Source organism: Thermobia domestica, chromosome 3 (genome assembly GCF_964235325.1).
Source record: "Thermobia domestica chromosome 3, izTheDome1.hap1.1, whole genome shotgun sequence".
NCBI classification, from domain to species: Eukaryota; Metazoa; Arthropoda; class Insecta; order Zygentoma; family Lepismatidae; genus Thermobia; species Thermobia domestica.
In genome coordinates, this window is record NC_137456.1 from 306,629,523 (window position 1) to 306,765,429 (window position 135,907).

Sequence of the window (135,907 nt, forward strand, 5' to 3'; positions counted from 1 at the left end):
TACATTATATGGTTTTCGTTTTCACAATATGAAATGTCGTAAATTATCGTAAGTGGTAATATTCAATATGTATTACACCGAATCTACCTTACACCAAAATTTCCCCACACCGAGTTTTCCGTACACCGAATTTTCCGTACACCGAATTTTCTGTACACCGAATTTTCTTACACCGAGTTTTCTCACACCGAATTTTCTTACACCGAATTTTCCTACACCGAATTTTCCTAGACCCGTTTGACAGTAGTAAGGTATTTCGTTGATATGTATATACTATTTCTAGGATGTATACATTTCTTTGTATACGACTTTTATAATGTATAATGTATTCTTATAATCAAGAACGAAATTTTAAAATTCTTCTTCTTCTTCTTATTATTATTATTAAGTATTCTGCCTTTTGGCCGGTCCTGGGACTGATGAGATTTTTTTCGTTTCTTCTTAATTTTCAGTTTGGACCTTGAAATATTTCTTCCATGTTTCTCGATTTTCAGCTTCTTCTTAATAATAATTAATTATTAATGCTTAATAATAATTAGGCATAACAATGTTAGAAAACTGAAATATTTTAACAGAGCAGTTGATTTCCACGAATGTCTAATAACAAATTTTACCGCCCAAGTGAGATTTATACCACTTGACACTATGGTTCGGAACTCATGACTATCATATTTGTGTTACAAGGTTATTTTCTAAAGACAGCTGTTTATTAGTCTAAAATCTAAACTCAGCAATACAGCTCATAGGGGCCTGGACATGCCAGCTGGTAAACATTCACAACCTAGAAGATCGTGATCAGTGCAATGACATCAAACAATCCTTTCGTCTTTCTTGGCCAGAGATCGCTACCACTTTATTCGGATAGTTCTCCATTTCTTTCACGATGTTGACTCAACTTCGGAAGTTGTGAGCTTACACTGGCAATCGAATCCTATTCTACGTACAATGGAGACACAATATAACGAGATTCAGCTAAGGAAAAACTCCTAAATAGTCATTAGTAGGAAAAGAAGCTGAGTACTATTCAGGAATGAATTGTTGATCATCTCTTAGGGGGAGGATATTTTCGAGAAAATGTACGCATGGAAAATAATAATAATAATAATAATAATAATAATAATAATAATAATAATAATAATAATAATAATAATAATAATAATAATAATAATAACACAGCTACACAAAAAGAATAAAAGTTCTGTGCACCAGACCCCAGGGTATGGATTCAAAATATTTTGGTACCCAGAATCCAAATTTCGAAACCCCAGGACGATTGACCGTGATATTTTTTTAAATGGGCGATAAACATAAGCAAACGTAAAACAGCACTTACGTTCTTCGCCCATAAAACAAAGTTGACACGGTCAAATCGTCCTGGAGTTTCGAAATTTGGGTTATGGGTACCAAAATACATCGAATCAATACCCTGGGGTCCAGTGCACAGAACTTTTATTTATTTTGTGTGGTTGTGTAATAATAATAATACTGTATAAGGAAAAGGAATGAAGACGTACTAAAGGAAGCTAATGAAGGACGACAGATCATGAAGATAATAGGAAAAAAAAAGAAACAGCATGCTTGGCCATCTTATTCGACACTCCGATTGGATCACCATGTTGATAGGGGAAAAGGCAGAAGAAAAACCAGGAAGTGGAAGATCAAGGATAGAAAAATCTATAAGTTTTACGTCCCACAGTTATGCGTGGTAGGTTAAAGGAGCTAGTGATGTTGTGAAAAGAAGGAAATGCTGGAATGCAGAAAGTGGAAGGAAACGGGAGAACCCCGAGAAAACCCCCACACATGGTGTTTGTCCTCCACAAAGTTCACTTGGTGCGAGCTGAGATCGAACTAAGGACGCCATGCATTAGAGGTGAACGCTCTACCACTGACCCACCGCGACCCGATCAGGGATAGATGCAGTTACGAAGAAGAGACCTTATCAAATTATAAAACAGCTCTCCCAGGGGAGAGAAAAGTTTTAAAATTTCCTTCTTGCGCATCAACCTATGATTGAAGTGAGAAAAATTATTATTATTATTATTATTATTATTATTATTATTATTATTATTATTATTATTATTATTATTATTATTATTATATCGAGAATGTACTTCTGGGTTTCCTCCTTAAAAAAATACACACACTATTTCCAATTATGGTTATCCTACTTTTTACAAATTTGTCTTTTTTTTCCTCTGTCTTTCATTCCCATCATGCGATGGGTGGGCCATAGAAGGTGACGCCTTTTCTGTGGTCAGAGTGATCAAATTTGTCTAATTCAATATTGGTTTAAATAGTATTAGTTTTCAAGCTACATATATGAGTTCTTTGACTAACTGAATAGTGCACGCCCAGTAGTACTCCCCCGCGTTTGCGCGAATGACTCATCCTCACTCTCTTTTACGACCAGGGTGAAAGGTCAATGACCTGGCCCAGGGTCAATGACCTAGGGGTACTTAGGACCACCCCCTCTAAATTTTGGCAGGGGTACCTTGGCCCACCCCCTAAATTTTGGCAGGGGTACATAGGACCACCCCCCTTAAATTTCGGAAATTGCCAAATCTAAAAATTTGGTATGGTAGCCTAGGACCATAGTATGTACCTCTATCGGTATTGGGTGTCTATGTCGTTCCCTTTCATGGGTAAAAAATTGCCAAAAAGTCAAATTTCGGGGGTTTTTGACCTAATTTATCCCCTTTGATGAGGTGTTATTACCCTATATAGTTATATGGGCGTATACAGGGGTTCATTACCTTTCATAAGACATGGGTATATTTGTGCACCCCTTGAAAAATTTGGGAGGGAGGTCAAAGGTCAATGACCTGGCCCGGGGTCAATGACCTAGGGGTACCTAGGACCACCCCCTCTAAATTTTGGCAGGGGTACCATGGCCCACCCCCTAAATTTTGGCAGGGGTACATAGGACCACCCCCCTTAAATTTTGGAAATTGCCAAATCTAAAAATTTGGTATGGTAGCCTAGGACCATAGTATGTACCTCTATTAGTATTGGGTGTCTATGTCGTTCCCTTTTATGGGTAAAAAATTGCCAAAAAGTCAAATTTTGGGGGTTTTTGACCTAATTTATCCCCTTTGATGAGGTATTATTACCATATATAGTTATATGGGCGTATACAGGGGTTCATTCCCTTTCATAAGACATGGGTATATTGGTGCACCCCTTGAAAAATTTGGGAGGGGTACCTTGGCCCACCCCTTAAATTTTGGAAATTGCCCAATTTCAACATTTGGTATTATAGTACAGGACCCTAATATCTATTATGATAAATTTCGGTGGTCCACCTCGTTCCCTTTTAGGGGTACAAAATTGCCAAAAAATATAAACGTAAGCAATACGTTATACCACGTGTTTGGTTTTTGGTCGATTTTATCCCCTTTGATGAGGTGTTATTACCCTATATGGTTATATGGGCGTATACAGGGGTCCATTACCTTTCATAAGACATGGGTATATTGGTGCACCCCTTGAAAAATTTGGGAAAGGTACCTTGGCCCACCACTTAAATTTTGGAAATTGACCAATTTAAACATTGGGTATTATAGTACAGGACCCTAATATGTATCGTGATAAATTTGGGTGGTCCACCTCATTCCCTTCTAGGGGTACAAAATTGCCAAAAATTCAAATTTCGGGGGGTTTTGACCTAATTTATCCCCTTGGATGAGGTGTTATTACCCTATATAGTTATATGGGCGTATAGAGGGGTCCATTACCTTTCATAAGACATGGGTATATTTGTGCACCCCTTGAAAAATTTGGGAGGGGTACCATGGCCCCCCCTTAAATTTTGGAAATTGACCAATTTAAACATTTGGTATTATAGTACAGGACCCTAATATGTATCGTGATAAATTTGGGCGGTCCACCTCGTTTCCTTCTAGGGGTACAAAATTGCCAAAATATAAACGTAATCAATACGTTATACCACGTGTTTGGTTTTTGATCGATTTTATCCCCTTTGATGAGGTGTTATTATCCTATATAGTTATATGGTCATGTATAGGGGTCCATTACCTTTCGTAAGATATGGGTATATTTGTGCACTCCTTTAAAAATTTGGGAGGGGTACTTTGGCCCACCCCTTAAATTTTGGAAATTGCTCATTTTATATATTTGGTATTATAGTACTGGACCCTAACATGTATTATGATAAATTTGGATGGTCCACCTCGTTTCCTTCTAGGGGTACAAATTGTCAAAATATAAACGTAAGCAATACGTTGTACCACGTGTTTGGTCTTTTGGCCCAATTTAACCTCTTGGATGAGGTTCTATTACCTTATATGGTTATATGGTTATGTATAGGGGTCTATTCCCTATCATAAGACATAGGTACATTTGTGCACTCCTTTAAAAATTTGGGAGGGGTACTTTGGCCCACCCCTTAAATTTTTAAGACATAGGTACATTTGTGCACTCCTTTAAAAATTTGGGAGGGGTACTTTGGCCCACCCCTTAAATTTTAGAAATTGCTCATTTTATATATTTGGTATTATAGTACTGGACCCTAACATGTATTATGATAAATTTGGGTGGTCCACCTCGTTCCCTTTTAGGGGTACAAATTGCCAAAATATAAACGTAAGCAATACGTTGTACCACGTGTTTGGTTTGACCTAAGTTATCCCCTTGGATGAGGTTCTATTACCTTATATGGTTATATGGTTATGTATAGGGGTCTATTCCCTATCATAAGACATAGGTACATTTGTGCACTCCTTTAAAAATTTGGGAGGGGTACTTTGGCCCACCCCTTTCAAAATTCGGTAAACGTTTTCTAGGACCCATTGGTGTTCCTCTTATGGCCAAATATTCAAAATTTAAATGTTATTGACCGGTTTTATTATTGAATAAGTACAGGATTTATTACTTTTTTTCATAAGACACAGGTGTATTTGTGTACCAATCTTAAATTTTGGGAGGGGTACATTTCTTATTGTCGTATCAATAATTGGTAATTGTTCTTTGGGTAAATCATTGTGATCACGTGATCAGTTATTAACCTATGATGGGATTAGGAGTCCAGGACATTGGTACATTAAAACTTTGTAGTATAATTTAAGAATTGTCAAATGAAATTACGTCATTGGTTTTGATTATTCACGCCAAATATAAACGTAAGCAAGACGTTGTACCACGTGATTGTCCTTGATGAGGTAGTGTACAGGGATTCATTTCCTTTGTTGTGGTACTTCTTAAGTTTGAGTACACACACTTCTAGAAAACAGTTGGTTCTACTCAGGTAAACAATTGACGGACATTATTGACCTTATTGAACATATTAACTCTAAGACTTAGGTATATCAGGAGAAGTATTCTTTAAATTTGGGAACGGTGATAAGCAGAATTTTAACATAAGGCGCGAAATTAGAAACAATACATTGAACTTTAGTCACAGCTCATAGTCTAAGATCATTGGTGGTGATTGATTTGAAATCTGATAGCTATCCTTATTGAATCTTATGACTCATAGACGAAAGGCAATACATGCTACAACACTGGCAAAGTTATTGTTAATGCAATTTGATTGGTTGATCACTATCTTTCCTGCAATCTGATTGGTTGATCACTATCTTTCATGCAATCTGATTGGCTGATGATTTTCAAATCTTTGCTGTATTCAGTTTTAAGTTTTGTTTAACATTTAAAAATCTTGGTTTCGTTCAACATTTTGCACTCACTGATAAATATGATCAAAACCGTTTATTTGTTAATCGAATAGTTAAAAACCGGATAAAGTTTGACGGTTAACCGTGAAACGTAAATTTTTTTTAGTTTGAAATTTTTTTTTGTTTGAAAATTTTTTCGTTTCCAAATTTTTTTTGTTTCAAAATTTTGTTTGAGATTTTTTCGTTTGAAATTTTTTGTTTGAAAATTTTTTCGTTTGAAATTTTTTGTTTGAAAATTTTTGTTCGAAAATTTTGTTTAAATTTTTTGTTTAAAATTTTTCGTTTCCAAATTTTTTGTTTGAAATTTTTTGTTTCAAAATTTTGTTTGAATTTTTTGGTTTGAAATTTTTTGTTTGAATTTTTTTTTCGTTTCAAAATTTTGTTTCAAAGATTTTTGTTTGAAATTTTTGTTTCAAAGTTTGAGTTGACATTTTTAAAAGTTTGTGCACTTATTAGTAAAGAACCGGAACTGTTTAGAACAAAAACCTTTGACAACATTGTGGTGCAATAGTACACGTCAGAACCTGGGGTTGTACTTGAAATGAAAAAACACAATTCATTGAAATGGATCATTTTATTACACTCCACATACATCCATACCAGATAGTGGTTCTGGATATTGTCGATACAATGTATTTTGAACTTCTTGCACTAGTTTGTCTTTAGCATATAATTTAATTCCAATTGAAGTCTTTTAAGGTCTAATGCAATATCAATTGGTGGAAACTCAATGTCCATTTGATCACAAATAAACTGTTTATCAATACAGGTATGCACTAGCCGGAACTGTTTAGAACAAAAACATCTGGCAACGTTGTTTATCATGGTGCAATTGTACACGTCAGAACATGATAATGCAACGTCATCAGTTTTGCATCATCGTTCGAGTTAGTATTCATGATAACGTCATCATGGCTACTTGTCTGCAGTTTCTAAACACACGTGATGTGATGAAATCATTTACCAAGATTACTGATTTACAACAAAATGTACCTTATATAATCTTAGCTAGCCAAATGATCCCTACAAAGTTTGGAGTAAGAATCGTAGTGAAGCTTGAAAATGATAAGAATATAATTTTACCAGCAAGATATTTACCCATGGAACCGTCAGAACAAGAAGAACTGCTGCGTTTCTTAAATACTGGATCTGTATCTTTATGTTACAAAGGATTCTTGGGTCGAAGTCATCAACTTGAATTTAGTACACAGCCGGATTCGTCAGCCATTGTGATGAAATCATGAATCAGCACATTTCTTTCCAATGACGTCAGCTGTAGTTGTATGAATGTGGTTGGTCGGCATGACGTCAGCAACTGTGATGAAATCATGAATCAGCACATTCCTTACCAATGACGTCAGCAATAACTATAAACCAGCAAATACAGTGTCATCCCACGAAATCATTTGAGCAAGTGCTTTTCAGGAGGAAAGATGTGTACTTCTAACGATAAAGAGTTCATCTTCGCAAGCTATTATCCAATAAATATATTTCAAACAAAACATGTGATGATTGGTATCAGTGCTAGAACATTTGACCCAGTGATTCGATTGGGCAAAGCAGAACAATTTGGTGTACAACTGACCTGTGAAGAATGGCAAATATTATGTTCACGAATCGACCAAATGAACGATGAGCTAAATGTGACCATAGTCAAATCATTAGGCTCAAATCATGAAGTGGTGCTGCGTACAGTCCTCGAAGAGAAGATGGTGCTGTTACGTAAGAAGAGTACATTCCATGTCCCTCGCAATATGGTGTATCTAACGGAAACTGAATGGAACAAATTTATCAGCGTATTTCAGTGTGTGAAACATGCAGTGGAAATGTGTAACAAAACAAGTATATTCCTGAAAAAGTACTATTTTGAAAAATGTGTTATGCATATTGTACAACATGTATCTAGATATTGTGATGGTTGTCAACATCGTTCTTGGGTGCATACCTGTATTGATAAACAGTTTATTTGTGATCAAATGGACATTGAGTTTCCACCAATTGATATTGCATTAGACCTTAAAAGACTTCAATTGGAATTAAAATTATATGCTAAAGACAAACTAGTGCAAGAAGTTCAAAATACATTGTATCGACAATATCCAGAACCACTATCTGGTATGGATGTATGTGGAGTGTAATAAAATGATCCATTTCAATGAATTGTGTTTTTTCATTTCAAGTACAACCCCAGGTTCTGACGTGTACTATTGCACCATAATGTTGTCAAAGGTTTTTGTTCTAAACAGTTCCGGTTCTTTACTAATAAGTGCACAAACTTTTAAAAATGTCAACTCAAACTTTGAAACAAAAATTTCAAACAAAAATCTTTGAAACAAAATTTTGAAACGAAAAAAAAAATTCAAACAAAAAATTTCAAACCAAAAAATTCAAACAAAATTTTGAAACAAAAAATTTCAAACAAAAAATTTGGAAACGAAAAATTTTAAACAAAAAAATTTAAACAAAATTTTCGAACAAAAATTTTCAAACAAAAAATTTCAAACGAAAAAATTTTCAAACAAAAAATTTCAAACGAAAAAATCTCAAACAAAATTTTGAAACAAAAAAAATTTGGAAACGAAAAAATTTTCAAACAAAAAAAATTTCAAGCAAAAAAATTTCAAACTAAAAAAAAATTTACGTTTCACGGTTAACCGTCAAACTTTATCCGGTTTTTAACTATTCGATTAACAAATAAACGGTTTTGATCATATTTATCAGTGAGTGCAAAATGTTGAACGAAACCAAGATTTTTAAATGTTAAACAAAACTTAAAACTGAATACAGCAAAGATTTGAAAATCATCAGCCAATCAGATTGCATGAAAGATAGTGATCAACCAATCAGATTGCAGGAAAGATAGTGATCAACCAATCAAATTGCATTAACAATAACTTTGCCAGTGTTGTAGCATGTATTGCCTTTCGTCTATGAGTCATAAGATTCAATAAGGATAGCTATCAGATTTCAAATCAATCACCACCAATGATCTTAGACTATGAGCTGTGACTAAAGTTCAATGTATTGTTTCTAATTTCGCGCCTTATGTTAAAATTCTGCTTATCACCGTTCCCAAATTTAAAGAATACTTCTCCTGATATACCTAAGTCTTAGAGTTAATATGTTCAATAAGGTCAATAATGTCCGTCAATTGTTTACCTGAGTAGAACCAACTGTTTTCTAGAAGTGTGTGTACTCAAACTTAAGAAGTACCACAACAAAGGAAATGAATCCCTGTACACTACCTCATCAAGGACAATCACGTGGTACAACGTCTTGCTTACGTTTATATTTGGCGTGAATAATCAAAACCAATGACGTAATTTCATTTGACAATTCTTAAATTATACTACAAAGTTTTAATGTACCAATGTCCTGGACTCCTAATCCCATCATAGGTTAATAACTGATCACGTGATCACAATGATTTACCCAAAGAACAATTACCAATTATTGATACGACAATAAGAAATGTACCCCTCCCAAAATTTAAGATTGGTACACAAATACACCTGTGTCTTATGAAAAAAAGTAATAAATCCTGTACTTATTCAATAATAAAACCGGTCAATAACATTTAAATTTTGAATATTTGGCCATAAGAGGAACACCAATGGGTCCTAGAAAACGTTTACCGAATTTTGAAAGGGGTGGGCCAAAGTACCCCTCCCAAATTTTTAAAGGAGTGCACAAATGTACCTATGTCTTATGATAGGGAATAGACCCCTATACATAACCATATAACCATATAAGGTAATAGAACCTCATCCAAGGGGATAACTTAGGTCAAACCAAACACGTGGTACAACGTATTGCTTACGTTTATATTTTGGCAATTTGTACCCCTAAAAGGGAACGAGGTGGACCACCCAAATTTATCATAATACATGTTAGGGTCCAGTACTATAATACCAAATATATAAAATGAGCAATTTCTAAAATTTAAGGGGTGGGCCAAAGTACCCCTCCCAAATTTTTAAAGGAGTGCACAAATGTACCTATGTCTTATGATAGGGAATAGACCCCTATACATAACCATATAACCATATAAGGTAATAGAACCTCATCCAAGAGGTTAAATTGGGCCAAAAGACCAAACACGTGGTACAACGTATTGCTTACGTTTATATTTTGACAATTTGTACCCCCTAAAAGGGAACGAGGTGGACCATCCAAATTTATCATAATACATGTTAGGGTCCAGTACTATAATACCAAATATATAAAATGAGCAATTTCTAAAATTTAAGGGGTGGGCCAAAGTACCCCTCCCAAATTTTTAAAGGAGTGCACAAATGTACCTATGTCTTATGATAGGGAATAGACCCCTATACATAACCATATAACCATATAAGGTAATAGAACCTCATCCAAGAGGTTAAATTGGGCCAAAAGACCAAACACGTGGTACAACGTATTGCTTACGTTTATATTTTGACAATTTGTACCCCTAGAAGGAAACGAGGTGGACCATCCAAATTTATCATAATACATGTTAGGGTCCAGTACTATAATACCAAATATATAAAATGAGCAATTTCCAAAATTTAAGGGGTGGGCCAAAGTACCCCTCCCAAATTTTTAAAGGAGTGCACAAATATGCCCATATCTTACGAAAGGTAATGGACCCCTATACATGACCATATAACTATATAGGATAATAACACCTCATCAAAGGGGATAAAATCGATCAAAAACCAAACACGTGGTATAACGTATTGATTACGTTTATATTTTGGCAATTTTGTACCCCTAGAAGGAAACGAGGTGGACCGCCCAAATTTATCACGATACATATTAGGGTCCTGTACTATAATACCAAATGTTTAAATTGGTCAATTTCCAAAATTTAAGGGGGGGCCATGGTACCCCTCCCAAATTTTTCAAGGGGTGCACAAATATACCCATGTCTTATGAAAGGTAATGGACCCCTCTATACGCCCATATAACTATATAGGGTAATAACACCTCATCCAAGGGGATAAATTAGGTCAAAACCCCCCGAAATTTGAATTTTTGGCAATTTTGTACCCCTAGAAGGGAATGAGGTGGACCACCCAAATTTATCACGATACATATTAGGGTCCTGTACTATAATACCCAATGTTTAAATTGGTCAATTTCCAAAATTTAAGTGGTGGGCCAAGGTACCTTTCCCAAATTTTTCAAGGGGTGCACCAATATACCCATGTCTTATGAAAGGTAATGGACCCCTGTATACGCCCATATAACCATATAGGGTAATAACACCTCATCAAAGGGGATAAAATCGACCAAAAACCAAACACGTGGTATAACGTATTGCTTACGTTTATATTTTTTGGCAATTTTGTACCCCTAAAAGGGAACGAGGTGGACCACCGAAATTTATCATAATAGATATTAGGGTCCTGTACTATAATACCAAATGTTGAAATTGGGCAATTTCCAAAATTTAAGGGGTGGGCCAAGGTACCCCTCCCAAATTTTTCAAGGGGTGCACCAATATACCCATGTCTTATGAAAGGGAATGAACCCCTGTATACGCCCATATAACTATATATGGTAATAATACCTCATCAAAGGGGATAAATTAGGTCAAAAACCCCCAAAATTTGACTTTTTGGCAATTTTTTACCCATAAAAGGGAACGACATAGACACCCAATACTAATAGAGGTACATACTATGGTCCTAGGCTACCATACCAAATTTTTAGATTTGGCAATTTCCAAAATTTAAGGGGGGTGGTCCTATGTACCCCTGCCAAAATTTAGGGGGTGGGCCATGGTACCCCTGCCAAAATTTAGAGGGGGTGGTCCTAGGTACCCCTAGGTCATTGACCCCGGGCCAGGTCATTGACCTTTGACCTATGACGTCACAAAAATTTTTGCTGACTCGACTAGATATACGTCGGGGAGTACTACTCGCCCCTTCTGGCTCACTCGCCACTATTTAACATTAAATTTCAGATGCCTCGATATACTTGCATAAGTTTATTATTTCTAAAATAAACATTACGTAAAAGGTTATTCAAATTGATATCAAGTTTTTCTGACATTTGTATATTACGCATATCTTTCTTAATTTGCATTACTCACATTACCCCAGAGAACGAACAAATTTTAGAGTTCTGGTTTGAACTTCTCTTACAATAATAAGCAAATATACGAGGAACAAATTTACCATTATTGACGATGCGGAGGGGAGGAGATTTTCTGGACTAGGAAGGAATGTGTGCGGGTGCAGAGCAGAGGTCTGCACGGGCCGGAATTTTCAGCCATGGCCCGGCCTGTGAATTTACAATGTGAGGCCCTACCCGAGTCCAAAATATGTCTTAGCATTTAGGCCCTAGCCCGGACTGAGCTCTGTGATAATCAAATGAGCCCGAAATAAGCCCGAATTGCAGAAACTTAATTATTAATGCAAAATTGTATTTTTATTTACAGCAATTCGAGGTTTGATTTTGCAGTTGTTTTAAAAGTCCTCCAGAAAGAACGGTGCAATTTGTATCGTTTTACACTATATTTACAAAGTTAGGCCCGAAAAAGAAATATGGTTGTATATTTAAAAATTCACAGCCCGAACCCAGGGGCGTCATTTAGGAGGACAGGGAGAGGCATTTGCCCCCCTCCCGAGTTTGAGATTCATATAATTTTATCAATAGCATAGTAGTAAATCAGTGAAAAACGCGAAATTTTACATATATCAAGGGGTCTTGGCCCCCCAAGCCAAATCTGAAATGACGCTACTGCCCGAACCCCTCCCGGGCCCGAAGTGATACATTCTTTGTAGGCCCGAGCACGTGCAGACCTCTAGTGCAGAGGCGTTTCAAGTGGTGGGCGACTGCCCACGGCCTTGCACCTTGAGGGACCTCGCAAAGACCAACGAGCCTAAATCGATTTAGCACTCACTTTTGTCGATGCAACAATAGAAACAAATATGAATTCGGACTTAATTACAGAAAAACAATACGCTTCAAACTAACTTTCCATCTATTCGTATATATTAGATCGCTAGCATACGCGACAAGCGGCGAGTTTATTTTAAAATTGCAATAATGAATGTGTATAAGTCTTTATCGTTGAGATGAATTGTTTTCGATAAATTTTATTATAATTAGCAATTTTTAAAAAAGGGGGCAAGGACTCGTAAACCTTATTCGCCTTCTGTGCAGATGGTATGGTAAAAATCAATACTGGATAATGAAAGTGTAAGTGTAAAGGCTAATATGGAACAGAGAAACAAAAGAGAACTTCTTCAGAAGGGAATTGGGAGGGGAGGGGATGAGAGTACAATGCTGTGACACTTAAAATGCGTCTTGATTTGTATACTTCAACAAACTTTTCTTATTAGATTACGCAATTTCTAGTTTCTTACTCCGATTATTCAAAGTATTCAAATGTTCTCGGAGGGAGTGACCGCCCCTCCCTTTAATCCGTCCGTGGTGTCATTCAGTTTGGCTTTTCGCTACTAATTCAAAGTGCTTTCCGAAACAAGTTGTCTTCTTGTGACAGCAGGGGGTGGAAGAAACAAACAAACCGTGAAAGGAAGAAAGAAGAGGTTTTGGGCTCTTCCAGTCCAGACCATTCTAACCACTGAGAAGTGAGAATCACAACGTGATTTTTCTGGTAAGAGCGTCCTTTTAAAAGCAGCTAACAAGCAAACAGATGGTCAGCCCTCTCCCCTCTGCAGCATACTTTTTATTCTCTGTTGCCAAACTTACTGAAGAATATATTGCAATTAATCTAACGCATGTAACGTAAATTGGAGACCGTGGTTGGATTTATATGGGTCTTGAGTATTTGTATTAAAAATTTCAAGTTATTACCTGCAATACTTTGTTAGAAATTACCATATTAAATTTTACATGTTATCAAATGGAGAGTTAGAAACCTAAGCGGAGATGGTAGAAGATCCCCTTCAAGCATGATCCGCAAACAAAACGCCAGAGTGTTACGTGAAGGTTACAACGATACTTTTATTTTTAACATCTTTATTTGTAGCTTTATATGTGCACAAGCTCTTCAAGAAAGGAAGAAGAAGAATATGAAAAGAGAAATAGACGTAATTTCTTTTCTGTTTTTATGCGATGATATTTTGTTATGATAGTGATTTGACGATATGAGTTTAGTTGTCATAGCAACGAAAAAATAAATAATATTATAATAGAGGATCCATCTCGTGAAAACTATATGTACAATTTCTAAAGAGTGTAAACGATTAACTTGTTTCGTACTGCAATGAAAGGTAATATCATAACGCAGTGTGTAAATGGATTTTGAAAAATTAGTAGCCTTAGTTATATAAATGTATAAACTGATGACCTTTTACGTTATAAGGTTCCCAGATCCTCTGAAAGCAAAACAAAACAAAACAAAAAAAAAAATTGCACATTCAAAAGTCACGTGAGAAGACAATGTTGATTTGTTTTTAAGGTTCCAAAAGTGTTATACTTCAGGAATTCGTTCCACAGGGTCAAACTGTTAATGGTGAATATTATCTGGATTTTATGGAGCATTTGTAGAAGCAAATCATTCATGTAAGGCTAAGGTCTGCCAGGGAGTTGGTCTTCGTTGCACGACAATGCACCATGTCACAGACAGTTCGTGACTTTTTGTCTTAAAAAAAAATCTGTGTGCTTACACCTCCTCTGTATTGGCCGTGTGACTATTTCCTATTCCAAAAATTAAAATTGTCCATGAAAGGAACCTTTCATGACAATGTTACACACGTCCAGTCTGCCGTGACGAGGGTCATTGAGGCGATTCCGAAAAAGGATATTGAAAATTTTATGCTAACATTGGTTGAACGTGCCCAGCGGTATTGATGCGGAAGGGATGTATTTTGAATAAAAAGAACTACAATTGGTAAAATACCTAATTTCGTTTTAATTTCGTTTTGTTTAAAAAGTTCTGTTATTTTTTTCGGAATCGAATATGAACTTAGTGCAAATTAAATTTTGTATTTGTTTAATTTGTAATGAAACCTGATTTTTTTTAAAAAAAAAAAAAGTTTAATCCTACAATTATGCACTGAGGTGATAATGGGATGAACGATAATGATGGAATGAAAATTTGGGAAAGAAACAGGAAAATGCCGAGAAAACCCACGCACACGGTGTTTGTCCACCACTAAAGTAATATTAAGTTTTCAAGGTCTGCCCGAAAGTAATGTCACACATTTTATTGTGAAGTGACTATATGTTGCAGCGCGATCTGTCCGCTGGGATCGATGGTGGTGTAAGGCAACTACCGACTGAGTGCTTGCTCAGTTGTCTCCGAGCTGTCGGAGGTCAAGAACGATCGATTTCTAAACCTCTGTTTCGTTTCTTGTACAAATCGCTATGCAGCTACCTGGTCAAATCTACCGCTGCCGCAGCCACCCTACAGTCCGGACTTGGCTCCCGCAGATTTGTTTCCCTGTTTGAAATTCTCCCTGAAAGGACACCGTTACAAAACAATTGACGACATGAAAAGCAGCTTGTGGGTTTTAAACGCACTACCTGAACAGACCTTCCAGGTTGCCTTCGCAGATTGGAAATATCACCGGCAAAGATGTATAGACGCAGGAGGACAATATTTTGAATAAGTGTACTGAATATGTATTATTATTATTATTATTATTATTATTAAATTTAAATAAAATGTATCTTTTCATACTTGTAGACTTGGTGATTACTTTCCGAACAGACCTTGTATATAATGATAAATTTTGCAAGGCAAGGATCATTTGAATACACAGACAAGAATATGCACAGAGTCAAGTATTAGTAACTTTCTATATGTGCTCTTGAAATACATTTTAATCTTCTGCACGGTGAAAGAACCAATCAGCGTTCGATTTCGTCGCAAGAATTTGGCGCTGTCATCGGTTTTCCCACGTGACGTCATGATTAGTTACACAAATCAGCATGCTTTCATGGCGTCATTTGTCTGTGGATAGTAGATTCTGTGCGCGAAGATGAGAAAATTAACCCTATCGCATATCCATCTGCTAGAAGCTATTAATGACTTAAATAAAAGTAACCGCATATTTATTTCATTTCAATTTCTTGGACTACTGTATCTAGGTTTGAGTATTCATTCGACTGGTTATTTTGTTGCCTATGACTTCTTTACTACATACCAGTTGACGTTACATATAAAATTCCCACACAGTTGACGTCAGATTGAAAGTTAGTTCCTTCGTCGCAAATAACAGGTACTACTGTGTACTATAACGTGAGATTTTAAGTTTTCCGCCGCGCTTACTGTGTGTGTTTGAATAGTTATCTTACCTTATCACAAAAGGCGGCATAAGCAGCACATCCCCAACATCTACACACTTATATGATAAACATTTGTGAAGCAGAAGTCAGGTCGTTTACAGCGAAGTTCCGCCACTTGTTGTCGCTACAGTCGATTAATAGAAAACGAAAGATTATTTTTCAGATTTTGTAGTTGTTACTGCTGTTGGAATTTCGTACATGAGTTCAAAAACTGATATAGTTGAAAGGAAAAGATTAACAGCAATAAATTAGGGTGCTATCCCAGTTTATGGGGACATAAATTTGTAAAAATCTACGGAAGAAATGTTACTTGATTTCACAATAAGATTGTAAGGTAGAAATACAAATGGAAAGTGTGTTCTTTACCACTAATGGGGCGTTTACACTTAGTCGATTTGCGTTCGATTCAGTTGAATTGACGTCACTTTCAACTTAATCGACCGTGTAAACAAGACTTCAACTTAATCGCTTGTTGATCGAAAGCGACTAATCGACTAGCAACTGAATTGAAAGACGTTCTATTTTCTGTGGTCGATTCTATTTTCTTCTGCTATAACACTGCAAATTGTACCAATTACTTTTTGCTTGGACATCTTTAAAATTGCCAGTCGATTTCGAATCGACCAGAGGAGAGCGAGTCGACAAGCAGCAATCAATTTCGGTTGAAACAATTGAACATATCCATCGATCTGATTCGGCCTAGTTGTTTCGATTTAGTCGCAAATGCAGCGAGTCGATTTAGGCGTGCGACTAAATCGACCAAGTGTAAACGCCCCATAAGTTCTCATAAGGAAGATATGATGAAGTGCTATGTGAAGGCATTGTAGAAAGTGATCATAGACGTGTCGCAAATCTGTCACATGCAAAGCTATGCCATATAAAGTGTTTTACAAGTATCCTCGTTAATGTGTATTCCCACTGTCGTTGATGCTTTTGCTCCCTAGAACTCACTACCGCACGGGCTCTCCTGCTGCGCTCCTCCCTGACTCGGTTAGATAGCATTCGTTCATTTGGATAATGTTAAGCAGAAGGAGACCAGCTATTTTTTCTATAAAAAAAAAAGAAAAAATGTTATAATTTCGATATTTCCTGTTCACATTAGGTTAGTTTAGTTTATGTTAGATTATAGTAGTGTAGGGTCCAGCATAATTTTTTTAAAAAATATGTTACAATTTCGCTTATTTTTATTAGGTTAGTTTACATGAGTTTAGTTTAGGTTATTGTTAGATTTGAAAAGGTTATGTTAGGTCTAAGACCTTGCATCTTCTATTTTCCCGTATTTTATTTATTTATACGTAATTCTGGAACCCTTCTGCTAAACATTTACCGTTCAGTTAGTGGCCACCTAGCACAAATTGGTTTGCGTTTTCTAGCTGCTTAGTGTTTTATGCACTGAAATTTTTGTGCCATAGACCTAACACGTTGTAGGCCTACTTATACCGGTACTAAGTTCTCCTAAAGCCAATCTGCACGTATTAATGCAAGCAGTAGCGTAGCCAGAATGTGTGTTTGGGGGGGGGCCCAAGTGCTGTTATAGGTACATATAGAAAAATTACAAACAAAAAAATATATACACATAAAAATATATAAAAAATTACAAACATCGAAGTACCAAAGTACATTGTCGGACCTCTTTGGGGGGTGCCCGGCCCCTCTGGGCCCCCCCTTCCCTACGCCACTGAATGCAAGACCTTCCTTAAGAAACAATTTCTAAGACAGTACGGTAAGAGTGCATACTTCAGTTACATTAGTTTTCAACATACTTCAGTTACAAGTTTTTTATTATTATTATTATTGTACTATGAGATTTTTGCTTTGTATTTGTTGAGGGGTTGGATTCTTTACAGAATTAATAGTAATTAATACGTGGGGGCCAGAAAGCCAGGATCTTGCCCTTGGTTTTACATTCTAACTGATATATAAAAACTACAGTCACAGACTAGTATATACAGTTTAAAAGCTAGAAAGTTTTAGAAGTCACATCGTCCGTACTTTCGGCAGCTGATAAATATGGAAGGACATGCTTTTAGCTCCCTTTTTGCTGACTTCTCTGGGAATGCTTCGTCTATGTATTCTTGGTCAAAAATTTATGTCTACCCTGTAAATGGTCACTATTTTCAAACTTTAGGTGTTCCATATTTGTGTCGAATATTATCACATTAGGCATTCGATTGTTTTTCCAATACTGTATTTGCATTAATGGTATCATGTGACCGTTCGTGTTCCTGTATCTTTCCTCGTGTGTTGTGCAGTAAATACATTGATTTTTCATAAGACCTTTAGCAATCGTGTCAACCTGGTGATTACAATTATTGATATTCTAAGCATTTGTGTTTCTATAGTGTTTCCTGTCTTCTAGTGCAGAAAGAGCACATTTTGAAGGAAGATTATACAATATTTTCACAAGGATTTGGAGAGTGAGCCTGGATTTGGACGCATGGAAATTTGTAGTTTATTTGTTAAGATTACGCTAGAGGACACTATAAGATTATAATCTTACTATGTCCGTTCGTTACTCCACGCAATAACGCTTGAAGGAAAACGATTTTTTTGCGATTGACAACTAGAGCTATTATTTTGACTTTGTTAATGGAGGCAATCCATTTTCCTCGGGGGTAACGGTGACTTTAAGGGTGGACATCCATATTCTATACCTGGAAATACGTGCCAAGGTTAACAGATAGAATTTTTGGGGAGGATTAAAAGTGTTTATGAGGTTAACATATTTTGCTTTGTTAAACTTCAAAAAACATTGATAGGGTTAAAACCTCACTTATTTGAAGTACAAGAGTATATAGTATATACAGGGCCGGATTTAGGGGGGTGCACCGGAGCACATGCACCCTCCCCCTTCACTGTAAATATACACTATCTAAAATGAGAACCTAGCAGTGGAAAACCAACATTCTACGAAACTTTCTGCTGTCATGTGTCCGTTTGAGACTTAAAAGAAAGCTTAGTTTTGCAAAAGCAATAATTTAAGTCTATTTTCTGAAGGTTGAAGGAAAAGGATTCATTGAGCAAAGTAATATTCCTCATTCACACCACACAGATGCCTAAAGTCAATTATGAACTTAAACATTTAAATCAAATGTAGTGGTAGTTATTGGTGCACCCTCCTTCAAGAAATCCTGGATCCGGCCCTGCCTAAACCAAGAGTTCCTAATCTGTTTAAAATCTGAAATATTGTTCTACTGATGTATGATTCACAATATAAAAACTGTGAATTGATAAAGCGATTGTACGAACATTGAAGAGTATTAACGTTTAAAGGTACGAAAGGTCTTCGTGGACCTCTCGTGACGTGGTATCATAACTTTTACATGAAATTAACAAATAAATCAGGGAATATATTTTGTACATACATTTACAATACGAAACGAACAAAATTTCGGGACGAGACGAGAAAAGCCTTTCGAGAATCAAGACGAGAAAGTATTCATGAAGAATACAAACGAGACGAGGAAACTTTATTTTTCTTTGGGCTCGCTTCATGGGCAGCACCAGCCACCATTTAACCCAAGGATGTTATAAAATAGAGGATCTACCCATACGTGTCTTCATCATATGAACTCAATGAAGCCATAAAAACAACCGAGCATCGTCTGAGCCGGCACGTCTGATTGGCTACTCTCGTTTCCGCTATGATTGTTGGCTCGAAATATTGCGATCTTAGTGGCGCGGAGTGGGTAGAAGTAGGTGTGGCGAAGCTGTGACGTATGGCTTCACGATTTTCTTCTATGGGCAGATCCTCTATCTTATAACATCCTTGATTTAACCCAAGACTGAAATCCACTACGACAGAGTATTGATCATTTCCGGCCCATGGACGATTGTAATGTCTTTCATTACCTGGCAATGCTGACCGCGAAAGTTGTTTTTGAGAGAGGGGAGAAACAAATAAAAATTAAATGGGAACAAATCAAAATTCTAAGCAAATAAGCAGGTTGTGGTGGCACTGGTCTGTGACGTCTTCATTGACATGTGATAGCAGGCGGCGTCATCTTGGTGAAAACCAACACTATCTAGTAGGATATGCTTTCTCTTCCCTCGAATAGCTTCTCTCAATCATGAACTAATATTTCAATAGCATTTTGTCCCCAACCAATCACCTTACAAACTGCTGTATGGTCATAATAACGGTCCTCGCCAATCAACGCACGCACTCGTGCTAGATTTTCATTTGTCACCTCGATTACAGATCTGCCACTTCAATGTTTATCTGTAGCGAGTTTTTTTTTCCTCCCGAAATTTCTTCATCCATCTCCTAACATTGTTAATGTCAAATGCCGCCTGCAGTCTGCTATGCATCTCTAGAGCTTGCCAACTCTGTATTTGCAAGCACTTGTTTACATCTCTGTTTTTCTCTGCTATTTCTTTAGTTATGTGCAAATAATAATAATAATAATAATAATAATAATAATAATAATAATAATAATAATAATAATAATAATAATAATAATAATAATAATAATGATAATAATAATAAACTGTGCTTTAGCAAATTAGCATATCACATGAGTGTGGTTTCATTGTAATTCGATGACAATATGAGGAGTTATTACGGCAGAAGCACAAGTTTTGAAAATAACCCTCGTAGCACGCTTATTAATTCGCAAATATAAATCAGAATGCCTTTGTATTTGTTACTTAGGGCGTGGGACAGCATGAATATCATTCTGAGTGTTTCCTAGAACAGGATTTTTTCTACTTTTTCTGTACTATTGTTACTGGTACTCTGCGTGCAAAACTAACTGAATATATTACACAAAACTATATAGATACTTTATTACGGCACGTGATAACTGTTACATGTACATGAATTTACGAAAATATTGACTACATACATTCAAACACATATATGAAAATATGAAATAAGCAAATATATATATAATACTTCAATCCTGAAAGAAGTATTATAACACCATCAAGTATTAAAAATAATCTATCAACAGATCAATGTGTATATATAGTTTATCAGCCTTAAATAATGACACTATCCTATGTCACGTGCACAACACTTTTTATTTGGTATTTATTTTATACTGTAAGATCTTGGACTTTCACTTCTGAGTCAAACTGTTAATTCCATTGCAGATACTGGGTAAGAAATTAGTCAGATTTGTCCTTCTTTTTGCATGCGACTCGGTTGACTTGATTGCGAACCACACCACTTGCTGTTCCAATCACTCCTGATCCAATAGAGCACGTGGTCGAAGCAACCATTTTCACTGTACCTACTCCCAGTCCGACAGCTCCAGCACCTGTAAAACGACAAATTATTATTATTATTATTATTATTATTATTATTATTATTATTATTATTATTATTATTATTATTATTATTATTATTATTATTACTATTTCCTAATACCGTAATATTATATATTCTACAGTATTATACGAAGACGTCAAGAAAATTCCAGACGTTTTGGTCTATCGTGGGAGTGAGTGGGGCTGGAGTCATCTTGGTGTTAGAACGTCACATTCAGTACACATACAGCTCGGATTTGGTGCCAAGGGACTACCACCTCTTCCCAGTGATAAAGTAATGGCTCGCTACACAACGCTTTAATACTGACGAAGAACTGCACACTAATGTCAGCCAGTGATTGAAATCGCAGGCTGCATATTTCTACCGCGACGATATTGAAAAATTTGTGCCACGGCATGACAAGTGCCTTAATTTGAATGACGATTATGTGGTAAAATAGACTAAGAGTGTACCTTTCACATGTATATAATACAATTTGAATTGTTCATTCTGTTACCTTTTTTACTTCAAAACGTCTTTTACTATCTGAACAGCCCTGGTACAAGGCAAGTCAAAATGATGGAAATTTATTTTGTGAAATCTAATCAACGTATGTTATTGTGAGATATGTACTAAGAAAGGTAAGCTGCCAAAATTTTCTTTGTACGGAAATGCCGTTGCATACTAATCACTAGGACCCGGAAGTTGAAGAACTAAAATTTTCCTAAAAAGACCTAAAGGTATCTGAAAAAGGACATAAACACTAGAAAAAAGGACGTAAAAATAAGACACAATTTAATTGAAATTACATATTTAATGAACATAATGCTCAAGGAATACAAGTTTCTGGTAGGTTATCAGTCTGACCTTCTTCCACAAACTGAAGTACAAACTAAAATAAGAAAACTTCCCCACCCTCACTCCTCCTTGCTGGAGGACATTGTTACGCCTCCTTATCTGACTTCTGATTGTTGCAGATCTGGTCTTATCAGTCCAGTCGTTGAAGAATGTCTTTTCATTGTATTTTCTTTACTAAAGAAAAAATGTTTAAGAGTTTAAAAGATGGAGATGATTCGAATTAATGGCCAGTAAATTTATTGTTGAAAGATGATGTGAAAAAAAAAAAAGAAAAAAGACGTTAAGACCTATGAAAAGCTTTTAAAAACAGCAATAAACAGTAAAACGCTGAATCCCCCCCTAAAAAAAAAGACAAATAAAATCCACCATTTTCTGGCCTACAATGACCCAAAACGAACATATGTTAAGCCTCGTCTTCGGGCACTCGTAAAAAAGAGGATATTTCCTCAACTTCCGGGCCCTACTAATCACAGACTTGTTTACATGATAATCAAGCACACACAAAGATCTCGGTTCTGCAGTCCACACCATTTTCCTTAACTGCTCGCTGCAGGGGCGTAAATAAGGGCCCCGCAGACCCCGCATTGCGGGGGGCCTCAAGCAATCAGGGGGCCCCAAATCGTAAAATGGAACGTAGAGAAGGGGCCCCGCTCCACGCTGTCTGCGGGAGGGCTCCCAAGCCTTTAGTTACGCCACTGGCTCACTGCTGACTCTTAGCGGTAAAAAGTGAAAATACTATGGGGGAACTAAACTTTCAAAGTTAACCTTTCGAAGCGCATGTCTCACAGTAGCATATATTTATCATTAGGATTTCACAGATTTACAGAATAATTCTGAAATCGGGTCCATCATTTTGGCTTGCCCTGTATACCAGGTGGACGATGTATCTTGATATACCTTGCAATTTTTACCAAGAAACGCTGAAAATTTGTACCATGCAAATAGTTTGGCATACTCTATAATACCAGAAGGTTAATGATGTTGCGAAATCAACACAAAATTGTATCTTTTCAAATAGCACTACGCCAGGTTCTTACACATTTTAAATCAACACGTTACAAGAAAACTTACAATATTACATTAATTATTCGGTGTTGCATACTAAGGACGCTACAGCATTATAAACATCCAAATTTTGCAGGTTTCTAGAGCAATAATAAATCAAGTGGGACAGATGGGTCAAAGCACATCCCAAGTACTTTTAGTATCTATAATGCTATGATCATGATACGATGGATTTCGAATGAATACGAACAAAGTTAGAATGGATTAAAAATTTGAATTTTTTTAAAAGCTTTTATTTCTAACAACTGCTAAGATAAGTATCTCATTCAAATGCATATATTGTTTTCAATGGATGTGAAGATCGCAATGCCATTTACAGCAATTTGGTATCTTAAATCGTTCTGGAGATATCGTAAAAACTGTTAAAGTTTGCAACACCGTTTGAAATTATGTAATTCCGAGTACTTGTAATTAAACCTACCAAATAGTATTATTGTAATGTTATAGAATCAAAATAAATAAAAAAATGTTTAAAAAATTCTTATTGAAGCACCATCATATTTTACCATTTTTCATTGCTATAGCATCAACTAGTACTGCAAAAATAATCTCTGAAGCAAAGCAAAAAGCAGACGATGTAGGCCACCTGCTCTTTTAGCAGTGCTCTGATTGGTTAATTCCTAGATTCCCTCAGGAGATAATGAAATGAAATCTTTTAAATGAAATGAAGTTTTACGTCCCACGATTATGCCGGCTAGGCTAAAGGAGATGGTAATTATGAGAAATGGTGGAACGAACGTGGGAGGAAGCAGAAGAACCCCGAGAAAACCTATGCAGACGGTGTTTGTCCACTACAAAGCCCACTTGCAGCGAGCTAGGATCGAATCAACGATCCCATGCACCAGAGCTGAACGCTCTACCACTGAGCCACCGTGATCCGTCTCAAGAGATAATGTACTGATAACACTGTCCAAAAATAACTACCAATATTTCCTACTGGCATTATTCAAGAAAATACAATATTGTGTATATGTATACATACGCGAGGGAGCAAGCCTATCCAAAATTAAAATCCGAAAGCCGCCTCTGAGGAGACATCGTCTCATATAGTCCCGATGCTGAAAAGGCACTTTTAAATCCCTCCCCAAAAAATCAATCAATCGTAGGAAACCTATTTAATGTACCATCTTTTCAACAACTCTAATCAGTATTAGCCCACTTATGTTACAGATCTCCTACAAATGGTACGGTTCAATCCCTGTACGTACATTCAAATTATTTTTGCGTGATGTATTTAAGGCCAGTGTCAACAAGAGATAATGGCCAATGGACAGGTTAAAATTTCCAATACTATTTGCTGTTCATTTGCTTTCGCTGGGTTTCAAAGTCGTGAGCTGCATATGGAACTTATAATAGTTAGTGTCTGCATTGACTTATAAACAGTGCTTTTGTGTGTGGGGGGGGGGGGATACGCGTACCCTTTAACTTTGGGACAGATGCACTCCATATTATGCGAATTATGGAATCTGCAGATTTAGATGCTAAGCACATAGTGATAGTAACTCACAACCTCATACTCAAGCATATCTTAATAATTTCTTAAAAGACTTGTGACTCTCGAAAGACTAAAAAACTTCTGGGATCACGTCTCAGAGAAAATAATGTACTTACACCTGGTACATAATATTCAGCGTTCAGAAATCACAGTGAAGACTTCAGTGACTTTTTTGGTTGAAGAAGGCTTAGTGGTGTTTTGCAAAGACATCGCAGTACTATTGAAAAACTGGGAGTTCAAATGTTTGCAGCAACGTAAGCAGCCCGTAACCACGGGGAGCTAAAGAGGGCTGGGACGCCCTAAATTTTCACGGTAGGGCTTGCAAATTAACTATAATACGGTTGGACCGGCCCCCTAACTTCTACTGGCCCTCCTACATTTTTGGGCTGGCTACAGGCCTGGACCTAAGAGGGGAAACTTTCTAGTGGGATCGAAGAACACTGTGAGTGAGCATTTGGTTGACCCATATCACATTTTATTACCTCCACTATACGTAAAATTAGTACTTATGAAGCAGTATGTGAAAGCATTGAGCAAGGAAACTGTTTCCAATACCTGTGTAGCCAATTCCCAAACATTAAGTTGAAAGAAGGGATATTTGTTAGACCGGATACACATAAGTTAATGTCTAATGAACATTTCAACAAGTACAGTGACGGGAATAGAACAGCAAGCTTGGAGAAGTTTGAAAAATGTGTGCCATTTCCTTAACCAGAATAAGCACCCCGAATTCAAAGAAACAGTGGAAGATATGCTACAGAATATTAAGCTCCATTAGCTTAAAACTCTCGAATAGCGTTATCAAGCTCATTGGGAAAAACCATGATGTCTGACTACTGCTGGAGCGTCACATGTTGAGAAGAGGCGTAGACATGTCAGGCGTTCATTCACAAACAAACGTTAAAGGAAGTAATACGTCTGCTCGGTAACTTTCCGGTTCCAACTTCTTACTATGTATATTGCATTGTACTGTATATATATATATGCTTCTTGTAATAACATAAGTATGTCATGTTTAATTTTTTTTTTTTTTTTTTTTTTTTTACGTTTTAACTGTTTCATTCTGACTCCATCTTAATGTAGTCGCTTTCCGATTTCATTGGGTACAAATGATGATGATTGTGAAGAAACCTCATTTTAAGTGGCATCAATTTATTCAGAAAATCATATTTTCATACAAACTCCAGACAAAAAGTAAAAATTTGTCGATCTTTCTTCAAAGTACGTTAAAATTTCAATATTGATCTTTAACGAAATTGGAGGGAGTACGCAAGTGCTTTTAAACCCTACATCAATGTCCTCCTTTTACCATACAATACCAATGCATGCATATGATTTTATACTATATATATATATATATATATAGGTGTGTGTGTGATTTGGCAAACTATGGGCCGCGGGCCAAAGAAGGATCTATCCGGGCCGCCACATGATTTTGAATCTGACGAATGTAAAGAATACCAGACGTACTCTCTTACCCTCAAATATAATCTTTTCCGGGTCCTAAAAATAGTTCGGGAGGATTTTTGAAGAAATGTAGAAATGTCTTCTTTCTGGGGAGAGTGCTGAAACAACTTCCCGACTTGTATCATTGTTATTTTTAATAAATTATATTGGCCTGCCTATTTTTTTTCTTTTTCTGTATATACTAATACATAACTGTGATTGGAAAAACCACTTCAAAGTTTACATACTTCAGTTCACTTCACCACAAGTTTTAGTTTTTAGCGTTTTTTATATACTAACCAACATTATAGACTCCAGAAGCTGTTTTCCACAAAAGTCCAGGAGGTTTTTGCGACTCTGGAAAGATAAGAATAGAAAATAATTAAATTGATCACAAATAACACTTAAGCATATGCTACATAACTTCAAAACTAATACATCATTATTAAACCGACTTTCCAGCTTACAGCAATGGCCGTATGCACATGCAAATATGGACAATTTTCGTCAGCCATTTGGCACTTAGTAGTATCTACTGCAGGCATGTGCAAGTTGGAACAGGGATGGGCCAATTACAGAATACTTACTGGAGTCGAGGGCCGTATGAGACAATGTATAGTATTTTCGTAACGATCGAATGGCCATATTTAATGGAGAAACCCGTTCATCGTACACTAACATCACAGGAACACAAAAACTTATAAAGGTAACCAAAATATTTATTTACGAAAGAAAAACAGAAAGAAATCTATTTATTAATCGTTTTAGTGGAGGAATTTGATTCTTCATGTTTTGAACTAGTCTCTCAAAATTCCGTGGTACACTGGATGTTCCAACACGGATGATATTTTCGAAGGTGGACATCAGTTATCCAGGAAATACTTTCAATTCAGTTTAAGATTATGCAAGAATTATATTTTCAATAAAGGGTCAGTGGACCGGGACTGGTCCGGGAACCGGCTGTGAACTAACTACATTTTTGTTTAGTGCAGAGCCGGATTTAAGTTTGAGGAGGCCATAAGCTATTGAAAGTAATGGGGGCCCTTTATATGTTCAGCGATTCTTTGTCTATGACGAATTGACTACACTGCAGTCTGCAGCTGTATGCTACATGTTGTCATGCAGAACGTAGGCACCCTATATACTATGTAAAGAGACTAGCAAACTGTGATGTATTTTAGGAAGAAGGCTAGCAAGAAGGTTCCCAATTACTTACATCATAGGAACTTACAGAACACAAAACGCAGTTACTGGAAGGTTAGATAGATTATATTGTAATTGCTTTTATCTTCTATTTCCGAAGTATTATATACATCCAGTTTTCTTTTCTTTCAATTTTTTGGGGGTCCCCAAGAGAGAGAAGGGCTCTTATCTATAGGTATAAGAGTTCTTTCAGTTTGGTTTTGCAATATAAAAGTCCGGCCTCCCTGAAAAAGTCTTAGGCTCCCCAGTGCTAAAAGTGACATTAGATGAGGTGACGGTATGGAACAAATATAACCCCTTAGAGCAGTAATTTTGACAGAACCCTAAACAGCATCTTTATTCTTGTCATTTTTGCACCATTTTTGACGGGAAAATCTATAGAAAGAGAGAGAGAGAGAGAGAAAGAGAGAGGACTAATATGTCAATGTTTTACTCCCCAATATCATCAGCCTAGTATTCAATAAATATTGTTTTCCGTTGAATTCCATTGTATTGTATTGTATTCCATTAGTATTTAATGATTCTTTCCAATCTAATTTCCATTTTCAAAAACTTCTTCTGGTCTCGTCTCGTCTCTTGGTCAACACTAAGTTTCTTATAATTGTAAACGCAGAAGTCCAGACAATATGAAAATAATAATTTGGAATTTAAACAAAGAGTTCTGTCAACGCCGGATTCAAGTTAAACATTTTAAGGCGGGTGGTACGGCATTTAGATTTTTCTTTTCTTTTCTTTTTTTTTTTTGAGAGGGATAGAATTACTCACACAAATGTTGAAAAAAATCAAGAGCACAAATTCTGCCATTGAATAGGGTGATAGGGATTTTTTCTGTAGACAAATCAGTTATTTGTACCGGTATGCCATACCGACCGATTTTCGAACTTTCGGATGCATAACCGGCTCACTTTAAGCACTGAGGCCTCCCAAGAAAAAATTGCTAGGTATATCATTGTGTCATAGGTTTCGAAACACTTCCTCCTTTACTCCTCATTTTCGAAGAAAGAAAAAAAAAACTATTTCTCTTTGAATAAATTTCGTGTATAAAAACAGTACGAACTTCTAATATAGTTGTTATGAAAAGTATGGAGAATTTGTGAACACATTGAAACTTCTAGCATGAAAATTGCAAAAATTCCCAGTTTCGTTATAGATTTAGAAACAAACCTTTTTTCTCCCTATTTTCCTAAAAATCTTCCGCTTCCCTTCGAATCAAGTAACATAAATTTTGTGCGTAATGACAGCGCAAACGTTTTTAGTATACACGGGCAGGACGGATCCAGGATTGTCCGAGGGGGGGGTGGGGTGCACCAATAACTACCGAAATAACCAATCATACTCACTCTTCAAAGTGACATGTGACAGTATTCTTTACCCCTGACGCTAATACATAGAACGGGGCGGGGTATTTTAAAGAGGGTCGCAATTGGAATGGAGGACAAAAATGTCCTTCTCTTCTGCCTTTTGTTTTCTTTTCTACTTTAAAAATGTTATATTGTTTTGCTTGGTGAATCCTTTTGCTTCAACCTTCAGAAAATCAACTTAAACTTGCTTTTGCAAAGCTCTCTTTTCTTTTAAGCCCCAAACGGAAACATGATGGCAGAAAGTTTCGGAATGTGTTGCTGTTTTCACTGCTAATTTCTCATTTTAGATAGTGTATATTTACAACGAACGGGGGGAGGGGTGCAGTGCACTTTTGCACCCCCTAAATCCGGCCCTGTACACGGGTGTGAAATGTTTAGAATTTGTGAGCACATTGCGAGCTCCATCATGAAAATACTGAAAACGCATTAATTCCTATCATTCACCAATTGTTTCCCTTCAACCTGCAACTCCAAGAGAAGAATAATCTTGCTTTTTCATCATTATTGTCATTTTCATGTTCAGCACCCTAATCTAAAAATAGCTGTTTACACTTCATGTTACATAAAACTTCCTAAAATTTATAATAAATAAAGGAAATCTTTTATATCACACGGTTATGACGGCTAGTCTAAAGCAGACAGTGATGATGAAAATGAATGAAATGGTGAAATGAAGAAAGCGCGAGAACCCCAAGAAAACCCACGCACACAGTGTTTGTCCATCACAAAACTCGCTTGGCGCGAGCTGGGATCGAACCAAAGACCCCATGCAGCAGAGGTGAACTCTCGACCACTGAGACACTGCGATCCCCTAAAATTTGTAGAAAAAAAATTACAAAAGAATAGGTGGGATGAGAGCATAAAAAGAAACAAGGTAAACCCTAAGAAAAGCCACGGATATTAAGTTGTTCACCATAAACTCGTAGCCTAGGATTCAAATCCGGACACAGAACCAGAAATAAATGTTCTACCTCTGAGCCACCGTGCTCTGCCTTAATAATATGATACAAGAACAGTACACTTCATTTTCGTTCAATGGAAACCAGTGTTGAAAGCGTTTTGTACTACTTCCGGTCTGAATAGAAAAGTAAATGTAGGTATGGATTAGTCTATATGCCTGGGACGAAGACTCCATTAAAAAAAAAAAAAAAAGAAAGAACTACTTATTGCTATACGCTGGTGAAGTAAACGTCATTTCCGCTTCCTGTTCAGCTAGCTGGTTACAAACAAACCAGCTTCGAGCGGGTTATATGAAGAAGTTTACATGGCACTCGCCTATGAAAATGATTTGTTTCGTATTCGTATATAACCATAACAGTTTAAGAGGTACATGCAATGTGTTTTTTTTTTTTTTTTTCAAGAATGAAATTAGAAATATTGTACTATATAGCATATTAACGAGAAACAAAAACAAAGCCACACTGTACAAAAAGTGATATAGTGATTAATTACTTATTGGGCGAACAGATATAGCTCAATCTTTTTGAAGAACACTTTCTCTCCTTGAATATTCTGCCAGAAAGAAATTAAAATACACATATTTTTCCAAAGCTCCCTTGCTCTATCTTTTTGTTGTTGTTGTTGTTGTTGTTTGTTTGTTTGTTTGTTTGTTTGACACGTTTAGGCTAATTTCGCTGTTTAATATATATTAATACTCGGAACACTGAAAAATCGTTTCTTAGTAAACTGATAATTGAATCACACGCTTAAAGGCATACTATAATCTTCGAACAGTGCCTGCCCCAGCATGGAGTGTGATACTCACCTGCCTCCGCTCTTTCCGATCCTCACCAGCGTAAGTTCGATAACAATTTTACCTTTGTGATTATATATATGTGTACAAATTTGAAACTCTTGATACAATTGAGATTTGCAGGCAATGGATGATTTTAAAATTGGTAAATCAGCATTACACATATACATATGTAGGACAACCGCATTTAAGTAATCACAACCTAACCTAACCGTACCTTACCACATATGAATTTCGATAAGAGTATAGTACAGACAATATAGTAAAGTTTAAACCGAATTTGTTAATTTGTCTCATCCCGTTTGACATAAAATATAATTGCTCCATCCTATCGTTCTACGCTAAGTACACATGAAAAATACGGGATCATTATTTGTAAATTTATGTGTAAAATTTGTCTAATCTACGAAAATACTTCTGTGCAAGAAAATTATGTAGAGGGAGAACATAGAAACAGCGTTAAAAAGGTGACATGGTTACTAAGAAATTGAAATGCAAATCCACTTGTAGTGACTACTAGCTCTGGCTTGGGTACGCTTTTCGTACCTGTCTTTCTTTCACGCATACCCAACTTCACTGATTCGCCGCTCCCTACAGATGCATCCTTACATGCGCTCGAGCTTCAAGTTGCCCTTTATCATCATAAATGTAGTGTTACGTGAAGTGACCACCCAGCGTAAATTGGCACGTGTTCTTATGAATTTTAATATATGTATATGCTGGCATGTTACAAATCTGTACGTCGTTTGTGTTAGACGCAAAGAAAATAATTCAGATAACATTAGGACATTATATAGGATAGTTACAGAGTTATACATTTTAAATTATTTAATTATTTCTGGTGACGCATTTTAACTTTACCAGTGCCAAGCAAAGAATGGACACCCGCTAACAAAAGAATGAAGAATAAATTAGCAAATTATTTCCACGAAGATACTAAGTTTCTGAGATTATGTATTCGTAATTGTATGCTTTAAAATGCATTGTTTATTCTAGCGTTGTATTTTTTTGTTCCGAATATCTGATCACTAATTTTATAAACAAGTTTCTTCATATTAAACATTTTCACTGAAGCTAAACAAACAATATGACAGAAGTATATAGCATAACCATTTTCAATAATTTTAATTAAACTACTCAATCTAAAATTATTATTACGGGGCGCTCATGTACATGGTTGTGATTCTCACTCACTTGTTGTTCAGCAAGTTATTGGCGATTGAAGGACTTAAAATGTTGAGTAATTTTATTTCATATTATGATAAATATAGCCTTCCTCTACGTATAAAGTAAATATATTCACTGCTATTCGTGAACATGTAGCCTTTTTTTTTTTTTCATTCATTCATAATTTTAAGTTCGTCTTTTACAAGACTCACAGCTGCCACAACAACGCCATTGAAACTGCCTTGACAAACACCTTAGCAACAGATTGTTTGTAACCAATATGGCTGCGCCCAGTAAAATTCACAGCAGACGACTTCAGCAGCTTCGTATACGCTGCTGAAGTCGTCTGCTGTGAATTTTACTGGGCGCAGCCATATTGGTTACAAACAATCTGTTGCTAAGGTGTTTGTCAAGGCAGTTTCAATGGCGTTGTATGTGGCAGTTGTTGAGGCTACATATTTAACGAGTAGCAGTAAATATATTTAATTTATACTTACAGAAAGGCCATATTTATCATAATATGAAACAAAATTACTCTATATTTTAATTCCTTCAATCGCCAATAACTTGCTGGACAAGAAGTGAGTGAGAATCCCACGCATGTATATGAGCGCACCATAATAATAATTTTAGATTGAGTTTAATTAAAATTATTGAAAATTGTTACGCTATATACTTCTGTCATATTTTTGTTTAGCTTCAGTGAAAATGTTTAATATGGAAGAAACTTAATTTTTATAAAATTAGTGATCAGATATTCGGAACAAAGGAATGCAGCGCTAAAATAACCAATGCATTTTAAAGTATACAATTGCGAATACATAATCTCACAAACTTAGCATCTTCGTGTAGATAATTACTTAATTTATTCTTCATCCTTTTGTTAGCGAGTGTCCATTCTTTGTTTGGTACTGTTAAAGTTGAAATGCGTCACCAGAAATAATTAAATAATTTAAAAGGTATAACTCTCTAATTATCCTATATAATGCCCTAATGTTATCTGATTTTTTTTTTTTTTTTTTTTTTTTGCGTCTACCACAAACGGCGTACGGATTTGTAACATTCCATATTATACATGTATTAAAATTCATAAGGAGAATACGTACCTACTTACGCTGGGTGGTCACTTCACGTAACACTACATCTATGATAATTAAGGGCAGCTTGAAGCTCAAGCGATATAAAATGCATCTGTAGGGATCAGGCAGATCAGTGAAGTTGGGGATGTATGAAAGAAAGACAGGTACGAAAAGCGTACACTAGCCAGGCCTAGTAATCACTACAAGTGGATTTGTATTTCAATTTCTTAGTAACCATGGTACATTTTTAACGCTGTCTCTATGTTCTCCCTCTACATATATAATTTTCTTGCACAGAAGTATTTTCGTAGATTAGACAAATTTTACACATACTTTTTCAAAAAAATAATCCTGTATTTTTTATATGCATACTTAGCGTAGATCGATAGGATCGAACAATTATATTTTATGTCAAACGGGATGAGACAAAGTAACAAGTCCGGTTTAAATTTTACTATATTACCTGTCCCAACATTCATATGGTGAGGTTAGGTTAGCTTGTGATTGCTTAAATGTGGTTGTCTTACATATATATGTGTAACGCCATTAACCAATTTTAAAATCATCCATTGCCTGTAAATCTCAATTATATCAAGAGTTTCAAAGTTTTACACACATATATATACCCACAAAGGTAAAATTGTTATCGAACTTACGCTAGTGAGGATCGGAATGAGCGGAGGCAGGCGAGTATCACACTCCATGCTAGGGCAGGCACTGTTCGAAGATTATAGTATGCGTTTAAACGTGTGATTCAATTATCAGTTTACTAAGAAACGATTTTACAGTGTTCTGAGTATTAATATATATTAAACAGCGAAATTAGCCTAAAAATGTCACAAACAAACGAACAAAAAAAGATAGAGCAAGGGAGCTTTTGCTAAAAATATGTGTATTTTAATTTCTTTCTGGCAGAATATGTAAGGAGAGAAAGTGTTCTTCAAAAAGGATGAGATATATCTGTTCGCCCAATAAGTAATTAATCATTATATCGCATTCTAATTTCTTGGGAAATCAAAAAATAAACAAAGAAAAAAATGCATATACCCCTTAAACTGTTATGGTTATATCCGAAAACAAAACAAATCATTTTCATAGCCGAGTACCGTGTAAGCTTCTTCATATAACCCGCTTAAAGCTGGTTTGTTTGTAACCAGCTAGCTGAACAGGAAGCGGAAATGACGTTTACATCACCAGCGTATTTATCACCGGTTTGGCTCTATGGAGGTCAACACTAAAGCCGGAAGTAGTAGATTTCTACTACTTAGTAGTAGATAGACTTCCGGTTTTAATAGATAGACAAGAGTGAAGTTGGAATCTATTCTTGGAGCACTGAATTCATACATGCATAGGAGTGCAAAAGTAGGAAAAAGTTATAAGGATTCCTGTTTTCTTTATTAGTAGTTATGTATTACATAATGAGTTCTTGATTAAAGAAAAAAATACAATAACTTTATGAGATCACAATCACGATGATATAAGAACTACAATTAAGTACAACATCTGAGATTCTCAAGGTGCCGGTTTTCAGCATTTACTCATTCCTGCAGTCTAGTTTCTACACTCAAGCCCACTTCGCACAGAAGTTTTTATTATTATAAATTTCTTAGCACAGTTATCTTATGAAATTAGTCATATCGTCGATAGTGCGTGGTTTCCTCGAAAATATTTGACAACCCTTCCCCGAAAAAGTACATTGGAGTAGGATCTAATGATCGTGGTGGCCATTCAATTGACTCTCGTCGACCTGTCCAACGACGACTGAGCAATTCCTTGTGAAGAAACTCACGCACTGTTACAGTATAATGAAGAGGAGCTCCATCTTGCTGTAAACAGAAGTCGTCATTATCATGTTGTCACTGTAATTATGTAATAACAGTGCCCCGTAGCATGTTAAAATACAGGTCGTAGGTAACAATTCTGTTTCAAAATACAGGTCTCATGGTCACTTTCCGTGAAAGGCTCGCCCAAACTATAGCCCCAGATTAATTCAATTGTTATTTAAGGGTTACATGCTGGTGTTCTGCCTCTTAACAGCATCTGAAAGTTTAAAATTCGCTTCGTCTGTCTAACACACTTATCGAGTGATGCTATCACATTTTCTTTCTGCATTCAACATTACCTCGCAGAATTATAATCGGCGATCTGGATCATCCTCTAATAATTCTTGAAATAATTTTGGCGGATGCATCTTCAAAACTGAACATTGCATAAGACGCTTCAAAAAGCTACGGGAAATGTCTAACTAACGAGAAACTCTCCTCTTTCATTGTTTTGAGCTTTCGATAAATGCGTGTGCAACTAACATTTCATTGTCCTGGACAGGGGCGTACGCAGGGAGTGGGTCCTGGGGGCACGGACCCACCCCCCAAAATCCCGACTTTTTAATAAATGTAGTCTACTTTTAGGGGCAATTTTAGAAATTTTCATATAATTTAGCCTCAAATTGTATTTGGATCCCCCCCTGAAACGCTTTAGACCCCTTCCGAAATAAATTCCTGCGTACGTCTCTGGTCCTGGGTATTAACACTAACCGTTAATCACTCTTTGGCGCTTTACAGATGGAGCCAGTTCCATCAAATTTATTGTGTCATCTGTACAATGTTAGTCTACTTGGTGGAAGTGTATGAAATTCTGTAGCCCATTTCTGTCGAACTATTTTTTTTTTTTTTTTTTTTTTTTGCGCATTTTCTATCTCCCAATACTGTTTGATTATCCATTTACGTTAGCAGAGCTTCCTCGTGCCTAAGTGGTTAGCGTACGCGTTTTTGGCGTGGGAATCCGGAATTCGATTCCCGGTGGGAGCTCATGTTCTTCGGATCCCACGTTAACATGTAGGTCCACGTCTGATATAGCCTCGTTGCTAAAAGGGACTCTACCATCAAATCAACAACAACAATCCACTTCCGTTAATCGATGATTAAATTAATTAATAACCATGATCATGTGACAACTAATAAACTGTATAAGTATTTTCCCCCCTTGTATATACATGGTACTTCAGATTTCTCTTGACAGAGGACGGACGGATGGAAAAAGCCATTTTACTTATGCATATTTCCGATAATATAATTTTTATTGTATCTGCACAATTGAGAAGAGATCTTACCTAAAGGAGAAGATAAGAAACAAATCACACAAAGCCTATCTATAGCATGAAACTTCTTGTGCTAATTCAAACAGGTATATGTAACAGTTGAAATTATGTAAAAAGAACGAACGAAGAAAAACAGTGAAAGAAGAAAACATGAAAAGAAAAACGAACTTTGTTTTAAACAAAAGAAAGAAAAATAAACAACTTTCTTTCCTTCGTTCTTTCTGTATTTCTTTCTTGCTTTCTTTCGGAAGGAAATGAAAAATATGAGAAAGGAATAATTGGAACATTCCTGAAGAAACCTGAAGAAAGAGAAAAGAAAGTTAAAGAAAGGGAGAAACAAACGTAAAGAAAGAAATGAAAAAAGAAAAAATGGCATACTGACGAAGTAAGTTACACTTGGCATTTGCACAAAAATAAATGCAGAATTATCTTGTGCTATCTGCTTTCCTGGTTTACAGTTTGAATTTTGCTGTTTATGTGTGTATGTCACCAGAGATAAAAATTATCCGTTGGATATCAGAAGCAAACATTCCATTACTTCACCGAGTGTGTAGTTAACTCTAATCTACTTAAACTGTATACATGTGTTGATATTAATAATAATAAATGTAAATTGGATATTTAATATAGGGCTCCCATTTTAGCAACTGTTAGGAAATATGTCCCTATAAATACTAAAAAACAAAATTCTACTTAAAATAAAGTTAAGATTTATTGTTCTTTTCCAATTGACTTTTCATAAACCTGCCAACTTATACAGTAATACAGAAGATATATTCGACATTTATATTTGTCACATAAGGACCCTATTGCTGTTACTAGTTTTGAAAACATTTCTCAATCGAAAATATACTGAAAAACTCCTGAAATGCAAGGTAAATATTTAGCTAAACACTGGTGTAGTAATTAGGTTAATCTTGATTCACAGCAAATTATATATGAGCATTTTAAAAGAAAAATTAAGTTTGCAATGAACTTCTAGTGACAACTGATCTGAATTAATTTACAATTTTTCTAATAGTTGTCTCCGTAATCGTATGTATTCTCAATATTTATGTATTGAAAACTGTATCGTATTTTCAATATGTAATTATAAAATTTTCAGTAAATTGAATTTCACATTTTTTTATACGGTTGTGCTTAGGTGTTTAACGTATAGTTTATGAAATATTAAATGGTTATTTTCTGTGCATAGACTGTCAAATCAAAAATACGGCAAAATTACACATTTATGGAAAACATGACTTTTAAAGTTTGTTATTGTATCAAAATCGCTCCCTGGAATACTGGTATTACTGCCATGCGAAAATGCCACCAGGTAGAGCTCGCTTCTCTCTCTGTATTCTCTTTTGAGTGATGATAACTCAAAATTTCGATTTTTTGAGTTGTAAGTGCCTTCCAGCGGGTGTGCGATATCATAACACGCATCACTAACTTATTCTAATATTGGCCCATACATAAATTAAAGTCTGTACCATTAGTATCATTTAATTTACATTTCATTACTTATTATTAAACTCATATATTACCAAAACACAATGTAATCATTTTGTGGGCCATTGAGTATGCATCTGTACCAGAATCAGAATAGGAAAATAATGAGCTCTAAATATTTGGGATAATTAGTTTTGCAAACACCAGCAAAGAATCATTTTAAATGAAAATATCCATAAACTGTACTTGTTCCATTGATATTAATGGCTTAAGTTTAGAGTTTCCCCTCCAGTTTCAAACCTACAAAATACAGTAAAAACGTTAAAACGTGCAGTCTTACTATACGGATCCATAGTATAAGTAGTAGTGATAGGAGTATGAGTAGTAGTAGTAGTAGTAGTAGTAGGAACGAGTTAGAAGCCCCACAGGGGTTCGTTGGGTTCTGTTCTCGACATAAAATGGGCATGCTGCTGAATCATCGAACCTTCCTCGTCTTGCAAATGGTACCCACTTCCATATATCTTTTCTCGTATTAAACATAACTTTACTGCCAAACTTACACACCTAAATATCACATAAGAACTCTAAATAATCAATTCTTGCCCCATTTCTCCAGTAAATTTTCCTAATTTTTATATAAAAAAACGGAGGGTCAACGCAAAACTTAACCGATATTAATTTGTTGTGATTATATGTGTAATAATACATAACATTATACGGAGCAAAACTGGTTCGAAGACATTTAACAATACTATAATTTTGAAGTCATTGAATCGGGAAAACCAAATTACATTTTTGTTGACTCTCCTAAAATATTAATAATTTAAATACGTAGTAAAATATTGTGCAGTGCTTGGAAATACAGTAATTTTACTCCGTGAAAGGAAGGACTAAACCAAAAATCATGTTAGTCGCCTTTGCCATGCTTTCAAAATTTCAATTTCCTCTACCAGTAAAAGTAGTAATTTGAACTGTAATGATAAAACAGCCAAAAGCATATATTTGGTTCTAATATAATTTTGAAGAATCTTCTCAGCCAAAATAAGGGTTCCGCTTAGGTTAATGCTCAAGATTTACTAATTAACAAACAGATTGAACAAGTTAAATCACTGATGAAATAAGAGGTACTTTTCTCACTTCAGATATCTTCCCAAATTGTTATTTTAATAGATTATCTTCAGCAAATTTAGTTCAATGCTTCTTTTCGAACTTTATTAATTGGACTTCAAAGTTGTCAATCATACCGTATTAGGAAAATCGCTAAACTTCTTCCGACACAAAAATTATGCACTACCGGCTTCCATTTGCAATCACCTTCAACCAAGGTTCGTATATACACTACTGTATTTAATCTCAATCCCAGTTCACATGCCTATTTCCATGGCAACCTTTACATTAAACCATACGGGAATGTCAACATATACGAGACTATGAATATAATCCACCTATTTTCAACACTCATCGAATTTACTGATTGAATAATTTTGAAATTATTTTTTTATTTAAAGAAATCGAATATTTAAAATACTATAATATTAAAATTATATAAATTTACACAATTTAGAAAAATCTAAATATATGCATTTCAATGAGTAACAAAATTGGGTCATTAGCAAGGATTTTATAAAATAGAGGATCTGCCCTTACAACAAAATCTTGAAGTCATACGTCACAGTTTTGCCACCCCTACTCTGCCCACTCCACCCAATAAGATCGCAATGTTTTGAGCCAACAATCATGGCGGAAACGAAAGTAGCCAATCAGACGATGGCAGAAACGAGAGTAGCCAATCAGACGTGCCGATGCTCGATTGTTTTTCGGCTTCATCGATTTAATAGGATGAAGATACATATGGGCAGATCCTCTATTTATAACATCCTTGGTCATTAGTATCATTCTGGCCACATATAAACTAGTCATATCAGAACACGACTAAGTGACATAAATGAAAACCTAGAAATATTGAATAAATATTACGAAGTTGTCAACAAATTATGCAATTATGCAAATATTTATTGCAAGAAAAATTAAAAATGGTATTCCTACAAGTGTTTAAATCGATGACAGAGAAATCATTTAATGCAATATACAGCACGGTAATTGTCTCAAACAGGGACGTACGGAAGGGGGGGGACACGGGGGTCCGGACCCCCCCCCCCCGAAATTTCGACTTTTTAAAAATTTAGCCTAATTTTAGGGGCAATTTTAGCAATTTTAATATAAAATAGCTTCATATTTAGTTTGAACCCCCCCCCCGAAATAAATTCCTGGGTACGCTACTGGTCTCAAAGTCACAGAAAACAGGAGCAGAATTATCTCTATCTGTTTAAAACTTCGCGGTGGACATTACTTTCAGAGTTGACAGAACAAGGGAACAAATTTAACTGAAATGGTGAAGAGTTTCTAAAAATAAATAAACCATAATAGTACAAAACTACTAAAAACGATTTGAAACATTTCTGAAGCTGAAAATGGAAAAAGGTGGATGAAGGAACATTGTCAAATTATGAATAGTAATATCTAAAATTATAAAATTATGTAAACTTAAAGCTGGAAACTAAACTTTTACTTCATCAATAAAATTATCAAGAAAATATTTTATTAGGAACGCATATATTTCTATATTTAAGTTAGATTTACTTGTACTTAGGGAAAGGGGGAATCCTACGGCCTACCCTATATTTGCACTGATTTTAAGTTTAAGCAGCGCAGATCATTGGAAAACTTCAAAGGAAATATGCGTCATATTGGTTCAAAATCAAATACATTTTTATAACGAAAATTATCCTGGAAGATTTATATGGGGGGAGCAGGGCAAATTCATCCTTTCATTTTTGACATGCTTTAACCCCAAGCAATTAGAATGATTGTAAAAACCTAAAATATACGAGCCATATTGCTATAATAATAATAATAATAATAATAATAATAATAATAATAATAATAATAATAATAATAATAATAATAATAATAATAATAATAATAATAATAAAGTTGGTGAAAGTTATTGAGGAATCTTATTTTATATTATTTAAATCATGAGAATTCAAACTTTAGGGAACTGAACCTCTTTTACTCACTTATATTAATCAATTTCAACCGAAACCAATGGGGATAATAGGACCATTTTAAAGAAAATATCTCCGATGTTGACAAAAGATCGGATAATTTTTACATAGTTCATATTGTGCGAAGTTGCAATATGGGTTGGATTTTAACCCTTTTTACCACTTTATTCTTGATAACTTGCAACCCTAAACATAGACTAATTTCTGAATGTGGAAGGCACATACCAAGATTAATAGGGATGCATTCGAGTCGAGTCGAGTCGAGATTTAAGCCTGTCTCGACTCGTCTCGAGAAAATGTTGTCTCGACTCGTGTCTCGACTCGAAAATATGTTTCTGTCTCGACTCGTGTCTCGACTCGACAGTCTCTGTCTCGACTCGACTCGAATTCGAGTCGAGACGTCTCGAAATTCGAGTCGAGACAAAATGTACGAGTTAAAATATACGCACACATAAGCCAGACCATCATGACTACCTACCTAATTGTCAGTATGTCGACTTTTGGCATGGATAAAAACGGCGACACGTCTTGGCATACACGCAATGATCCTTGATAGGTCGCTGGAGAGAGCTGGCACCACATGTGCTCACTCAGTCACCTAATTCCCGTAAATTCCGGGAAGGGGGGCGATGTGTTCTGACGTCACGTTCAATCACATCTCACAAGGGACATCACTCAAATGTCCGGCTCCAATTTCAATGAAACTTTTTTTGCTGATAGAAGGCATGTATGCATCATTACTTGTGATGACAAATTTTTGCCATGGTCCATGTTTTCTATTTTTTTAATAACTTTTAAGAGTTGTGATGTGGTTATTAGAGATTACCACAGAAGTCCCTTACTACCCTTTGTAAACGGAGCGTTAATGAAGAAAAGTGAAGAAAAACCATGTGGATACATATAAGTCCTGGGGGGAAGTCGTATGGTAGATATGACCTTGATGGCAGCCATCTTGAAATTCGCCATTTTGAATTAAGGACAAGTTTTCAAAATGGGAATAGGGTAATATGATACATAATTTCGGGCTAGAATTTAATTAGAAAAATAATGGTGAGATTAGTTTTAAGATACACCCATTTGGGGGAAAGTTACCGGCATATTAATTGTTTTTACTTACTGTGTGCGTAAGACCCTTCTTACTTTCGTCTCAAGACCTGTAAATCGATCGCAACGGCAGAGCCCGGTTTCGCACTAGTGTTTAGAAATCTTTAAACTCACTTGAGGCAATATTTGTGGATTATTGTATTGTATTTTGCCTTTAATTAAATTTGAACCCACTTCATGATCTTGTGTAAAGTATCACTAAAAGAGAATTTCTGTTTTTATGGAGAACGTAAGCATAGCAATTATAAAAGGTGAGTAAGGTGCGTATGTATTTATAAGAAAGTTTATTTTACGAGTCTTTTGTGGTTCCGCCAACCTATTCTTTAGTTTTTTTTTTTTTTTCAAAATACTCATATCTCATAAATAAAAGAGCTATTATAAAATCTCTTACCACTATTCTTTAATACTTATAAAATTTTATTTATTGTAAAAGCACTGGCGAGATATTTCTTATCGCCCACTAAAATTATGGTGGAGCTCATTCGTGGCTAACGGTTAGCATACTTGCCTTTGGCGTGGGAAACCTGGGCTTGATTCCCGGTGGGAGTTCATGAGGTTCGGATTCCACGTTAATCAGTAGGTCCATGTCTCACATAGCCTCGCTGCTGAACGGGACGTTAAAATCAGAATCAATTCAACTCAAAATTAGGGTTTTGACTTTATTATGATGTCATTAGTTTAAACGCCCAACTGCCCAGTAATTATAAACATTGACTACATTATAAAATTGTAATTTGTGACGACTAAAGTATCAGAAATTAAAGATTATTCTTTGGGTTTTGGAACATTTTGACAAACGTGAAAAACTGCTACTGCACCGATACAACACACCTTTTGGATCTGTCATTGTGTAAAGTGATACAAACTAAAGAAGAATTACAACTTTATGAAATTGTATTAGGACTTATTATTTAGAAATAAACACCAAATAAGTGTAATAGTTCATATCCGTATCAAATACCAAGTTTATGATGAATCAACTACACAAAGTAGGATCCAAAAACGCTCATTGCAATTTGTTCCATCCTTCAGTCGAACCAGGAACTGAAACATAAAGAGTGACATTTTTTTTTTTAAAGATACTTTGTCCAGCTAAGTATTGTGAAGGTTTATGACAGTAGAAGGAATTGCATTCCATTATAAAAGCGCAATTTCACAACTTTATGTACACATTACTAAATATCGAACACCCTTGTCCATATGATTAGCGTGCGCGTCTTTGGTGCGGAAGACCTAGGTTCGATTTCCGATGGGAACTCCTGTGGTTCTGAACCCACGTTAATTTGTAAGTTCACGTCTCATATAGCCTTGATGCTGAAAGGGACACTAAACTCTAATCTAATACTAAATACAAATATTTAAAGAAAAATGATGACGCACCAAGATGACGTGAATTTGGCTATTAAATCCATTTTGTGTTTTCAGTTATTTTCTAGTAGTATTCTTTCTAGGCATCCTTTGAAAAGACAGTGATGCAAATTTCGTAACTGCGAATTCCTGTTAGAAGCCATGAAATTATCCGATTAGATGCAAAATTTCCCGTCCACTAAAATAGATACCGTAAATTTACAATATCTAACAATAAATAATTTTGAAAGATATCGCTTTCGAGGGAAAAAATGAAGTGAAATCTTTGAGTTTTACGTCCCACGGTTATGCCGGTTAGGCTAAAGGAGAGGGGTGATGATGAGAAATTAGTGAAATCGTGGAATGAAGAAAGTGGGAGGAACGGAAGAACCCCGAGGAAACCCACGCACACGGTGTTTGTCCACCACAAAGTTTACTTGGTACGAGCTGGGATCGAACCAGGGTCTCCAAGCACCAGACGTGAACGATCTACCACTGAGCCACCGCGGCCCCGCTTTAGAGGGGCCATGACGTATAGTTGAACTCATTCTCGTAGTATGAAAGGCATTATTTATAATTATGCATGATAGGATCACAAACAAAATTTTAAAATATTATGTGCACTTTCTTTTAACAAACATTATATTGTCTTTTATGGTGTGGAAGGGAATGTTATGTTCGAAAAAAAAGTCCTTAACACGATTCTTGTTGCTACACACTGCATGTTTCTAGCCACAGAAAAGATGCAGCGATAGGTAGGCTATTTTTCAATTGCTTTACATTAGCTTGATGTTTCAAGTCTTTTGTGTGTTTCTGAAGTTCACTTTTACCACAAAAGAGCTCAATATTAACATGTCTTACATAGCTTTGGTTCGATTCTCAACACGGACTGCAACTACCCGTTAAATTGTGCATCCGAAAGGCACTCTTTGTTAAACCTCGCTTATCACCGCTCATCTTAATAATATATATAACTTCACCGCGAAGCAAATGTTGCATTTCTCTCTTTCATCCTAACACAAAACAAAACTAACCACAGCTGTGACACGAAGGAGCTATTTCGAAAAGAAACAAGCTGTGCTTCATAGAGATGTGTACCAAATGATAGAAGTATAAAGTATTGTTTTCTTTCCTGTTTATTGATATCAGTTGGTGTTCTTAATGAGTTTACTCATTAGTTTAGAAAGAGTATATATGGAATTTGGACATATGTTGTACGTATTCTCCTGAGAAATTGATGAGACCAGAAAAATTATAAGGACAGATGGAATAGGTTTAAGCGCATCTACGTGACTTTATCAAATATTTATTCTCCATAATGGTACCACGCGGAAAACTTGGTATAGGCCTACTTCGGATGGTTTTGATATTTCTTCTGATCATTAAAACAACAATGGTACCTGTGTGCGTGCAGAAATGCAAAAGCACAAGGTAACTTCCTATTTGTTTTGGAAACAACAAACCCATTTCACGTGTGCGAGAGAAATTGAGCACAGCGAGATCGGGTGTTTACTCACGGTCAGTTCGCAGCAGGAGTCCATGGTAAAAATTTGGCTATCTCGAAAACACTCGCAAAACCTTACAAATACAAAAGACTGCGCTTCAAAGAAAGTTTAGACACAGATGTTTCAATTTTCTTTTAGCATCGTTCTTCAGCAAAAGAGTCGGTTCATTGTATTCGAAAAAGAGAAGGGAGAAAGGGTGAATTTATATTTTATGTGGGGGGTAACGTTGTAAGTAGTATAAACAATACATACCGCTTCCGACTCTGTACGCATGCACTAGCCGCGGAGTTCACACACATACACAGAATCAGAGTCCTCACACACCAAGGGTGAGAGCTGTGCCACTGAGTCACAGCGGCCACGGGGCTAGGTCGAGTCCACTTTACGTTCATAGTTTCTTAGTACATAAATGTTACGATTATGAAATAGATTTTCCTTAATGAGCTGCATAAAAACAAAAGCTTTCGAAATGCATTAAACAATTAGCTCGATTTGAGTGTGAACTTAAAGTTATATCAGAGTGTAAATACGGATACGCACCAAAGCTCGAAAACTTAATACACTATTTCTCCTATATAGTCAGCATGTATCAAGCAATTATTCAGCTTTCATTTGAGAGGATGGAAATCGAAGGCCCCTGAACAACTATGTTACTAATGTGCGGAATGTATTTATCTTACAGTGAACTGCTTTGATGCCAAGTGGCCTAACTCTAAAATTGAAATTTTCCAGGAGTGAAAGTTGAAGTTCAATATCTCATGAACAATCCATATTTCTTTTATGTTGGGAACCAAAACCATAACTACTGTATGTAGTTCATTGTTTTATAACTTAGTGTTTACAAATATCCTTTAAAAAAATACCTATTCATAGAAGTGGATGGTACTTATCTGTACTAGTTCTTGGCATCCAAGCAGTCCATTTATTGTAATACTAGCTTAATATACCCATTCTTCGCATGGGGGCTGTATTTGGTAGTCAACACCTGTGGAAGTATCACCATTCATTTCAGTGACCGCGAAAACTAAGGATTTGACACTAGTATCAATCAATATGGGCTATTTATACATGTCTCGGTATTCCTCACCCGCTGACACCCGGCCCGCATACAGTAGTAGCTGAATTTGCAAGTCATCGCTGATGGAAGTGTCACCATTGATCTCAGCGACCGTGAAAACTATGGATTTGACACTAATGTCGATCAATTTGGATTACTTTTACTACATGTCTCGCTAAACGCCCCCCTGAGATCCCTGGTTCCAATTTTGACAAAAACGCTTCGCCTTAGACTGGGACCTGGACCAAGGTATCCGTGACCAAAATTTGGTAACTCTCGGTCAACTTGTCTGGTCCCCAGGTCGGTCCCAGTAAACGTCCCCCCCGAGACCCCCCTGGTTCGAAATTAAAAAAAAACGCTTCGTCTTGATCTGGGGCCTGGACTAAGGTACCCGTGACCAAATTTTGGGAACTCTCGGTCCACTCGTCTGGTCCCCAGGTCGCACAGACAGACAGAAAAACTCACAAACAAACTCTTTATTTTATTTATATTAGATAAGATATACTATGTAAAATAGTCTCGTATCATAATATGTGATGTACAACAAATGTTACATTATATATTATCCGTAGCTCGTGATATGCTGCAACATATTAAAGCCTGAGAATAGTTGGGCAAGCGAATAATCCAGAAGTTACGTGACCCTATTGCGTTCATGGGAACGAAAACACAATAATTATAACTATGCAAAATTACTATAGACTACCAACTGCTCATTCAGAGAATTTATGAAGTTCACTCTATCGCAATAGTTTTATACAAACTAGATTTAGACTACGGATAATAGTTTTATACAAACTAGATAATCAATTATTATTATTATTATCATTATATTTACAGTACAACCAAATACAACGACATTAACTATTAGTTCTAATTAACTGAATTGAGCTGAAAATTAAATCTTGATCTTTAAAGATTAACTATTAATTTTATGCGTTCTGTACCTTTCTAAAGGAATAAAAGCTGGAATTGGTTTCAAGGCTGTTTCTGAGTGAATACTTTCTTCAAAATAATATTAAAAATTATAGAAAGATTTTCGAGACATTCGAGTCGAGTCGAGATTTTTAAGAGCCGTCTCGACTCGACTCGTGTCTCGACTCGAAAATTCGAGTCGAGAAATAGGTTTGTCTCGACTCGTCTCGAATTTTACAAAGTGTGTCTCGACTCGAATCTCGACTCGAATTCGAGTCGAGTCGAGTCGAGATTCGAGACATGTCTCGACTCGAGCGCATCCCTAAAGATTAATTAAAATCGGATAGGCTGAACGAGAGTTATTTTGGAAGAGACAATCACAAATACCGGTGGAATAGAATGTAGGGTTACCAGTTTTCTAAGAGAGAAAGAGAGAGAAAAAAACATGATTTCTAGCGATGTAGGCTGTGGTATTCATATACAGTTTCACAAAGTAAAATGAGTCGTTCGCAAGTAAAGAACCCACCAACTAGGATAGCGTTCCTTTGAAAGGAACAGGAAACGTCCCTAGCGACGTTGTTTTACAACAATGAAATTCTTAAGCAAAGAATTGACTGCTTACAGCAGCATTCATTTGAAAGAAAGTGCGAATAATCTGAGCGAGGCTACTTTACAACAATGAAGAAGTTCTCAAGCAAAGAATTCACTGACTAGAGCAGGATTGATTTGAAAGAGTGTGGGAATAATCTCAGCGAGGCTACTTTACAACAATGAAGAAGTTCTCAAGCAAAGAATTCACTTAGTAGACCAGCATTCCTTTAAAAACAATTGAAAACGTTCTGAGTGCGGTTTCTTTACAACAATGAAGGAAGTTTTAAGCAAAGAAGCATTGATTTGTGCAGCATTTCTTTAAAATGAAGTGGAAACGTCGTAAGCTTGACAAAACTTTAGAAATTCCTAAGCAATGCGTAAAAATACTTTACCTGAAGGTGGTGGCGTAGGACACTTCCCATTTGCTGAGTCAGGCTGTTCCCCTTCTCGCTGGGAATCTTGGACCTGATAAAGAAAATAGAAAAATAATTTAAGAATATATGGATTTAAATTAATGTTATAGTTTTTTTCTCAATGCAGGCCATTGTCAGTGTTTCCTACATGATTCTTTGACCAGGTTTTAAAATGAAATGAAACGAAATATTTCAAATTAACGTTTCACGATTGTGCCCTTTAGGCGAAGGAGACAATAATTAAGGCAAGTGAATGATGATAGAAAAATTGGTAGAATAAGAAAGTTGGAAGAATCGGGAGCACCCAGAGAAAGCCCACGGACACGACGTTGTACACCACAAACTTACTTGGCCAGGGATCAAAACAGGGACCCTACGCACCAAAGGCAGCGCTCTACCACTAAGCCACTGTTGCCTTTTTTGATCGGGTTTTGTGGCATAATTATACAGAGTGGGTTTTTAAACTTGAGACAACGGTGTAACTTCTAAACCAATCAATAAAAAAAAAAAAAGTTGAAATTTCGTACGAAGAAAACATCGGTAGAAAGAAATCATTCGACTTACTTCGCAGTACAAACAGATTAACAGTGTTGCCAACCGAACATAACTTTATATTCTTTGAAACATGTTAAATGAAAACTTACAATATCTACCACATTTATTGTTCAGAGTTGTCAACTGAGGACACTACAATATCAGAAACCTCCAAATTTTGGAAGACTAACAGTAGAACTGAGACACATCAAGGTATGAACATCAAAAGTACCTTAGTTTGCATACGGTGGTCATACATGACGTATAGGGATGCGCACGAAACAAGATTTGAGGCTGTCTCGACTCGAAAATGTGCTGTAAAAGTGATGTCTCGACTCGAAAAATGTATATTTTGCTATTAGAAGAGCTGTGTCTCGACTCGAATTTTGTCAGGAAAATACTGTCTCGTCTCGTCTCGTGCGCATCCCTAATGACGTATCTGGAATGAATTGGAATTAAGTTACAAGGAGTTGATTTTTTTTTCGAAAGGCTTTATTTCGAAATAAAATATCTAAGTATCTAAGTATCATATCTAAGTACTTCAATAGTTTTCAGTGGACGTGCTAGTCATTTTGTCGCTTATAGCGATTTGATATTTATATCGAACACTCCTTAAAATAATGTATTTATTTAAAAATGTTTAAAATGATTATCGTTTTTCTTTGCTGTTATAACATTATAGCAATACCTTTTGGTAGTTGTAATTACAATAAGTTAATGTAATTACGTAATTTTGAGCAGTGTTGCCAAAGTTTAACAATGTTAATCATATCTCCGGAATGGTTTGAATATCAAGCTGCTGTAAACAGCAAATGATTTGTTTGTCCATTGGAGTTCCCCTTCTTTAATTCGTTTGCTCCACTCTCCTCTATCCTGGACATCCTCTATTCAATATGCACTCTCTCTCAAATCATCTCATATTTTGTCTTTCATCTTATTTCGAGTCTTTGCATCTTCCTTTCCGCTGTTACTTCCAGTTTTCTAATTACCTTTCGCTGTTATTTCCACCTTTCCAATTCCCTTTCGCTGTTACTTTCAGCTTTCCAATCCCCTTTCGCTCTTACTTTCAGCTTTCCAATTCCCTTTCGCCGTTGCTTCCAGCTTTCAAATTCCATTTCGCTGTTACTTGCACCTTTCTAATTCCACGGACTTTGCGAATGGTCTGTGCACATCGCCACATCATCATTCACCACATTTGTAATACTAAGTTTTCACAAATGCCTAATCTTCAGTTATGCAAGGTGAAGATTAGAGATTTGTCGCAACCTGTGTGAAAACATTTCGGCATTGGTGCGTACAATCATCCCAGCAATTGCAGCGTGTGTCAGGTGCACCATGGAGAGATGACAACTCTGCCTGGATATAGAGGGCGAACATGTCGAACTGCTGTGATTTCGTTGACTTACGGTGCATCTAATTTGAATTCAAGTGCTTTTTACCAGAAATGGTTAGGGACTTTTAAGGCACCCTATATATATGAAAAGTAGGAGGGATAAGATCCCACCAAATTTGGATAAAATCCGGCCAGTAATTATTGAGATATAAACACACACACACACACACATGTATATATATATATATATTCCAAATTTGGTGGGGTAGCCCATTGTCTAAGGAACAAAGATTGCTCGCTGTATTTGGTGGCCACACTCTGCACAGAAGCCATGTTCCAACTTTGTAAGGCCGGGAGCATATAGATTTGTTTCACCGACTGTGTTCCCCTTGTTACATAATGTTTTTGTTTTATGTGTTAAATGAGTCTCTGTCCGAAATTATTCATACTCTTTGTCGTTATTGAGCGATTTATTAAAAAAAAAAAAAAATGGTAAGTGTCTGAAGAGAAGAGGGAGGAACAATACTAACAACACTCGCCATTATTAGGTTTGTTACTGCAGGAAGAACTTGAAGCGTCTCAACCTTCATTGTATTGAACGGAGTCTGCAGGAATTCTTCCTCGAGTGCATCTAACTTTTAACACCGTTACTGATGAACCGAAGAAAAGTTGTTTACGTTGTGGCACCAATTTACCTCACCATTCCACAGTAGCAAAAGAGAAAGTAACTTAAACTCTGCTGGTGTTTTTGTCATTTTTATCAGCCAACAGAGTGAACGAACTACCTTTCTTCCTCTTTTGGAGTGATAATAAAACGCTACGTTTCTTGAACGCTAAAATTCAAGAAATTTTCTTGTTAGACTTGTAAGAACAGCCTTCTTTCTATACCGCCATATCTTTCAGTGCGATTATGTATAGTCGTTATATTTCTGTTATTACTGAAAAGAGGCTTAAATGAGCACAAAAGTGTTTCAAAAGGCCTAAAACCCTACAGCGTACTGCCTAAAATTTCGTAAGATAGTTGAGAAAAATCTGAGGTGTAAAACAATCTATCCCATATAAAAGAAGTACTGACTCATTTCTGACTGATCAACGTCTAGCAAACTTGAAATTTGGACAGTTCGTGAGCTTTGTGACATATAGTAACAATAAGAAGAATTTCTGGAAATTCGAAATGGAAGGGGGTGGGGTGGGGGTTACAATTGTTACAATAAGATGCCCGAATCTCTTCAGATTGGAGATATTAAATTTTGTATTTAAACTTTTCATCTCAAAATAACTAAATATGTGTTTCTGTTATGATTTCTCTACGGTTGTAATAAAAGTACCATAAATCACAAACTTTGGTAACCCAGAAGCTGCAGAGAGAGAGAGAGAGAGAGAGAAGACGGGAAGAAAAACAAAGAAAAAGTATCTGAGTTCTGTTCTCATTGGAACTTAAACCTCGAGAGCTACAGCTAAATTTTAACGAATTTGATCTCATCCCAATATTTTATAGGAAAATTACAGTTCTTTTTTTTTAAATATCTTTATTATAAAGCAAAAACACATCAATCTGTGAGCAACGCTAATATGCAAACTTCAATACATTTTAAGAGTTAAGGGTTGCATAAACACCTATGCGAAGATATTTACATTTTCTTAATTCTTATTATAAACGCAAAGCGTCTCAGACCGATAGTCACGTTACTAGTTGTCGCTAGCTGTGCTGCTTTCTACATGACGCCAAGAGATGTCGCTAGTATGCTAGTAAATTTGCAGGCGAGCCAAAGGTTTGGGAGTTACAATAAGTTTCAGTGTTGCGCAGCATGTGTTCTGGGCGATATTAGGATATTCTTCTGAGTGACAAGAACACAGTAGCAAGAAAGTATTATTTTCATTTCAGTTATAGGTGGCAATCATTCATACGGGCTTCTTGATCTTCATATGAGGCACTCATTTAGAAAAAATCCTTGTATGAAAAGAAAATGAAAGAAGAGAAGAGAAGAGAATGTAAGAAAAATGAGATACTGGCATCTTTATATATATATATATATATATATATATATATATATATATATATATATATATATATATATATATATATATATATATATATATATATATATATATATATATACCCACACAAGTGTATAGGTATCCACTATTGGCAGGCCACTTGTTGAGAAGGTTCTACGTATATAACCTTTAGACACATTTGTCTTAAAGCAGAATTATCAGTTTTAATACTGCTCATCAAGTGCAACCTTTTTTTATCGTCTTCTTTTTTTTAAAAAAATATTTCATGTCATGTCCCTTAAAATATAATTCTTATTCGAACAACTAAGCCTATTTTTTTAAATATTAGACCTTTTCTCCTACTATACCTAACACTTTCTTTCAACTTACCTCGTTGTCTCCATTTCGTTCCTTTCCTACTATACCTAACACTTCCTCTTAACTTATCTCATCTTCTGCACTTCCTTTCTCTCCTACTACATCTAACTATTCCTCTGAACTTACCTAATTTTCTCCATTTTCTTCCTTTTATACTATGCCTAACACTTCCTCTCATCTCATTTTCTCCATTTCCTTCCTCTTCTATTATATCGAACACTCCCTCTCAATTTATACCATTTCCTCTGTTTTCTTTCCCTGCTACTAAATCTAACACTCCCTCAGAACTTATTTAATTTTCTCCATTTCCTTCCTTTCCTACTATGCCTAACACTTCCTTCCATCTTATATCATTTTCTCCATTCCCTTCCTTTCCTACTATATCTAACACTTCGTCTCAACTTAATTCATTTCCTCCATTTCCTTCCTCTTCTATTATATCGAATACTCCCTCTCAATTTATATCATTCCCTCCGTTTGCTTCCTCCCCTACTAAATTTAACACTTCCTTCCATCTTGTATCATTTTCTCCATTCCCTTCCTCTCCTACTACATCTAACACTTGCTCTCAAATTATCTCATTTTCTCCATTTCCTTTCTCTTCTACTACAGCTAACACCTCATTTTCCATTTCGTTCCTCTTCTATCTTAATACTTTCTCTCAAGTTATCTCATTTTCTTCATTCTCTTCCTTATTCACATTTCTTATTTTTGTAATTGTTGTTATTGTTTTCGTTTTCCGTAAGTTTTTTCCGCTGCATATAACAATAAACGAAACGTTTTATGAGAGGTTGCAGTGGTTCATTGCTAGACCAAGTGGACATAGTGATGGATAAACACCATATGCGTGTCTTTTTCTCTGGGTTCTTCCGTTCCCTCCCACTCTTTAATTACATCGTTTCGTTCATTATCATAGCCGTTCCCTTAGCCTCGGAGCATAATCGTTCGTTCATTCTTTAGAATTTAGCGTCACATTCAACAGCGAGGCTATACGAGACGTGGACCTACGGGTTAATGTGGGTTCCGAACCACATTAGCTCTCACAGGGAGTTGAACACGGGTTTTCCACACCAAAGACGTGTACGCTACCTATCTAACCACAAAGGAGGTTTAGGAGAAAAAATTGTAGGACGTTAAATTAAAAAAAGAAGCCCTTTGAGCTTTTCTGAACTATTCATACAAATAGCTGTTAAAAATTCTCTGAGTTTATCTTCTCCCACTCCATATACAAACTTATGATTATTGTTTTGTCTTACTTTTTAAATACTTTTGAAAGTAGAATCTCATATGTTTCCAAAAATAATATCCATTATTTTTAGGCGAAAATTGCGTTTCAGACACATTTTTTTGAGGTCCAATTCCTAAATATTCTTTCCTTTCTCTACGTAAACTACACTGTTATTTTTTTTTTGGGGGGGGGGATGCTGGGTACGCAAGGGTGTTTCCGGGTTTAAGCCTGACTTGAGTACAATATTATGCAAAAATAAGCATTTGCCATATGAAGTTATGAATACAAACACCTGAAATGTTATGAACTTGGGATGTTGACCCTGTTAATGAAATTCTGCTTTTGGAAAAACAAAAAAGAAAATTGTAACATAATATTACGCTGATTTTACGGAAAATGAATTACAAAAGCAAGATTGGGTTATCTTGGCTCCATTCGATTGAGCATTTTGTTTCTATTGGAATGAACATAAATGCAAGGCACGCACAAACAAACAAAAAAGAAAGTTTTTTCTGAATTGCATGATATGAATATCATATACTAGCAATTATTAACAACCACATTAGTTTAAGATATTTTAAAAAATGTATTTGACTTTCCGCTTGGAATGAGGAAAGAAAAACAAGTGAACTTATAGACAAGAAATCCATTATCTTTATTTCACTTTCTTTTTGTTAACATTTTAACCACATTTGTGTACATTCGTATACACATAAGGAACATGTGATTTTAAACTTCGACATTGTGAACTTTGAGGTTATCTTGTATATATCGAGAGGACACATGTTCTTAAGAAGCCTTCACCAAGTGCATTCTTATCACCAGTTTCACAAAACACGAGCTTTTGGAACACAGAATAAGTTAAATTAACAGGAAATAATATTATAACATTGAGCAGCAAATGGATTTAGTGTGATATTATTTTCTTATTCGTCTTAAAATATCAGGGTTGTCAAAAAATTTCTGGAATATTGTTGAAGCTCATTATTGCACACATACAATATAAGCACACATTTATATAAGCACACATACAATATAAGCACACATTTATATAAGCACACATACAATATAAGCACACATTTATATAAGCACACATACAATATAAGCACACATTTGTATAACCACACATACAATATAAGCACACATTTATATAAGCACACATACAATATAAGCAAACATTTATATAAGCAAACATTTATATAAGCACACATACAATATAAGCACACATTTATATAAACACACATTTACTTAATCGCCTTCAAAATAGGCATCTTCAGAACACACACAAACACACTTGCTCAACTGCTCTTGTCATTGGTGGAAACACTGACGAAAGTCCTCTTTTGTTATCTTCAAAAGTTCAGCCGTCACGGTTGGTTTTGAAGTCTTCTACGGTGGTGAAACGGGTATATTTGAGGCCAATTTTTCCTTGAAACATTTTTACCTTAAACTGTTTTAAGACTATCAAAGCCTCTGATGTTTGAGCATTGCTTAAGAGTCTTCGTCCCGGCGAAATTATAATACCGCTAATTTTACAGTAATTATGCGATATCTTCAAATAGATAAAAGATAATCGAAATATGCAACAAGAGCACTCTAGACAATATTATTTTACATGAGAAACCGTTATCACGACTCACTTATCTGCTTTCGATTTCGAGCCATTTTGAAAATCGGCATTTATTTTCGCGTTTCTAAACAGCTGAAAACGGAAAGCCACTAGGTGACTTGTGATAACAGTACCTCACGTAAAATAATATTGTCTAGGGCGCTCTTGTTCCATATTTCAATTATCTTTTATCTATTTGAAGATATCACATAATTACTGTAAAATTAGCGGTATTTTAATTTCGCCGGGATGAAGACTTAAACTGAGACATTGGGCCAACTAAAGTCCAGAAGGTATAAGGTCGTTGGCTTCCCGCGCTTGGAACTGCTCGTCACTGATGGTGTATTAAGGGGATAGCCAATCACCACCCGCCAGTCACAGCGCTCAGCGAGCCACAAATAACCAAGCTGGCAAACTCCCCATAAACGTTACTACAACTTTTCGCGGGAAGTCAACGACGTTATATCTTCCGTACTGTAATCACCACACACTCTTCCGTCCAACTTCACTTCTCATATACTGTCTGTTATGACCTGTTCACACTTGTCAAATTCATAATTACCTAGGTAGACAACTAAGCAGGTCGGTAGCCAGCCTAAAAATACATGGGGGCCGGCTGAAGTTAGGGGGCCCCGATCCAACCATATTATAGCTCATTTGCAAGCCTACCGTGAAAATTTTAGGGAGGCTAGCAAAAATTTAGAGAGGCCAGGCCTCCCTAGATCCCCTGGATACGGACCTGAAACTAAGTGCTGCACTGTACCAGATTCATTGTGATTACATCATAAATGCCACAACTGCAACAGCATTTCAGGAACTTTTTGACTGCCCTGTTATGTTGCACCTTTAAAATTCAAGTGGGAAAAAAATACAATACCCTAATACAAACAGCTCTCTTATTTTTTAAAATTTAATTATCTTTGTATTGGGTGTAGTTCTCTTTACTTCTCTTAAATATATATATTTTTTATTCTGTAGCAATTTTTGATTCTTTTGACCTTTTAGAACCGTAAAAATATTAGCGGTACTGCTTATAAAATTTGTATTTTAAATGTGTTGCATTTACTACTTACATATGAATACATCTTGGAAGTATATTGTAATTTTTGAATACATAATTATTTTCTTTTTAATAAAACTATCAAAATTGGTTCACTAAATTGAGATAAGTAAAAATGAAAAATGAAATGAAATCTTTTAAGTTTTACGTCCCACTGTTATGCCGGCTAGGCTAAAGGAGACGGTGATGATGAGAAGTGAATGAAATGGTGGAATGAAGAAAATGGGAGGAAACGAAAGAAACTCGAGAAAACCCACGCGCACGGTGTTTGTGCACGACAAAGTTTACTTGGCGCGAGCTGGGATAGAACCATGAACCACACGCAGCAGAGGTGAACCAGGAGGTTTACCACTGAGCCATCGCGGTCCCTTGAGATAAGTGTTTTTTCAGATTATAAAGACTTTATAGTTGTTAATGAACAAAAGAACAAAACTGTCTATTGCTTTCAAAATACAAGTAATTCTAATTAAATAACTAATTGGAATCCACAAGACTTTAATGTTATGTACGAACGTGAAGTATATTCGTTAGCGTCAAAAGCGAGAGTGTAGAATGAGAAACCAGCATGATTTTAAAAAGCATGAATTTGAGCCCCGCCTTAACTTACACAGTTGAATTTTGGATAAAAAGAGGCTTATTTATAGGCCAATGAAGTATTATCACAAGAGATTTCCAGTATGTCCTGTATATGCAAGGTTCATTCAATAAATAACCGGAAAAGTTGTATACAAAACTTCGACAAAGTTTGTGATTTTTTGTTATTTTTTGGTGTTATCCTAGAACTACTATCAGATGGACCTGGCACGCCTGCCTCGCAAACGGTATGCTTGGAATCAGTGAAACAAGATGGTGGCACCTTTACAGGTTTTCACCAACGTAGAGTAGCGGAGGGTCATTAGATTTATGTTAGCTAAAGCGTTGAAACCAATCAAAATTCACCGTCAGATAGTAGTGGAATATGGTGAAGGATGTTGAGTCAAACACGAGTATACGAGTGGATACGTAAGTTCAAACGGGGTGTAACAAATGTTGAAGATTCGCCGCGTCCAGGATGTTCTGTGTGTGCAGTCACGGAGAACAAGATTGCGAGATTTAACGAGTTGATACGGGAAAACAGGCATACTACACTTGTGTTCGATTCGAACAACTTTCACCCTATTGCACTGCCATCCGCCAGTGAATTTCGATTAGTTTCAATCCTTCAGCTAACAGAAAGCTAGTAACACTCCGCTGCTCCACGTTGGTGCAAACCTGCAAGGGTGTCGCCATCTTGTTTCACTGATTTCCAGCATCCCGTTCGCGAGGCAGGTGTGCCAGGCCCATCTGATAATAGTTATAGGACACCACCAAAAAATAACAAAGACACACGAACTTTGTCGAACTTCTGTATTTTTTATTCAACTTTTCCGATTATTGAATGGATCTTGTATGTATGTATGTAGATTGTAGTTCGTTTTTATATCGACAACCATTGGTCATATTTCAAAGCAGTTTTTAGTAATGGAAAAGTTACTCACAAAGAAGGTTCTTATGTATAACATATTTCAAAAAATTTAATAATTAAGTAATTACTTTTCAATAAACTGCAACGCCTGATGAAAGAAAACTTATCCTAAACTATGCGGCAACCAGTTAATCAACAAACTAAGGGGTTAAACATCTTTGAAGCCAGCTTTCTCCACCAAATGGATGTTTTTAGTTTAGGTCAGCGTTTCCCAACCTTTTTCAAGTTGCGGCACACAACGGGTATAACTTGAATTTTCGCGGCACACTCAGAGATATTATTATTATTATTATTATTATTATTATTATTATTATTATTATTTGCAAATATAAAATACCATGGTAATTTCTTTTCTGTGATTACTGATCTTCTCACAGAGATGAAAGCTCGATCACTGGTTTTCCCATATGCTAATTTTTATTCTGATTTTAAAATAGAAAACAATTGCAAGGAAATATAGGACTCAGATTTTTAAAAATACGCCTTCTTTTTTGAAAACTGTATCCAACCTTTCACTAAGAACGAAGGTCACTAAATAACGAACGAACAAACAAATGTCTTGTACTTTTAACTTTGCTGTTTTAACCAAAACCGGTGCATATTATTACAATCACAGAGCTTGCGATGCGTCGAAGTCAAAACACAGCTGTTAAACAAAGTGTTGTTCTGTCATTCAAGTGCGAATGAGTGTTCTACGAAAGTTCGCTTGACGCATACTGTACAAGTGCTTCCATTTCTCGGTGTTACTATGACTCTCAATTGAAGCGTAACATAGCAGCTAACCGTGGAAATGTGTACGACCCGAAATGCTGTCTGGTGCACAATAATAGATGTAGAATAATATATTACAATTACAGTAATTTTTTCTATGGTAGAAATTCATAGCAATGTTAAATACAAAAACATACATTTTTCCCTATGTCTTGCAATTTGGTTGCTATAGAATTAATAACTTTGTTTCGATTTACTCGCGGCACACCAGCGGTCCATTCACGGCGCACCAGTGTGCCGCGGCACACCGGTTGGGAAACGCTGGTTTAGGTCTTCGCGATATCATGATTGCTTACTCGACTTTTGCCACAATATCATCTAGTTTTTCTGTCATTGGTCGCCCACTACAAGAAGAATCTTGGATACCGAAAAATAAAAAAAAATAAACAAACTTAAAAGAGAAATAACCAACTTCAAAAACACACTTAAAAGCGCAAATATAAAAACTAAAAATAAAATAAAAATAAACCAACTTAAGGAAAAGCACTAAAAACAGAAAATAATAATAATAATACAGCAAAAGCAGAAACTAATTTATTGTAATTTTTTTTAATTTTCTTGAAATCATGCCAAGCCTCATATTCATGCCTTATAAAATTACTATCGAAATAATTTTATATTAGGCATTAATTTGTTCAGCTTGGCACGATTTCCTAAACGTTTTTTTATTTTTTAAATAGATAACAGTAATAGCTTATTTTCTGCCTTTAAGCGCTTTATTACTATTATTATTTTCTGTTTTGTAATGCTTTTCAAAGCATTCTTTTAAGTCGTTACCCGTTGGTTTGACCATACTGTCAGAACAAATACGAAATTTAGTATGTTTTTCTTTTTGGTGAAAAGAACATAGTAAATGGGTCAAGCAGTGGCGTATTTAGGATTTTGTTTCGGGCGGACTATGCACAATACGAAGAAGCAGAGGGCAATTGCTCACCAGAGTTTGAGAATTAAATACATTTTAATTTACGCATAAATTGAAGTTTTAATGGCAAGAATTGCAGACTGGTGAATCTTATGTGGTACGATACCCACAAAAATCTAGCAGTCAATCTAACCTTTTATTCTATTCATAGAAGAACAAGGAAGCATCCTCTTGGCCTACCTAATTTCCCGGGCAATTTATTACAACCTCTTGATTTTCTTTAATTCAAACATTTACCTTTCTTTATAACTAAACGATGTAAATATGCCTTTGCTATAACAACTAAAGTCCCGTTAATGTTGATATCCGTGCAGTGGAATACCAGTTTCGCTTATCAGCTCCACTTAGTTTTGGTGTTACTGACGATGGACGTCTTGAATCACAACTAACAACTGTCGAAAGTATGACATAGGAGAAACGAAAGAAAGTAACAACAAAGAAAAAGAAACAGAAGAGTAGAATGGATGAGAGAGAGAGAGAGAAAAAAGAACACAGTTCTTACACGGAATGAAATTGGACAGATACAGTATTATTTCTGAGCAAAGGCATAAGGAAATGGACAGTCAATGAAATTCTTAGAAACGGTGAGAAGGATTATTGTTGCACGTGGAATGCGAAAAACTAACAAATTTATTTCGGAGGGGGGGTTTGAGCTCGATAGCCCTCTAAATACGCCACTGCCGGGCAAATATTACATACTTCCAACGTCATTTGTTGCCGGTGGGTTCCAAAGAAATGTACAGTACAGAGTAGTTACAATGATTATGTTTCACACTGACATAAAAACATAATGCAGAGCAAAACTAATTTTTGAAACTTGAAACAATAAATGGATCAAAGACAATCAACTAAGGAAATATATTTAAAAGAATGGCTGTTAAAGTTTACCATCGCTTTTTTTTTTAGCACTAACGCTATGTGAGACATGGACCTACAGTTTACAGTGTGGTTCAAACTACCGTAATGTGTTCATTGCTTTCCCATCGGTAATCGTACCTAGAACCATGGGCACCAAAGGCACGCACGCTAGTCACTGTACCAGCGGAGAGAACTAGTAAATAAATACAGGGTGAGGCAAAAGTCCAGCTCAACCCAAACATAAGTTCAGATTCGTATTTCTGGTGAAATTGTAGCCTAAAATCATGTGTCGCATGCTCCTTTCTACTTGAAACATTGGATCTGAATCAAAATGACAGATACCAAGATGGCCGCCATAATGCCAAATGGCACCATCGCGCCCTGACCCCAATGGCCCATATTCAAAGTTTCGTCATCTTCCTTCAAACAGTTTCAAAAATAAAAGTGTGGTACTGGACTTTTGCCTCACCCTGTATTAAAAAGACAATCTATATTATATTCACCTAGTTGCCAAGGTTTTTTCTTCAATTGTATCTCTGTTGATCCAGGAAGTATGACGAAATTATCTGACTAATCCATTATCTATAACACAGAGAAAATATACTCGTATTGCTCTATTGAACCCAACATTAACAATGGAACATAAAAGCAGTTAGAAATTACGCAGAAATGAGGCAGTAAAGATACACTTGTATATTGTACGTCCTACAATCGTGAACAAAGGTTTCCTAGGCATAATATATGGAAAAATTATCACCTTTTTCCACGGAAAACTTTTGAACAGTGATCGCACACCCTGGTATATATCTTCCTAGTACAGGCGCGCACCCAGAGTTTTTTTGTTGGGGGAGGGGTCCATGTTTTAAGGAAGGTTCTAACACTACAAGCCACTACGTCTATGTGGTATTGAACGGGTATTATTCTGTACCCTAAACGACGTTAAGTAACTACCTATATTTTCACCTAATACTTTTACCACTTTCACCTATATTTTCAGTAAAAATGATAGAAGTATTCTATAGATTGTCTTTATAAGAGAAAAAGTACAGATGAAGTGTAAGATCAAATTTTTATGCTATATGAATCATTTCCCTGTTATTGATAAAGTGAGCAAACGTATGTTGAATTAGAAAGTTTGGGGGGTCCGGACCCGGTGGTCTTCCCTGTGGGGGGTGTCTTAGCAGTCTTACCTGGAAATGATGAACTCTGAACATTTTCCTAATGTGTCTCGAACAATTGTTCATGAAATTGTCAACGACCATCTGCGTGACTACGTATCTCAATACGCTGGCGGTGGAGGACTATGACGCTGGAATACAAAAACTCGTCACACGGTATGACAAATGCCTCAATTTGCTTGGTGATTATGTGGAGAAGTAGTGTAAAGTATGCTCTTTCCAATAAAAATGTGTATATTTGTTAATATGTACTACTGTGTCTTTATTGCACGAATGGGTACCACTTTCCGGATGGCCCTCGTAGTTTTATTGATAAAGTGAGGAAACGTATTGAATTAGGAAGTTTGGGAGGTCCGGACACGGTAGTCTCCCCTGTGGGGGGTGTCTTAGCAGTCTTACCTGGAAATTTACTCCATATAGAAATTGAATTCATTACCGTACCTCTCCCATACAAACACACATGCACACACAAGCCAACAAACAAAACAATCTTTTGACAGAGATTATACCATACGTGTTTATAATGTGTGTGATCACAGGTTATGATTCAGAAAGACATGACCTAATTATGTAATTCTCATTATGTCCTTTAGCTAATATGAGTAATGTTTCAGAGCCTGTTTGTACCCTTCTCCCATTTTTAATCTATCATGTTCGCAGTGATGACACTTCCAGAGATTCATAACTATTAGGTATAAGTAACGTATACAGTGATAATTTTAGAACATACTCCTTCCGAGGCAAGGGCGCTGATTTCTCTGTAAATTGGGGGGGGGGGCATCCAGATGCAGAAGATATATATATATTTGAGGTTTTTAAGACAAATTACATTCAAATTATGTAATATATTGTATGTTTACAATAGGGGGCCCACGTAAGCTTTGGGGGGGCAGCCATCCGCCCCGCCCAGGATCGGCGCCCTTGTTCCGGGGCATAGACTTTTAATTAACAGGGCGTGAAAATAGTGCTAAACTTACTTAAATATTGGTAAGTAAGTAATATTGTTAACTAAGTTGAACATAATCGTAGAAATGCCCTGGGGTGAACTTCTTCCTTCCCTGCAATCATTATTGATGTTATGTATAGTCATTTGTGAAAAGCTACACAGAGGAAAAGTCACTACTGTTCCGTTCCAGAGAAACTTGCCACACGCATGGCGAAGGCAAGAGCCATATTGATTGGTAAGCACCTTCCTGCAATATTGTTGGACTATATGCGTCCAGTGACACAGGCAATATAACGTCTGGTACACTGTTTACTGCACACATTACAACAGACATTTAATTAAATATGTTCAGTTGCCATAGCCATACATTTGGCAGGTTCATCTGGGACTGAACAGCAGTGACTTTTTTTCTCTGTAGGAATACTAAAATATACTGTTTAGAAATATAGTAATTCCTACTATACGATTGATTCTATTTGAAATATTAAACACTTTAATGATATTGATTTTCTGCTAAAAGAGTTATCAAAATCAATAAAATGCAGGTTAAGAGTCTTCATCCCCGCGAAATTAAAATACCGCTAATTTTACAGTAATTATGTGATATCTTCAAATAGATAAAAGATAATTGAAATATGGAACAAGAGCGCCCTAGACAATATTATTTTGCGTGAAGTACCCTTATCACAAGTCACCTAGTGGCTTTCCGTTTTCAGCTGTTTAGAAAACGCGAAAATAAATGCCGATTTTCAAAATGGCTCGAAATTGAAAGCAGATAAGTGAGTCGTGATAACGGTATCTGATGTAAAATGATACTGTCTAGGGCGCTCTTGTTCCACATTTCGATTATCTTTTATCTATTTTGAAGATATCACATAATTACTGTAAAATTAGCGGTATTTTAATTTCGAAGGGATGAGGCCTCTTAAGAGAGTTTCGATTAGAGGTGGGCGTTTTTTCCTAACTCTCACTCAACTTCCTCACAACCGCACTCATTCACTTTGATTTTCAAATAATATTGATCCCTTCACTCACACTCAACCTCATTCAATTCCTCAACACTCCACTTACTCGCCCTCATCATCAAATTATATTGATGTCCTCTCACCCTCACAATTCTCTCATCGTCAATTAATGTAATTGTTCTCACCCTCACTCAACTCTCTCATCCTCAAATATTATTCATCCTCTCACTCATCCTCAACCACAAATATTATTCATATTCTCAACCTCACTCAGCTTCAAACAATAAAACTCACTCGCTTTTATTCTAAAATATTACTAATCACTCGCTTTTATTCTAAAATATTACTAATCCTCTAACTGACATTCACACTCAAATGTTATAGATGACCTGGCCACTAGTTCTCGACCTCAAATTTTATTTGTGCCTAGGATGTTATAAACAGAGGATGAGCTCATATGTATCTTCACCCTATTAACTCAATGAAACCAAAAAACAACCGAGCATCGGCACAACAACCAAGTCTGATTGGCTATTCTCGTTTCTGCCATGAATGTTGGTTCAAAACATTGCTATCTTATTAGGCGGAGCGGGCAGAGTAGGGGTGGCGAAACTGTGACGTATGCCTTCACGATTTTATTGTATGAGCATATCCTCTATTTTATAAAATCCTTGATTTATACCCTCACCTTTACTCGTATTGTCTCAAACATTATTGATGCCCTCGCTCGTTTTCTCACTCTCACTCGCCCTCAGCCTTAAATATTATTACTGCCCTCTCCTTTGCTCAATCTTCTCAAATTCATTCACTCACCTTCGCCCTCAAATAATATTGATTAACTCGCTTTGACACTCAAATATTACTGTTGCTGTCATCTTTATGGAATTCCTTCACACTCACACTCATTCGCCCTTACTTTCAAACATTAAAGATGTTCTCATTTTCACTCAACCCTCTCGCACTCATATTCACTCGCCCTAACGCTCAACTTATATCGGTGCTCTCACCTTCACTCAACTCCTTCGCACTCATACTCACGCATCCTAATCCTCACGTATTATTGGTGCTCTCACCGTCACATTCTCAACCTCAATTATTATTCATGCTTTCACTCTCACTCTCACTCAAATGCTTCACACTCACACGACCTCACTATGAAATTATATTGATTCCTCACCTCATTCAACTTACACACATTCATCTGCCCTCCCCTGTCATAATATTGATGTCCCTACTCTCACTTACAAGGGAAAGTCCTACAAGTTGTCGCTCAAATCTGATTGCCACATAGCACATCTGATAGAGGATCATGGGAAATGAAAATGAGCAAAATTTAAGGTGCTATAGACCAGAACAATAGGAGCTAAGTAGCTTTAAAATTTGAATATCCAAATATATATATATATATCATGGAATTGTGTACGTTTAAAGTAAGTGTGAATGCACCATTGCAAACCATTAAAGCAATCAAAACAAGAGGTGCACAATATAATGAGAACAAAATGCCGTATCGAAGACTACAAACAGTGTTGCCACAGATGAGGCAGTGTTGCCAACCCAACATAAAAGTATTTTGCTGGAAATAACACCATATACAACTGTGCACTGATTTAAAATGCACTATTATCACTAAACATAACACTAAAGTGTAGCGGTACAGTGTTGCACATTGTTGGAGCTACGTATGATGAAAATATACAAGGAAGAAATCTGATATTTGGCAACAAAGGGTAATAAAGGAATCTGGGTCTCATACTATGAATTTAATACAAATGCAGAATAATACCGGTAGTATAACATAGCAAAATGTCAGCAGTGTTACAAAAGATTGATGCATTTTAAAAACGAAATTGAGTGATGCCAATTTTACGTCCTGTCAGCATCGAAGCTATATAGATGGGACCTACAGCGTAAAGTGGGATCCGAACCACTATGAAAGACGAAAGATGACAATGAAATGCAAGTGAAAAGTACAACAAAAACTTGCATGTCCGAGGCTGAATTGAAACTCACGATCCCTAATAAGACGGTGGCCTAGCCTTTTAGACCACATAGATATCTGGACCGATTAAAAACGGAATGAGGTAGCAATAAAACAATTATATTTGCAATATGAATATAGTAATATTACACATATGATGTGTAGGATAGGAAGTAAAAGAATGTCACTTAACACAAAGGACAAACCAAGCAAGTACTCTACCAAATCTGGACAAGATAACGGAAAAGCAGTTTACAGAATTAGAAAACACGGGTTTCTTTCCTCGCGTGTAACATTTTGTTTTCGCGAGTTGTCTGCTTACTCACCGAGGCTACGGAAGTGTAATGCACATCCCTAATTTTTTTCTAACGAATTCCTTTATTACCCTCTGTTGCCACATATCAGACTTCTCCATTGTACATTTTCAGCACACGTAGCTCCAACAATGTGCAACACTGCACTACTACACTTCACTCACTATTATGTTTAGTGATAATAGAGCATTTTAAATCTGTGCATATTTGTACATGGTGCTATTTCAAACAAAATACTTTATGTTGAGTTGGCAATAATGCTTCATCAATGGCAACCCTGTTTGTGGTTTTCGATACGCATTTTATACTCATTATATTGTGCAACTTTCGTTTTAATTGCGTTAATGGTTTTCAAGATATTTACTTTAAACGTACATAATTGCATGGTATAGTTTTTTGGATATTTAAATTTTGAAGCCCCGTAGCTCCTACCCTTCTAGTCCATAGCTCCTTAAATTTTGCTCATTTTCATTTCTCATGATGCTCTAGCAGATGTGCTATATTTCAGCGACAACTTGTGAGACCTTCCCGTGACAGATCCCTCACCTCCCTTACCATCATATACAGGGGCGCCCGCAGAAAATTTTCTAGAGGGGGGACCATCTCCATAGTTGCTATATTACTTGTGATGTTTCTGGTATTTAATATATGTGGTTTGCTTTATAACGTATAGATTTTCGTGAGCCAGAGAGGGGAGCCTGGGCCCCACCCTGCTCTCCCCTTCGGACGACCATGATCATATACCACAAAGAGGGTGAGTAAGGATAACACTCATGAGGATAAAATGAGTGAGAGTGTCCATATTTGGTTCTGCTCTCATCTGAAATGGCAGGTCCATGTTTGATACAATTTCCATGTAATAGCCAAAATACTTATTGTTTTGTTTCACATTAAATTGAAGTTTTTAATGTTATTTACGTCATTTCTTCTTTACTGTCAAGTGACGATAGGAGAGAAGAAAATATAATAATCAAGGGGTGGGAAAACGAATTAGAGACTTCAACTGAAGTTATATTTTCCAAATAACCCCTAAGTACCAAAAATATGAAACTTAGATGTCTGTTTCTCCATTTCAATGCTTATCCGTTCCTATTCTTAGAAGCCATACCATTCAAACTACTAGAATCAAATTTTAAAACTTTAGATTTTACAAATGTAAAACTTATAAAAAGAGATTCTAAACAGAACTTTCTCGAATTTTCTTTCTACCCGTCAGAATAAAGATAAAGTTTACTAGAGGGTGAGAATAAAAAATAGAATTTTAAAAAACGGTTCTAAAGATTTTGTTTATAATTTGGAAACTAATATTTCATTAATAGCTTTATAATATAGTGTAAGTCGTTTCCCCTTAAAAAAACACCGGGTATCTTACTTTCGGAGATGAGTTTCTTCTTTTTTTAAAAAAATGATTCTGTTTATATTTAATAAGTAAATCCTCAGTAATAACTGTAACATGGAATGATGTATTCAAGAAGTGGGTTTGGGGAATTTTAGTGGGGAAAATTTGGTCAATACTTTTCATTGATACTGAGGTTATTTGAAAAGAGAACATACGAGGTGTGTTCAAAAAGAAACAGAACTTTTGAGATAGCGTGCCAACCGGCAGAGGGAACGCGCTGCGGCTACTGACAGCAGGTTTAGACAACAAGTTGCCATTTGTCTCGTTTCGCTTCGTCGAGCTACAGCTGCTTAAGTAAGCATGTGCATAAGCTGTTCATCGGATTGAAGAGCAACGCGCGTGTGTAAAAGTTTGCTACAAACTTGACAAACCATTTACAGAGACATCTCAATTACTTTCCAGTTCATTCAAGGTCTCCTCATCCAAACAAAGCACGCATGAGTCGGTCAAAGATAAAGGTGATATTGGTTGTGTTTTATTATTATTATTATTATTATTGGAAAGGCATTGTTCACCATAAATTTGTATCACGTGGTCAGATGGTAAACATATAGTTGTATCAGGACATTTTAGCGCGACTGAGGGACGTTGCGGACAGGAAGAGTCCTGAATTGTGAGAACGCCAAACTTGGATGGTGCATCGTGTAGTTATCTGGCAAAATATCAGACTCCTGTTGTTCCCCATCCAGGGTCGTGCCGTGAGAGGAGACGAGCAGGGCGTGGGCCCCGGGCGCCGAAGTAAGGGGGGCGAAAAATTCGGGAGAAAAAAGGAAAAAAGATAGGAAAAAATTGCTTGGAATATATGTACGGGGGCGCCGTCGTATACTCTCGCCCCGGGCGCTGATTTTCTACGGCACGGCCCTGTCCCCATCCACCGTATTCTCGGATTTAGCCCCAGAAAACTTAAAATTACTTTGAAACGACTTATTTCCCAATTCATAGAGGAGTTTCGGGACAATGCGACAAGAGATCTGCGCATCATTCCAGATAGTGTTTTCTAGGAGGCTTTCCAAAAAAAAAAATGAAGGAAACATTGGGAACGATGTGTTGCCAGTAGAGGGGAACTACTTTGAGGGGAACAGTACTTAAAATGTTATGAAATAAGTAATACAGATTTTATATCAAAAGTTCGTCTTTTTGGAACACTCCTCGTGCATCTATTGTGTCGTTCAAATCACATTTTCATACAGACTATCGATTTCCTCACCAAAGACGAGAATGCTATACAGAATAAACAAAGGAGTTCACAAGGGACATTACACTTACGATTGTTTTTCATTTTATTTCTGACGAGCAACCCATTAGCTTGGATATAAACGGTTATGATATGAGCATGTTTTGACCTTCGATATACACTCTTTAGATAAGCTCAGAGACTATGATGTAAGAAACCAATTGGAAAGGTCTATCTGTGAATACTTTTTTTTTCTTCTCTCTAACATATAAACCAAGAAAGACTATAAAAGCTGTTGCAAGTAGCTGAACATATGTTAGATAAATACATACAGTGAAACTGTACTCACACTAAAAGTACGGAAATTGAACACCTGTTATGCGTGACGAACAGAGAGAAATAAATAAAAAGAATTTGTCATATAGATATTTGTTTGCAAGTGCACAGAACGTTAGTCAGTAAGTGCTATTGAAGTAAAACTCATGGCCACCACGACAGTTTTTTTTTCATGATGATATGCATATATTGGATATTAGGCAAAATGCATATTGTTTAATATTGGAAATACAATAAATGAACGACGTAACATTCGTTTGGAGGGTCTTTGCTTCAGTTTCAGCATAATTTATTTTGGCCTATTTGGCTCTACGCTGCCTATTGCCTATAATTATATTGCCAAATATTGCCTATTCATAACATCTTGTTCAAAATCAGGATAAGTCCAAATTACTTGAAAAAACAAGTTGTAGTGTCACATGTAAACCACGTAAAGAAGTTTGGTTTAAATGGCGTGATATTTTCTCAATTAATATTCAAATCGGAAGCGGTAGTACATTTTTGCCACTTCCGGTTTTAGTAGAGGTACTAGAGAGAAGTGTATACATTTGAGACGCTTCATTGATGACAGAAAACTGCTTCTTACTATCCTTGCCGTTTTTACTTTATAGCGATCAACGTCAAAACCGGAAATAGCTGATTATCTTCACTTCCGGTTTGAACAGAGAATTAAGAGAGAATATGGACGTGTCTTAATTTCTATAAATATTTGCAAGGTTAGCTACATTACTGAATTTCTATAAATTCCCATCGGCTTGGTTAAATGACTTGTCAGCTGAGCTAAATGACTTAATTTCTGTAAATACTTGCCTACTTAGCTAAATGACATAATCCTTCAAATTCTTGCCAGCCTACCAGAAGTTTAAATTTCTGTCAATAGTTGTACGCTTTACTAAATGACATAACCTCTGTAAATACCTGAAAGCTTAGCTTAATGACCTAATTTCTATAATTATTGCAGCTTAACTCGTAAATGACTTAATTTCTGTAAATTCTTGTCAGCATCCTAAATGATTTAGTTTTGTAAATTCACGCCAGCTTAGTTTAATGGCTAAATTTCTGTAATAACTTGTTAGCTTAGCTAAATGAATTACTTCTGTAAATATTTGCTAGATTAGCTGAATGACTTAATTGCTGAAAATACTTGTAAGCTTTACTACATAACTTAATTTATGTAAATATTGTTTCTGTAAATTCTTGCTAGCTTAGCTAAATAATTTAATTTCTGTAAATACTTGGCACCTTAGCAATATTGCTTAATTTCTGTAAACACTTGCAAGCTGAGCTAAATGACTTAATTTCTGTAAATACTTGCAAACCGAGCTAAATGACTTAATTTCCGTATATACTTGTCACTTTAGCTTAATGACCTAGTTTCTGTTAATTCTTGCCAGATTAGCTCAATGAATTATTTCTGTAGATACGTATTTGCCAGCTTAACTAAATAATTCAATTTCTGTAAATACTTACCAGTTTAGATACATGCCTTAATTTCTGTAAACGCCAAGTGAGCTTTGTGGTGGACAAACACCTTGTACGTGTTTTTTTTTCGGGATCCTCTCGTTTCTTCTCATTTTCTTCATTCCACCATTTCATTCATTTTTCATCATCCCCGTCTCCTTTAGCCTAGCCAGCATAATCCTGGGACGTAGAACTGAAAGATTTTTAATTTCTATAAATACTTGCAAGCTAAATGCTTGCAATACTAAATGACTTAATTTCTGTAATAGTTGCAAGATTAGCTACATGCCTTAATTTCTGTAAATACTTGGCACCTTAGCTAAATGACTTAATTTCTGTGAATATTTGCTAGCTTAGCTATATAGCTATATGACTTAATTTTTGTAAATACTTGCCAGTGTAGATAAATGACTTAATTTGTGTAAGCTTAGCTAAAAGGCTTAAAAGTGCTCATTATTGCATATTTATTTATTTATTTTTTTTTTTGTGTTGTAAAAAAGTAAATCCTTTATAGCTGTTTGAAGTTGACCTAATCGTATATTCTTACAGCGAAATTAAAAAGCCAAAGCGAACAAGGAATCATCTTTCTTCCAAGCTGTTATAAGATTACAAAAGAATGAGACCAGTTTCTTCCGATCGCATCTTACTACTTGTTTTAAGAGTTGCCGCAGTGGCTCAGTGGCAGAGCGTTCACCTCTGGTCCATGGGGTCCCTAGTTCGGTCCCAGTTCGCGCCAAGTGAACCTTGTAGTGAACAAACACTGTGTGAGTGGGTTTTCTCGGGATTCTTCCGTTTCCTCCCACTTTCTTCATTACACCATTTCATTCCTTTGTCGTTATCATCGTCTTCTTTAGCCTAGCCAGCATAATCGTGGGAGACGTAAAACTTAAAAATTTCATTTTACTTTTTAACTTGTTTTAAGAAGAGCAGAGATGTCCAAACGGTTTATTTTGGTTGAGCAATAACCCATCTTTCTATATTTATCTGAATATTCCTCCCATCCCCAAAGTTAGTTTTTGAGAAGTAACTTACTGGTTACGACGATTGGTGCCGATCCTGGGCCCTGGGGGTTGAAGTTTGCTTGAGCCTACGTATTCGGGTTAAAATCTTCGTTGATGTTCTGATAAAGCTGAATTCCTTCCCGCTATAAGATAAAAAGCTGTTGTTTCTGTATACAGTATATTACATACCTTTATATATATATATATATATATATATATATATATACAGAGTGCGGCACGTAAAACCGGCTCGTAAAGTGAACACGTAAAATGAAATGTAATGTATTGAATATGATTAACTACAACACATAAATAAAATGTAATGTATTGAATATGACTACTCACCTTCACAGCAGCCTTCACAGCAGGTGCTGAAAGTGTCCTCCGCCCACTTCAACACACATGTGAGCACGATTGAGGAGATTCATATATACCCTTGTCAGTTCTTGTGTTGTAATGCTATTGGTGACATCCTGGATCCTGGTCTTGAGTTCTTCAATTGTGTTTGGATTTGTTTCGTATACTCTTCCCTTTAACAGTCCCCATAAGTAAAAGTCACACGTGGACAAGTCTGGTGACCGAGGAGGCCACAAGCCTTTGCTGATTGTCCTCTCTGGTGTAAACATCTTATGCACAAGGGATGTTATGATGTGTGGCATGTTGCACCGTCCTGCTGAAAGTAACATAACTGACGCTCCTCTTCGGTCAAGTGTGTATAAAACTCCTCCAGGATTCCCATATACACGTCACTGTTCACTGTCGTCTCAAGGAATATGGGCCCAATAACGCGTGTGGCGGAAATGGCACACCAAACCCCAATCTTCTCATCATGCAAGGGTACCTGGTGGATTGCGTGTGGATTTTCTGTCGACCAATACCGGTTGTTTTGTGAATTTACGTACCCAGACAGGTGGAGCCACGCCTCGTCACTCATGATGAGCATTAGTGGATCCAAGAAACCACTGGCAACATTGCTCAACAGCCATGAACAGAAATGCACCCTCTTCTGCAGGTCAGGCTCCTTCAGTTCTTGCACAACACTTATCCGGTACGGTTTTAACTTCAGTCCCCTTAAAACACGTCTGCAACTTTTCTCACTCGCATGAACCTGTTGACTCAATCTGGTTGACTTTCGAGGACTTCTTGTCATTATCTCCTCCACATGCATCTTTAATTCAGGTGTGCAGAAAGATGGTCGTCTGTTCCTGGGAGCATTTTGAACCGATCCTGTACGCCGCCATTTTTCAATCAATTCCTGAATGGTGCTTTTTGCTGGCACAGATCGTCCTGGAAATTTCTCCCGAAACAAATTCTTTGTTTTCACAAAAGATCCAGTGAGAATGAACCCTTCAACAATGGCAACACGCTTGGGTATCGAATACGGCATTATCACACACTGACACTCACCCGGCTTAACACAACGAGGCCTTTTTCTCAACTGGTTTCGACAAGTTTCACTGGCTGCGGCTGCACGTGACTGCTGCAGGTCACGTAAGTCGACCCGACCTCGACACGCCATCTCTTGGTAGGAAGGTAGATTATTTAAGTGTTGCCAAAAACACAATATACCAGAATATTACGACGGGCCGGTTTTACGTGCTGCACCCTATATATATATATATATATATATATATATATATATATATATATATATATATATATATATATATATATATATATATATATATATAAATCAAATTAGTTTTAATTATTTGATTTCCACATCACTAAAATTTTAATTACACTTCATTTTCCCTTAAGAATAACACTATTCAATCTTGCAGCCTTCTTTGTAATTCAGAATTCTTTCAAGATATTAAATAGTCTATCTCTTTTAAATAAATTATATGCTTTATGCAATCAATATTAGTAGGCGTTGGTAAGCAATATAACCTAGAACTTGTAACGTTTCTTTTCTGTTTACTTGTTATTTATATATTACCTTTTCGAGAAGGATTTTTTCACGGCAAACTTTATATATTGAAGTATGGGAATGACTCAATATTTAAGCCGAAAGTGTGAGTAAATCTCTACCACTTCCGGTTCGATTTGAGACATGAGAGCACAAATGAAACCTATTCTTGAGACACAGACTCTATATATTAAAAAAAAAAAAGAATCTCGCTTTCTATTACCTTTTCCCTCCAATGAAAATCAATATTGAAACTAGAAGTAGTAATAGACTTCTGTTAATGTTCACATTTTATGACATTTTCGATTTTTTTTTAATAGAGTATGTTAAAATCGATTTTCACTTCCAGAATCCGAAGCAATTCTCGGCTTTCAGTTTTGAAAAAAAAAAATGAAATGAAATCTTCAATTTTACGCCCCACGGTTATACTGAGTAGGTTACGATGATGATGATGAAAAATGAATGAAATGGTGGGATGAAGAAAGTGGGAGAAAACGGCAGAAGCCAAAGAAAACCCACGCGCAAGATGATTGTCCACCACAAAGCCACTTGGTGAGAGCTGGGATCGAACCATAGACCTCATTCACCAGATGTGAACGCTCTACTATTGAGCCACCGTGGGCCCTTGGTTTTGAAAACTGAAACTGAATTTCGAGTTTGAGAACCGAAAATCAGTTTTTAAAATCGAAACTGAATTTCAGATTTGAAAACTAGAAAATCGATTGTTTTGAATTTTTAAATTTTTTCCACAATTCGATTTTATAGATTTTCCTAAAAGTCGATTTGGGTGACACTAATATTTACCATTTCTAGTTTTAGTAGAAAGATAAGCGCACAGACTGGAATTCAGAATCTTCGGGCGCTGAATCCAATGATGATCACAGATTTCCTTTTGGGGGTACTTTGAATAAACGAGAGATGAAAGCAGTAGGCCTATTGTGAAAATATTGGTAACGTAAATTGAATTCATCCCTGGCCAAGTAAATTTGTGGCGGACAATATCGTGTCCGTGGGTTTTCTCGCGGTATTCCAGTTTATCCTTCCACATTTTCATTCCATCAATTCTTCCATCATCAGTCTCCCATAACCTTAAGGGCATAATCGTGGTACGTTAAACTGTGGAATTTCATTTCATTTTCCAAATTGAACCCAGTCGTAAGAATGCCCCGGGGATGAATTCCGTAGCGTAGGCCACCTCGAATGGTTTTTGCTCTAATACCTGTCTACAGACAGGCGGACGGATAGAGCCTATACGCATGCATACCAATAGTTAGGAAATCTAAAAAGAAATGGAAGTGTAGTTCACTACACTTAAAGAAGTCTCTAAAAGGAAATAATATAACTAAGAGACGAAAAAGTACGTTCTTCTTTATCTTTCATAGCTCCTTGGATTACTAACATTAACTAAGGACATATGCCCTAGTTAATTATGTCTTCAGTTGGCTACTCTGCAACCATCTAGTCTAAGTTTTTTTATTTTCTCTCTCTCCGCCTACGCGCGCACACTTGCTTTCTGGTAAGTGTTGCCAGCCGCTACAAAAGTTCTATAAAAATGTAACTTGATAGTTTTTCGGAGTTCATCGAAAAGCACACAACACATGTTTCAATCCTCCCCGTCTTCTCTGCCCCTTTTTACATTTCTTCCGAAAGAGAGCGAGAAAAAGACAAAAAAGACAAATAACCTCGAAAGGATTTTTTAGTGAACAAACCCTCAGCTGTTGTGGAAACTATTTAAAGAACTGTCCAATGTAACAGATACAGAAAGTAATACAGCACACGTTAATTAGTTTTTCTTTTTCTTTCTTATTTTTTTTCTAAATTTGAGTACATCCCAGAAGTATGTACGGGTGGCGTTCTGCTTATTATGCATTCCTGTTTCCTGGTTGGAGCTTAGCGACCGTTTTCAGCAACGAGGCTATATGGGACATAGACTTACAATTTAAGAAGCAACGTGGAATTAGAATCACCGTTAGGAACTCGGTGGCTCACAAGTAAACCTTACGTTTGGGTGAATCGAGTGCTGACTGAGACACATATGAGAAAGTAGTACTAAATGTGGTCAGTATTTTAGTGAAGTTGTAGGTGCGAAGCTCCAGGGGTTTAGGAGATACAGCTACCAGAACATCACATGGAAGTACAGAATAGTCTCCATACAGTTGAAGGTAAAAGCCCTGTAAGACCTCTTGTAACGAAAAAAGTGAATAACAAATGTATGGGTACATATTAGGACTAGGGGGAAGTCATATAGTAAGGGTATACCTGACGGCGGCCATCTTGAAATCCGCCATTTTGAATTAAGGTTAAGTTTTTAAAATAGGAATAGGGTCATGTGATACATGATTTAAGGCGCAAATTTAATCAGAAGAACAATGGTGACGTTAATTTTGATTTACGCGCAATTGGTAAAAAGTTACAGGGAAATTAAATATTGTTGCAGCATATGTATTAGTCCTTTACCCCACCTTGTAAATTTTGTGTTAATGATAATAATTAAATAAAAAGCAGGTGGATAAATATTAGGTTTATGGTAAGAGTTGCCTTGATGGCGGCCATGTTCAAATCCGCCATTTTGAATCAGACAAAAGTTTTAAACAAAACTCATAACAGTGATACCTTATTAATAGCAAATTTTACCATAAATCAAACGGTATAACCATTTTTGCTTTATCATTAACCAGCACAAAATTAAATGGGAAATCAGAAATACAATGGTGGCGTTACAATGTTAGTTGTTTGATGCTGTACTTGCACGCCATTTCGTTGTTTTTCTTGTATCCTGTTCACATCTATTTCTTGCTGCAACAATATTTAATTTCCCTGTAACTTTTTACCAATTGCGCGTAAATCAAAATTAACGTCACCATTGTTCTTCTGATTAAATTTGCGCCTTAAATCATGTATCACATGACCCTATTCCTATTTTAAAAACTTAACCTTAATTCAAAATGGCGGATTTCAAGATGGCCGCCGTCAGGTATACCCTTACTATATGACTTCCCCCTAGTCCTAATATGTACCCATACATTTGTTATTCACTTTTTTTTCGTTACAAGAGGTCTTACAGAGCTTTTACCTCCAACTGTAGGAAGACTATTCTGTACTTCCATGTGATGTTCTGGTAGCTGTATCTCCTAAACCCCTGGAGCTTCGCACCTACAACTTCACTGAAATACTGACCACACTTAGTACTACTTTCTCATATGTGTCTCAGTCAGCAACTCGATTCACCCAAACGTAAGGTTTACTTGTTAGTGATAAAGAGCTTATCTCTAGTGCGTCGGGTTCCTGTTTCGATCCCCAGACAAGTAAGTTTGTGGTGGACAATATCGTGTTCGTAGGTTTTCTCGGAGTATTCCCGTTTCCTTCCACATTCCCAATCCACAAATTATCCTATCATCATTCACTTGCTTTAATCATCGTCTCCCTTAGCCTAACGGGCATAATTATAATTGTAGGACATTAAACTGAAATATCTCATTTCAGAACTACCGTAATGCGTTCAAATTTCAAGCCTCTCATACCGGAATCTAACCCAGGACACGTACATCAAAGGCGAGCGCGCTAGCAACTAGACCAGCGGGTATTCCCAGTATACTAAAACAACCGAACTTAGGTGAAAACGGATGTCGGGCGACACAAAGTTCCTCACAATGATCATATTTATACTGGATAAAATAATAATTTAAATTATTTAGAAATCTCTTAATAAGGATGTTTGTTTTCCTTTGAAGGTATATGCCCCTTGATTTATTCATTTATTTATGTATTTATTCACGGGCTTGCTGATAAGTATTTTGAATCAAAACAAGGATTAATACTCTATTAAGCCTTTCACAGTAATAGACTTTTAAAAATTATTGTGGCAGCACTTCTCCAAAAAGTATGATAGAGAGTTATCCATAATTGAAAATATATAAAACAAATAACTACTAAATGTCATTTTGTAAGTAATTCGCAATTAATAATTCAGTGTTAGATTGAATTTGAGTTTAGCGTCACTTCTAGCAGCGAGGCTATATGAAACATGGACCTATAGCTTAAAGTGGGGCCCGAACCACAGGAGCTCCTGCTGGGTGTCGAACTCAGTTTTCCCACGCCAAATGCGCGTACGCTAACCAATGGAATCGTCATTGTTAAACTCAGGCTTGTCTTACGGGTTTCTGGAAGGACAGAGCTGGAATATTCTGTTAATAAAGCTAATATGAGCCAAATCAAAGAAACGATGAATCTCAGGTTTCTGAAGTTATACGTTGTTCAGCTATTAGGTTAAATATTCAGTATATAATATACTATATATCGAGCTCCTATGTGATTTTGTCCATGATAATGTATGAATAAGAGCTACTTTATACAATATACCGGTATGTAATTTTGGAGCTAGAGAGTGTCTATAGCCAATCTCTGTCTTAACTAGTTGAGCAACGTATTACTTCCAAAGTCTCAGGTTTATCACTGTTTTGGCTTGGCACCTATTAACTTCATCAACAGAATACTTTCAGAAGTTCTTACTAGAGCTGTCGAAATCGGTTTTTGAAAAAACCGAAAACCGGATTTTTGAAAAAAGTGAAATTTTATAAGACCGAAATGTCGGTTTTGAAAACCGCTTTTGCGGTTTCAGTTTTCAAAAACCGCTTTGGCGGTTTCGGTTTTGAAAAACCGCATTTGCGGTTTTCGGGTTTCAGAAAACTTGTTTTCTCAAAAAACAGAAAACCGCAAATGTCTCAAAAATTCGACAGCACTAGTGGCTTGTACAACCAACGAAGTATCCCTTTCGCACAGCGCTGCACATATTACCATAATAGTCTTGAAGCAAATAAAAAAAAAGTTAAAACACATATAAATCAATACAATTATCTCGATTGATGGATGCTTTTACAATTGTTAAAAGGTGTAATTAAAAACAGCAAACATTGTTTCCAGAGTTGGAGTGGGTCAGTGGGTCAAGTGGGTCAAGTTTTCTGAGTGGGTCAGTGGGTCGTGGGTCAACGGCATGTGACCCACTGTGACCCACCACCCACCGTGACCCACTGCGATCCACCGACTCAGTATGATCTACCGACCCTCTCTGCTTACTGCATTGTAGACAGTATCTTCTGAAGACTGGTAAATTTATCTTCGTTTTACTTCCAAGACCTTCATTTCCCTTTCTTTTCCACTTGTTTCTGTCTACTTACCTGAGGTGAGTATATCTAACCAAGTGAAAAAAGAACTTCAGGCGCATTTGGATATTGATATTTTTAATTGTAAGAATAACAATAAGACTTATACTACTACTTGGCTTTCGAGATCTGTGAGTTTTTAGGGGAGCTAACTACTGGAAAAAATACATTTTTGAATCACTGTAATATATAAATTATTATATAAAAAAATTGAATATAACTATGTGTGCCTGATCATCACGGCCGAATTGCAAAGTCAAATGAAATTACTTTTGGTATGTAGTTAGGCCTTAATCCAAATTGGGATGTTGTATTGCTTTCATTATAATAGCTACATATCCTAAGGAGGGTGAGGATCCGAATATTTGCGAAAAAAAAATTAGTATCTTGCAAGCCGTTATACTTACTGAGCTGAAATTCAGTGTATTAACTCTTTATTGAAAATAAACAAAATGTGTAATAGCATATTTTTAAATTGTCCTTTATGGGGGGGGGGGGACTTTCTATATATGGAAAATTGGTAGTGAGTTGGTTTGTAAAAATGATCGAAAACAATCGATGTTATTTAAGAAAAAAATCAGAAACAAAAAATTACAGTGCTTGGCTTCATATATCCATTGCTTTCTACTATAATAATTGCTGAAGCTTATGTTTATTATATGCAGCGCTTACAGCACAGGGCAATAAACCCAAAAACTTGTGACTAAAATAGGCATAAAATTTGTACTGTAAGCTTAATTACACGGAAATTTTAAGTTTGGATTATACGCATAATTATATGGAAAGTTTTAAATTTTTTCCCTTTACGTTGGTCTACTTACCTTGATTTGGAACTTTCAAATTTCACCCTTTTTTCCACTGAAAAGTATTGATAATTCAACAAGGAAAGAATTATACTATGATAATTTAATTGAAATTCATCGTAATTTGGCACATGGCAAACAGCAGTGTGGTAATTGAAGGGGAAGAAGGAGAGAAATTCCCATTCACCTCTGAACACTTTCCAGGAACCACGTTCTCTTTTGCTTTCTAGACGGGAGAGGGAACTTCGTAATGGCATCAAACCTTCATGTGTAATTACAAAAATTAAATTTATAAACAAATAAGAAATCTTCAGTTCATCAGGCTTTAATTGATAATTTATTCACAAGATTCCCTATCGAAGGCGTGGTAGGTGAAGTTTCTGTTCTCCATGAGTCGACATTGCCAACTGACATGGTCGATATGGAAAAGATGTTGTATGGTGATAGAGAGATGATACTTCTTGCTGAGTATTTCAAAACTGACCAAGGAAAATTGTTATCAGACTTAAGTCTAACAAGCAGATTGACGATGAGGAGTTGCAGAAATCGGGTAGAAGTATTATCAATTTCCACGACAGAGTGCGAACGGGGACTTCCCCTTATGAATTTACAGATGACTGATATTAGAAATTGACTAATGCTCAAACATTGTCTAACTTGTTGTTCATCAATGTTAATGGCCCACCGCTAGACAAGCTCAAAGTAGACAAGCTATTTATTTCTTGGCTGAGATGATTTACCGCCAAAATGTTACCAACAGGAAATAAACCCGATTTCAGGTTTGTTTTAAAGTGGAAAATTACGAGCTATAGAAAATGTATAGGCCTCCTTGTATTACTAATGGCTTATTTGTGCTATTCAACTTTGTACCTATTTTTTAGTAAGTCTCTTCTTTGCTTTAGGTAAACTACTTTGAATAAATATTCATAATAATTGCAGTTATGCATATTTGTAACTTAAATTTAACGTGGATTTTTAATGATTACACAAATTACAATTATGAGCATACTTTATGGAGATGCTCTCACATAGGGTACCCGAGCACCCTTATAAACTATGAAAAACTGATTTTTCAAGTCTTTTATGAGAAAAATACTGTGAACTGAGAAACCATAACTTTTTCCATATTGTACAGGGGTATTTTCCTGCGAATAGAAGCTTCTTTTGGAATGCGATGAGAAATTAACACTTGCAAGAATACTCTCTTAGTGCAAGTATATTTTACGCACACACTAATTTCCCCTCACCTCGAACTGTTTCAATTTCCTCACTGACAAACACTTTACCATTTTATGTCATAAAGATCAGATCCACCGTTATTCTGACAGAGCGGTGCTTGAGCGATTGACTAGAAATTCAAACTCCGATTAGTGACAATTTCACAGTCATGTTTTATTACAAGTGTAAACTCTTTAGTCAGTACAGAAGAGGCCGTGAATCGTGTTCAGAGTTGATGACGATGGATTTTGGTTAGTCAGAATAGGTCACAGTGGATGAGAGTAGTTCATGGTGGGTGGTGGATCACGGTGGGTGGTGGGTCAGAGTGGGTCACGGTGGGTGGTGGGTCAGTGGGTCACCGTGGGTGGTGAGTCATGGTGGGTCACCGTGGGTGGTGGGTCAGAGTGGGTCACGGTGGTCAGTGGGTCGTGGGTCACGGTGGGTGGTGGGTCAAGTTTTCATTGACCCACGCCAACTCTGATTGTTTCTGCTTTGAAAAGGACAAACATGGTTTCGCTTATAAAACAGCAAATACTGTTTCGGGCGGTTTCCGTTTTGAAAACCGCATTTGCGGTTTCGGTTTTGAAAACAGCATTTGCGGTTTCGGTTTCGAAAACCGCATTTGCGGTTTTCGGTTTTCAAAAACCCAGTTCTCAAAAACCGAAAACCGCAAATGTCACAAAAATTCGACAGCACTAGTTCTTACTATTTACAAAACCTCTGAGATATGCCTGAGTTCAACATTGATTTCTCTACTTTCTTTCCTTCAATGCTTAATTGTTAATTTGAAAAACTTACAAAATAATATTTAGTTACTACTTGTTCGATATATTTTCAACTATCGATCAATCTTACACTATCAAATCTAATAGAAATTTATGCTTTTTTGAGAAGTATTGCTCAAATAATTTTTAAAAATCGAGTTAATTGCTATGAAAGATTCAATAGATCATTAATCTTGTTTGGATTCAAAATACGTATCAGCAAGGTCATGAATGAGTACATAAACAAATGAATAAATATGAACAAATCATATATTTGTACCTATATTGTAATATACGATCAAAATATGTAATTAAAATATACACTCAAAAATATTTAATTCAATATTTTAAGTTCAATTTGAATATTTTATTATGCATATTTAAAGAAAACAAATTCTTGTATTTAATCTGTCATTTTTTAAAGTAATTAACTAGCCAATTCTGTAGCTCAAGCTACTCGAATATTTACTATTGAAAAAATAAAAGCTCGCCATTGTATTCTATCTTGAGCTAATGTAGCAAATTTGAGATTATTTAGATCTTTTCTGTTAACTTTATCTGCCAATAGTTGAAGATTAACTGACTTAAAAATCACAGAAGAACGAAAGGAAACGGACCAAGAAAAGCTATTCCTAATTAGTGTGAAAACCGCAATATTTACCGTCATAACCAGGGCCCGGATCTTGTTGACAAGTCAACTTTTTACTGTTACGCATAGGACAAGGCAAGCTCAAATAAAAACGTTATCCGTCAACTCAAGCTTCTGAAAGTATATTTTTTTAGGGTCAACTTTTGGTCACTTTTTGCCGTTTTGAAGTTTCAGGTCATCACTTATGGTCTTTTTAGTCTTTTTCCTCTACATAAGGAAATCGTAAAGTGAACAATGTTTACAAATTTGAAAAATACAAAATTAGATTCTCTCTTTTCCTGCTTTCTGGCTATCGGGATGGAAAACTGCATTCCTAAAAAGCTAATGAACACTAAGCTGTAGCTGGTTGACGAGGGGTAGGGGCTGGTAGTTGGCTAAACAGATAATTTTGGGTTGTTGACCACAAAGGATGTGATCACGTGAATAACTAAAACTGGATTAGAAGACGTACAAAGATTTTAAACAGGGTTTTTACCTATTATTCTCGTGTATACAGTCTACACTTGCGAAATTCTGTTCTTTAAGTGTGCTTCCTAGTTTCAACTCGGGAGTGGATTGACACTTTCACAGCCGTGTGCACCAACGAAGTTTAAACGAGCGTTCACTCAAACGCGTTCAACATTAAACTTTCGAGTTTAAACGTGGTTCCAGGACTTTCGTTGCACCATTGAAAGTCGAACTTTAAGTAAACTTCGGTCAATTTGTAAAATCGACTCTGGTTGGTTGTCGCCTTTTGTCTCTAATCTTCGTTTAACAAAGTAACAAACGAAGAAAGCATACCGCGTGCCGGTGTTTTCGACTTTCGAGATTGTGTGCATAGTCTAACTTCAGTGATCGTAATTGTGATGGCAAAGTAATGAAAGCAAGAGAAAAACATTTTTCGAACACGAGAAATGTATTGTAATTTCGTTAGTGTAAAAATATAAAGACATTATTGAATGTAAACAGACTGACTTCGATCAAACGAAGTTTAAACCAACAAATTCGGCCGTTCAAGCTAAAACCAAGTTTATCCACCATTTGAATGAGACTTCACCTTGAACGTTGTTGGTGCATCAGACATTTTCACCAAGCTTGGTTATGACCCTCGTTCAACAGTTGAACGTCGTTGATGCGTACGACCATCAGTATGTAGAATACCGTACAATGGACTGCAACTAACTGAAACAAAACTTTTGAAAATGAGTGACAAATGGTAATTAAAATCCAATAGATATTTAAAAAATGTCGATGTTTAACGAAATAAACTTTTTAAGAAAACGCAAGTTTTAAGGTCAATTTTTGTGAATTTTAGGGTCATTTTACAGGAATTTTAGTGTCATTTTATAGGTCACATTTTATAAAATTTTAGGTCAACAAGATCCGGGCCCTGGTCATAACTATTGACAGGAAATGATCAACACACCGATCTTCCGTTCTAAAGTTAAAAAAGAGTTCAATTAATGTCTGTGGCTTTTCCTTATCGAAACGACCGCTTTTGTTAAGGAGTTTCGTTTACTAAAAACTCTTATATGCAGGACAAGTCAAAATGATGGACCTGAATTCAGAAGAGCTCCCGGTTAGCTTACGCGTCCTTTTAACGGGGGAGGCCCGGGATCGATTCCCGGCGGGAGCTCATGTGGTTTGGGTTCCACGTTAAGCTGTAAGTAAGTCCACGTCTTGTATAGCCTCACTACTGAAAGATAAGCTAAACACAAAAATCAATCAATCAATCAATCTGATTTCAGGAGACATGCTCTTGAAAAGGATAACTTCCAAAGTTGAGTTTCCACGCCATGTTTCCACCTTCCACCGCATGAAATGAGCGGGAGCGAGCACGAAATGAATTGCTAATTATTGACCGCAACATGCTACAAAAGATTTGGCATAAGAGACAGACTATTGGCTTGATGTGTGCCGTGTTACGCGAGGTGCTCATATAGAACTCTTGTGATATATTTGACAGTTTACCTTTCTCAGAACATGTCTCACAATATTCTATCATAATATTAGGTTGTAGAGACTGGATGTTAGGCAAAATGCCTATTCTTTAATATTGAAGATATTATCAAAAATAACGTTTTAAAGTTTATGGGGGGTTATAATTTCAATTTAAGCCAATTTTATTCTGCCTATTTTGCCTATTTCACCCATTCCTCCCTAAATAATTGCTTTAGTGTCTAATGTTGCCTACAAAATAAGACTTTATTGAGGAAAAATATGTAATTTAGTAGCCCTATTTCAAAAAAGGATTCTGCCTCTTCCGAGATTAGTACTGTTTGTAGTGATAAGATGTCGTAAAACTTTGAATTGCTATGTGTACTGATAAAGTGCTGTAAAACTTTGGACTGTTGTGTGTACTGATAAGTGTATAAGATTTGGACTGTTATGTGTGGTGATAAAGTGCTGTAAGATAATATATTTACCAAATATTATTGGAATACATGCTAAGCTTCGTTTTTATATATACAGTAAAAGAAATTATTAACAAATAGGAATGTTTCTATATTATTTGAACATATCTATGACTTGAATTTATTTTTAATTGTATTGAGTATTTATCTTCATTATTTCGAGTTACATTTTAGTGCCGGTTTTACTGCCTATTTTTTAAAATTTTAAGTGCGTATTTGTCTGCCTATTTTCCAGGTTTTTAATGCCTAAACATCCTATCTCTACTTATTAGATTTCTCAGAATAAATTACTGAAATTGGATCCATCATTTTGACTTGCCCCGTATATATATTTACTCTATGTGTCTGTCCGGGAGACAAAATATCTCAAGAAGTACTTCTTGGATGATCATCAATTTTGGGCAGAGGGTGTAGAGGATCAAAGGTGAAGAATCGAGTTCGTTGATAGAGCTGATATTCAAACCGGAAGTTGTAGAAATCAACCGTTTCCGGTTTCAACGTTGATCACTATACAGCAAAAACGGTAATAGATAGCGAGAAGTTGTTTCCTGTGATCGATTAATCGCCCCAAGAACGCATTGCATCTCCACTCTAATCTCTCTACTAAAACCGGAAATGGTAGGAATCTACTACAGCTTCTGGTTTCAATATTGAGAAAATATCACGCCATAGAAACAAAACTTCTTTATTCCTGTACTCGTGACACAACTACTTCTTTTCTGATAAGTGAAGCAATACTTTCACTAGATACTGTTAACTGAAAACAAAAATATCTATAGTGATACAATAGAAAATAGTAAAGTTACAAAGGGGGTTCAATAAGTTTGCACAGATGGGTATAATGTTTTTATTAGTTGCAATACGATGATGAATTTTTAGGTGAACATATTTGAATCTCCTAGAAGTCTCTTGAAATAATCCCTGATTTAACCTTTGCCTCACGTTGTAATCACTGTTTAAATTCATTCAATTTTAACCTTACTTCACGCCATGGCTTCCAATTTAACCTTAATTTCATGTTATGTTATGATGACTTTAAATTCATTTAATCTCTACCTCAGGATTCTTCAACTTTATGTGATATGAAATCTTCGAATTCACTTGAGTTCACCCTCACATCATTTATCGTTGTTGCCATGTAACTAGGCGGATCATTACGTTGAGACAGGAACTTATATTGGTTTGGGTACAAAACCTCGCGGCCAGAACCTCGCGGCGACAACCTCGCGGACCAAAACCTTGCCTGGCCAAAACCTCGCCTCCCAAAACCTCGCGGCCCAAAATCTCGCCAGGCCGAAACCTCGCCTGGCCAAAACCTCGCCGCCCAAAACCTCGCGGGACAAAATCTCGCCGGGCCAAAACCCCGCCTGGCCAAAACCTCGCCGCCCAAAACCTCGCGGGCCAAAATCTCGCGGGGCCAAAACCTCGCCTGGCCAAAACCTCGCCACCCAAAACCTCGCGGGCCAAAATCTCGCCGGGCCAAAACCTCGCGCCCCAAAATATCGCCATACCCAAAATCTCGCCTGACTAAAATGTAAATGTTCCAACAGATGATAAGGATGACGGTATAAAAGACGCTGTTTCAGAAGAAGTATCACGGGTATTTGACCAAGTCCCGCAATACCATATGAAAATTCTATTTCTGTATTAGAGGATTACAATGTGAAGGTAGGGCGACAGGATGTTTTTAAACTGGTTATAGGGAAAGAAAGTCTGCATAAGGAAAGTAATGACAACTAACGAGGTTAGTTTCGTGAACTTTGGAACATCCAAAAACTTAAAATTTTAACAAAAATCTAATAATATTTATGAAAATATGAAACAATATATGAGTTTTTACGACGTCCCTTGATTATGTCCTATAGGTTAAAGGAGACGTAGATGACAAGGATGAAGGAAATGATCGAATAAAGAAAGTGGGAGGAAACGGGAATAACCCGAGAAAGCCCGATGTTTTGTATATTATTATTATTATTATTATTATTATTATTATTATTATTATTATTATTATTATTATTATTATTATTATTATTTGTAATGTGGAATTGAATATTAGGAAACACATTGGGTTAATTTTAAAGAAAAGTTTCATTCGCGGCGAGGTTTTGGCACGGCGAGATTTTGTCCCGCGAGGTTTTGGGATGCGAGGTTTTGGCCACGCGAGGTTTTGGGCGGCGAGGTTTTGGCCACGCGAGGTTTTGGCCTGGCGAGATTTTGTCCCGCGAGGTTTTGGGCGGCGAGGTTTTGGGCGGCGAGGTTTTGGCCACGCGAGGTTTTGGCCCGGCGAGACTTTGTCCCGCGAGGTTTTGGGCGGCGAGGTTTTGGCCCGGCGAGATTTTGTCCCGCGAGGTTTTGGCCGGCGAGATTCTGGGCGGCGATGTTTCGGCCGCGAGATTTTGTCTGTATAGCACTTATATTACGAAGTGTCTACCAAAATACCAAGTTACAACCGAATATATACGCGTTTACACATTAACATAAGCCTATCTTCAGGCTGAAACTTAGGAATGAACATATTATATACCATACTTATCAATTTTACTGCAAATGACTCCGAAAACTTGAATATACCAAATGCAATAAGCTGACTTACATATTAAATAGAGGCACGATGTTCCTATGGTAAATTGGCTTTGGTTTGTGTTGGAGGCTTAGGAACTTACTTTAACCCGAGAACTACCAAGCGGGTCCATTGGACCCGTGATTATACTTTTCAATATTTTTATTCTCTTCATGAAAGTTAATTTGTTGCGCTGTATTTGTTTTTTCATACAATAAAACAATGTGAAAATCTCATAAAATTACTCCATATCCTCGATTCTTAATTAGGGTCCATTGGACTCGAATGGTAGAATATGTGTGTAAAAATGTATGGTAGTTGCAGGGTTAAAGTGTACAGGAACTTACTTTATATATGTGCGCGTGCGTGTGTGTATGTGTATGTGTTTCATGATTCCATCATGTGTTTGTTTGTTTCGTCTACTTCCAATGCAAACGAAAGAAAAGGAACAAGAGTTCCAATTTAGAGTAATTACATAGCAAAGTGATGCAATACAACACCAGTTTCTGAGTTTCTTAATGTAATCAATATCTTATACATAGAATCGTCACACAAGAACTAACTAGAAAGAACAGTTAACTTTCTTTCGACATATCTGCAGAAATTATTACATAGCAACATAACTTCAGGAAAATATTTATCGGAAATAAAGTTTCATGTTCCGTATACAATGCAGCGCAACCGACTAATGGAGTTTTCCATATCACTGCTGTGCAAAAGACTAATAGATTAAATGTGTTTATTAGAAAAATATTGCGTATTTTTGTACGTACCTTATCAATAATTAAAAATTAGTAAGAATACACGTACTTTTATAGACAGAGTTCATGTAAAGTATGTTCTCGTAAAATCACACGAGTCAAAAGCACTTTTTTTTAAAAAAAAAAGTCAAAATTGAATATTTAATTAAATAATTATTCAATGAATTATTCAAGTATTCGTTTTTCTAAATAATTATTATAACAATATTCGAATATACTGTATTATCGTTACAGTGACGGACATTAGAATTAGAAAACTTAACGAATATTGTAATGATAGGTTGCGGCTTATACACACGAATTATCAGAAATACACACATTCCAATAACACTAAGGCGAGGGCACTATCGTGATCTCGCTGTCCTGGATGCGATATATTATGATGGGGAACGGAATATATTGTGTGGTTTGCAGTGTTTCTTCCAGACATATTTTTTTGGGGAGGCACTGCTCCCCAGAGCTCTGAGAGTGCCTCTCGGAGGAGACCAAAATAATATGTCTATAATATAATAATAAATAGAATAGTACCAGCAGTGCCCCCCCGGAATACTGTGTCCCCCTGGAACATTTTTTTCTGAAAGAACGACTGGTGATGTGACTTTGCACCCACTAGCTGCATAGATCATGATTTGGAGCCCACGTTAATAGTAGGTATATATATATTTTTTAAGTTACCTCTACGGGTGGTGAGTTCCAACTTAATCTGCACCATGCCTTAAAATAAAAACATCACAATATACTTATAATACTTAATTTATGTAATCCATAGTAAATTCAACGAAGTAAACAGGAACAATAACTAAGAACGGTTTTAAAACTAGAAACAAAAATAGTAACAACATTTTAACTGAAACATTGCTTCGTATTCTTCTATATGGTACTGACACAATTTCCAGAACATTTTTTTTTTTTAAACCCTAAACACAAATCTAGAACAGTAGGTACCTTCCCTTCATATATTCGGTGTTGCACAATAGGATGTAAAATACAGAAACTCAACAGTTACACTTACTTGGTACATGTGCATTAGGTTGTGTGAATGAAATGTCCAGATTTGACGTCTGCTGGGAAGCTCACCTCAGCAACACAACACAAGGGTGGTATAAAGTCATGCGTCTAAAGTTACAATCTCTGTATAGTCCTGCAAACACGCTGGGTATATCGACAGTCATTAAGTATTGTGTTATTTAGCACAGTGCACCGTGGAGAATACACAAGCGCGACTGGCTGTTCGTTACGACTTGAAACTGGAAAATTTTTGCACAATAAACCACAAGAAACACTAACAGTGCATTTAAGCCAGTAATGGCTAATGAACGCACCATTTGCCGTTGGCTTGTCGAATCTCGTTTCGATGACACAACATTGGAAAATAAGCCCCTGGGAAATAACCAGTATGTGCTCCTCAGGAATATCATGAAAAGCAGACCCCTCAGAAAACTGTTCGTGCCATCGCAAACGAATTAGACATGTACCATATGCCTAGTACTATGGTTCGGCAGCTGCATGCAATCGGTAAGATGGAAAAGTTGAACTCAAGGTGCCACAAGAGTTAATATCGGCCATCACCACTTGGAAATTTGAAGTTCTCTCAATACAAAGAATAGCTGGAAAATTTTCCTGTATCGGATTGTCACTTTCCAGGAAAAATGGATCTTCTGTGATAATCATAACCGGTCAGAACAATGATTAGATTGTGATCAACATTCAAGACGATTTCATGAACCACGTCTCCACCCACAGAAGGGGTTGTTGTTGCTGATATGAAGTCTATGATGTGGGTGATCCATTATATCTTTCTCAGGTGAACTGAAACCATCAAATGCAAGTCTTTACAGTGCTGAACTCCATGAAGTGCAGTCCAAACTTGTCTGCAAGTAGCAACGGTCAACAGATATGGTATGTCATCATGTTGAAAGTCAATGCTTGCACGTCGCGCAAACGATAAAATCATCACCCTATAGGGTGGTGTGGGCCTACCACTCACCACTTGCGGAAGTGATAGACCCGCAACACATGCTGACTACCAATTCTTCCAGTGTTTGGATTATTCCTTGATAGTGCGGTGCAACTGTGGTTGATGATTTATTCTATCGCAGACCCTAATTTTTCACCACGGAATCCAGAGGTCGGCTGAACGATGACAAAAATATGTGGTCGCGGACGATAACTATTTTAATTAACCAGTATTTTCTTACTTTGAAAATGATGTGCCTGGCGTTGGCATTTTATTTTCACCAATTTATAGTAAAGCATGAGTCCAAACTTGTGTTGAGTAAATTTTACCATCATTTAATGAAGTAATGGTACTTAATGCGATTGTTGGTCTTCACAGGAAGGATGTTAAGAAAAACATCTGCAATGTTCGTTTTAAACTGGTCCTCACAAGTAGCTCTCCTTGCCGAGCTAGTGACTACCGGTGTGGTGTAGTCAAGGCATTTAGCGTTTTGAGGCCTTAGAGCACAAACTTTGAGACGAAACTATGGATAGAGTTTTAACTGTTCTCGAAGTTTCCATTCGTGTTCCCGTGTCGTGTTGGATTAAATAGAAAAGAGATGAAATAGTCTAAGCATGGAAAACAAATATACTGGTTGGTGCAAAGTAACAAAAACGAGGTTAGTATGTATGTGTCAGTGAAGAAACAGGTCACGAAATTCGTGACCTAAATCTCGGGAGCAGTCAGACCCGTGACCCGGTTTAGTCCAGACAGTTCTGCAACCCAGAATGACTCAGACCCAGTATAATCCGGACAGATCTGCAACCCAGAGTGACCCAGACAGACCTGGTGACCCGATCTAGTCCGCACGACCTGCAAACCAGGGTAGCCGAGATAGACTCGGTAACCCGGTGTAGTCCACATAGACCCGCAACGAAGATTGGCCCAGACAGACTCAGTCTATACCGGACATACCCAAAACTAAGTGATTCAGATATATCCGATGACTTGGTGTAGTCTAGACAGACCCGCAACCTAAAGTGACCCAGAAAAACTTGGTGTGACCCGCAGATGACAAAACATCGTCATACACATTACTAATGTAATTCAAAAAAAAAAAAAAAAAAAGATTCCTTCCTCTCTCTCTCTCTCTCTCTCTCTCTCTCTCTCTCTCTCTCTCTCCTTACTGAATTTATGATTTTCTTTCTTTCTTTCTTTGTTTTGTCAAAGCATTGCAATGAAAAATAACTACAAGTCTTATCAAAGTATTAACGTATTCAAAATTTTTAATAACAATATTAAAAACTACACGCTTTTGTTACGAGGGGTCGTCAAAATTTAATCAAACGAGACAATAAAACCAGTCTTGTGGAATGTAAGACATACCGCTGATTCTAACAACGAATATTAGACTTTTTGTGTAGTCTGTGTTCAAACCACTGCATTACTTTTCAGTATAGAAGACAAATAAATACAGAAAGAAATTATATTAGAAATATTCAAGACATGATAACAATTGATGCATTGGGAGACAAACACGTGAATATTCCAGCTCGAATAGCGGAAATCAACCCAGTGTAAGAGTACTGCAGTAAGTGAGAGCTGTACCGGATCTGGTCGGATGACCTGGACAAAACTCTTGACGCAACTGACTCAAGAGAGACCCGAAGACCCATCCACTACTGGTGTGTGTGTGTGTGTCTTTGCTGCAGAACGTCCCAGCTTGACTCTCGGTGGGAGAACGTTGAGCGCACAACAGCGGTCCCTATTTCATGTTGAATTTTTGGTGTTGTTTTCACATAGTCTTGCTGCCGACCAAGAACATAAACACAAATCGTTCAAGCTACAAGTGATAAAATTTGCTGAAGAAACGGCAACAAAACTGCAGCATGTCATTTCGCTGTGCATGAGCCGAAGTTGCCACTTATATACGCGAGGATATGTGTTTTCTTTTGTACTGAGCGAGTGCACTGAAATAAATTTATTTAATAGAAAGGGTAGTTAAATTACATCCAATCATGTATAAAATAGTTGATTGATGGATCGCAGATGCGTAATACCTAGTGAATTTAGCAAACTCTTATTTATACGGTTTGCAGACTATTTGTGCAGGGTATATTTATTAATTTATTTTTGGTAATCATTTTATTAAAGAATTACGAATTTTACGCAAATAAATGAAAAATTCTTCAAAAAATATGTTACATTATTTAGAAATTATTCACTGATACTTCCACACTTGGAAATAACGTTCTGGGAAGCTTTTCAGAAGCAAACGTTAGATGTCTTTGAACTGTCGCGTTCAAATGTTTACCTTGAATACGTTAACAATATCTTGTTAAACAAACCATTCCTCTCCTTTGTGGAAAAGCTCTGTTGATACAGTATTCCATTTCTGACGCAAGTCTTTACAGCCAAATGGCACATGTCATATGATGTGTGCGCGTGTGAAGATCAATGGCAAACGTGTCATTGGTGTTTCAAGTTTCTTCATCTGCTTACGGTTCGAGACTGATTCGTAAAAGTATTATGCATCACCTTCATGCTTTCAACCAGCAATAGTATATTATTAGACATCTTCTCTACGCGTCAATTTATGGGATTTCTTACTAAATAAATAATTAGTTTTTTCTTTCACTTACAATTAGGATCACAAGGGCCACATGTGGGAGAAGAAATTTTGGGAGAAATGTTCTCTTCTTACTTAATTTTGAGAAGAATGTTCTCTACTTAGTTTTTGTAAAGACTGTTCTCTACTTATTTAATTTTGTGGAGAATGTTTTCTTCTTACTTAATTATGAGAAGAATGTTCTCTATTTACTTTTTTTTTTGTGAAGATTAATTCTCTACTTAGAAAACTTAATTTTGTGGAGAACGTTCTCTTCTTACTTAATTATGATAAGAATGTTCTCTACTTACTTTTTTTTTGTAAAGATTGTTCTCTACTTAATTTTGTGAGGAATGTTTTCTCCTTACTTAATTATGAGAAGAATGTCCTCTACTTATTTTTTTTTTTTTTTTTGTAAAGATTGTTCTCTACTTAATTTTGTGAAGAATGTTTTCTTTCTTAATTATAAGAAGAAGGTTCTCTACTTACTCTTTTGTTAAGGAATGTTCCCTGCTCACTTAATTTTGAAGAGAATGTTCTCTACTTACTTTTTTCCTATTTTTCTGTACAAGAAATTCCCTGATTTACTATTCTCAATCTTTCCCATCAACTCAATTTTTAATTCTTCACATACAGTACATCCAGTAATGTTATTCAGCCGGTTCGCTAGAACCGTTTGTTAAAATATTTCGAGTTCGCAGAACCGTTAGTAATATTTACCCATTATTATTATTATTATTATTATTATTATTATTATTATTATTATTATTATTATTTTACTAGAACCGTAGATAGAACAGTAAATTTTACCACCCAGGAAAAGTAAATTTTAGTTTAACCATCTTTGTTTTTAGAAATTCTTACAGCTACAGGGTTAAGCATATGATCTTTCAGAACAAGGCATAAGCGTTTATTTCTTAATCTCAAAGGCTCAGATATCAAGAATAATAACTGGGAACACATGACGGTTATTTATGTTTGTAACGCATATATACCATTATCAACATTTGTCAATCCATTGCTGGATTAAGGTCTTTCCAATACTTTTTGACAACTATCTTGGGTAATTAGTTCCCAAAAAATTCACACAGTGATACCTACTACCTTATATTAGGATGCTGTGTAGGTCCATAGTTGTCACTTGGGACATCCAGTAAAAAATTTGCTTTTGTCTATCTTGTATGCTTTGTTTCCTAAGAGAGTAATATTTATCTATCCACCTATCCATCTGCTATTTCTCTTTCTCTCTCGGTTGTTAAAAAATTATAACAACACCAGTGCATACATCCTTTTAAATCTACGACAAAAAAAAAAAAAAAAAAACACTCTATCATGTCTTGGCTAACTACGTTAGGGAAAACAGCTAGAATTTCCCCCTAGCAAAACACTCAAACAAAACAAAACTTCGAAGTGAAAAATGGCCTATTACATGCCTGTTTCATAGTATGAATACCCGTTAAATTTCTGTCGGATGAAATTGCGAGCGGTATATTCTTCATGTACTTGGATCGCTCAAGGTCTTATTAAAGTTCACAGTTATTGATGTGTTTCTCATTGTTTCGTAATAAGCACAGACTCAGTTCATTTGATGTTTTTATTACAGCATAATACAATTACAAAAGAGTTATCGAATGAATTATAAATACTGTCTTTCTTTATAAAACGATGCACAATTGACAAACACTTGTATATCAATAGAAATATTTTCCTTATGATGACACAAGTATTTCTTTATTTAACTCATACTGTTAAAGCAGTGGTTTCCAACCTTTTTTTTAATTGGCGATACATTTTGCTGAACGCATACGACATCGCAACACTTCTTTACTTTTTTTTACTAATAATAATATAAAATATAATAGTGTAGGTATATAAGTTTCTAAATGTAGTGACTGTGAAGTACTGTGCTTCGTTGCTGTGTGTTGGAGGATTTGACTGACATAGCCTATCTCGAAATTAATTTCAACCAACTATTAAATACAGAGGACACCATGGTCTAGTAGCAAGTGTTGTACTCACGTATGCATTGTCCCGGGTTCAATTCCCAGCTGCTGATTCTCAATTTATTGTGTCCACCCAGCGTCGTGACGGAAAAGGGAGAGTCATATGAATAAAAGGCGTGTGACGTCCTCTAATCTGATACACCTGTCCTTATAACGCGTTGTCGCTAGACTGGACATAATTCACCCGGTCGCTAATAGATGTGTTGGAGTGGCTCAGGCCCACAAAGAGCTGTCATGCCAGTGGTTAGTTAATTTTATTAAACGTTTAATGATTATTAAATTCTAAAATTTTGCTACACACTCTATGGCACTGCACGACAAACCTGTGTGTTGGGAATCACTCTCTTAAGGTACAATGAAGCTTCATCATCCACAATATCAACATTATGACAGGCACTATCTCACACACTTCTATATAGATTATTAAATGTATCTTATATTTTATTTATTTATTGCTTCACTTCGTAAGTTTGTGTGTCTGTGTGTGTGTCCATTTTTTTTTTCAAAGCAGAAACTTTCAAGAACCAAAAAAGTGTACCTCTCACTGACCATTTAATAAGGCCTTTACCTGTAACCATGTCAATTTATCGCGCTCGGGTGACGATAGAACATTAGCCATTTTAACGAACTACACACATTCAAAGGCAAAATTTCAAAATTAACAAAAAAAAAAAAAAAAGACTTTTTTTTTCTAAAAAAAAAAAAGGTCAGTTAGCAGGAGGAAAGTGCAAAGAGAAAGTCCGACGAAACGACGCTGCTCATGAACTGAATATCATATCTATTCTTTTAAGTATCATAAAAACCTAATTATGTGGCGCTAGTTTAAAAAACAATAGTGTCACCGAAAGACCATTGCCAAATATCGTATATTTTCTCACATCTCTTATTGCCTTATAGCTCAGACATTAGCATCAGATTTGTGTGTGGTACGTGGCAGGTCCGTAGCCAGCCCAAAAATGTACGGGGAGCGGGCTAAAGTTAGGGGGGACCGATCCAACCATATTATAGTTCATTTGCATGCCTACCGTGAAAATTTTAGGGGGGCCCGGCCCCCCTAGACCCCCTGGATACGGGCCTGGTACGTAGATGTGGACTGTTGATGGAGCAAAGACTTCATCTTCCTCAAAAAGGTATTACAGACACTGACAGCTGAATCTTCATAACCGAAAGGAGAGTAGGCAGCCTCCAGACTCCTAACGGAACATTAAATAAATAAAATGTTACGTGAAAGTCAGATATAAGGTAGGAACTCCATATTATCGTAATAGCCACAGCTGTTACCATTATCCTATTATAATTTCTCAGCCTCCAGACTCCAAATGGAACATAATTAGGATTAGGATTTTAGATTTCTGGGCTTTCGGCACCTATGTCCATGTTAGCCCGTCACTAGGATTAGGATTAGAATTTAGATTTCTGGGCTTTCGGCACCTATGTCCATGTTAGCCCGTCACTAGGATTAGGATTAGAATTTAGATTTCTGGGCTTTCGGCACCTATGTCCATGTTAGCCCGTCACTAGAATTAGGATTAGGATTTTAGATTTCTGGGCTTCCGGCATCTAAGGCCATTTAGCCCATCACATTTTCAGGGATGACGTCCCTCAGCGAGCACACAATCCGGGGAAAGGGAAGGAAGGAAGGATTGGGAAATGAAGAGGGCGGCCTGGTACGAATGAGGAAAACCCAGGAAAACCTCATTCAGGGAGGCTGGCCTGAGAAAGCGTTCTTATACTTTTTCGACCAAGTGTCAAATGGAACATAATAATAATAATAATAATAATAATAATAATAATAATAATAATAATAATAATAATAATAATAATAATAATAATAATAATAATAATAATAAATAGCGTTATGTGAAATTGAGATGTACACAAGTTCGTATTTTATATCACTAATAATACTACCCAGGCATCGAAAACTAGTCAGCAGTTGTATTTTCTCTCCTCACAGCCCTACCGGTAAGTACGCGTACCATAGTAAAATAATTCGCTAAGGACAAATGTCAATGGAGAGCTTTTGTGAATACATCGGAACGAACAGACAGACATACATACAAAAGTCGTATTTTAGGTATGTAGGGGCTAATAAACGTTCGAATCCGTTGAAACTTTGAATTAGATATTTTTCACAATTATCATAACTTCTTCTTTCCCATCGCTGCTTAAAGGTGAAAAAGGATCCAGCAAGATAACAGAAGCGCTGCTCAGTTGTTGGATTACAGAGAAACTGAACTTAACGGCATAATCGAACATAAACTGTTTTCATAAGAAAAGGGAAAATATGGAAATACCCTAATATCGACAACATCGATACATCGCAATATCTGAAAATATTAAATGTCGATCTATTGATACACCTGTATTTTGATCTTTGAAAATATTGATTGGTGACATCGATACATCGCAATATCTGAAAATATTAAATGTTTATATATCAATATTTTGATCTTTGAAAATATTGATTGGTGACAACATCGATACATCGCAATATCTACAAATATTGAATATCGATTTATCGATCACTAGAATTTCTCAATATTGGTATTTTGATCTTTGAAAACCGATTGGTGAATCGATATATCGAAATATTTTCAGTCCTAGTAGAAAGTAGGCCTTAAAAGATAAGGAACAAATAAATGGCTAAGAACAGAAGTCGTTGGGGAGTATCGTGAATGTGGAACTTAACCCCCGGGTTCCATACGTATAGAGTTAGTAACAAATAGCATTTTCAATTTATTGAAAACCTTTTGTCTAAATTCAGTAATCAATTTTGTAGGTATTACAAGGTTCATAACGTCCAAATCATTCTTCAGTGAATCGAAGCATTCTACTGTAACTAACAGCTTGTCTATAGCTCCAACCTTCAACCTCCAACTGTATATGATTTTTTTAGCAATATTGCAACCAAGGATCTGCAGAAAAATGGTGTTATAATATCGTTACTAATTTACGTTACAGAGTAGACGCTATCATAGACACATATCACCATCATCGTAGATATTCTCCCATTATTGGCAACACTTGCCGCAACTGAGAAGCTTAAATGCTCCACCGTCTTCACGTATGAGTTTTCTGTTTTGATATCATCCATGATTACAGTTTCCTCCGCCCACGTCCCTCATGATACAGTTCCTTCTTAGCCAATGTCCCAACCAGTTTCTCTTCCTCTTCTTAATAATATCTAAAATTAGTCATTTCCCCCTACCGTTTCTAAGACTCTCTCATTCGTTTTCCGCTCGACCCAGCTAATTCTCTCCATTCTTCTTCATACCCACATTTCGGAAGCTTCCACTCGGTTTTCATCATTTTTGTGTAATGTTGATGTTTCTGACTCATACAATACAATATTCCACACGAAGCATTTTAGGAGTGTTTCTCTCAACTCTTTATTCAAGGTCCTACAGAACAGTATTTTCTTCCTCCTAAAGGCTTCTCTCGCCATTTCTATTTTTGCTTTTACTTCGCATTTGCACATCATATCATTACTAATAATACTACTCAGGTGTCGAAAACTAGTCACCTGTTCTATTTTCTCCCCTCCTACTTCTATATTTGACACCGACCCCTTCGTTCCAATCACCATGGATTTTGTCCTCCTAACAAAGAGACACGGTTGACATTACAATAAACGTAATTGACGTTTAAGTAACGGTTAATGATTGTTTACCTAAACTGTATTTCGAAATTATAGGCTGTCATTTAATGATGATGACAATATGACAGTATGTATATCAGTGTTTTGATGCAGTTTTTACTCATATATATATATAGTGGCGTATTTACGATTTTGTTTCGGGAGGGGCTTTGCTAACTTTCGTGGCGGCTTTGCCTGGAAATGTGAAAATTCTGCAAGATATTTCATTTACTTTACAATACTAAGTAAGATTTCGGGGGGGGGGCTTAAGCCCGGAAGCCACCACCTAAATACGCACTGTATATATATATATATATATATATATATATATATATATATATATATATATATATATATATATATATATATATTGTATTGATTTTACCTATGATGCCAGGTTCACGTACTTGTTAGCAGTGTTATCTAATTGTAGTAAGTAGCTAGATAATAACAGCTGGGGGTACCGTTTAGAAGTTCAAGGCAAACTAATGGTAAATGAGAACATCGCTCCTATGCTTTTGTTTATTTATTGCTTTGATAAATTGACTTGCATTTAAGTGCTTTGTCGGCATCGAAATTATACAGGACAAGACCTAAAGTTAAAATAGGATCTGAATCCACGGGCGCCGGCCCGGAATGGGTAGCGCGAGGGAATTTGGGTCCCCCAAAAGTAAGATTGGGCCACTCAGGATCTAGATATTTGCTTCGGTATGTGAAAACGGAACGTACACACCCAAATAACTCTTCTTTCCCTCCCTAAATTATACAGAAAGCGGAACCGCTGTTTGAACAACTGTAGCGCATTTTATTTCCTTCCAGTGGAATCGAACCCAGGATCTCCTCCATCGAAGGCACACACTCTAGCCATTAGACTAGGAAGAAGTACTAATTTTTTGCTTATGTATTTAACTAAGTTTCAAATAGAGTCTGTGATTTTAATTTAGACTTGTAGGCCTATCATTTAAGAATCAATAGCGATAAAAAATAAAGTTAAGAAAAAATGAGAAGTTTACTTTTTGTAAGACATTTTTATAACTATATACTATTAATGTCGCGAAGTGCACTCACAGTGGGATATCCTATCATTCATATGCAAAAGCCAAAGTTGACCCAAAATAATTTATTTATGTTGAATATGGAACTCTTACCTTCCTACATTGGCCCCGTAAATTGATGTGACATCTTTGATTAGCATCAGTGCTTTTTAGATAACACTGCTAACAAGTAGAAATACGTGATTTGATACAATACATGGTAATTTTTTGTTTTTAGTAAAAAGTAGATCAAAACACTGACACATATATACTGTCATATTGTCATTATTAAATAAGAACTTCTAATTTCAAAATACAGTTTATATTAAAGTAAACATACATTAGTAAGGCCTCATCCCGGCGAAATTGAAATACCGCTAATTTTACAGTAATTATGTTATATTTTCAAATAGATAAAAGGAAATTAAAAATGTGGAACAGGAGCGCCCTAGACAATATTATTTTGCCTAAGGTACCGTTATCACAAGTCACCCAGTAACTTTCCGTTTTCAGCCGTTTAGAAACGCGAAAATAAATGCCGATTTTCATAACACTAGTTAACAAATTTAAACTTTTTGTTTGTTACATGAGAAAAATCACCTGATCTTAAAGGAACTTTTTGCGCTGAATTCGAATATGCACTCGGTTTCTCTCCATCACGTACAGTTTTCCCGTAACAGAGGGATTTTCGGGAAATTCCCTCAAAAATTTCCCTTTTTCAGATATTTTATTCCCCTAGCTCCTGTTCCCTTACATACAGTAACATAGAAATTATACCTAAGTATACCTTGATTTATATTTAATAAACCCTAAAAGTTTCGTAAAAATCGCTTTGTTCTTTCTAGAGAAATAAATATATTTGTATGTATACTGTGTGCACTGTTTATTGCACCTGATAGTAATGCTTTCAGATCTCCTGAGTTGGGGTAAAAACGATTTGCTTTATTACTACAGACATAAAAATGAATATTTACAATAGTCAACAACACACTTGTATTGCTCTCTGTAAATTAGAAACGTGTATAAAAATAGAATGTACTTCCAACGTATATTTTTTTAAACGTACAGTATATATATATATATATATATATATATATATATATATATATATATATATATATATATATATATATATATATATATATATATATATATATATATATATATTAATACATATATATACAATTCTCCAAGTTTTTTCGTTTTGTTCATGAAATGGTTATCAATATTTGTTATCAAATGTAACAGAATGCAAAAGAAAGAAAGAATGGAATACAGACTCATTGTTGACAACAATGAACTAATACAGTCTGAATTTTCCACTACGGTATCGTTTCCCCCCTCCCCCCGCGCATTTCTTTCTTTCTTGTGTTCTTGACACCTGGTGAGGGAGTTTTGTACATTTTTATATTGACGTGTGGTTTAACACTACTTCACTTTCAAAGTTGTCTTTGCTGCTAAGAGTGCTTTCATGTTTGATCTTAACGGCATTATACCCAACTAAGATCAGAAGTTTAGTTTGTGATCAGTACAATGGCGTCAAGAGGACGGCGTTCGTGTGTTAACTCACCAAATAGTTTTTGTTATGTGTGTGGCCATTTTGTAGTTAAAGGACAGTGTAGATCCATTACGCCATCGGTGAAACTAGCATATTATATATATTTCGGATGTCGCGTGGGAGATCAGGACAAAACTTGGGCACCCAACATAATTTGTGCGTCGTGCCACGTCACTTTACTTGCATGGGCCAAAGGGAAACGGAGGTTCATGGAATTTGCTGTACCAATGGTGTGGAGAGAACCCACCAACCATCTGGATGATTGTTATTTTTGTCTCACAGTAGTTAAGGGACATTCTAAAAAAAAAGCAAATACACAATAAGTTATCCCAACGTTAAATCCGCAATTAGACCTATTCCGCACGGGGATGAACTTCCACTTCCCGAGCCCCCTACCAACTGGGAAGAGATATGGCCAAAAGACTCTGATGATGATCATGACCTTGATGAACCATCGACATCAACATGTACATCCAAGGATCCAACGTTCATCCCTGACTGTGTTCGCGAGCCACATTTCATCCGGCAATGTGAACTTAATGACCTAGTCCGTGATTTGCACCTGACAAAACAAGAGGCGGAACTTCTGGGATCAAGGCTCCAGCAGTGGAACTTATTGGATGCAGAAACGAACATATCAATGTACAGGAAAAGGCATGTTCAATTTTCAAGCTATTTCTCAATGCAAGATAATGTGTGCGTATGAACGGATATAAATGGGTTGATGGCGGAGCTAGGAATTCCTTACGTTCCAGAAGAATGGAGGTTATTTATAGACGCGTCAAAGGTCAGCCTTAAAGCTGTCCTTTTACATAATGGAAATAAAAAAACTTCTATACCACTTGCGTACTCAGTGAAGATTAAGGAATCCTATGACACCATGTCAACTTTGCTAAATCTTATAAATTACAAGGACCATTGTTGGCAAATATGTTGTGATCTCAAGGTAGTTGGTATTTTATTAGGACTGCAGTGCGGTTACACGAAGTACCAATGTTTTTTATGTTTATGGGATAGCCGAGCTGATGACAAACATTATGAAGTAAAGGAATGGGAACCTAGAGTGAATTACGTACCTGGAGAATGCAACGTCAAATACGCTCCTTTGGTAGATCCTAATAAGATATTACTACCGCCACTTCATATCAAGTTAGGACTTATGGAAAACTTTGTCAAAGCCATGGACACATCTGGTGAAGGTTTCAAGTATTTGCGAGATAAGTTCCCTAACCGGAGTGATGCTAAGATTTCAGCGGGAGTGTTTATTGGTCCCCAAATTAGGAAATTAATGCTTGATGATAGCTTTGACAGCAAGTTAAACAGTGCTGAGCTAGCTGCCTGGACAGCATTTAAGTGTGTTGTGTGCAACTTTCTGGGCAATAACAAAGCTGAGAGTTACACAGAAATCGTACAGGACATGATAGAGAAATACAAAGAGATGGGTTGTAGGATGTCTTTAAAAATCCACTTTTTGCACTCCCACCTCAGCTTCTTTCCTGCTAACCTAGGTGCTCTCAGCGACGAACAGGGGGAAAGATTCCACCAAGATATAATGGCAATGGAGAAAAGGTACCAGGGACGATGGGATCCTTCAATGATGGGGGACTATTGTTGGGGTCTTGTTAGAGAATGCAACATTTCTTACAAAAGAAGGAAGTAGTGTACGTTTTTGTAACCCAATGGAAGTTTCATATATTGTGATAGTTTTGATTGTCTTTTCATGACCTTTTGGTACATTTGTATTATTGTTTATTGTAAATTGTCACACTTGTAAATTATATTTTATATATGTGTTTGTGGTAATAAAGCAAAACGTTTTACCTCAACTTAAGAGATTTGAAAGCATTACTATAAGGTGCAATAAACAGTACACACAGTATACATACAAACATATTTATTTCTCTAGAAAGAATAAAGCGATTATTACGAAACTTGGAGGGTTTGTTAAATACGAATCAAAGTATACTTAGGTATAATATCTATGTTAGTATATTCAAGGGGACAAGATCTTGGGGTGTAAAATAAACGAAAAGGGAAATTTTTGAGGGATTTTCCCGAAAATCCCTCTGTTAGGGAAAATCGTACGTGATGGAGAAAAACCGAGTGCATATTCGAATTCAGCGCAAAAAGTTCCTTTAAGAACAGGTATTTCCTTTTATGTAACAAAACCTTTGTTAACTGGTGTAATGGCTCGAAATTGAAAGCAGATAAGTGAGTCGTGATAACGATATCTCATGTAAAATGATATTGTCTTGGGCGATCTTGTTCCACATTTCGATTATCTTTTATCTATTTGAAGATATCATAAAATTACTGTAAATTTAGCGGTATTTTAATTTCGCCGGGAAGAGGCCTCTTAAGTACATATACTAGAATTGTTATGCATACTGAAAAAGTTTATGGCAAAATGTTTTACTGGTCCATTGGAAAATTTATCAGCTTAACATCCAACAATTATCTCAAGTAACATTTTGGGTTGGCAAATGGTTGGGACAACCGACCATAGCTGGTTGGCCAACGGTGATTTTGGTAGTAATGCAAATCGTCATGCCAACAATTATTTGCAACGTTGGGCCAACAGAAGATTGTGTACAATTGACCAACCAACCAATGGAGGACAGTGTGCCAACCATGAAGGTGTTGGGCCAACGAGATTCAAACAAAATGCCAACGAGAAAATCACAGTTGGCCAACGATCGTTATTCTACGGAACGCCAACATTATGACAACAAAATAGAACATCGTCTTTCGATGCGTTGCCGAAACAACGATACACCTACGTTGAACCACTGTTTTGTTTTCGCTTGTTGGCATTCGATGGTTGATGGATTGTCGAATTTGCCGTTGGCATTTTGATAGTGGCTTTGCCAACGATGCCTACAAATAGACAACGGTTGGCACACCGTTTGACAACGAAAATGTTATTTGTGTAGGCTACGGGAGATGGATGATTAGGACAAGTTAAGGAAGATCAAGTCATGATAATCGGTGGAATGATAATGTAGAAGAAAACAGAAGTACTCCGAAATAACCCACGAACACAGTGTTGTCCACCACAAACTTACTTGGCCGGGGATCAAACCAGGAACCTCACGCACCAGAAATAAGCGCTCTGCCATTGAGCCACTGTGCTCCCCTAGTCCAGCGGTTCTCAAACTTTTTTTCTGAAGACGCACTTTACTGAACACTCACGACACATTTGTTTGATTTTTTAATTAATAATATGATGAACTGTAATTAAATTATTATTAATAAGATAAGCATAAAACTATAAGTTTCTATAAAGTAGTGCCTCTATGTCATGGGCGCCCGAGGTGAGGCAGCCCCTGACCAAGGACGCCGAATTCTCTGTAAATTTGGGGGGGGGGGGCATTCAGATGTAGAAGGCATATATGAGGATTTAAAGACAAATTGACTTCAAATTATGCCAAATATTGTATATTCTTAAATACAATAAGGGGGCCCACATGAGCTTTAGGAGACCCGGGCCACCTTGGCCTCCCCAGGATCGGCGCCCTTGCCCCTGACTCACGAAAATGTATTACGTAATATAGCAAACCACGTATATTAAATTCCAGAAATACCAGATGTGATATAGCAACCATGGAGATACTCCCGCTAAAAATTTTTCTTCGGGCGCCCCTACTCCATGTTGTACTCAGCATTGTTGCAACCGCTGAAGGTGTCGATTTGGTACACTGTTTCAGAATTGGTTTGAATTCACTAGTAAATTCTTCATGGTTTTTAAAATACTAAAATTTTGCGACACATACTACAGAATGCACGACACGTCAGTGTGTCGCGACATGCCGGTTGAGAACCACTGCCCCAATCAATCTCTTAAGAGAATATAAGTATTCGTAAAATCCGCTCCTGTGATTTGACTAACCTATTAGCAATCTCACTCGGGAATTCCTACATAGAACATACACTCACGTCCAAAATGATTATCGCATATCTATAACTGTCAGCATTGTTGCAACCACTGAAGGTGTCGATTTGGTACACTGTTTCAGAATTGGTTTGAATTCACTAGTAATTCTTCATGGTTTTTAAAATACTAAAATTTTGCGACACACACTACAGAATACACGACACGTCAGTGTGTCGCGACATGCCGGTTGAGAACCACTGCCCCAATCAATTTCTTGAGAGAATATAAGTATTCGTAAAATCCGCTCCTGTGATTTGACTAACCTATTAGCAATCTCACTCGGGAATTCCTACATAAAACGTACACTCATGTCCAAAATGATTATCACATATCTATAACTGTCTTCTTGTAAGAATATAATTTGATAATGATTTTGCAGGGTACTTTTAATATTGATACTATGTGTATAATCGATAAATGTATCTTTGTGTTAAATTTCATAGGAAAAGAATTATAAATACGAAAATTAGAATGAGTAAAACAAAATGTTGCTAAATGGACAAGAAAGTTCTATTTCCATTTTATTGTTGTTATTTACAGCTCTTTTGACATGAAATTTTCCATATACATGTCTTTGCCGACTATACACATACTAACATTATAAGAAATACCGGGCGAAATCGTTATGAAATTATATTTCTACAACAACACTTTTATAGACATACGACAATAATTTTGGAGATGAGTGTACATAAATATTGACGTTTATAACGCTGCAATATACTAAATTGTTTCCCGAGTTCCCACAAAAGAAAATCGATAACGATACAAAATAAACGTATTTTGTTACTACAACTAACGTTTACTTAGCGATTATTCATAGCTGTGCGTAGGCATAATTTCGTTAATTAACGGAGTGCGTAATGTTAGTCAACAAGTTGAATGGATCATTAATTGCCTTTTGTAAACGAATAAGTTAATTATTAACATCGTAGAACAGTATCGGGAATTGACTGATTCATTTTGATTCTCGAAGGTTCTGAACATGGGAAGTTTGTTTCTATTTTAGTGTCCAAATCGTAACTTTAAACCAAGCAAATTAATTTAACCCGTTTATTACATTGTATAGAGTCAATATATTCTACAAAATTTATTTAACAAAATTTTTAAGAATTCATAATTCCTACGCTATCAATCCACTTTACAAGCAGTATGTGTGTAGCTGTTAGAAGATAAATAACTATTAGGGGTACACACAAATGGTTTTAGGGTGCATGTTGCGTCCTTGAGATTATATGTGAAGGTCATAATATTTCATTAATTAGTTCAAAGAAACTGGAAAATTGTTAATTTGTGTGATAGGAAGATGGCCTCTATATATATATATAGGAGGCAGATAGGCAAATTGTGGGAAGATGGCAGATTTGGAGGAGAATGGTAAATGTAGGGAGAATGGAAATTTTGGGGGAAGAATAGTAAATTTGGAAGGAAAATGAAAATTTGGGGGGAGAATGATAAATTTGAAGGGAAATGGAAATTTGAGGGAAAGAACAGTAAATTTGGAAGGAGAATTGAAATTTGGGGAAGGAATGCAATTTGGAGAAGAATGGCAAATCCGGAGGAATATAATAAATTTTGAAGGAGAGTGGAAATTTTGGGGAAGAATTGTAAATTTGGAAGAAGAATGAAAATTTGAGGAAAAGAATGGAAATGAGAGGAAGAATGGTAAATTTGCAAGGAGAATAAAAATTTGGGGGGGAGAATGATAAATTTGAAGGAGAATGGAAATTTTGGGGAAGAATTGTAAATTTGGAAGAATAATGAAAATTTGAGGAAAAGAATGGAAATGAGAGGAAGAATGGTAAATTTGCAAGGAGAATAAAAATTTGGGGGGGAGAGTGATAAATTTGAAGGAGAATGGAAATTTTGGGGAAGAATTGTAAATTTGGAAGAAGAATGAAAATTTGAGGAAAAGAATGGAAATGAGAGGAAGAATGGTAAATTTGCAAGGAGAATAAAAATTTGGGGGGGAGAGTGATAAATTTGAAGGAGAATGGAAATTTTGGGGAAGAATTGTAAATTTGGAAGAAGAATGAAAATTTGAGGGAAAGAATGGAAATCTAGAGGAGAATAGTAAATGTAGGGGGAATGGAAATTTCGGGGAATGAAAATTTGGAGGAGAACGGTAATGTGGGGTGAGACTGGAAATTTGCAAGAAGAATAAAAATTTGGGGGGAGAATGATAAATTTGAAGGAGAATGGAAATTTGATGGGAAGTATGGTAAATTTGGAGGAAAATGAGAAATTCTGAGGGAGAATGGAAATCTGGGGAAAGAATGGTAAGTCTGGAAAATAATGGTAAATGTAGGAGAATGAAAATTTTGGGAAAATAATGGTAAATTTGAATATGGTAAATGTAGGATGAGAATGGGAATTTGGGGAAAAGAATGGTAAATTTGAAGAAGAGTTGTAAATGTAGGACGAGAATGGAAATTTGGGGAAAGAATGGTAAATTTGGAAGGAGAATGGACACTTGGGGGAGAAATGCAATTTGGGGGAAGAAAGGTAAATCTAGAGGAGAATAGTAAATGTAGGGGGAATGGAAATTTCGGGGAATGAAAATTTGGAGGAGAACGGTAATGTGGGGTGAGACTGGAAATTTGGAGGAAGAATGAAAATTTGGGGGAAGAATGGAAAATTTGGAGGAGAATGAAAATTTCAGGAAAGAATGCAAATTTGGGGGAAAGAGTGGTAAATTTGGATGAGAATGGTAAATATGGGGTGAGAATTAATATTTAGAGGAAGGATGTATATTTGGAGGTTACACCGATTGGCACCCCTGATAATATATACAATGTGCTTTTTAATGACGTATTTCTTAAATCTAGAATGCGCAGTTGAAACAGTGTAAGTCAGAAATTGGCCAAAATGAGATAAGTCGAAATTTGAGATCTATGTGTCATGCCCACCTCCAGTTAACTTGGTGTAAGTCAATTCTGAACGTTAGTTGAATAATCGCGTCTTGGTACTGTCAGTATATATAAGTGATTCATACTTATGTTTGGCAAAATAAAATATCGCTTCCTGAAAACATTTTTTTAAAAACTTATACTGTTTCTCTCGCGCAGTCTATAAATAAATAAATGATGTCCTTTTTAGCGCCATAAAAATGTTTTCCTCACTTTTATCGAAAACTACACATGAAAATTGACCCTTTAGTATGCCTGATATTTTAGCTCGATGTGAACTAACGAGTGAGATACGCCTCATCTTTAGACAAAATTTTACAGAAGTTAAACTCGAGCTATATCTCATTACCAGCTTGACCAAATTCTCAAACTGAAAAACCGGGACAATTTATATCATGTGGTCTCGGATTTAAAGTTTTATGTGTTATTTGTTATGTCTCTTAAACACTTTATCTAATTAGTAACGCGTACGTAAGCAGGAATTTATTTTAGGGGGGATGCAAATTCAATTGTCGAAAAAAAATATATTAAAATTTGTAAAATCACCCCTAAAATTAGACTAAATTTACAGAAAATCGGGATTTTAGAGAAAGGGTTCAGATCCCAGGACTCATTCCCCTGGGAACGTCTCTGTCTAGTAATACAGGAATTTAATTAGTGTAACATCCAAATGATTTACAGTACAGCATTAACAACATGCATTTTCAATTTGATGTAATATTATTACAATTGAAAAGTATTTAATTTACCTTACAATTTATATATAATGCATTTTTTTCTAAAACATCGTTGATTTGTTTACTCCTTCTTGTTCACCTCAACAATAGGTTGGTGGGCAACATGGAAATTTTAAATCTTTCTCTCGCTTGGGAGAGCTGTTTTATACTTTGATAAGGCCTCTTCTTCGTAACTGCGTCTAGATATTCTATCCTTGGTCTTCATCTTCCTGGTTTTCTTTCTGTCTTTCCCTCTAGCAGCACAGTGATCCAATCGGAGCGTCGAATAAGATGGCCAAGCATGCTGTTTTTAATTTTTCCTATTATTATCTGTCGTCCTTTACTAGCTACCTTTGACATACGCAGCATTCTGCGCCACCACCACATTTCAAATGCTTCCAGCTTGGATATTTCAGCTTTTCTCAATGTCCACGTCTCTGATTCATAAAGCGCCACGCTCCATACCAGTGCCCACATCCAGTGGCGTATTTGGGGGAAGGGTTTTCGGCTTAAGCCCCCCCCCCGAAATCTTACTTACTATAGTAAAGTATATGAAATATCTTGCAGAATTTTCACATTTTCAGGCAAAGCCCCCCGAAACAAAATCGTAAATACGCCATTGGACACATTTCTTGATGTCAGGGGCGAATCTGCCCTCCCAGAACTGGACACTTTCTTATTTTATATATAAATAAAACCCATCCCAGAGTTTGGAGCTCTTAAAAGTAGCTCTTAGTAGCAGTATTACAACCCCCCCCCCAGAAGTCCGTCCTGGATCCGCCCCTGCTTGATGTTAGCAGTCCTCTTTTTCTATTGAATGCTTATTTAGCCTAAATGATCAGGCATCATTAGATCATGTATTCATTATGAGCACTGTTTTTAACATTTCCACATTAGGCGAGTCTTTCTTCTCTCCAATACGTGTTCATTGAATTAGGATTAGGAATTACATTTCTGGACTTTCGGCATCTATGGTCATGTTAGCCAGTCACATATGAGGGATAACGCCCTTTGGCGATCACACTATCTGAGGAAAGGGAACAAAAGAAGCGACCTGGGACCTATGTGTTAAATACCATCCCGGCATTTACCTGGTGTGAACGAGGAAAACTCAGGAAAACCTCATTCAGGATGGCTGGCCTGAAAAAAGCTTTTACACTCTTTCGACCGAGTGTCCTTACCGGGAATCGAACCTGGGACCGCTCGCACTACAGATGAGAGCGTTAGTAACTACGCATATATGTTCATTGAACTAAAGATCCGCTCCACATGAGTATTTGTTCCGGGAATACACAAAACAAACTCCACCATTTTACAGATGTTGTCAACAGTGATGTGTAGGTCCTAATAACAGGGGCGTAACTTAAGGCTTGGGGGCCCTCCCGTAGACAGCGTGGTGAGGGGCCCCTTTCTACGTCCCACTTCACGATTTGAGGCCATCTGATGCTGGGGCCCCCGCAATGCGGGGTCTGCGGGGCCCTTATTTACGCCCCTGCCTAGTAATGTTGAAATATTTTAAGTTTTTCGATACAAGTGCCCATTTTTAAAACGTGGAATATCCAGATGTTCCGAAAAAAATATTCTTGGGATATCGGAACATTATTTGTTCCGGGAACATAGGAAATAAACACACTATTTAGCAGATGTTTACAACAGGTATAGGTCCTAGTAATTCTGAAATATTTTAAATTTTTCGATAAAAGTGCCTATTTTTTTAAAACGTGGAATATCTAGATGTTCCGAAAAATATTGTCGGGATATCGGAACAGCTAGTGTAGCCGGGATTGCCGCGGTAAATCCGGTAACTCTGGTCAGTCTGCTTATTAACCTTAATATCTATTGCCTCGCTGATATCATAATAAAGAATTTAATGAAGGTTACTTCTGTATCAATTTTTACCTTAACAGTTGGCATGGTCCTGGCCTAACATCAACTTTTAGTTCTACAAAAATAGTTTTTTTAAAACGATTTTCTCGAATGTTACGCATGAGGTTATACTCTCACTCATATCATGTTGTTCAGCCCAATAAGATTTATTCACTGATACATGGGCATTTGGGCACTTCACCGTCATATGCTAATAACACTGTAGACAATTTTCAGAACGTAAAAAGTACATAACACACTAAATCTTACCTTGGAGTTATAGTTCCAAATGTTCTTTATATAACTTGCCATCGTTACGGTTATCACCTAAGATAAATGTTTTTTAACACAACAATATATTGGCGGCAAGTTTGTCTCTCACTTCTGTAACATCATATTGTCGCACTTAGACGTATTGTTAAAATTTCCAAGGCACAAATTCAAAGGAAACAACTACATTAGCACATATAAACAAAAACAGACACACACTCTTCTCAGCACGCCTTCCTTCAACTAAGTTGCTGGTCGCTGGCACATCACAGACATTCACGTTATGTTAATAGCCTCGACGATAACACAACATTCAGTGGTGCCAAGTACTAAGAGCGAAATAGTACTAAGAGCACCAATAACTTTTTTCTAAACAAAACAAGCAAGATACACATGGCCTTCCTTAATATATATAAGATCCCCAGTATTCATGGTATTTTCTGTGATCTATTTATTATTATTATTATTATTTATAAGCGTGCTAATGTGTTCCTTGCTGAGTCAGCAATTGTGACCGAACTAGGAGACAGGGTAACCAGTCCTTCTCATAGTGAGATAAAGTACCGTATGTTCAGTGGCGTATTTAGAATTTTGTTTCGGAGGCTATGCACAACACAGCGAAGCAGAAGGGGCAATTGCGCACCTGAATTTGAGAATTAAATATATTTTACTAATATACTAGGGAAAAAATGAAACTCGTATGTAGGTGGAGAATCTTACTTCCCCCCTCCCCAAGGCAAATCTGAAATGGCACTCCTGCAAACACACGTTGAATATCTGTAATCTCATTTCAACTTAACTGATTTCATTAAAAAAAAAAAATGGAAATTCAGTTTTATCTGTGTACATTTTTACCTGAAAGAAGATGTTGAGACAAGTTGAAGCTGAAATATACTCAGTTTAGTTTTAATGGAAAAAATTGCAACCTGTGAATCTTACGTCATATGATAGAAAAATTTAGCAATGAATATAACCTTTTATTCTATTCGTAGAAGAAAAACGAAGCACTCTCTTGGCCTAACTAATTTCCCGGGCCACGTATCCCCCCCTCCCTTGATTTTCTTTAATTCAAATATTTACCTTGCTTTATACTAAACGATGTAAATATTCCTTTGCTATAGGCCTAATATCTAAAGTCCCGTTATGCTGATATCTGTGCAAAGTTGGTTTGGAACCAGTTTCGCTTATCAGTTTCTCTTAGTTTTGGTGTTACTGACGACGGCCGATTTGAATCACAACTAACAAAGGTCGAAAGTATGATAGGAGAAACGAAAGAAAGTAAGAACTAGGAAAAAAAAAACAGAAGAGTAGAATGGACGAAAGTAAGAAAAAAGAACGCAGTTCTTACATGGAATGCAACTTGACAAATACAGGTTTCTTTCTGAACAAAGAATATAAGAATATGGAAAGTCAATGAAATTCTTAGAAATGGTAAGAAGGAATATTGTTGTACGTGGAAGGCGAAAAACGTAACAAATTTTTTTCGGGGGTTAAGTTCGAGCCCGACAGCCTCCTAAATACGCCAATGCGTAACGTTAGGGCCTAGGATGCAGGCGGGCTCGTCTTACTTGGCGGCCCGAAGACCTTTGCATTTTTTGAGTGGGAAACATCAGCTTATGAACTATAGCTGTTTTATACGATAGTCTTAAGTATGGTTAGAATAGAGGAATTATTAAATATATCAAGTAATTTCATAATTTATTTCTGAGCTGAGGTCGGTACAGTTGTCAAGAATTAGAGTTCCCCACTAGACGAGGGGAGACAAGATATGAGGTTTTCTCGTGAATTTTGAAGAAATGTCTTCTTGATTCTCGAAGAAGTATTTCTTGTCTCGTCTCGATTCTCGAAAAAACTTATCTCGTCTCGTCTCGAAAATTTTTCTCATCATGTTTTGTAAATTTATGTACGAAATTTATGCCGTGGTTATTTTCTTAATTTCATCTGCAGAGCTCCGTCATGGCTATTGGCATGGCAGACCTGCTTTCGTTTCTCAGCGGGAACTCACATGGTTCAGATTCCATATTAAGCTGTAAGTCCATGTCTCATATAGCCTTTCTTCTGAAAGGGACACAGACTCAAAATCAAATCGAGGTCCTTCGTGGCTAAGTGGTTAGCGCATTCGCCTTTGGCGTGCGAGACTCGGGTTCGATTTCTAGCGGGAGCTCATGTGGTTCGGAATCGACGTTAATCAGTAAGTTCCGTCTCATATAAGCTCTCTGCTGAAAGGGACGTTAATCTCAAAATCAAATCAAAATTTCATTTGCAATGATCAGAATCCTTCCATTTCACGAATGGTCCACAAAAGGTGAGTCAACATCATTTAAACCAAATTTATTGTTGGAGTACATTGTGTCTCTTTAAACACTGGTAAATATCTTCATTGTGTTAGTGCGATGACTTTATCAACTTAGAGAATTTAAAACATGAATCATGTTACACCAAAACAAATGAAAATGAAATGAAATCTTTCAGTTTTACGTCACATAGTTATGCCGACTAGGCTAAAGAAGACGGTGATGATGAGAGATGAATGTAATAGTGGAATGAATGAAGTGCGAGGAAACGGGAGAACCCTGAGAAAACCCAAGAAAACAGCGTTTGCCCACCACAAAGCCCTCTTGGTTCGAGCTGGTAGATTAAAATAGTATTTGGGATCTAACAGTAAGACTAGGGTGAACTAGTATTGTAAAGAGACTTGTGGAATTTCTTCTCTATTCTCGAATGTAAGAAGGAACTTCTAGTCTCTGAAACAAGATAAAACATTTGTCATCTCGAAAGCAACAGAATCAAGAATGCTTGGTGTGACAAAACATGACCAATATCGCCGATACTATATCATTTCTTTCACTTGCATACTATCTTTTTACTCCCAGTGTTGCTATCCGCACCAGCCGTATAATCTTGAGATTCCAAGGAAGTATGTAAAACCGCAAGTATAAATCCAATTAACAAGATAAAGAAAACGATAATAGTAGCGACCGATAATTCTTTATGAATTATCACTATTATGTTTATGAAATTTACGAGCACACCTATTTATGAAATTTACGAGCAATCTCAAGTCAACAATTTTCATTGCCGTGCAAGTAACTTTTAATCGTAACTTTTAATCGACTTCAGGAAATAATTTCTGACAGTCAAGGAGTACAACTAGATTCTCCATAACAATCTTACCGGTTCCATGGTGGCTCAGTGGTAGAGCGTTCACCTCTGTTGCTTGCGGTCCCGGGCTCAAACCCTGCTCCCGCCAAGTGAACTTTGTGGTGAACAAACACCGTGTACGTGGGTTTTCTCGGGGTTCTCCCGTTTCTCAACTTTCTTAATTTCACTCATCTCTCATCATCACCGTCTCCTTTAGCCTAACCGGCATAAGCGTGAGACGTAAAAATAAAAAAACAATCTTACCATGTACAGAAGTTTACATTTTTCTTTTTGTTTAGCCTTAAACGCCGAAGGATGCATCTCTTGCGTCAACCCTTTGAATCTTAATAGCTCAGCCCTAATTAATTAGGAAGATAATTTTGGTATAAATATATTCCTGAAGAATGAAGCTTGTTACCGATATGCATTTTATGTATGTAGGGGGCACCACGGCGAAGAGGGCAAATCTCGTGTTTATTGTTTTTTGCATCAGGTATTTTTGGGGGCATTCCCCCCGCTTGGGGGTACAGTCATAAAAATTGGTATGTGAAGCAATGAAGTAGTCCGCTACACGATTATACCCTTCCAAAGCACTTGTTGCTTATATGGGGAGAGTAGGGGAAGAGCAAATTTGGCCAATTTTTTTTGTCTCAGTTTCTTGATGTAAGTTACATTTATTTTTTTGGACGCTTCTGTATAAGACCAGCTTTATTTTCACTGAATTGGTCTAGATGTATAATTTCACAAATGTTACCTCGTTGGAATCTGTGATCCATACCCTTTCCAGCAATGTATGAATCATGACTCTGTGATAATTAGGGAAATCACCAGGATCGACAACATGTAGGTCTGCAACAGCCCTTCGAAAATGATATATTTTCTACAGGGCGTTTTTATAGATTTTTTCTTTATCTTGCTTTGTATGCAGTAATGGCTATCATTTTTATATTATTGTCACAAGTATATTGCCTACACATTAGCTTCATTTTGTCAACGTAGAGTGACTAAGGGTTCCCAGGGCCCACAAATTCTATTTTTTCATATTTTTAAAGGATTTTTTGTTTATTTTTCCTCTTCTTCTATGAATAGGGCGGGAACTCCACAAGTATTACTTTGAATCCGTGTTTCATAAGCTTTTCAACGAGGTATAAATCATTAAGGGTCTTCTAACTCTATGGCCTATGGAACCCGGAGGTTCAATGCCGCGTTCACAAAAGCTCTCCACTGACTTCTATCCTTAGCTAACTGCATCCAGTTTCTACTTTGTATTCCAATCTCTGCGAGATCCATCTTAATATTGTCCTCCCATCTGCGCCTAGGTCTTCCTAATGGTCGTTTTCCGACTGGTCTTCCAGTCAAGACTTTGAAAGCGCTTCTACTTTCTTCCATTCTAGCTACATGACCTGCCCACCTAAGCCTCCTAGATTTGACGACCCTAACAATGTTGGGTAAACCGTATAAATTATGTAGTTCCTCGTTATGAAATTTCCGCCATTCCCCATTCCCGTTCCTCTTGGGTCCGAATATTTGTCTCAGGATCTTGTTCTCAAATACTTTCAGTCTATACTGCGAAATTAAACTACCGCTAATTTTAGTGTTTTTCTGTAATATCCTCAAAACAAATAAAAATATCCGAAAAGCAGAAACGCAGTGGACTAAACAATACGATTTTGCGGGATACCGTTATCACAACTCATCTATCTGCTTTCGATTTGTAACTGTAGATAGATTTAACAGTTTTTGCGGGTTCTGTAAATAGCGGCATACTAAAAGCAGATATGTGAATTGTAGTAAAGGTATCACATGGAGAATTGTATTGTCTAGTTCACTACGTTTCTGCTTTTGGAATATTTTTATTAGCTTTGAAGATATTAGAGAAAAACTCTAAAATTAGCGGTAGTTTAATTTTGCTGTAGTGAAGACCCTTAACCTGTGATAATTAGAGGAGTCACCAGGGCCCTCAACGTAAGAATCTACAATTTCGTTCAAATTCCTGCCTGGTGTATAAAGGTTAATCGTTCCTTAATTTTGTTTTCATAAATATCCTGATTTAAAAATTGTTCCATTTACAATGTTAGTGTTGCCCATGAGACAAATAAAAATAGTTTTTTTCTCGTCTTTGTCTCAATTCTCGAATAATTCTTTCTCGTTTCTTCTCGATTCTCGCAAAGCTTGTCTTGTCTCGACTCGAAAATTTATGTACAAAATGAGTGCCCTGATTTTTTTTCATCTACAAGTTATCAGAATCCTTGCGCGTCAAGAGACATCCGCAAAGGGTGTAATATAACTGAATTTAAACCACAGTTTATTATTGGAGTATAATGCGTACTGACTTGCGTTTCTTTAAACATTGGCAAAGTTTCTTCATTATGTTCGTAAAATCACTCTTTTAGACTTCCAAATTATACCATGCATAAATTTTACACAGTGCCGGATCTAGAACCCTAACAATACAAGAATAGCTAGGTATGTGCCATTTAGGTGTCCCAGCTACTTTTTAGGTACCCGACACTTTGCTCATATGATATTCATGTGCTAAGTATGTACTTCAGCTACCTACAGTTTTAGGTACTTGTTACACTTAATTGATATTTGCAACTATCAGTTTCGCACTCTTAACAGTCATTTGTTTCTATGTCGTCACTTGGGACATATATCTGTCATGTTCTAGGTACGTCCTTTAGGTACATACTGTTTCAGATACCCTAAGAGCGTAAGATGTGCTACACATACGCCATTTAGGTGTTCTAAATTCATCTCCCCATTTGATGCATTTGTTGCTTCTTTTTCTAAGCGATTGTGTACTAGAAGCAACAAACGCGTTAACTTTATTAGATGACAATTGTCGTCGATCATTTGAAAGTGAATATGGAAGAACCATGAAATAAAGTAAGCAGACACTCGTCATTTTGTTACAAAATTACATGGCGAGCAGATTTTATCTGATCCCAAACGGTTATCGTCGAATATACGCGGTTAAAGGAGCACTCTGATTAGCCAAATTCAAAAGACCTCAACAATTTATCCCCCTACAAGCGACGTTCTCTTCATCGCCTACATGGCCAAGTCGGAAGAGCGTGTGGCTAGTAATTCAAAGGTTGGTGGTTCGCGCTCATCAGAAGTAAATTTCTTAATTGTTTAAAGTATTTTTTAGACTCACCTTAATGTAAACACATTACGCATATAGGCGATTTAACATATTTTGGGGGAGTAATTTTGTGGTTCATTAACGCTTACGACATGGGGAACATACTAGGCATGTTCCTCGTAACTATCACTTGCCATCCATGTGATTTCTCTCTCAGAGGTACATAAGGCACATACTGGACACATTCCCATGTACCTGAGGGAATATAATAGGCATATGCCTGCTATGTAATTGTAGTTAGGGAAGGTAAAAATTTTGGGGTAGCCAGAACCCAGACTATGATAGGTATATCACGAATTTACTATAAATTTTCAAAAATACATAAATTATAGCTTTTTCGTCACTCAAAATAGCTGAGGGTCTAGGCTCCCCCAGCCCCGGACTAGATCCGCCACTGGTTTTACACGTTTCGGAAGTCTAATAGAATGTTTATGCCCGTCTACGTATCTCCAGGTATCGAAGAAAAAATGATAAGAGATATGGATAAGCTTTTTTTTTTTTATCGACTTATCGTCTAGATTCTGTCTCTTTCGCTAATCTATTCAAATTGAAAATGAACCATTTTCAATTTCAGAATTAGTCATCATGGGGCGGGGGGGGTGTAATAGATAGTGAGAAACGATATATTTCAATCGATTCAGCGCTTAAAGGGAATACACCATCACCCCCACACTACCATACGCAGAGGCGCCGTCTTTTTTTTGGGGGGAAGGACACTTTTGGCCCCCCAATACTTAAAGGTGGGGTCCTCGCCCACCCAATATAATCCAGTCGAGAAAGAATTATCAAAAATTAGCAAGAATTTCTATCGCAAACTTTGCCGTGCCTTTAATTCAATATTAGGATCAACTTTTGTATTCGACAGAAAAGGCCATTTTCAAAACTGTGTTTAATAGAGCACTAAAGCTTCAACCAACACTCTGGCAGCACTGATATGACAAGAGAAGATCAATGTGGTGCACAAACTGGCAGTGAAGTTCCCAAATTTTGAACTTGAATTTGTTTTAATGCCTTTAGGCAAATTTGACTTAGGTCGTGAATTTCGCAGCGGACCGAGATCTCGGAGGGGTGGAGGGGGACTTCATCAAGCAGTTGATAGGAAACGGCTGAATATGATATTTATTGATTGTTCCCCTCCCCCCAATATTTTCTTCAAGTTGGCGCCTATGACCCTACGGATATTTAGTAGTATTTCCGGTTTCCATACATGTTTCTCATAGAGCAAAAACAACACGAGAAATCGAGAAACTGTTTTTTTTCAATCGATTCAGCGTTCGAGAAATAGGTTCTATCTTTGGTCTTATTCCTCTACTGTAATCAGTTGTTTTGTTTATGTGTATTATGAATTATGAAACACTAAAACTATTTGAGATCTAAGCTTTGGACTCGTCTCGAATATGACGAGACCAAACTAACTAGTATAATACACGATACTCTAGGTATGTCTCGGAGGCGCGGTGGCTCGGCTTTGGTAGCCGAGTGGTCAGTTGAGCTCGTCGTCTCGAGCTGTTCACATCGTGAGTAGTGTTGGTCCCATTAGAGTGCCTGATATCGCTACTCATACGTTAGTTGAAAAGACTCGTGCTTTTTCCACAAGTTTGTGCTTTAGTGTGCTCGGTGAATTCTCACCCTGTGTGTACAGTGTTTTGCAGTGTAATAGCTTGTAGTAGTATGGAATATAAGAAGGACTTACAATTTCAATTAATATTTGACCGAAGATATAGAAATGTAAAACCTAATGCTAGTCAAGTGTATCAGTGGTTGGAAAATAAGTTTCCTCGTATCTTCGACAACATTTGTGCGCTCCAGTTACATGCGGAATCATATAGCATATATATTAAGTTTAAAGATTTACAAGCATATGAACATTTCGCAGCAACAGCTCCTTCGTCTGTAGAATTCACGCATGTGTCTGGGGAAACAAGCACAGTAAGGATAGTCCCCGCTGATGACCCCATTCGGTTGGTGCGTATATATGACTTTCCTCTTGAATTACCGTTAGCATTCCTAGAAGATCATTTCAAAAGTTATGGTAAAGTGCGCAAAGTGGAACCACAATTATGGAGTGCCCCTTTTCCCCCTGGCATAGACAGTGGCGTACGTATTGTTCATATGGAAATACATAAGCATATACCATCCCGTATCATAGTGCACGGTTGTAAGGTGAGTGTGTCTTATGAAGGGCAGCCTATTACTTGTTTCAGATGTCAGAGCAATTTTCATACGATAGCCACGTGCCATTTGAAGAACGCAAAACCAACTACGGCCGCCCCTGAACAGACGTCTTTACACATGACGGAGATTGGCAAAGTGCATCGCTCTTTTCCCTCTTCTGGCCCGCCTTCGCTCTCTGTCCCTGCCCCCCGGGCCCCTGCTCAGAGTTCCTCAGGCTTGCCTTCATTGACTGATACCACCGAGTTTCCAGTGTTAGTACGAACCCCCGAAGTGAATTCATCTCTAACAAATAATGTTCTAGTTATGGAAGATTCTGAAGTGAAACTGCGACCCCCGCCTTTACAGAATACGCCTGTGGATGTCATGGAACTTGACTCGACTCGTCCGTCGGAGCAGGAAGTGTTAACAGTTCAGTCTGGTTCTTCGCCTGAAGTGCAAGACAATAATGTCCCGTCTTCAGCTGAACATAGTGTTACTTCTGTGCAAGCTGATTTTTCTTCACAACAAAAAAGAAGGAAAGTTACTCGAACGTCTACACGAAAGAAGGAACAGTGTACCCTTGATGTTACACGAGGGATAGACCAAGCTGAGCCACGCGAATTACGATCACAACATCGGGCAATATCTGACTCAGAATTGCCCTGAGGCGTGGTGTGTTTACTCTTCGCTATTGACCTTCACACCTGCTTTCCAGGGCTTCGTCCGCATTGTCTGTTATGAGGTATATCGTCGGCGGCAATTCAAAACCTGCTATGTGCATTTTGCAGGAGAAGCGAAAAACAGTATCCTGGTTAGCTTTTTGGCTTTATAAAAGTGATGTTATAAGTAATATGTGATGCTGCACGTAACTTGATACCTTTTCAAGTAACTTGAGAAGGTACCAGTTACGTGCAGCATCAAATATTACTTATAACATCACTTTTATAAAGCCAAAAAGCTAACCAGGGTACTGTTTTTCGCTTCTCCTGCAAAATGCACATAGCAGGTTTTGAATTGCCGCCGACGATATGGCAGTGATAGTTTTTGTGTTTGTAAAGGAAAGTTCACTCGGTTTGTTTTCTATTCGTCTCAAAATGCGTCACTTTACTAGTGTTCATGGGAAAGAATTCCTTTCACCTTTGTAAGTACTTTTTTCTTTTTGTTAAAGTTTTCTTTTTGAGTGCTTTTATAATGTTACCAGTAAATTCATTTAAGTTAATATCACTCAATATTCATAGAATCAGTTCCGATCATAATAAGGCCCTTCTAAAACAGTTCATCGAAAGCCGCCGACCAGACGTGTGTTTTCTACAAGAAATAAGTTCTCTGCTTACATCTTTGGATTTTCTTACCAATTATCAAGTTATTATTAACCGCGACCAAGAGACTGGGGTTGCGATTTTGGTGCGAAAGGGTCTGAGTTATGATCGTGTTGTGTTAGCCCCCGAAGGAAGGGCTATACGTTGTTATATTCAGAACATTTGTTTTATAGCATTATATGGTCATTCTGGCTTTACACGTACAAAAGAGAGGAACGAGTTTTATGCAACTACCATTCCTTCTTTACTTCCTCCGGGAATTCCTCATTGTATAATTGCCGGAGATTTCAATGCAATTGTAGATCCCCGAGATTCTCTGACGCCTACCACGCCTTGTCCTACTTTGTCAGAGCTTATTCGTGTCCTAAAGTTAAAAGACGCTTTAGTTGTGTCAAACTCTAAGCATGTATTCACCCACTGCACTACTACGACGAAGAGTAGAATCGACCGCGCTTACATTTCAGAGAGTTTATGCACTGCGGTGATACAACAAAATACAATTCCTGTGGCGCTGTCCGATCATGCCTCGATTGAAGTAGCCTTTAAAATGCCTTTCTTGCTACCACCGGCCCGGGGCCCTTCCTATTGGAAGATTAATAATGACATCATGTCTCGCCCGCAGGTTGTAGAGGAATTCTCGCGTCGCTTACCTTATTGGTGCAGCATGCAGCGGTACTACCCCTCTGTTATTTCTTGGTGGAATTTATATTCTAAACCTAAATTACGCAGTTTTTTTCAATGGCAAGGGCGGGTCGCGAGGGAAGACGACCACCATTTACATGAATTTTTATATCAAGCTCTCTGTGAATTTTGGAATGCTCCGCCTTCTCTGGAGAATTTGGCTTGTATTAACGGTATCAAACACCGATTGAAAACTATTTACTCCCACACGTCGATTAGTGCGTATTTGTCGGAAGACTTTTATCATCGCTTTCCGGAGGAGACTATAACTATTTATCATGTTGATAGGATTTTGCGACAACGGCGTTCCACCGCCATTCATTCTCTCATTCTGGGAGATGGCACTACTACTACTAATTGTTCGCAGATTTTACAAGAGTTCACGCGCTACTATACAGACTTTGCACGTGCGCGTCCCATAGACTACTCATATGCCCCGGAGTTTTTGTCCACGTTATCTCACCATCTCACGGATGACGAGTGTCAGACATTGATCAATCCCATTAGTGCGGAGGAAATTTTCGCAGTCCTCAGGCGGGCAAAGGGCAGTAGTGCCCCCGGAGAAGACGGATTAAATATCCAGTTTTATAAACAGTATTGGTCTCACCTCAGTCCCTCTATTACCGCTTTATTCAATGCTTGGTTACAAGGCGAAGCAGTGGGTCGTAATACCGCTATCTTAGTCCTCATTCCGAAATCCCGCACAGCGCATTATGTTCAGGACTATCGACCTATTTCTTTATTGCCCGTCGATCTTAAGTTGTTCACTAAAGTGCTTACAGCCCGACTTCGACCAATCATCCGTCACTACATTAGTCCTTATCAGGCAGCACTCCATGCTACGCATAACCTGTCATATACTCTTCGTTCTTTGCGCGATATTTTTGCTTATTTTCATTTTCGGCAGGTACCTGCGGGTGCATTAGCTGTAGATTTAGAAAAAGCGTACGACAGTTTGGATCACAGTTTTTTGTTGCAGGTGCTGGAAGCCTGGAGGTTTCCTTTAGCCTTTCGCACAGTCATTAACAATTTATATACCACGGCCAATTTCCGTATACAGATTAACGGACACCTGTCCCCTCTTATTCCGCTGAAACGTGGATTAAGGCAAGGATGTTCTTTGTCAACGATACTTTTTGCACTTGCATTAGATCCTTTACTTCGACAGTTGGCCACCCTGCACCCCCCTGGACCCTCCCGTTTTTTGAGTCAAAATATATTCGGGTATGCGGATGACGTCACCATCACCGGAGTGGATCCTGTTCTTATGGCGCGGGTTTTTGCAGTGTTGCAACGTTTTGCACTTTGTTCCGGATTACAGTATAATGTACAGAAAACTAACCTATTACAGTTCAATGGTTTCCATTTACCTGCTAACGAGCCCGGGGTGCCGTGTGTACCTCACGTCACTTCCTTGAAGATCTTAGGTATCCCGTTTACGTCACAACCTACTCCCCTTTTCGAGGAGATTTGGTCCCCGTTGTTGTTACAAATTCGGCAGCTTTTGTTTTCACAGCGTTTCCGTCGCCTTCATTTAATTCATCGTATTCACTTTATCAATATTTACATTGCACCCAAGCTGTGGTACCGGGCTCGAATTTTCCCCTTACCGGAATTGTTCGCTAAGAGGTTTGACTCCTTATTCCTATGGAATATATGGCGTGGCTTCTATTTTCGTATTCCACGTGCAGGACTCTATCTTCCCCGTTCACAGGGAGGGTTGGGTCTAGTACATCTCAGATTGAAATGTCAAACTCTGTTTATGCACGATTTCTACGCGGCAGTTGCTATTAACGAATCCTTCACACAGCAATGGATACGATGTTTTTGGCCTAGTTATGAATACCCTGTGAGCCCCCCGTTTATTAACTTTGCTGATTGTTGTCCGACGTACATTACTTCACTAATACGTTATTGGACATACAGTGGTGTGGTTCTCTGCCCTACAGGATACAATTCTCGCACTTTGTATAACTTCCTTCTCTCGTTGCCTAACGATCAGATTATTCTCCGAATTCCTCACCGATATCCTCAGACTACGTGGTCACAGGTATGGGCTAATATCTTTGCCCCAGTATTACCTTCATACCTACAGGTTGAATGGTTTCAAGTGGTGCATCAGTTGGTGCCTACGCGCTCTCGTTTATTTGAGCTGAAACGTGTTCCTGACCCACTGTGTTCTCGATGCGCCAAAGAAGATACTCTATCCCACCGGTACGATCAGTGTGTGGGTGCTCCAGCTATCTGGAACTGTCGCACGTCCTTCTTAGGACGAATTTGTCGTCGACCTCCACACCAGTTCACAGTATCCTATGTTTTGTTTCCGGATTTTCGTTATTTTCCACAGACCAAACACCACGCTGTGCTTTTTATACTGGCTTGTACAATTGTGTATATCCATCGCCATGTGCCTTTGCTGGATGCTCGCACCTACTTGGATTTTTTAAAACGCACTCGCCGAAAGCTCTTTTCCCCCGAGTTGGACAGGCAGTATTTTAGTAGGTTTTTAGAAGTGGTGTTGCAGTAATCTCCTTCCTTCTCGTTAAAAAAAAAAAAAAAAAAAAAGCTACAAATCAGGATGTAGGTTTATCTTTTCGTTTCTAATTTTTTTTTTTCGTGGTTATTGTTATACTTACATTTTCCTTTTCTTGTATGTAAGACATATTGTATTGTAGTACCCTAGGAGTCAGTCTGGTTCTTGTACACTTTTTGTATAAAGACAAGCATATGAACAATAAAACTAGTGGCTCAGTGGTAGAGCGTTCACCTCTGGTGCTTAGGGTCCCGGGTTCGATCCCAGCCTCCGCCAAGTGAACTTTGTGGTGGATAAACACCGTGCTCGTGGGTTTTCTCGGGGTTTTCCCGTTTCCTCTCACTTTCTTCATTCCACCATTTCACTAATCTCTTATCATCACCATCTCCTTTAGCCTAACCGGCATAACCGTGGGACGTAAAACTTGAAGATTTCATTTTTTCAAGGCATGTCTCGTCTCGTCTTGAATTTGACACATATTTCTCGTCTCGACTCTCGTCTTGTTTCTAAGACAATACGAGAAATCTCTCATTTTGAAGGCAACACTAGCTGCATTATAGCACTAAATGAGGAAGACTTATTAGGCAACAACTAAACATTGATACATTGTCCACTTTCGTGAGAGGTTAATGTGAGAACAGTTTTATAAGCATTTAAAATACATGCAGAAGATAAAATACATGATTTCTGATAATTGAGTTTCTCTTCTCTATACTAATTCTGTTAGCCCCGATTCATATTCAAAACGCCTTGGAGTATGGAGCTAATGTTTTGTGTTTCACAAATCACAACGTTTTTCTATGCTCTGGGGCAGGCAATTTTTTTTTCGATTTTTGAACTTCCTGACTGAATTCCTGATGTGCTGCTTATTTTATTATTTATTTATTTTAATTTATGATTGTTCTATCTTCTATTCCTAATGATTACAATTTTTGATTGTTCCTTTCCTGTCCTTATGTAATTATAATTTATTATTCTTTTTTGTTTTAATCTATTTCAATTTGCGATAAGTTTTTGTTATTATTTTTTTTATTTATTTCAATTTCATATTGTTTATGTTGTTATTTTCTCTTCTTTACTATAACTTTTGTTTGCTTATCTTTTTGTTCTTATTCTTAGTTATTTTAATTTCCGGTTATTTTGATTAGCTATTCTTTTTGTGAAAGTGAAACATTTACTAAGCTCTCCTCCTCTAGTATTAATTGCAATTGTTCGTATTTATTTTAACTTTTATTTGATCTTTCTCTGTTCTTACTTAGACATTTCTTCAGTGCCCTCCCTCCCCCAATAGTGAAAGCGTTTTCAGGATGAATCAAGTGATTGACAGGTGGACCATGTGAAAGTGCACGACACCTGCAGAATGATTAATCCGATAAACAGGACCGTGTGAAATTGCACCTTGAGAAACTGCACGTCGCCATAGATAGATATAGACAGGGGTAAAAGTGGATTTGAAAAGTTAGGGGGACGGTAGGTAGCGGCATGTTACACCATCCCCCTGCTTATCTTTGTCCATTGTAATTTTTTTTAGGAACTTGGGGACGCCGTACATACTTTTTGGAGGTGGGAGATGTGATTCCCCCGCGTTCCCCCTCACTTTTACCCCTGGTTATAGATAGATGAAGCTTAATATTAATAAATACATGTTTCACTTCAAAAAAAATGTTTCAACAATAAAAAATGATCCGATTTCTCGCTAACCTATCGTATGCAAGTGCTTACTACTCTACTGTATTTTTTATAATTGTTTGTACTAAAAATTATCTTTCCAACATAGGCCTACATTGTGCCTATCCTTTTATTAAACAAAACCAAATATAGATTTTAAAAAAAAAACCTTCATAACATAACCTCTTGTTGATAATTGATCCAATTATTGGGTTGCTACATATCCAGATTGCGTCCAACACATATTAATTCGGATCAGGGGCGTTATTTCAGACTTCGCTTGGGGGGGCGGGGCAAGAGCACCACCGACATAAGACTTTCACGTTTTGTACTAGTATATTAGTAGGCAATCTATTAAAGTATATGTATTCCTCAAACTTTTGGGAGGGGCAATTGCCCCCTCCTGCTCCTCCTAAATGACGCCCCTGATCCGGATAATTGTAATCTATTTCAATACGATATGAGACATGCAGAAGCGAAACCGATTAACTCTTTTTTTTTCAAGCTCTACACATTTTTGACTTGAAAAAGATACATACTTTTCAGAGGAAAACTCGAATAACTCCATAGTTTAACAATTTGCCACTAGAAGGCATAAACGTACTGATCACTCTTATTTAAATACATTGGGTCTTATACAGAGTCGTTCTGAGGCGTGATTAGCGCCATACTAAAGAGTTTGACTAACATGTGTTTCCTGCGGTAGTCAGGCCTTTAGTATGATGCTAATCGAACGTCAAAACGACTATGCATAAGACGGATTATATCTAAGTTAATAAAATACTCACTACTGAAAAATATCGTTTGATGGAGTTAATCTGTTTGGTATCTGAGCGGCTCATATAATAAGCGATTGATTTGCAGTGACGAAATGAGAAAACACACTTCTCACGTAGTTTATTATTTGTCATATAGATGGCACACGCATTCAGTATATCATCTTACGAAGTCGGAGAATCAAAGCTTTCAGAATACTAGTTTCGACATTATATTCGTGCCCTGTAATAATAAATAAAATAAACTACCATTTACATAAAGAAAAATTTTGCGTGCAAAGATTTTTAATTTTACTCAGATTGGTTTGAAATTGAAACAATTTTCACTAATCTCAGTAAAACTATAAAAATCTTTGCATGCAAAATTCTTTTAAGGCAAATGACAATTTATATTGCTTGTTTAATGACAACAAACAAGAGACAAAGTCGAGATTATTCTGGCGAAAGTAATTACAGAAATTTTCCATTTCCCATCCGCTTGAAAATGGATTTTTGAAATCTGCGAAACAACTGTCCGCTTAGTTGTGATGGGGAGTTCATATACTGAATTTCATCTTCCTAAATCGGCAGACACGTGAGATACTGTATTTTATATAAGTGGGTGATTCAGAAAGTAATGCCTCCAAGCCCACTACTTGACCAATATTACTGCAAACATTCTGAATTGTTCATCATTAATGAACTGATGTTTAAGCTATAGAATGTCACTTGTTTCACCTTCCTATCTCTTCTCGTTCCAGAATAATGGAGCAGTCCATGGAATCCACTACTGACATCCGGTTGAAACTGCGGGCTGTCATTGAATCTGAGTGCGGAAGGTTGTGCGGCCAGGAACATTCATTGCCAGGAGCAAGTCATGGATACAGCATTACGACCAGGAAACGAAGTATTGCCACACATCCTCGCCTCCGCAAAAGCTTCAAAGTTGTCCCATCTGCTGGCAAAGTGTTGTTGACATTCTCCCTCATCCTCCCTATAGTCCGGATCTTGCGCCCTGCGACTTTTGGCTCTTCCACAAACTGTATTGCTGTTACAGACATGTGGAAGTGCATTCTTGAAATAGAAAAAATAATTTATTGACTAATTGAGCTGAAAGTGTGTGAAGTGATTGTGAGCAGTGCCACTGTGTTTTATAACACATTTGATACCAATATTGTGAAAGGGAGGAAAATATATTCCTCCTTTTCATAATGTGTTCTGTAATAGCAATAATGAAACAAAGGAATGAAAATAACATGCATCAATGTAGCCAACATAAATTTAGAAACATCCATACTGACTAACAAGAATAACGACCTGTATTAAGTATTGTTCGGAAACGTAATACCTCTCTAAATAACTCAAAAGGTAAATAATAGCAGCACCTAGCTGCATTATAGCACTAAATGAGGAAGACTTATTAGGCAACAACTAAACATTGATACATTGTCCACTTTCGTGAGAGGTTAATGTGAGAACAGTTTTATAAGCATTTAAAATACATGCAGAAGATAAAATACATGATTTTTGATAATTGAGTTTCTCTTCTCTATACTAATTCTGTTAGCCCCGATTCATATTCAAAACGCCTTGGAGTATGGAGCTAATGTTTTGTGTTTCACAAATCACAACGTTTTTCTATGCTCTGGGGCAGGCAATTTTTTTTTTTCGATTTTTGAACTTCCTGACTGAATTCCTGATGTGCTGCTTATTTTATTATTTATTTATTTTAATTTATGATTGTTCTATCTTCTATTCCTAATGATTACAATTTTTGATTGTTCCTTTCCTGTCCTTATGTAATTATAATTTATTATTCTTTTTTGTTTTAATCTATTTCAATTTGCGATAAGTTTTTGTTATTATTTTTTTTATTTATTTCAATTTCATATTGTTTATGTTGTTATTTTCTCTTCTTTACTATAACTTTTGTTTGCTTATCTTTTTGTTCTTATTCTTAGTTATTTTAATTTCCGGTTATTTTGATTATTCTTTTTGTGAAAGTGAAACATTTACTAAGCTCTCCTCCTCTAGTATTAATTGCAATTGTTCGTATTTATTTTAACTTTTATTTGATCTTTCTCTGTTCTTACTTAGACATTTCTTCAGTGCCCTCCCTCCCCCAATAGTGAAAGCGTTTTCAGGATGAATCAAGTGATTGACAGGTGGACCATGTGAAAGTGCACGACACCTGCAGAATGATTAATCCGATAAACAGGACCGTGTGAAATTGCACCTTGAGAAACTGCACGTCGCCATAGATAGACAGGGGTAAAAGTGGATTTGAAAAGTTAGGGGGACGGTAGGTAGCGGCATGTTACACCATCCCCCTGCTTATCTTTGTCCATTGTAATTTTTTTTTTAGGAACTTGGGGACGCCGTACATACTTTTTGGAGGTGAGAGATGTGATTCCCCCGCGTTCCCCCTCACTTTTACCCCTGGTTATAGATAGATGAAGCTTAATATTAATAAATGCATGTTTCACTTCAAAAAAAAATGTTTCAACAATAAAAAATGATCCGATTTCTCGCTAACCTATCGTATACAAGTGCTTACTACTCTACTGTATTTTTTATAATTGTTTGTACTAAAAATGATCTTTCCAACATAGGCCTACATTGTGCCTATCCTTTTATTAAACAAAACCAAATATAGATTTAAAAAAAACCCTCATAACATAACCTCTTGTTGATAATTGATCCAATTATTGGGTTGCTACATATCCAGATTGCGTCCAACACATATTAATTCGGATCAGGGGCGTTATTTCAGACTTCGCTTGGGGGGGCGGGGCAAGAGCACCACCGACATAAGACTTTCACGTTTTGTACTAGTATATTAGTAGGCAATCTATTAAAGTATATGTATTCCTCAAACTTTTGGGAGGGGCAATTGCCCCCTCCTGCTCCTCCTAAATGACGCCCCTGATCCGGATAATTGTAATCTATTTCAATACGATATGAGACATGCAGAAGCGAAACCGATTAACTCTTTTTTTTTTCAAGCTCTACACATTTTTGACTTGAAAAAGATACATACTTTTCAGAGGAAAACTCGAATAACTCCATAGTTTAACAATTTGCCACTAGAAGGCATAAACGTACTGATCACTCTTATTTAAATACATTGGGTCTTATACAGAGTCGTTCTGAGGCGTGATTAGCGCCATACTAAAGAGTTTGACTAACATGTGTTTCCTGCGGTAGTCAGGCCTTTAGTATGATGCTAATCGAACGTCAAAACGACTATGCATAAGACGGATTATATCTAAGTTAATAAAATACTCACTACTGAAAAATATCGTTTGATGGAGTTAATCTGTTTGGTATCTGAGCGGCTCATATAATAAGCGATTGATTTGCAGTGACGAAATGAGAAAACACACTTCTCACGTAGTTTATTATTTGTCATATAGATGGCACACGCATTCAGTATATCATCTTACGAAGTCGGAGAATCAAAGCTTTCAGAATACTAGTTTCGACATTATATTCGTGCCCTGTAATAATAAATAAAATAAACTACCATTTACATAAAGAAAAATTTTGCGTGCAAAGATTTTTAATTTTACTCAGATTGGTATGAAATTGAAACAATTTTCACTAATCTCAGTAAAACTATAAAAATCTTTGCATGCAAAATTCTTTTAAGGCAAATGACAATTTATATTGCTTGTTTAATGACAACAAACAAGAGACAAAGTCGAGATTATTCTGGCGAAAGTAATTACAGAAATTTTCCATTTCCCATCCGCTTGAAAATGGATTTTTGAAATCTGCGAAACAACTGTCCGCTTAGTTGTGATGGGGAGTTCATATACTGAATTTCATCTTCCTAAATCGGCAGACACGTGAGATACTGTATTTTATATAAGTGGGTGATTCAGAAAGTAATGCCTCCAAGCCCACTACTTGACCAATATTACTGCAAACATTCTGAATTGTTCATCATTAATGAACTGATGTTTAAGCTATAGAATGTCACTTGTTTCACCTTCCTATCTCTTCTCGTTCCAGAATAATGGAGCAGTCCATGGAATCCACTACTGACATCCGGTTGAAACTGCGGGCTGTCATTGAATCTGAGTGCGGAAGGTTGTGCGGCCAGGAACATTCATTGCCAGGAGCAAGTCATGGATACAGCATTACGACCAGGAAACGAAGTATTGCCACACATCCTCGCCTCCGCAAAAGCTTCAAAGTTGTCCCATCTGCTGGCAAAGTGTTGTTGACATTCTCCCTCATCCTCCCTATAGTCCGGATCTTGCGCCCTGCGACTTTTGGCTCTTCCACAAACTGTATTGCTGTTACAGACATGTGGAAGTGCATTCTTGAAATAGAAAAAATAATTTATTGACTAATTGAGCTGAAAGTGTGTGAAGTGATTGTGAGCAGTGCCACTGTGTTTTATAACACATTTGATACCAATATTGTGAAAGGGAGGAAAATATATCCCTCCCTTTCATAATATCTTCTGTAATAGCAGTCATGAAACAAAGGAATGAAAATAACATGTATCAATGTAGCCAAAATAAATTTAGAAACATCTATACTGACTAACATGAATAATGACCTGTATTAAGTACTGTTTGGAAATGTGATACCTCTCTAAATAACTTGAAAGGTGGATAATTGTGTAAATTCAAATGAATACATCAAGAAACAAATGAAACTGAATATAAATTCCTTTGATTCTGCAGGTAAATAACTCCAGGCAAATGGTTATCGATCTGAACCCCGATATTCACATGGTCAATATCGTGCAATGCTTGGTTTATGTTCAATTTTGAATCGGATCCCATTGAGTGCCCAAAATGCAACTTTGTGGTGTTTTAGTATACACATATGAGACTACAATACACATATGAGACTACAATCTGGACAATTTTGAACAATATCAAAGGGATATTTCTATGCGAAATTCAAAATTCAAATCTTAATTTTAATTTTTGAAGTGTTATTTTTTATTTTACAGGTTTTGTCAATATAGTAAAACTTGTAGAGTAATCTTAGCCTTTCCAATGGTGTTTGTTTCATGTCTCTAGTGCACATATTAACCATTTTATGACAATTTTTAATAATCACAGTAACTTAAAAAATGCCCTTTTTTGACATTTTCGAACACCCTGTATGGGGACACTTTCAGGAGGAGAGAGATACTATTTAGGATTTTTTTCATCTCCCACTGTAATAAATCTGTGCACCAATTTTTACCAAATTCTAAGATCGTCAGGTCAGATTTTGCCATTTCATTGATTGATTTCACATGGGATGTCCCTTATACAACTTTTCGTCAAAGTGTTAGAAACAACAAGGAAAACTAACGTTGATATACAAATATTCAGATCATGTCTTGCCCTACTTTTAACGTCCAATCACCGCCACTGGATACAACCTATTAGTTAATAGTTCATTTTTACATAGATCTGTACAACAAATAAATAAATAAACATTTTTCTTGCAGAATAAAAATTTCCGATTAATATTGGCAAACGAACGACGTACATTTTAGGGCCACAAAAATAGTATTTCTTGATTTTGTCAAAAATCACGAATGTGAATTACCACCAAGCTTGTCATTTTGTTCAGCTTGATCTGATCTATCAACCGATACCTGTCTATCTCATCTTTGGAAAATATTTTGCCTTTTAGCGGAAATTAAAGTTTTAGAATTATAATTTTGGCTATACCTCAACCATATTTAATAATAATTTTAGGCTATATCTCATTCACCATACTTAATGATAATTTTAGGCTATATCTCATTCACCATACTTAATGATAATTTTGGGCTATATCTCATTCACCATACTTAATGATAACTTTAGGCTATATCTCATTCACCATACTTAATGATAATTTTAGGCTATATCTCATTCACCATACTTAATGATAATTTTAGGCTATATCTCATTCATCATACTTAATGATAACTTTAGGCTATATCTCATTCATCATACTTAATGATAATTTTAAGATAACTTTAGGCTATATCTCATTCACCATACTTAATGATAATTTAGCTATATCTCATTAATCATACTTAATGATAATTTAGCTATATCTCATTAGCCATACTTAATGATAATTTTAGGCTATATCTCATTAACCATACTTAATGATAAGCCTAATTTTAGGTTATATTTCATTCACCATACTTAATGATAATTTTAGGCTGTACACGCCTATCATTAACCATATTTAATGATAATTTTAGGCTATATCTTATAACTATACTTAATGATAATTTTGCGCTATATTTCTTTAACCATACTATATACTATGATCTTCCTAATGTCATAATCAAGAGCTTATGAGGAGCTTCCGTACAAGTTTCATAGCAATAGGTTCTCGCACAGCGTTAAATTTTGGGCTTCCAAAGAAAAAAGTTTTTCTTGATTCTCTAGAGAACTGGACATGAGGTTTTGCACTAATCCATATTATTTTATTAGAATTAGTTGGATCTATCGATTGGTAGGCTCTATATATTATCTTCGGGTTTTCTTTTCGTTCGTTAAACGCAAATAATGTTGTAGAATCTATTTGTTTAATGGTTGTTAAATGTTCTCTTGATGGTAGCTTTGAGTTGAGTTGAGTTTATTTTGAGTTTTAGAATATTAGTGAATGATTAAGTGTTTTCAGCATTGTGCAAAGAATTGCCTTCTCTATACATAAATAAATAAATAAAATGTCGATTCGTGTAGGATTTATTTTCAAAATAACACGTAAAATGTGTATAGTCACTCTTCCTGATGACTGTATAATCAATAGAAATTCCCAGTGTTTTTGTCGCGACAAACTAAGTGTACGGAAAATACGCAATAGACATATTTACGTTGGGTAAGTTTCCGTTTTCGATTGTCTATGAATCACTTTATTACTGAGTCATAGACACCCATCTAACAGGGACAAATTGATTATTCACTAATCAATCGTTACTAATGTATACTTGCTTGAAAATAGAGTAACAAATATTGAATATATTATCTTCACAAAAGCACACTGTTAGTAATTGCTATTAATTGCACCTTAAGATGAAGTGTACCTAGAACTACATTTTAGCAAGTCCTTTGTTTGCTAATATACAGAGGCAGTGGTGTACACACAATTTTATCAAGAAGGGAGTTTTATTTCATAACTGAATATCGTTTCAGGAAAGGTGCAATTTTTTTTATGCATATCTGAATATTGTAAATATGTATTTATTCATAATATCTTGTTGAGGGACATGGGGTGAAACAAAGAACCCCGCTTTGCATACGCCACTGCACCACTATATGGAAGTTTGTCTCAGTGTTTCCCAACCGATGTGTCGCTAAATTTTAGAATTTAAAAAAAATCATGAAGCATTTAGGGATTAGTTAAAATTAATTTTGAGACACACCGTACCAGTCAATGCCTACAGCAGTAACAGCAATAGTCAGTACAATCTAGTCACTATTTCATAGAATCTTACAGTGGCGCAAATCTGTCTTCAACGTTGGGGGGACGGGATCGTTCTCAAGATCTTTATTATTATTATTATTATTATTATTATTATTATTATTATTATTATTATTATTATTATTATTATTATTAAAACGATGTTAAAAATATTTATGACGTTGAAAAACAATACTGTGGAGGATCAGGAGAGCAGAGTTGTCTTCAACATTGGAGGCGAGCAGATTTGAGACTTATTCTGAGGGGATATCAATTTCTTCTCACTCTCCTTTGTGGTAGTCGGACACAAATCATCACATTTCTCCCTCAAAAAACACATTTGAAATCGGATTATTGAGGGGAACAGTCACCCCCAGTTCCAAGATTGGAGGAGACATGTCCCCCTCATTCCCCCGGGATTTGCGCCAGTGGAATCTTATGGGCTAACACTACTAAAATTTATATTATTATTATTCTGTGTGACAATGAAAATTGCCCCAGAACAAAAAGATTGCATTTCTTTGAATTTCAGTGCCTATATGGAGAAAGTCAAAACCATTTTCCGTTGTCACCTATTAGGGTTTTGTGAGTTAAGATTGAACATTATCTACAAGTATCGATAAAGGTAATTACAATTGAATAATTGAAGGACGTAACTATTTATTTCACATGTATTGGTTATAGTGTATATTAAGTTTGATTTTGGAATTTGATCCAGATGTGACTAATGTCGATATGAGGAATATGAGCCATAAGTGGCTGAAGTTAGAGTAATAGATATTGTGTTAAATGTAGTAAATTGAGGAAGTTGTAGAATAACTTGTAGAAAAGTGTTTGTTGCTGAGCCTTAGTGATTGCGATAGGGTACAACCAGGTATCTGAAGTCTATTGGGATATTAAAAGCGGACAGAAAGAGTATTGAAGTTTTGAGTTTTAACGTCCCTTTCAGCAGCGAGGCTATATGAGACGGGAAGTACAGATCAACGTGGAATCCGAACCATATGAGCTCCCCACCGGGAATCGAACCCGGGTCTCCCACGCCAAAGGCGCATACGCTAATTGCTTAGCCATGAAGTATCTTGCTAGTGTTGATATTTTATGCATTTTGAAAACTTTATAATCACCTTTTCTCGATCAATATATTTGACAAACCTGGCCCATCTAGTGTGAATGTGTATGATTCTGAATTTACAGAAAAAAGTTAATTACCTGTTACATGTTTCATGTCAGAAAGTGAAATTGATGCAGTGAGAAGTAAGGTAGAACAGATCTTTGCAAAAATTGGCGAAACTAATATATACTTCAAAAATTTCCACAAGTTTGTAAATGTCTTGCCTTCCATTGACAATAATTTTGAGGAGTTCGTTTATTATAATTTGCATATCAGTATCAGTGTAGCCATATATGAAGCTATCTATATTCATATTAGAAAACTTGTACCAGACTGGTTTGAGCATGTTATATCAATGCACATTGATATATTTCTTTATTATATTTGTGGTACATTATGTCTTATAGCTACAATGTGTATTTAAATCAAATTTGTCTTTCTAAAGTAATTGTGCTCCTTTTAATATTTAATAATTAATAAGTGGTCCCAGGGACCTCACGTCACTAAATATGCATTAAAAATTCACTACACCAGTTGAGGGCAAAATAAAAATTAGCTTATAGAAATCGCAACCCAACATCACCTAAACTTTTCTCTGGAAACAATTTTAGCAGATCACGATGCATGTTATTGTTGTTAGGGCGCTCATCAGCACAGCCTTTTCCTAAGGCTGTTATTATAGTCATTTCAGTGGAAAGAGGCAGTAGAGAGAAACTGTAGATAGCCACTTGGTGGAGCTAGAGTTGAGTTGCAGTTGTTTGTGTCAGTTAGTGACTATAGTGCTGCCAAAATGTCTTGAGTCGTGGCAAAAATGCGATTTAAAGTTCACACCCTCACACACCCAGGCGTTTAGCCAATGGGGGTTCAGCTGTTGCTAAGCGAGAGAGCGGATGACAAAAAGGAGTGGAATTCCTTCAACCGACAGCAGCGCTTGGAACGGAAGACTAGGTGTTAAGTCAATGTGGTATATCTTTAGTGAGATCAGGCAGTGACTGTTCTTGCAGTATGAGTAGTGTCAATCCTCTTACGTGAAGATTACTGTTTGTGTGGTTCACGTGTTTGCGTGTTTGTTGTATTCAACAATACCTAGGAAGTATGTTAATTCACAAAACCTGTTATGTAATCTGGGGCAAGCTTACAACTAAATCCCAAGACATACCCTTTCCTCGCTCGTCAAAAAGACGTACAAGTTGCATTTTGAATCTATCGTAAGTGGAGATGGGCGAGAGTACCATCAGTGGTAGCCACCAAACCACTATTGTTTACGTTGCTCCCACTATTTCAGAGGTTGGTGGGAAGGAACTCACTCATCTATGCCATCTGCCTTATCATAGTTGTAGAGGCAACCTAGAGATTATGTAACAGATTGCTACTTCTCTTTAACGAAAGTAACAGGAATAAAAAGTAAATCAAAATGTGGAATATGCAAGGTGGCCAGTTTCGCATTCGTTTCTCTCCGAGTTTCAAAATTACCAGCGGAATGGAAAATGGAAGATAAAACAGAAAATGGAAGTGAAAAACAACGGATCGCGAAGATCTTAAAAACCGCAATCAACATCGCAGCCTCAACTACTGCCACTGTCTCAGGCAAAATTGAATGATCTTATAAGAGATTTAAATCTTTCAAAAAGGCAAGCAGAATTACTTCTCTTCTAAGAGAGAGAGAAACTGCTACAACCAAACCCTAGCAAATCATTCCGTTAACGATAACTTGGTCTTTCCACATTTTTCTCAATGATAGATATTCTGATATGTAGTAACGACATAAATGGTCTGCTTTCAAAATTGAAATTATTCACCAACTGGAATCACAATTGCACTTATTTATAGCCTCAAGCAGACAAGTGATAGTACCCGGGCCTCCCAAAGCTCATCTGGGCCCCCATGTATTTTTATGAATTTGTATTTTTATATATATTGTTGTATACATTTTTCTATGAATATACAAACCCATATCTGATTGCCCCTCCCCCTCCCCAAAGTTACAGAGAAATCGGTGCCCTTGCCCTCAGGTCCCTTAAATCGATGAAACAGCTCTGCATGTAAACGTAGGGGAACAAAGTAAAATGTGTACCATTTTCTTTTTGGAAATATTATTCCTTATAAAGTGATGTAGCCATCAATCGTACCAAACACAGATGTTCACTGTCATGTACTCAAACCACGATTACTAGCTCTGGATGTATTGAACTGAACGTGAAGGTCGCGAACATTGAAAAGCACAAAGACAAGTTAAACAATGCCCGCAACATGTTCGCTAACAGAAAACTACAAAGCAAACAACTGTCTACACAAACGTAATAAGGAAAAATAGTGAAGTAACAATTGACATTTGTGACGTACACATGCACACATACTTACACATACAAATTAGCAGAGAAAGGTATTGGTGTCCAAGGTCAAACACTAACGATGCCAGCTTTAATTCTAGGGGGGGGGGAGACAGAGGAGCAGAAAAAGTTAGCTAATTGTCATTCTTTTATATAGCGGAAATGATAGTTTTATGTTATTTAACCTGCATTGCAACATGTCGGGGACTGATGTAGCCACCAGGGGACGGCCTCCTTACCTTACCCCCTTTCCCCGCCATCGTCGTCACTGGGGCTAAAATGTACCCTGAACCGCTGGAGCAGTACAAGGAACCTGTAACTTAGAAATTATATACTGTGTTGTATGTACGCAATTTGCAACACATAATGAACATAAACAATAAAACATAAGAGTATTGGCACAAATCTGTCTTCAACATTGAGGAGGTGGGGTAATACTGTTCCCATAATCATTTTTTAAGCGATGTTCAAAATATTTATGAAATTAAAAAACAATGTTGTAGAAGATCAGGGGAACAGAGTTCTCCAACATTGGGAGGCGGAAGGGGGATGGGGAAAGATGAGACTCATATTACGGTAGCTGAATCTGTTCTGAGATGAACCTGTTGTGTATTATACAGCAAAGGACATCAATTTTATCTCACTTTCCTTTGAAGTAGTCAGAGACAAATCACATTTCTCCCCAAAAAACACATTTCAAATCGGATTATTGGCGAGACATTCTCCTCAGTTCTAAGATTGGAGAGGATGTGTCCTCCTCATCTCTCTGGGATTTGCGCCAGTGCTTACGAGTAGAGAGAGTATCGGCTTTGGGAAAATTTTGCAGAACTAAAAAGAAAATCGTATACGAAT

The 135,907-nt window shown here is 36.6% G+C and overlaps 1 protein-coding gene across 1 annotated transcript; it reads right to left on the minus strand.

The window, feature by feature from the left end:
* Window positions 1-20,699: 20,699 nt before the first annotated feature.
* On the minus strand, window positions 20,700-109,077 carry LOC145681775 (uncharacterized). Its single transcript, XM_081753387.1, has 4 exons — window positions 108,794-109,077; window positions 47,130-47,202; window positions 26,357-26,413; window positions 20,700-21,202 (listed from the first exon to the last, which is right to left on the minus strand). Exons 1-4 carry the CDS (start codon window positions 108,833-108,835, stop codon window positions 21,051-21,053), a joined length of 324 nt encoding a protein of 107 aa, XP_081609513.1. The 5' UTR covers window positions 108,836-109,077; the 3' UTR covers window positions 20,700-21,050.
* Between the last annotated feature and the right edge of the window lie 26,830 nt (window positions 109,078-135,907).

Coding starts and splice junctions, on each gene's coding strand:
- LOC145681775 (XM_081753387.1), bottom strand. CDS start 108,835: ATGGCAAGTTATATAAAGAACATTTGGAACTATAACTCCAAG. Junction 26,414..47,129: donor TCCTACGCCACCACCTTCAG/GTAAAGTATTTT, acceptor TTATCTTTCCAG/AGTCGCAAAAACCTCCTGGA. Junction 21,203..26,356: donor TTCTGGAGTCTATAATGTTG/GTTAGTATATAA, acceptor GTCGTTTTACAG/GTGCTGGAGCTGTCGGACTG.